The sequence below is a fragment of the Mobula birostris genome, chromosome 13 (genome assembly GCF_030028105.1).
Source record: "Mobula birostris isolate sMobBir1 chromosome 13, sMobBir1.hap1, whole genome shotgun sequence".
Taxonomy (NCBI): domain Eukaryota; kingdom Metazoa; phylum Chordata; class Chondrichthyes; order Myliobatiformes; family Myliobatidae; genus Mobula; species Mobula birostris.
Genome location: NC_092382.1, coordinates 108,110,778 through 108,228,994, shown reverse-complemented (window position 1 = coordinate 108,228,994; position 118,217 = coordinate 108,110,778). Strand labels below are relative to the sequence as shown.

The 118,217-nt window shown below is 50.4% G+C and overlaps 3 protein-coding genes across 9 annotated transcripts; 2 read left to right on the top strand and 1 right to left on the bottom strand.

Annotated features, from left to right (window-relative positions):
- Nucleotides 1-5,729: 5,729 nt before the first annotated feature.
- LOC140207312 (uncharacterized) lies at nt 5,730-45,766 on the top strand. Its single transcript, XM_072275815.1, has 11 exons — nt 5,730-5,943; nt 11,762-11,903; nt 14,651-14,793; nt 19,525-19,614; nt 37,607-37,678; nt 39,052-39,147; nt 40,685-40,801; nt 42,142-42,513; nt 43,239-43,381; nt 44,148-44,209; nt 44,557-45,766. Exons 4-11 carry the CDS (start codon nt 19,548-19,550, stop codon nt 44,753-44,755), a joined length of 1,128 nt encoding a protein of 375 aa, XP_072131916.1. The 5' UTR covers nt 5,730-5,943; nt 11,762-11,903; nt 14,651-14,793; nt 19,525-19,547; the 3' UTR covers nt 44,756-45,766.
- Nucleotides 45,767-52,769: 7,003 nt separating this feature from the next.
- Nucleotides 52,770-68,475, top strand: LOC140207317 (killer cell lectin-like receptor subfamily G member 1). Of its 4 annotated transcripts, none has more exons than XM_072275825.1 (9): nt 52,770-52,866; nt 54,905-54,990; nt 56,836-56,907; nt 58,330-58,449; nt 64,005-64,121; nt 64,660-64,734; nt 66,109-66,251; nt 67,220-67,284; nt 68,204-68,475. In XM_072275825.1, exons 2-9 carry the CDS (start codon nt 54,924-54,926, stop codon nt 68,391-68,393), a joined length of 849 nt encoding a protein of 282 aa, XP_072131926.1. In that variant the 5' UTR covers nt 52,770-52,866; nt 54,905-54,923; the 3' UTR covers nt 68,394-68,475. The 4 variants fall into 4 exon arrangements, with proteins under 4 accessions (XP_072131926.1, XP_072131925.1, XP_072131928.1 ...); XM_072275824.1 differs by having other exon boundaries at nt 64,657-64,734; XM_072275827.1 differs by lacking the exon at nt 58,330-58,449 and having other exon boundaries at nt 64,657-64,734.
- Nucleotides 68,476-84,851: 16,376 nt separating this feature from the next.
- On the bottom strand, nt 84,852-109,835 carry LOC140207308 (uncharacterized). 4 transcript variants are annotated; one of them, XM_072275807.1, is made up of 9 exons: nt 109,761-109,835; nt 109,358-109,500; nt 100,373-100,444; nt 99,009-99,128; nt 97,266-97,382; nt 95,954-96,325; nt 94,244-94,386; nt 93,487-93,551; nt 84,852-93,168 (listed from the first exon to the last, which is right to left on the bottom strand). In XM_072275807.1, exons 1-9 carry the CDS (start codon nt 109,766-109,768, stop codon nt 92,979-92,981), a joined length of 1,230 nt encoding a protein of 409 aa, XP_072131908.1. In that variant the 5' UTR covers nt 109,769-109,835; the 3' UTR covers nt 84,852-92,978. The 4 variants fall into 4 exon arrangements, with proteins under 4 accessions (XP_072131908.1, XP_072131909.1, XP_072131910.1 ...); XM_072275808.1 differs by having other exon boundaries at nt 97,335-97,382; XM_072275809.1 differs by lacking the exon at nt 100,373-100,444.
- Between the last annotated feature and the right edge of the window lie 8,382 nt (nt 109,836-118,217).

Here is a 118,217-nt window from a genome sequence, read left to right as displayed (position 1 = left end):
CCACCGCCCCTCTCCATTTCCGTGACCCTTTCGCTCCCATGCACACCTCCCCGTATCGGTCATCCCCTGAACCCCCGAAGCCCCTCCCGGCTCCGTAAGCCTCTCGATCCCCGACGCACCTCCACCCCCACCCCCAACTTCTCCGTCGCTTCCCCGCACCCGTCAAATCTCTCTTCCGGTGTTCTGAGGGAATTGTGCAGAGAATGAGGTAGTGCTTACAACTGCCCCTTTCCACAAGTTATCCATCTTTCGCTTCAAAGCCTCTCCACAGCCGTGAGTTCTCAGGCCGGTTGTGTGAGACCACAGCAGTTGCTCCCAGTGGCTGCAACCGCCCCACCCGTTCCCTGGCCACGACTTTCCTCTTCTTCCTTCCTCTTCCCTCAGCACACCATCCGGTTACACACACACCATCTCCGGGAGAAGCGCACGACCTGAGACTCCTGGGCACCGAAGTGCTCGGTATTGGTGAGAAGGGGGAGTGGGGGACGGAAGGAGCTTCACACTCAGGTGGAGTGTCGTTCAGTACTGCGGGGCTGGGATAATTCAGATAACAAACTCCGGGAATGAGTGATGGGATAACCTATAGTGAGCATCCTTGGTTGACTGACTAAGCGTGTGTGTTTTGGGGAGGTCTGGAGGTTGTTTCGCCCAGGGTTTCCCTCAGCGAGTGTGTGACGGGACGGTGTGGAAGGAGCTTCAATTAGTGTCTGACTCAGTGTAGGTATGATGCGACTGTGTGGAGGGAACTTGCTTCTGTGTCCGTTACCGGGAGTGTGTGATGGGACAGTGTGGGGGAGCGTTACTCTGTGTCCGACCCAGGGTGTGTGTGTGATGGGACGGCGTGGAGGGTGATTCACTCTGTGTGTGACCCCGGGTGTGTGTGATGGGACGATGTGGAGGGAGATTCACTCTGTGTCTGACCCCGGGAGTCTGTGATGGTACGGTGTGGAGGGAGTTTCACTCTGTGCCTGACCCCGGGAGTGTGTGATGGGATGGTGTGGAGGAAAACCCACTCTGTGTCTGACCCCGAGTGTGTGTAATAGGACGGTGAGGAGGGAGGTTCACTATGTGACTGACCCCGGGTGTGTGTGATGGGAAGGTGGAGAGGGAGCTTCACTCTGTGTCTGACCCCAGGAGTGTGTGATGCGACTGTGCGGAGGGAGTCTCAGTCTGGTTCCGACCCCGCGAGTTTGTGATGGGACGGTGACGAGGGAGTTTCACTGTGTATTGCCCTTATGGAGTGCATTATTCGATGATGTGTACGGAGCATCACTGATTGCGTGACCCTAGGTGTTTGTTTTTGTTGCTGTTGTGTGTGTTTCACTCCTGATCTCACACTGGAGTGATCGATGTGCAGGACGCTTCTGTCTTATCGAAACCTTAAATTATGTGATGGATTGTTGTGGAGGGAGCGTCACTCAGTGTCTGTTTCCAGTAGTGCGAGATCGGATTACATGGAGCATGCCTTGCTCTGTCTCACTCGCAGTCAGTGGTCAGATGATTTCGGGTTTTGAAAAGACTCCAATCAGAGGTCGGGAGAGAGAAAATGGATTTCACACGTACGGCGACTGTGTATTAAAATGCAATACTTCACTATAGTTTCGGCGTTTGATCAGCAACCAATCACGGAGCCGGAATCATTAGCATGTTCAAAAAAACAAAGTAGTAGCAAGCGGAGCGGCCATTGTTGGACTGGGCACTGCCTGACTGGTCATTCGATGATTTATCGGTTCCATACGTTAGCGAGGAGAGGTTTGAGTGTTTGTGCAGGGGACCGCGTTGCATCTAGTGATGGTAATACCATTGGATACGAGGTTATTACAGAAAAGCATATGTATTACCTTGGGTTTAGTTTCTTATTGAGGTTTACATCACAATCGGATGCAAATAGACCAGAAGGCGTGTATCTCTTAACTCTACGGTGGAAATGTCTAATGCCAGAGGGCCCGGGTTAAGGCGAGAGAGGGTATGCTCAATGGAGATGAGTTTGATAAGTTTTTTTTTTTCGGAGAGATGGGTTGGTGATTGGAAAGTACTCCCAGCCCTGGTGGTGGAGGGAGATTCATAGAGGCGTTTAATTGGCTCTTTAACGGTCACGTTGGTATGCAGGGATTGGAGGGAGACGGACGTTGTGTCAACAGAAGGAATTCAGTTAAATTGGTATATCACAATCTTTGGGCCTAAGGTTCTGTTCTGTACTGTGATTAAGGATTGCTGCTCCGCAGAAAGATCAGACAGAGATTTGCGCTCACCTGACGGGAAAAGCAGGGGATTGGGGAGATCAGGGAAATTGACGATGCATTGTCAAGCAGAGGGAAGTACCACTTCACAGACGGCAAAGGCTGTGAATGAGACACACGGACCTCACTGTGGCACGGTCACCGACTTCAGGGTGATGCTGAAAGACCCCTCACAGTGTTTCGTTTTCATAGAACATAGAACATGGAATAGTGCAGCACAGTACAGGCCCTTCGGACCACAATGTCGTGCCGACCCTTGAACCTTGCTTCCCATATACCCCGCCTCATCTTGAGTTCCTCCATATACCGGTCTAATAGACTCTTAATTTTCACTAGTGTATCTGCCTCCACCATTGACTCAGGCAGTGCTTTCCACGCACCACCCACTCTCTGAGTAAAAAACCTTCCTCTAATATACCTCTTGAACTTCCCAGCCCTCACCTTAAAACCATGTCCTCCTGTATTGAGCAGTGGTGCCCTGGGGAAGAGGCGCTGGCTATCCACTCTATCTATTCCTCTTAACAGCTTGTATACCTCGATCATATGTCCTGTCATCCTCCTTCTCTCCAAAGAGTAAAGCCCTCGCTCGCTTAATCTCTGATCATAATGCATATTGTCTAAACCAGGCAGCATCCTGGTAAATCTCCTCTGTTCCTTTTCCGATGCTTCCACATCCTTCCGATAGTGAGGCCACCAGAACTGGACACAGTACTCCAAGTGTGGCCTAACCTGAGCTTTATAGAGCTGCATCATTACATCGCAACTCTTAAACTCTGTCCCTCGACTTATGAAAGCTAACACGCCATAAGCTTTCTTAACTACCCTTTCCACCTGTGAGGCAACTTTCAGGGATCTGTGGACATGTACCCCGAGATCCCTCTGCTCCTCCACACTACCAAGTATCCTGTCATTTACTTTGTACTCTGCCTTGGAGTTTGTCCTTCCAAAGTGTACCACCTCACACTTCTCCGGGTTGAACTCCATCTGTCACTTCTCAGCCAAATTCTGCATTGTATTACTGTCGTTTGCAATGTTAGACAATCCTCTGCACTATCCACAGCACCACTAAACTTTGTGTAGTCTGTAAGCTTGCCAACCCACCTTCTACCGAGACATCCAGGTCATTAATAAAAATCACGAAAAGTAGAGGTCCCAAAAACTATCCTTGTGGGACAACACTAGTCATAATCCTCCAATCCAAATGCGCTTCCTCCACCATGACTCTCTGCTTTCTGCAGGTGAGCCAATTCTGAATTCACCTGGCCAAACAGCCCTGGAGCCCATGCCTTCTGACTTTCTGAATAAGCCTACTGTGTGGAAACCTGTCAAATGCCTTCCTAAAATCCATATATATCACATCCACAGCACTACGCTCATCTACATGCCTGGTCACCTCCTCAAAGAACTCTATCAGGCTTGTTAGACACGATCTGTCCTTCAGAAAGCCATGCTGACTGTCTCTGATCAGACCATGATTCTCTAAATGCCTATTGATCCTATTTCTAAGAATATTTTCCAACAGCTTTCCCACCACAGACGTAAGGCTCACTGGTCTATAATTACCCGTACTCTCCCTACTACCTTTTTTGAACAAGGGGACCATATTCGCCTCCCTCCAATCCTCCGGTACCATTCCCGTGGACAACGAGGACATGAAGATCCTAGGCTCAGCAATCTCCTCTCTCACCTCCTGGTGCAGACTGAGGAATATTCCGTCAGGCCCCGGGGACTTAGCTGTCCTAATGTATTTTAACAACTCCAACACCTCCTCCCCCTTAATATCAGCATGTTCCAGAACATAAACCTCACTCATATTGTCCTTACCATCATCAACTTCCCTCTCGTTGGTGAATACCGAAGAGAAGTATTCATTGAGGACCTCGCTCACTTCCACAGCCTCCAGGCATATCTTCCCACTTTTATCTCTAATCGGTCCTGTCTGCACTCCTGTCATCCTATTGTTCTTCACATAATTGAAGAATGGCTTGGAGTTTTCCTTTACCTTACTCGCCAAGGCCTTTTCATGCCCCCTTCTTGCTCTCCGCAGCCCCTTCTGAAGCTCCGTTCTTGCTATCCCTGTTTTCCTCAATAGACCCATCTGCTCTTTGCTTCCTAAACCTCATGTATGCTGCCTTCTTCCACCTGACTAGATTCTCCACCTCACTTGTCACCCATGGTTCCTTCACCCTACCATTCTTTATCTTCCTCACCGGGACAAATTTGTCGCTAACATCCTGAAAGGTATCCCTAATCATCGACCAAATGTCCATAGTACATTTCCCAATTCACATCCACATCTCTGGCCTTATAGCCTCATATTTTGCCCTTCCCCAATTAAAAACATTCTTGTCCTCTCTGATTCTATCCCTTTCCACGATAACTTTAAAGGCCTCGGACCGGTGGTCGCTGTCTGCCAGATGCACACCCACTGAGAGATCTGAGAGCAAATCCGGTTCGTCACTTACTTCTGGATCTAATATGTCATTCACCCTCGTCGGCCGGTCGACATACTGTTACAGGAATCCGTCCTGGACACACTTAACAGACTCTGTCCCGTCTGAACCATTGGAACTTACCAGGTGCCAAACAATATTCGCGAATTTAAAGTCTCCCAAGGTAACAGCCTTATTATTTTTGCACCTTTCCAAAATATGCCTCCCAATCTGCTCCTCGGTATCTCTGCTGCGAGCAGAGGTGCTATAGAATTAACCAAATGGAGTAACTGCTCCCTTCCTGTTCCTGAATTCGTCCCACACTGACTCAAATGCTGATTCTGCTACATCACCAACCCTTTCTGTAGCTGTAATAGTATCCACAACCAGTAAAGCTACCCCTCTCCATCTTTTCCCACCCCCATTCTTTTTTGAGCACTGAAATCCTGGAATATTGAGAATCCATTCCTGCCCTGGTGCCAGCCAAGTCTCGGTAATAGCCTCTAAATCACAATTCCATCTATGTATCCAAGCTCTGAGATCACTGACACAACCCCTGTCGTGACAGGAACACGCCCCGCATCGTGACACCGATACAACGAGACGTTGTTCCGTAGCAGAACCTCACCACCAAAAGACAGCGACGCAGAGTCAGGCCTTTCACAGTAACACGGAAACACCCCTTCCTGTATGCACTGTACCCTCCCTCGCTAAAATCCCTCCCCGAATCCGTCAAACTCTCCCTCTCCTGCACTACTCCTCGTCCCCGTCACATACTCCCTCCACTACACCTCTTTCGTCTCCGTCACGCCTCCCTTCCTTTCACCCTACCATTCTCCGTGACCCATTGCCTCACCTGCACACATTCCCTAACTTCCTTACCGCCCAGCCCTTCACCATGACAAGCTCCATCCAGTAAAACTCTTCAAATCTCGGCCACCGCCCCTCGCGCCTGCCTCTCTGTGTTCAGCGGCAATTGTGGGAAGTCTGAGGGAGAAATGATGTGTGTTGCTGCACCTACCCCTTCCACCGAATATCTATCGCCAGGCTCTGAGCCTCTCCAAGCTCTGCATGCACAGGCCGGTCACGTGGTTCCACTCCATTTGCATCAGTATGTGCAATCTCACAACCCCTTCCCTGGCCTCCTCTCTCCTCCCCTTCCTTCCCTTTCCCCTTCACGCAGCACACCATCCGGTCACACACACACAGACACCATCTCCGAGAGACACACACAGTTCGAGACTACTGGAACGCCGAAGTGCTGGGCATTGGTGAGTGAGGAGAGCGGCAGAGGGTGGGGACTGTGCACATTTTCTGACTCCAGTAGAGTTTGCTGCGATGGTGCGGGTGTACTTCAAATGTCTGACCGCGGGAAAGTGATGGGATAATATGTTGTGAGCTTCACTGTTTGTCTAAACAAGGGAGTGGGTTTTGGGACGGTGAGGAGTGAGCTGCATTCTGTATCCGACCACTGGGACCGTCTGATGATACACTGCCGAGGGAGTTTCACACTGTGTCTGACCCCGGGTGTGTGTGATGGGACGGTGTGGAGGGAGATTCATTCAGTGCCTGACCCCGGGAGTGTGTGAAGTGACGGCGTGGAGGGAGCTTAATTCAGTGTCGTACCCCGGGTGTGTGTGAAGGCTCTGTGTGGAGGGATATTTACTCTGTGTCTGACTGAAAGTCATAGGTTAAGGGATTTTGGTGTTTAAACAGCTTCCAGTCAGAAACAGGGTGGAAGAAAATGGCGACTCACACGTTCTGCTCCAACGGCTGCAAGCTGAACACCCGTTCTGTCGCCTCCACTCTCCTCCCCTTCCTTCCTCTTCTCTCAGCACACCATTCCTTCTCAATGATTCTTAAGTGGGTGAGTGCGCAGCCGGAGGTCCTGATGCATATACAGTGGCATGCAAAAGTTTGGGCACCCCTGCTCAAAATTCCTGTTACTGTGAATAGATAACCGAGTAAAAGATGACCTGATTTCCAAAAGGCATCATGTTAAAGATGCCACATTTCTTTCATATTTTAAACAAGATTACTTTTTTTAATTCCATATTTTAATGTTTCAAAATAACAGAAAGGAAGAGGGCCCGAAGCAAACGTTTGGGCACCCTGTATGGTCAGTACTTTGTAACACGCTCTTTGGCGAGTGTGGTAGCGTGTAAACGCTTTCTGCAGGCAGCTAAAAGTCTTTCAATTCTTGTTTGGGGGATTTTCGCCCATTCTACATTGCAAAAGGTTTCTAGTTCTGTGAAATTCTTGGGCCGTCTTGCATGCATTGCTCTTTTGAGGTCTATCCACAGATTTTGGATGATGTTTAGTTCGGTGGACTGTGAAAGCCATGGTAAATCCTTCATCGTGCGCCTCTTGAAGTAGTCCGTTGTGGATTTTGAGGTGTGTTTTGGATCATCCTCCTGTTGTAGAACCCATTCTTTTTTCACCTTCAACATTTTTTGTATTTTTTATAGAACTTCATCATCAAACGTTTCCATAAGATGTATTTCAAATACTGTACATATACAAACTCTATTTCCAGAAAAGTTTGGATAATTCCAAAATGCAATAAAAACAAACCTCTTTGATATGTTAATTCACGTGAACCTTTATTTAACTGATAAAAAGTACAAAGGAAAGATTGTTAATAGTTTTACTGACCAACTTAATTGTATTTTGTAAATATACACACATTTAGAATTTGATGTCTTCAACACACTCAACAGAAGTTGGGACAGAGTCAAAAAAAGATTGAAAAGTGCACAGACTATTCAAGTAACACCGGATTGGAGGACTCCGCATTAAGCAGGCTAATTGGTAGCAGGTGAGGTATCATGACTGGGTATAAAAGTAGCATCCATCAAAGGCTCAGTCTTTGCAAGCAAGGATGGGTCGTGGCTCACCCCTTTGTGCCAAAATTCCTGAGAGACTTGTTAGTCAGTTCAAAAGGACCATTTCTCAACGCAAGATTGCAGAGAATTTAGGTCTTTCAACATCTACAGTACATAATATTGTGAACAGATTCAGAGAATTCAGAGACATCTCAGTGTGTAAGGGGCAAGGTCGGAAACCACTGTTGAATCCGCGTGATCTTCGAGCCCTCAGGCGGCACTGCCTAAGAAACCGTCATGCTACTGTGACAATTATAGCCACCTGGGCTCGGGAGTACTTCGGAAAACCATTGTCGCTCAACACAGTCCGTCGCTGCATCCAGAAATGCAACTTGAAACTGTATTACGCAAGGAGGAAGCCATACATCAACTCTATGCAGAAACGCCGGCGAGTTCTTTGGGCCGAGCTCATCTCAGGTGGGCCGAAAAACTGTGGAACCGTGTGCTGTGGTCAGATGAGTCCACATTTCAGCTAGTTTTCAGGAAAAAAAAAAACGGGCGTCGAGTTCTCCGTGCCAAAGATGAAAACGACCATCCAGATTATTATCAGCGAAAGGTGAAAAACCCAGCATCTGTGATGGTATGGGGTGCATAAGTGCCCACGGCATGGGTGAGTTGCATGTATGTGAAGGTACCATTGAGTCTGAGGGGTATATTAGGATTTTAGGGACACGTACGTTACCATCAAGGCGACGTATCATCCGGGACGTCCATGCTTATTTCAGCAGGACAATGCCAGACCACATTCGGCACGGGCTATAACAGCGTGGCTTTGTAGACACAGAGTGCGTGTGCTTGACCGGCCAGCTGCCAGTCCAGATCTATCTCCTCTTGAAAATGTATGGCGCATCATAAAGAGGAGAATCAGACAACGGAGACCACGGACTGTTGAGCCGCTGAAGTCTTATATCAAGCAAGAATGGACAAAATTTCCAATTGCAGATCTACTACAATTAGTATCATCAGTTCCAAAACGATTAAAAAGTGTTATTAAAAGGAAAGTGATGTAACACAATGGTAAACATGCCTCTGTCCCAACTTTTGTTGAGTGTGTTGCAGCCATTAAATTCTAAATTTGTGTATGTTTACAAATTACAAGTAAGTTGGTCAGTAAAACTATTGAAAATCTTTTCTTTGTATTTTTTTTTCAGTTAAATAAAGGTTCACGTGAATTAACATATCACAGATTTTTGTTTTTTTTATCGCATTTTGGAAAATATCCCAACTTTTCTGGGTAGTGTTTGTATATCATGTAATCATATCTGTCACAAATCGACAAATAATATTTATAGAAAGGAAAGGATGGAAAGAACAAGCGAAAGAAGAAAACTAACTGCAAGTACGGAGTGATCTTTTTTTTATTAAAACGTATTCATTGACTTGTGAGAATAAAATCAGTCTTATGCGGTGTTATTTGGCTAAACCATTTCCCCCAGTATGAATCAAAATGTTCCAACTTATGATTAACAGATGCCGTTATCTTCTCCATTTTGTAAATGCCCATTGCAATTTCCATCCATACTTTTAAAGTTGGGCTTCCTGTGATAACCATTTCCTGGTAATGGTCTTTTGTCCCAGCCACCAGCAGTATATTCATTAAGTATTTATCTCTTTTCCCCTTCTTGAGGTACACACCCAAAATATATGCTCTTACTTTCTATGTATGTATGTATGTATGTATGTATTTATTTATTTATAAGTCTTTTTTATTAATTATTATTGAAAATTAACAAAAACACATTACAATAGTCAAATCAACATATCAATATATACAATAACAGTTAAACTATCAAATAACAGATTAACCAAGCTAAACAGTATACCAATAATAAGAGGGAAAAACAAAATGTTAAAAATGCCTTTTTTGGAAAAAAAGGAAGATGGTAGAAAGAACCCCTACTAACTAAACCAAAAATAATAATAATAATAATAAAAACACTAACCGAAAAAAAAACACTAAAACAAAAACATTGGTTACACAATCTCGGAGCTGTACGCCGTACAAGCTTCCATAAATGGAAAAAAAAAAAAAATCAATCCTCCTACAGAATCAGATTACACAAGAAACAGAAGGGTACCATCTTAATTAACTCAACTAAAATGATAGTAACGGGCCCCACCTTTTCTTACAGTCAAATTGCGGGTCAAAAGTTCGAATTCTAATTTTCTCCTAACAAAGACAACCGGCAGTTGTCCATGCTGTAAGCCTCCCCTCTCCACGCCACCGATGTTGTTCAAGGGAAGGGCATTAGGGCCGATACAGCTTGGCACCGGTGTCACCGCAGAGCACCGTGTGGTTAAGTGCCTTGCTCAAAGACACAACACGCTGCCACAGCTGAGGCTCGAACCAGCGACCTTCAGCTCACTAGACCGCCGCCTCAACCACTTGGCCACGCACTAACACATTAAGTAGTCTGTTCTTGTATATACAAAAAGTGGGACAGAATAATGAATGTAATCCCTTTTGTCGGGGAAAAGGTCCCTCCATATATCTATTAAACCAACTTTCACAAAAAATGTATTAACTCTCTTATGTAACGATTTTGTTTCATAGGGTTTTCTATCGGAAGAGTCTAACTTTGGTTGTAATTGTAGATTTCAGTCTCCTCCACATATCAGGAGACCCTCTGCTTCCGTTCCAATATATTAGTAATTTTATGAAAGAAACTTATTATCACTTCCTGGGTGCGCTTTTGTATTCAACGGGGTATCTGAATTTCCATCTATATTCCCCCTTACCAGAATATATCAGCCCATTTCGGATACTTTTTCGAAATTTAGCTTGCTTGAGATAACCTGAATTATATGAGGAGAAAAACAAATTAGTGAAGCCCATTCTGTTTCGTTTCCCATGCCCTTTATCACTGAAGTGAGCTTCCTGTAAATATGGTACATGGGCTTGTTCTTTTTTATTCATTTTAGATAGAATTTTCCAGCATTTGATTGGATTTAACAGTCCAGTGACATTATGAGAAATGAATTGTACTTTGTCATTAGCCATGTGTATTTATCTGTCAATATATCATTGAAATTAGTAGAATAAAGCTTAATCGATCTACTGCCTGAACAAATTAGAACCAAGAATCGCGAATAATAATACAAAATGCCACGAAGGTGTGATTCCAAGGCTGGGGTCTCTAGGTGAACCTGGGTTCAGTTAGAGGAAACATCAGGCCGTGGGGCATAGCCCCTCCTCCCTGTGAGTTGGGGGCCCCCATTACAGTACCCATAAAAGTAAGTGGACATGTACCCCCAGATCCCTCTGCTCCGAAGCTAAGCAGGCTCAGGCCTGGTCAGTACTTGGATGGGTGACCGCCTAAGACATCAGTCTTTTTTACCTCCTTCATGATGGTTCAGGGGTAGTGACCGTTAAGAAACCTGGATGTGTGAGTCCTGAGGCTCCTAGACACCCATCCTGATGGTTGAGTGGTAATAATTTTCCAGAACCTGGTAGTGTGGGTACTGAGGCTCCTGTACCTTCCTGATTTTCGGTGGGTAATAACTGTCCCTGAACATGGTGGTGTAGGCCCTGAGGCTCCTGTAACTTCTTCAAGATTTTTGTTGGGTAATAACTGTTCCTGAACCTGGTGGTGTGAGTCCTAAGGCTCCTATACAGCCTTTCTGTTGGTTGAGGGTTAATAACTGTCCCTGATCCCGGTGGTGTGGTTCCTGGGGCTCCTGTATCTCCTTCCTGCTTGTCGAGGGTTAATAACTGTCCCTGAACCCGGTGGTGTGAGTCCTGAGGCTACTAGACAGCCTTTCTGTATGGTTGAGGGTTAATAACTGTCCCTGAACACGGTGGTGTGAGTCCTGAGGCTCCTAGACAGCCTTTCTGTATGGTTGAGGTTAATAACTGTCCCTGAACCCGGTGGTGTGAGCCTGAGGCTCCTGTACCTCCTTTCAGATCGTTGAGGGGTAGTATATCTTCTTGAACCTGGTTGTGAGACACCTGAGGTTCCTGGACCTTCTTCCTGATGGTTGAGGGGCAACAACTGTTCCATAACATTGAGGGTAAATCCTGAGACCAGTTATCTATAGTGAGCAAGTCTGCGAAAAATGGATAGTTGCAGGGTAATTTGCCTTCCCTGAATATACTCGTAACTATTTATATCGGATACGACATGACGGCTCCCTGTGGGGACACAGTTTCACTGTCAGCAAAACCCAATATCGTCACTCACTGTTCTCTGTTCCCCATTTACAGAACAGACATGTTGCCAGGGATGGGTCAGCAGGAGAGGCGCTTGTTTTTTCATATCACGGTGGCAAAATCTCACGCTGGAGCGAAAAAAAAATGTTCGAAGGGTGGCTCAAAGCTGCTGGAAATTAGCTCAATCGAGGAAGAGGTATGTGACAGACCACGTGAGGATGGCCACAATCTGCCCGGGGCCTGACAGAGTGAAACTTCCTCTAAAACGTCCCTTCACACGCTCTCGGGGCCAGACACTAGTGCAGCTCCTTCCACACCGTCCTATCACACGCTTCAGGGGTCACTCAGAGTGAAGCTCCCGCCACACCGTCCCATTGCATACACCCGCGGTCGGACACAGAGTAAAGCTCCCTCTACACCGTCCCATCACACCCTCCCAGGGTCAAACAGAGAGGGAAGCTCCCTCCACACTGTCCCATCGCACAATCACGGGATCAGACACAGAGTTAAGCCCCCTCTACATCGACCCATTACACACTTCTGGGATCAGACACAGAGTGAAGCACCCACTATTCCGTCCCACCGGAGACTGCCGAGGTCAGACATAGAGTACATCTCCCCACACACTCACCCATCACACACTGCCAGGGACAGACACAGAGTGAAACTTTTTTTTTTTTTTTTCCACACAGTTCCATCGCACAATCACAGGATCAGACACAGAGTGAAGCTCCCACTATTCCGTTCCACCAGAGACTGCCGGGATCAGACACAGATTATATCTCCCCACACACTCACCCATCACACACTCCCAGGGACAGACACAGAGTGAAACTTTTTTTTTTCCGCACAGTCCGATCGCACAATCACAGGATCAGAAACAGAGTGAAGCTGCCCCACACCAACGCATCACACACTCCAAGCGTCAGACAAATTGTGAAGCTCCCTCCACACTGTCACATCACACACTCCCAGTGTCATAAAGAGTGAAATTCCTCCCACACCGTCCCATCACACACTCGCGGGGTCAGACATTGAGTGAATCTCCCTCCACACCATCCCATCACACACTCCCGGTGTTATAAAGAGTGAAACTCCGCCCACACCGTCCCATCACACATCCTGGGATCAGACACATAATGAAGCTACTGCACGTCGCCCCATCAAACACTGCCGGATCAGACAGTGAGTCAGTTCCCTCTACACCGTCCCATAACACACTCCCGGGGACGGACAAGTAGTCAAGCTCCCTCCCCACCGTCCCATCACACCATTCCGGGGAAAAGACACAGAGTGGAAATCCCTCCACGCTGTCCCATCGGAATATTTCGGGATCAGACACAGAGTGAATCCCCCTCCACACCGTCTCATCACACACTCCCGGGGTCAGACACAACCTGACTCTCCCACCACACCGTCCCATCACACACTCCCGGGGTGAAACGTAGAGTGAAATTCCCTCTACACCGTCTCATCACACACACCTGGGGTCAGACACAACGTGACGCTCCCTCCACACCGTCCCATCACACCCTCCCGGTGTCATACAGAGTGAAGCTTCCTCCACACCGTCCCATCACACATACCTGGATCAGACTCAGAGTGAAGCTGCTCCACATCGCCCCATCACATACTGCTGGTATCAGAAGTGAGTGAAGCTCCCTCCCCACCGTCCCATTACACACTCACCGGGTCATACGGAGTGAAGCTCCCTCCACGCCGTCTCATGACACATCGCCGGACTCAGCCGCAGAGTGAAGCTCCCTGCACACCATCACATCACCTTCTCAATTCGAGTCTCGGGCACCGCTATTTTTTGATTGACGGTGTCAAGCTGTGACTTGATATCATTGAGTTGCTCGTTTATATCTCTTTGTAATCCCCGTATCTCTTCCAGAGGTTTTATCATGTTCGCCGCTTCACCTGAACGAGGCCCATCGTCAGCCTGGCGAGCACTCGTTCGAGTAGTAGAGACACGTGTTGTACCTCTCCCGTCCATAGGCTCCGCACTGATTCCTTTTTTATCTCCATTCTTTTTCTCCATTCTTGCCCCCCTTATCAATTCAGATATTTTCGGAAGATCTTATATTTGATGAATGAATGCGGCAATTTATGAGTTTTTTTTTTCCGGAGTAGCTGTTCATTCAAGCTGCCATTTTGGACGATGACGTCACCGGAACCCCCTCGCTGGTGTCTTTAATTGACGGAACCCATCTTGAGTCTGAGCATGTGTTTCTCTGTGTCTGTAACTGTCCTTGTAAAAAAGTAAACACGCTGCAGAGAAAACATAACACGAGCTGGTCACCAGAGCAACGAGGCAATTCTGCAGACAGTAGAAATTAACACAGAGCCAAACAGTCAGTCTCGATTCCCTCTTTCTCCTTAAAGTGACAGTCTACAGACAATATGAAGCCTAGGGGTAGGTAACACACCACAATCTGAAACGCCCGCCCCCACCCTCAACACGGTGTCACTGACACGCCCCCTGACCGTCACTCTCAGTGTTCCAGGCTCGTCAGTCTATGATCATCTGTGAATGAAACTTTGCGAACGTCAGGAGGTGAACAGGACCCAGCGCCTATATCGTCAACAGATTCATGAGGTGAACTCAACCCTGGAATCCAGGACTTCCGAGAACTCCCTTCTGAATCTCCCCCAGTAACAGTTCCTGAGCATGGTGGTGTAAGTCCCGAGGCTCCTGACCTCCTTCCTGATGGTTGAGGGGTAACAGCTGTTCCTGAACTTAGTGTGTAAATCATTAGGTCAGTTATCTATAGTGAGCGATTCTGCGAAAAATGGATGGCTACAGGGTAATCTCCCTTTCGTGAGTGTACTCGCGGCTATTTATATCAGAAACAACATGAAGACTCCCTCTGGGTTCAAAGTTTCTCGGTCAGCAAACCCCAATATCGTCACTCACTGTTCTCTGTTCCCCATTTACAGAACAGGTGTGTTTCCAGGGGTGGGTCAACAGGAGAGGCGCTTGTTATTTCATATCGACGGTGGCAAAATCTCACGCTTGAGCGAAGCAAAAATATTCGAAGTGTGGTTGAAAGCTGCTGGAAATGAGCTCAATCGAGGAAAAGGTATGTGCCATACCACGTGAGGATGTCCGCAAACTGCCCGGGGCCTGACAGAGCGATCCTCCCTCCACACCGTCCCATCACACACTCCCGGGGTGAGACAGAAAGTGACACTCGCTCCACACCGTCCCATCATAAACTTCATGGTTCATATAGAGTCACGTTCCCTCCATATCGTCCATCGCACACCCACGAGGCGTGACAGAGAAACTCCCTCCACACTTTCCCATCACACACCTGCGCTGTCAAATAAATATTAACGCTTCCTCCACACCGTCCCAACACACACTCCCGGGATAAGACAAATAGTAAAGCTCCCTCCATGTCGTCCCATCGCACACCCACGAGGTGTGACAGAGAAACTCCCTCGACACTTTCCCATCACACACTTGCGCTGTCAGATAAATAGTAAAGCTCCCTCCACAGCCTCCCATCACACACTCCGGGTTAGACACAGAGTGAATCTCCCTCCACACCGTCCCAACACACACTCCCGGGATAAGACAAATAGTAAAGCTCCCTCCATGTCGTCCCATCGCACACCCACGAGGTGTGACAAAGAAACTCCCTCCACACTTTCCCATCACACACTTGCGCTGTCAGATAAATAGTAAAGCTCCCTCCACAGCGTCCCATCACACACTCCGGGTTAGACACAGAGCGAATCTCCCTCCACACCGTCCCATCACACACTCCCGGGGTCAGACACAGAGTGAAGCTCCCTCCAAAGCGTCCCATCACACACTCCCAGGGTCAGGCACAGAGTGAATCTCCCTCCACACCGTCCCATTACACACTCAACGGGTCATGCAGAGAGAAGCACCCTCCACACCGTCCCATTACGCACTCAACGGGTCATGCAGAGTGAATCTCCCACACTCCATCCCATGACACAACCCTGGCCTCAGACGCAGAGTGAATCGCTCTCTACACCGTCGCACTACAAGCTCCCGGGGTCATACACAAAGTGATGCTTGCTACACACCGCCTCATCGTACACTCCCGGGAGAGACATAGATTGAAACTCCCTTCACACCGTCCCATCACACACTCCCGGGGTCAGACACAGAGTGAATCTCCCTCCACACCGTCCCATCACACACCACCGGGTTCAGACACAGAGTGAAGCTCCCTCCGCTCCGTCCCATCACACACTGCCGGGGTCAGACACAGAGTGAATCTCCCTCCACGCCGTCCCATCACACACTCCCGGGGTCAGACACAGAGTGAATCTCCCTCTACACTGTCCCATCACACACCACCGGGTAGAAACTGTGTGAAATTCCCTCCGCCCTATTGCATTATACACTTCCAGGGTCCAACGATAACGTTCCATGCAGAGAGGTAAGGAAAAAAAAATGTATTTACCAGGATTTTGTTTCCAAAACTTAGATGAAAGCAGACGTTACTGGATTGGAAAATGCCTATGCATGTGAGGTTCTCAATGACTGACGGCTGTGTGGAGAGGGGAGCAGTGGGTTCAGTTTGGAGTCTTACAGGGTGCTGTGGTGAGGGCGTGAGCAGTGCGAGTAGTTTGGGGACTGACTTGGGGCTCGACCGGGAGAGTGGGCACGGTGATTAGTGTGGGGACTGATACAGGGCTCTGGGGAGAGAGCGGGACGATGCCATTTCTTTTGGGACTGACATGGGGCTGCGGGGAGATAGTGCGGCAGTGCGATTATTCTTCTGACTGATACAGGGTGTGAGGTGGAGAGTGGGACAGTGGGACTAGTATGGTGACCTACACTACGCTGCGGGAAAAGAATGGGAGACTGCGCTTAGTGTGGTGTCCGTCAGAGGCATAGAAAGTAGCATAAGCAAGTGGGAAGTTGGATGATTGTTGCACTTTTAAAATCCAACAAAAGGCAACTGAAAAACTATAAGAAGGGCAAAGATGGAATATGAGGGCAAACAAGCCAATAACATAAAGCAGGATACTAACACTTAAAACAAAATGTATGAAGAGTAATGGGGAGTTCCGAGTTAATATTGAACCTCTGGAAAATGAGAGTGGTGAGGTAGTAATGGGCGACAAAGAAATGACAGATGAACTTAATGGGTACTTTCCATCAGTCTTCACTGTGGAAGACACTAGCACTATACCAGTGGTCCGTGAGTGTCAGGGTGCAGGAGTGAGTGCCGTTGCGATTACAATGGAAAAAGTGCCTGGCAAACTCAAAGTTCTTCTGGTGGATAAGTCACCTGGGCCAGGTGGACTACATCCCAGAGTCCTGAGAGAGGTTGCTGAAGAGATAACGGATTCATTGGTGATCTTTCAAAAATCACTTGATTCTGGCATGGTCCGGAGGACTGGAAGATTGCAAATGTCACTGCACACTTTAAGAAATGAGGAAGGCCAAAGAAAGGAAATTATTAGCCAGTTAGCCTGAAGTCAGTGTTTGGGGGAGTGTCGGAGTCTATTAATAAATTTGAGGTTGTGAGGCACTTGGTGACTAATGATAAAATAAGTCGAAGTCAGCTTGGTTCCTGTCAAGGGAAATCTTGCCTGACACATCTGTTAGAGTTCTTTGAGGAAGTAACCAGCAGATTGGACAAAGCAGAGGCAGCTGATATCATTGACTGGCAATCCAGAAGGCATTTGATAAAGCGCCATGCCTGAGGCTGCTTAACAAGCTAAAACCCGATGGCGTTACAGGAATGACACCGGCATGTCTAAAGGAATGACTGGCAGGCAGGAGGCAGCCAATGGGAATGTAAGGGGCGTTCTCTAGTTGACTGCCAGTGACTAGTGGTGTTCGTCACGGAGTCAGTATTGGGACTGCAACTTATCACATTGCTTGTCAATGATTTTGTGGTACAGATGGCTGTGTGGAAAGTAGGAGTCGGGGTCAAGTCCATTAACAAAATCATAGAAAAAAGTTCCCATCTAAGAGTGTCTTAAAAGACCCACATGATTCCGCATCGACCACCAGCGATGGAAGTGTACTCTCGCTCTGTGGCAACCCACCGCACCCTGTGTGAAAAACATACCTCCGACAACCCCTTGTACCATCTTCCAAGCACCTTAAAACTATGACCCTTCACCCCTAGAAAAGTATACTTTTCATTGACAAAGAACGTGAAACAACAGGACGGTGTGGAGGGAGCTTCACTCTGTGTCTGAATCCCGGGAGTGTGTGATGGGACGGTGTGGAGGAAGCTTCACTCTGTGTCGAACTCCCGGGTGTGTGCGGTGGGACGGTGTGGAGGGAGATTCACTCTGTGTCTGACCCTGGGAGTGTGTGATGGGACGGTGTGGAGGGAGATTCACTCTGTGTCTGACCCCGGGAGTGTGTGATGGGACGGTGCGGAGGGAGCCTCACTCTGTGTCTGACTCCGGGAGTGTGTGATGGGACGGTGCGGAGGGAGCCTCACTCTGTGTCTGACTCCGGGAGTGTGTGATGGGACGGTGCGGAGGGAGCCTCACTCTGTGTCTGACTCCGGGAGCGTGTGATCCGCTGGTGTGGAGGGTTTGGGTGGGGGGCGGAGAGGAGACACGACTGAAGGAGCGGGGAAAGCGGTTAATGGGAGATTTAGAGACAGGAGGGAGCAGTGGTGAGATAGCCGGCTGGCACGGGCCAAATGGTGTCTAATCTCTTCCCGACCCCCCCATCGCCGGAATAGGAGAGAGAGAGAGATGGAGAGGTGGAGAGAGTGATGGGGAGAGGAACAGCTGAGAGAGATAGTTTGTGTGTGTGCGTGTTTGTGTGTGTGTGTGTGTGTGTGTGTGAGAGAGAGAGAGAGAGAGAGAGAGAGAGAGAGAGAGAGAGAGAGAGAGAGAGAGAGAGAGAGAGAGAGAGAGAGAAAGAAGGGGGGGGGGTGCGGGAATGCCACGAATTAAGGAAGGAAAGAGAGAGTGCGTCACTGGACGAGGAAGTCGAGGAACGAGTTTTGAGGGGAGCTGCTCACCTCACTCCGAGGGAGGGGGCTCATTCACCTCGGTGGATGATGGGGCTTCGTCCCGGGGTCGTGGTTCCTCCCAGACAGAGCGTCTGAAGCCCCAGCGATGGTCCGGACCTGTGGGAGCGTCCGACGCACAAATCAGGAACCAACCACGGGGTGCAAATCTCCAGGACAAGAGAGGCTCTGGATGAGTGACACGGATCCCTCCGACATTCCGTCCTTCCTCATCCCTGCCCTCCTTCTCGACTTCCCTCCTTCTTTTCCTCTCCCCCCTCTCGCCTTCCGATGCCTCTCTGCTTCCATCGTCAGCATTCCTTCTCCCTCACCTCTTCCCTTCCTGCACTACTTTCCTTTGTACATCGCTGACTCTCTCCTCCCTATCGTCCTCTCCGCTCCCTCTCATTCTATCTCTGTCTCCCTTTCTTCACCCCGTTCGATCGCCCTCTCTTTTCACCGTCTCTTTCCCAATCTCTCTCCGAATCTCCCTCTCTCTATTTCTCCCCTTTCTCTCTCCCTCCTTTCCCCATTTCTATCGCTCTCAGTTCGCTCTCTCCCAACACTACCCGTCACCCACTTCACTCTCTCCGCTAAACACCAAACTTCCCCTCTGTCTCTCCTACCCCACTCTTTCTCCCCACTTTCACTACTCTTCCCCACCGTTCTAAACACTTTCTCGAAAGACCTCATCCTCTCTCCTCCCCGCACTTCCTCCGGCTGTTCTCGGTTCCTCGCCTTATCAGCTGTTCATCTGTTGTTTGTTGCTGTTCGGTCGGACACGCTTCTCAACACGGGCTTCCTCTCTCAACGGTTGCTTCCCCTTTCTGCGCTCAGAGCGGCAGAGGACCCTCGACAGGATGGACGGCAGCGAGACTTACATGAATGTGAAGTTCACAAAAACGGACGCCCGGTCTCCTTCTCCAGGTGAGGGGGGCAGAGAGACGGAGGGGAGGGAGATTCAGTCTGTTTCTTACCCCGGGAGTGTGAGATAGGACGGAGGAAGGGAGTTTCACTCTGTATCTGATCCCGGAATGCTAGATGGAACGGTGCGGAGGGAGCTTCAATCTGTGTCTGACCGAGAGAGTGTGTGATGGGCGGTGTGGAGGGAGATTCACTCTGTGTCTGACCCCGGGTGTGTGTGATCGGATGGAGTGGACGGGACTTCAGTCTGTGTCTGACCTCGGGAGTGTGTGATAGGACGGTGTGGAAGGAGATTCACTCTGTGTGTCTGACCCCGGGAGTGTGCGATGGGAAGGTGTGAAGGGAGATTCACTCTGTTTCCGGCCCCGGGAGTGTGTGATGGGACGGTGTGGAGGGGCTTCACTCTGTGTCTGATGCCAGGAGTGCGGGATAGGATGGAGGGAGGGCGTTTCACTCGATGCCTGATCCCGGGAGTGCTAGATGGAACGCTGTGGAGGGAGATTCACTCTGTGTCTGACTCTGGGAGTGTGAGATAGGACGGAATGAGGGAGTTTCACTCTGTGTCTGACCCCGGGAGTGCGAGATGGGACAGTGTGGACGGAGCTTTACTCTGTGTCTGACCCCGAGAGTATATGATGTGACGGTGTGGCGGGAGCTTCATTCTGTGTCTGACCCCGGGAGTGTGCGATGGGACGGTGTGGAAGGTGATTGACTGCGTGTCTGACCACGGGAGCGTGTGATGGGACGGTGTGGAAGGTGATTCACTCTGTGTCTGACCCCGGGAGTGTGTGATGGGACGGTGTGGAGGGAGACTCATCTTGTGTCTGACCCCGGCAGTGTGTGATCAGACGGTGTGGAAGGAGATTCACTCTGTGTCTGACCCCGGGACGTGCGATGGGACGGTGTGGAGGGAGACTCATCCTGTGTCTGACCCCGGGAATGTGTGATGGGACGGTGTGGAAGGTGATTCACTCTGTGTCTGACCCCAGGAGTTTGTGGTGGGACGGTGTGGAATGTGATTCACTCTGTGTCTGAACCCGGGAGTGTGTGATGGGACGGTGTGGAGGGAGACTCATCCTGTGTCTAAACCCGGGAATGTGTGATGGGACGGTGTGGAAAGTGATTCATTCTGTGTCTGACCCCAGGAGTTTGTGGTGGGACGGTGTGGAATGTGATTCAATCTGTGTCTGACCCCGGGAGTGTGTGATGGGAAGGTGTGGAGGGAGACTCATCCTGTGTCTGACCCCGGGAATGTGTGATGGGACGGTGTGGAAGGTGATTCACTCTGTGTCCGATCCCAGGAGTTTGTGGTGGGACGGTGTGGAATGTGATTCACTCTGTGTCTCTGACCCCGGGAGTGTGTGATGGGACGGTGTGGAGGGAGATTCACTCTATGTCTGACCCCGGGAGTGTGTGATGGGACGGTGTGGAGGGAGATTCACTCTGTGTCTGACCCCGGGAGTGTGTGATGGGACGGTGTGGAGGGAGATTCACTCTGTGTCTGACCCCGGGAGCGTGTGATGGGACGGTGTGGAATGTGATTCACTCTGTGTCTCTGACCCCGGGAGTGTGTGATGGGACGGTGTGGAATGTGATTCACTCTGTGTCTGACCCCGGGAGAGTGTGATGGGACGGTGTGGAGGGAGATTCACTCTGTGTCTGACCCCGGGAGTGTGTGATGGGACGGTGTGGAGGGAGATTCACTCTGTGTCTGACCACGGGAGTGTGTGATGGGACGGTGTGGAGGGAGATTCACTCTGTGTCTGACCCCGGGAGTGTGTGATGGGACGGTGTGGAGGGAGATTCACTCTGTGTCTGAACCCGGGAGTGTGTGATGGGACGGTGTGGAGGGAGATTCACTCTGTGTCTGACCCCGGGAGTGTGTGATGGGACGGTGTGGAGGGAGATTCACTCTGTGTCTGACCCAGGGAGTGTGTGATGGGACGGTGTGGAATGTGATTCACTCTGTGTCTGAACCCGGGAGTGTGTGATGGGACGGTGTGGAGGGAGATTCACTCTGTGTCTGACCCCGGGAGTGTGTGACGGGACGGTGTGGAGGGAGATTCACTCTGTGTGTCTGACCCCGGGAGTGTGTGATGGGACGGTGTGGAATGTGATTCACTCTGTGTCTGACCCCGAGAGTGTGTGATGGGACGGTGTGGAGGGAGATTCACTCTGTGTCTGACCCCGGGAGTGTGTGATGGGACGGTGTGGAGGGAGATTCTCTCTCTGACTGACCACGGGAGTGTGTGATGGGACGGTGTTAAGGGAGATTCACTCTGTGTCTGACCCCGGGAGTGTGTGATGGGACGGTGTGGAGGGAGATTCACTCTGTGTCTGACCCCGGGAGTGTGTGATGGGACGGTGTAGAGGGAGATTCACACTGTGTCTGACCCCGGGAGTGTGTGATGGGACGGTGTGGAGGGAGATTCACTCAGTGTCTGACCCCGGGAGTGTGTGACTGAACGGTGTGGAGGGAGATTCACTCTGTGTCTGACCCCGGGAGTGTGTGATGGGACGGTGTGGAAGGTGTTTCACTCTGTGTCTGACCCCAGGAGTTTGTGGTGGGACGGTGTGGAATGTGATTCACTGTGTGTCTGACCCCGGGAGTGTGTGATGGGACGGTGTGGAGGGAGATTCACTCTGTGTCTGACCACGGGAGTGTGTGATGGGACGGTGCGGAGGGAGATTCACTCTGTGTCTGACCCCGGGAGTGTGTGATGGGACGGTGTGGAGGGAGATTCACTCTGTGTCTGACCCCGGGAGTGTGTGATGGGACGGTGTGGAGGGAGATTCACTCTGTGTCTGAACCCGGGAGTGTGTGATGGGACGGTGTGGAATGTGATTCACTGTGTGTCTGACCCCGGGAGTGTGTGATGGGACGGTGTGGAGGGAGATTCACTCTGTGTCTGACCCCGGGAGTGTGTGATGGGACGGTGTGGAGGGAGATTCAGTCTGTGTGTCTGACCCCGGGAGTGTGTGATGGGACGGTGTGGAATGTGATTCACTCTGTGTCTGACCCCGGGAGTGTGTGATGGGACGGTGTGGAGGGAGATTCACTCTGTGTCTGACCTCGGGAGTGTGTGATGGGACGGTGTGGAGGGAGATTCACTCTGTGTCTGACACCAGGAGTTTGTGGTGGGACGGTGTGGAATGTGATTCAATCTGTTTCTGACCCCGGGAGTGTGTGATGGGAAGGTGTGGAGGGAGACTCATCCTGTGTCTGACCCCGGGAATGTGTGATGGGACGGTGTGGAAGGTGATTCACTCTGTGTCTGACCCCAGGAGTTTGTGGTGGGACGGTGTGGAATGTGATTCACTCTGTGTCTCTGACCCCGGGAGTGTGTGATGGGACGGTGTGGAGGGAGATTCACTCTATGTCTGACCCCGGGAGTGTGTGATGGGACGGTGTGGAGGGAGATTCACTCTGTGTCTGACCCCGGGAGTGTGTGATGGGACGGTGTGGAGGGAGATTCACTTTGTGTCTGACCCCGGGAGCGTGTGATGGGACGGTGTGGAATGTGATTCACTCTGTGTCTCTGACCCCGGGAGTGTGTGATGGGACGGTGTGGAATGTGATTCACTCTGTGTCTGACCCCGGGAGAGTGTGATGGGACGGTGTGGGGGGAGATTCACTCTGTGTCTGACCCCGGGAGTGTGTGATGGGACGGTGTGGAGGGAGATTCAGTCTGTGTCTGACCACGGGGGTGTGTGATGGGACGGTGTGGAGGGAGATTCACTCTGTGACTGACCCCAGGAATGTGTGATGGGACGGTGTGGAAGGTGATTCACTCTGTGTCTGAACCCGGGAGTGTGTGATGGGACGGTGTGGAGGGAGATTCACTCTGTGTCTGACCCCGGGAGTGTGTGAAGGGACGGTGTGGAGGGAGATTCACTCTGTGTCTGACCCAGGGAGTGTGTGATGGGACGGTGTGGAATGTGATTCACTCTGTGTCTGAACCCGGGAGTGTGTGATGGGACGGTGTGGAGGGAGATTCACTCTGTGTCTGACCCCGGGAGTGTGTGACGGGACGGTGTGGAGGGAGATTCACTCTGTGTGTCTGACCCCGGGAGTGTGTGATGGGACGGTGTGGAATGTGATTCACTCTGTGTCTGACCCCGAGAGTGTGTGATGGGACGGTGTGGAGGGAGATTCACTCTGTGTCTGACCCCGGGAGTGTGTGATGGGACGGTCTGGAGGGAGATTCTCTCTGTGACTGACCACGGGAGTGTGTGATGGGACGGTGTTAAGGGAGATTCACTCTGTGTCTGACCCCGGGAGTGTGTGATGGGACGGTGTGGAGGGAGATTCACTCTGTGTCTGACCCCGGGAGTGTGTGATGGGACGGTGTAGAGGGAGATTCACACTGTGTCTGACCCCGGGAGTGTGTGATGGGACGGTGTGGAGGGAGATTCACTCAGTGTCTGACCCCGGGAGTGTGTGACTGAACGGTGTGGAGGGAGATTCACTCTGTGTCTGACCCCGGGAGTGTGTGATGGGACGGTGTGGAAGGTGTTTCACTCTGTGTCTGACCCCATGAATTTGTGGTGGGACGGTGTGGAATGTGATTCACTGTGTGTCTGACCCGGGGAGTGTGTGATGGGACGGTGTGGAGGGAGATTCACTCTGTGTCTGACCACGGGAGTGTGTGATGGGACGGTGCGGAGGGAGATTCACTCTGTGTCTGACCCCGGGAGTGTGTGATGGGACGGTGTGGAAAGTGATTCACTCTGTGTCTGACCCCAGGAGTTTGTGGTGGGACGGTGTGGAATGTGATTCAATCTGTGTCTGACCCCGGGAGTGTGTGATGGGAAGGTGTGGAGGGAGACTCATCCTGTGTCTGACCCCGGGAATGTGTGATGGGACGGTGTGGAAGGTGATTCACTCTGTGTCTGATCCCAGGAGTTTGTGGTGGGACGGTGTGGAATGTGATTCACTCTGTGTCTCTGACGCCGGGAGTGTGTGATGGGACCGTGTGGAGGGAGATTCACTCTATGTCTGACCCCGGGAGTGTGTGATGGGACGGTGTGGAGGGAGATTCACTCTGTGTCTGACCCCGGGAGTGTGTGATGGGACGGTGTGGAGGGAGATTCACTCTGTGTCTGACCCCGGGAGCGTGTGATGGGACGGTGTGGAATGTGATTCACTCTGTGTCTCTGACCCCGGGAGTGTGTGATGGGACGGTGTGGAATGTGATTCACTCTGTGTCTGACCCCGGGAGTGTGTGATGGGACGGTGTGGAGGGAGATTCACTCTGTGTCTGACCCCGGGAGTGTGTGATGGGACGGTGTGGAGGGAGATTCACTCTGTGACTGACCCCGGGAGTGTGTGATGGGACGGTGTGGAGGGAGATTCACTCTGGGTCTGACCACGGGAGTGTGTGATGGGACGGTGTGGAGGGAGATTCACTCTGTGTCTGACACCGGGAGTGTGTGATGGGACGGTGTGGAGGGAGATTCACTCTGTGTCTGACCCCGGGAGTGTGTGATGGGACGGTGTGGAGGGAGATTCACTCTGTGTCTGACCCCGGGAGTGTGTGACTGAACGGTGTGGAGGGAGATTCACTCTGTGACTGACCCCGGGAATGTGTGATGGGACGGTGTGGAAGGTGATTCAATCTGTGTCTGACCCCAGGAGTTTGTGGTGGGACGGTGTGGAATGTGATTCACTCTGTGTCTGACTCCGGGAGTGTGTGATGGGACGGTGCGGAGGGAGATTCACTCTGTGTCTGACCCCGGCAGTGTGTGACGGGACGGTGCGGAGGGAGATTCACTCTGTGTCTGACCCCGGGAGTGTGTGATGGGACGGTGTGGAGGGAGATTCACTCTGTGTCTGACCCCGGGGGTGTGTGATGGGACGATGTGGAGGGAGATTCACTCTGTGTCTGACCCCGGGAGTGTGTGATGGGACGGTGTGGAATGTGATTCACTCTGTGTCTGAACCCGGGAGTGTGTGATGGGACGGTGTGGAGGGAGATTCACTCTGTGTCTGACCCCGGGAGTGTGTGATGGGACGGTGTGGAAAGTGATTCACTCTGTGTCTGATCCCAGGAGTTTGTGGTGGGACGGTGTGGAATGTGATTCACTCTGTGTCTCTGACCCCGGGAGTGTGTGATGGGACCGTCTGGAGGGAGATTCACTCTATGTCTGACCCCGGGAGTGTGTGATGGGACGGTGTGGAGGGAGATTCACTCTGTGTCTGACCCCGGGAGTGTGTGATGGGACGGTGTGGAGGGAGATTCACTCTGTGTCTGACCCCGGGAGCGTGTGATGGGACGGTGTGGAATGTGATTCACTCTGTGTCTCTGACCCCGGGAGTGTGTGATGGGACGGTGTGGAATGTGATTCACTCTGTGTCTGACCCCGGGAGTGTGTGATGGGACGGTGTGGAGGGAGATTCACTCTGTGTCTGACCCCGGGAGTGTGTGATGGGACGGTGCGGAGGGAGATTCACTCTGTGACTGACCCCGGGAGTGTGTGATGGGACGGTGTGGAGGGAGATTCACTCTGGGTCTGACCACGGGAGTGTGTGATGGGACGGTGTGGAGGGAGATTCACTCTGTGTCTGACACCGGGAGTGTGTGATGGGACGGTGTGGAGGGAGATTCACTCTGTGTCTGACCCCGGGAGTGTGTGATGGGACGGTGTGGAGGGAGATTCACTCTGTGTCTGACCCCGGGAGTGTGTGACTGAACGGTGTGGAGGGAGATTCACTCTGTGACTGACCCCGGGAATGTGTGATGGGACGGTGTGGAAGGTGATTCAATCTGTGTCTGACCCCAGGAGTTTGTGGTGGGACGGTGTGGAATGTGATTCACTCTGTGTCTGACTCCGGGAGTGTGTGATGGGACGGTGCGGAGGGAGATTCACTCTGTGTCTGACCCCGGGAGTGTGTGATGGGACGGTGCGGAGGGAGATTCACTCTGTGTCTGACCCCGGGAATGTGTGATGGGACGGTGTGGAGGGAGATTCACTCTGTGTCTGACCCCGGGGGTGTGTGATGGGACGATGTGGAGGGAGATTCACTCTGTGTCTGACCCCGGGAGTGTGTGATGGGACGGTGTGGAATGTGATTCACTCTGTGTCTGAACCCGGGAGTGTGTGATGGGACGGTGTGGAGGGAGATTCACTCTGTGTCTGACCCCGGGAGTGTGTGACGGGACGGTGTGGAGGGAGATTCACTCTGTGTGTCTGACCCCGGGAGTGTGTGATGGGACGGTGTGGAATGTGATTCACTCTGTGTCTGACCCCGGGAGTGTGTGATGGGACGGTGTGGAGGGAGATTCACTCTGTGTCTGACCCCGGGAGTGTGTGATGGGACGGTGTGGAGGGAGATTCTCTCTGTGACTGAAACCGGGAGTGTGTGATGGGACGGTGTTAAGGGAGATTCACTCTGTGTCTGACCCCGGGAGTGTGTGATGGGACGGTGTGGAGGGAGATTCACTCTGTGTCTGACCCCGGGAGTGTGTGATGGCACGGTGTGGAATGTGATTCACTCTGTGTCTGATCCCGGGAGTGTGTGATGGGACGGTGTGGAGGGAGATTCACTCTGTGTCTGACCCCGGGAGTGTGTGATGGGACGGTGTGGAGGGAGATTCACTCTGTGACTGACCCCGGGAGTGTGTGATGGGACGGTGTGGAGGGAGATTCACTCTGTGTCTGACCCCGGGAGTGTGTGATTGGACGGTGTGGAGGGAGATTCACTCTGTGTCTGACCCCGGGAGTGTGTGATGGGACGGTGTGGAGGGAGATAAACTGTGTGTCTGACCCCGGGAGTGTGTGATGGGACGGTGTGGAGGGAGATTCACTCTGTGTCTGACCCCGGGAGTGTGTGATGGGACTGTGTGGAAGGTGTTTCACTCTGTGTCTGACCCCAGGACTTTGTGGTGGGACGGTGTGGAATGTGATTCACTGTGTGTCTGACCCCGGGAGTGTGTGATGGGACGGTGTGGAGGGAGATTCACTCTGTGTCTGACCCCGGGAGTGTGTGATGGGACGGTCTGGAGGGAGATTCTCTCTGTGACTGACCACGGGAGTGTGTGATGGGACGGTGTTAAGGGAGATTCACTCTGTGTCTGACCCCGGGAGTGTGTGATGGGACGGTGTGGAGGGAGATTCACTCTGTGTCTGACCCCGGGAGTGTGTGATGGGACGGTGTAGAGGGAGATTCACACTGTGTCTGACCCCGGGAGTGTGTGATGGGACGGTGTGGAGGGAGATTCACTCAGTGTCTGACCCCGGGAGTGTGTGACTGAACGGTGTGGAGGGAGATTCACTCTGTGTCTGACCCCGGGAGTGTGTGATGGGACGGTGTGGAAGGTGTTTCACTCTGTGTCTGACCCCATGAATTTGTGGTGGGACGGTGTGGAATGTGATTCACTGTGTGTCTGACCCGGGGAGTGTGTGATGGGACGGTGTGGAGGGAGATTCACTCTGTGTCTGACCACGGGAGTGTGTGATGGGACGGTGCGGAGGGAGATTCACTCTGTGTCTGACCCCGGGAGTGTGTGATGGGACGGTGTGGAAAGTGATTCACTCTGTGTCTGACCCCAGGAGTTTGTGGTGGGACGGTGTGGAATGTGATTCAATCTGTGTCTGACCCCGGGAGTGTGTGATGGGAAGGTGTGGAAGGTGATTCACTCTGTGTCTGATCCCAGGAGTTTGTGGTGGGACGGTGTGGAATGTGATTCACTCTGTGTCTCTGACGCCGGGAGTGTGTGATGGGACCGTGTGGAGGGAGATTCACTCTATGTCTGACCCCGGGAGTGTGTGATGGGACGGTGTGGAGGGAGATTCACTCTGTGTCTGACCCCGGGAGTGTGTGATGGGACGGTGTGGAGGGAGATTCACTCTGTGTCTGACCCCGGGAGCGTGTGATGGGACGGTGTGGAATGTGATTCACTCTGTGTCTCTGACCCCGGGAGTGTGTGATGGGACGGTGTGGAATGTGATTCACTCTGTGTCTGACCCCGGGAGTGTGTGATGGGACGGTGTGGAGGGAGATTCACTCTGTGTCTGACCCCGGGAGTGTGTGATGGGACGGTGTGGAGGGAGATTCACTCTGTGACTGACCCCGGGAGTGTGTGATGGGACGGTGTGGAGGGAGATTCACTCTGGGTCTGACCACGGGAGTGTGTGATGGGACGGTGTGGAGGGAGATTCACTCTGTGTCTGACACCGGGAGTGTGTGATGGGACGGTGTGGAGGGAGATTCACTCTGTGTCTGACCCCGGGAGTGTGTGATGGGACGGTGTGGAGGGAGATTCACTCTGTGTCTGACCCCGGGAGTGTGTGACTGAACGGTGTGGAGGGAGATTCACTCTGTGACTGACCCCGGGAATGTGTGATGGGACGGTGTGGAAGGTGATTCAATCTGTGTCTGACCCCAGGAGTTTGTGGTGGGACGGTGTGGAATGTGATTCACTCTGTGTCTGACTCCGGGAGTGTGTGATGGGACGGTGCGGAGGGAGATTCACTCTGTGTCTGACCCCGGCAGTGTGTGACGGGACGGTGCGGAGGGAGATTCACTCTGTGTCTGACCCCGGGAGTGTGTGATGGGACGGTGTGGAGGGAGATTCACTCTGTGTCTGACCCCGGGGGTGTGTGATGGGACGATGTGGAGGGAGATTCACTCTGTGTCTGACCCCGGGAGTGTGTGATGGGACGGTGTGGAATGTGATTCACTCTGTGTCTGAACCCGGGAGTGTGTGATGGGACGGTGTGGAGGGAGATTCACTCTGTGTCTGACCCCGGGAGTGTGTGATGGGACGGTGTGGAAAGTGATTCACTCTGTGTCTGATCCCAGGAGTTTGTGGTGGGACGGTGTGGAATGTGATTCACTCTGTGTCTCTGACCCCGGGAGTGTGTGATGGGACCGTCTGGAGGGAGATTCACTCTATGTCTGACCCCGGGAGTGTGTGATGGGACGGTGTGGAGGGAGATTCACTCTGTGTCTGACCCCGGGAGTGTGTGATGGGACGGTGTGGAGGGAGATTCACTCTGTGTCTGACCCCGGGAGCGTGTGATGGGACGGTGTGGAATGTGATTCACTCTGTGTCTCTGACCCCGGGAGTGTGTGATGGGACGGTGTGGAATGTGATTCACTCTGTGTCTGACCCCGGGAGTGTGTGATGGGACGGTGTGGAGGGAGATTCACTCTGTGTCTGACCCCGGGAGTGTGTGATGGGACGGTGCGGAGGGAGATTCACTCTGTGACTGACCCCGGGAGTGTGTGATGGGACGGTGTGGAGGGAGATTCACTCTGGGTCTGACCACGGGAGTGTGTGATGGGACGGTGTGGAGGGAGATTCACTCTGTGTCTGACACCGGGAGTGTGTGATGGGACGGTGTGGAGGGAGATTCACTCTGTGTCTGACCCCGGGAGTGTGTGATGGGACGGTGTGGAGGGAGATTCACTCTGTGTCTGACCCCGGGAGTGTGTGACTGAACGGTGTGGAGGGAGATTCACTCTGTGACTGACCCCGGGAATGTGTGATGGGACGGTGTGGAAGGTGATTCAATCTGTGTCTGACCCCAGGAGTTTGTGGTGGGACGGTGTGGAATGTGATTCACTCTGTGTCTGACTCCGGGAGTGTGTGATGGGACGGTGCGGAGGGAGATTCACTCTGTGTCTGACCCCGGGAGTGTGTGATGGGACGGTGCGGAGGGAGATTCACTCTGTGTCTGACCCCGGGAATGTGTGATGGGACGGTGTGGAGGGAGATTCACTCTGTGTCTGACCCCGGGGGTGTGTGATGGGACGATGTGGAGGGAGATTCACTCTGTGTCTGACCCCGGGAGTGTGTGATGGGACGGTGTGGAATGTGATTCACTCTGTGTCTGAACCCGGGAGTGTGTGATGGGACGGTGTGGAGGGAGATTCACTCTGTGTCTGACCCCGGGAGTGTGTGACGGGACGGTGTGGAGGGAGATTCACTCTGTGTGTCTGACCCCGGGAGTGTGTGATGGGACGGTGTAGAATGTGATTCACTCTGTGTCTGACCCCGGGAGTGTGTGATGGGACGGTGTGGAGGGAGATTCACTCTGTGTCTGACCCCGGGAGTGTGTGATGGGACGGTGTGGAGGGAGATTCTCTCTGTGACTGAAACCGGGAGTGTGTGATGGGACGGTGTTAAGGGAGATTCACTCTGTGTCTGACCCCGGGAGTGTGTGATGGGACGGTGTGGAGGGAGATTCACTCTGTGTCTGACCCCGGGAGTGTGTGATGGCACGGTGTGGAATGTGATTCACTCTGTGTCTGATCCCGGGAGTGTGTGATGGGACGGTGTGGAGGGAGATTCACTCTGTGTCTGACCCCGGGAGTGTGTGATGGGACGGTGTGGAGGGAGATTCACTCTGTGACTGACCCCGGGAGTGTGTGATGGGACGGTGTGGAGGGAGATTCACTCTGTGTCTGACCCCGGGAGTGTGTGATTGGACGGTGTGGAGGGAGATTCACTCTGTGTCTGACCCCGGGAGTGTGTGATGGGACGGTGTGGAGGGAGATAAACTGTGTGTCTGACCCCGGGAGTGTGTGATGGGACGGTGTGGAGGGAGATTCACTCTGTGTCTGACCCCGGGAGTGTGTGATGGGACTGTGTGGAAGGTGTTTCACTCTGTGTCTGACCCCAGGACTTTGTGGTGGGACGGTGTGGAATGTGATTCACTGTGTGTCTGACCCCGGGAGTGTGTGATGGGACGGTGTGGAGGGAGATTCACTCTGTGTCTGACCACGGCAGTGTGTGATGGGAATGTGTGGAGGGAGATTCACTCTGTGTCTGACCCCGGGAGTGTGTGACTGAACGGTGTGGAGGGAAATTCACTCTGTGTCTGACCCCGGGAGTGTGTGATGGGACGGTGTGGAGGGAGATTCACTCTGTGTCTGACCACGGGAGTGTGTGATGGGACGGTGTGGAGCGAGATAAACTCTGTGTCTGACCCCGGGAGTGTGTGATGGGACGGTGTGGAGGGAGATTCACTCTGTGTCTGACCCCGGGAGTGTGTGATGGGACGGTGTGGAGGGAGATTCACTCTGTGTCTGACCCCGGGAGTGTGTGACTGAACGGTGTGGAGGGAAATTCACTCAGTGTTTGACCCCGGGAGTGTGTGATGGGACGGTGTGGAAGGTGATTCACTCTGTGTCTGACCCCGGGAGTGTGTGATGGGACGGTGTGGAGGGAGATTCACTCTGTGTCTGACCCCGGGAGTGTGTGATGGGACGGTGTGGAAGGTGTTTCACTCTGTGTCTGACCCCAGGAGTTTGTGGTGGGACGGTGTGGAATGTGATTCACTGTGTGTCTGACCCCGGGAGTGTGTGATGGGACGGTGTGGAGGGAGATTCACTCTGTGTCTGACCACGGGAGTGTATGATGGGACGGTGTGGAGGGAGATTCACTCTGTGTCTGACCCCGGGAGTGTGTGACTGAACGGTGTGGAGGGAAATTCACTCAGTGTTTGACCCCGGGAGTGTGTGATGGGACGGTGTGGAAGGTGATTCACTCTGTGTCTGACCCCGGGAGTGTGTGATGGGACGGTGTGGAGGGAGATTCACTCTGTGTCTGACCCCGGGAGTGTGTGATGGGACGGTGTGGAGGGAGATTCACTCTGTGTCTGACCCCGGGAGTGTGTGATGGGGCGGTGTGGAGGAAGATTCCCTCTGTGTCTGACCCCGGGAGTGTGTGATGGGACGGTGTGGAGGGAGATTCACTCTGTGTCTGACCCCGGGAGTGTGTGATGGGACAGTGTGGAGGGAGATTCACTCTGTGTCTGAACACGGGAGTGTGTGATGGGACGGTGTGGAGGGAGATTCACTCTGTGACTGACCCCGGGAGTGTGTGTTGGGAAGGTGTGGAGGGAGATTCACTCTGTGTCTGAACCCGGGGGTGTGTGATGGGACGGTGTGGAGGGAGATTCACTCTGTGTCTGACCCCGAGAGTGTGTGATGGGACGGTGTGGAGGGAGATTCACTCTGTGTCTGACCCCGGGAGTTTGTGATGGGACGGTGTGGAGGGAGATTCACTCTGTGTCTGACCCCGGGAGTGTGTGACTGAACGGTGTGGAGGGAGATTCACTCTGTGTCTGACCCCGGGAGTGTGTGATGGGACGGTGTGGAAGGTGATTCACTCTGTGTCTGACCCCAGGAGTTTGTGGTGGGATGGTGTGGAATGTGATTCACTCTGTGTCTGACCCCGGGAGTGTGTGATGGGACGGTGTGGAGGGAGATTCACTCTGTGTCTCACCCCGGGAGTGTGTGATGGGACGGTGTGGAGGGAGATTCACTCTGTGTCTGACCCCGGGAGTGTGCGATGGGACGGTGTGGAAGGTGATTGACTGCGTGTCTGACCACGGGAGCGTGTGATGGGACGGTGTGGAAGGTGATTCACTCTGTGTCTGACCCCAGGAGTGTGTGATGGGACGGTGTGGAGGGAGACTCATCCTGTGTCTGACCCGGGCAGTGTGTGATCGGACGGTGTGGAAGGAGATTCACTCTGTGTCTGACCCCGGGATGTGCAATGGGACGGTGTGGAGGGAGACTCATCCTGTGTCTGACCCCGGGAATGTGTGATGGGACGGTGTGGAAGGTGATTCACTCTGTGTCTGACCCCAGGAGTTTGTGGTGGGAGGGTGTGGAATGTGATTCACTCTGTGTTTGACCCCGGGAGTGTGTGATGGGACGGTGTGGAGGGAGACTCATCCTGTGTCTGACCCCGGGAATGTGTGATGGGACGGTGTGGAAGGTGATTCACTCTGTGTCTGACCCCAGGAGTTTGTGGTGGGGCGGTGTGGAATGTGATTCACTCTGTGTCTGACCCCGGGAGTGTGTGATGGGACGGTGTTGAGGGAGTCTCATCCTGTGTCTGACCCCGGGAATGTGTGATGGGACGGTGTGGAAGGTGATTCACTCTGTGTCTGACCCCAGGAGTTTGTGGTGGGGCGGTGTGGAATGTGATTCACTCTGTGTCTGACCCCGGGAGTGTGTGATGGGACGGTGTGGAGGGAGACTCATCCTGTGTCTGACACCGGGAATGTGTGATGGGACGGTGTGGAATGTGATTCACTCTGTGTCTGACCCCGGGAGTATGTGATGGAACGGTGTGGAAGAAGATTCACTCTGTGTCTGACATGGTATGTGCGATGGGACGGTGTGGAGGGAGACTCATCCTGTGTCTGACCCCGGGAGTGTGTGATGGGACGGTGTGGAGGGTGATTCACTCTGTGTCTGACCTCAGGAGTGTGTCATGGGACGGTGTGGAGGGAGATTCACTCTGTGTCTGACCCCGGGAATGTGTGATGGGACGGTGTGGAATGTGATTCACTCTGTGTCTCTGACCCCGGGAGTGTGTGAAGGGACGGTGTGGAATGTGATTCACTCTGTGTCTGAACCCGGGCGTGTGTGATGGGACGGTCTGGAGGGAGATTCACTCTGTGTCTGACCCCGGGAGTGTGTGATGGGACGGTGTGGAGGGAGATTCACTCTGTGTCTGACCCCGGGAGTGTGTGATGGGACGGTGTGGAGGGAGATTCACTCTGTGACTGACCCCGGGAGTGTGTGATGGGACGGTGTGGAGGGAGATTCACTCTGTGTCTGACCCCGGGAGTGTGTGATGGGACGGTGTGGAGGGAGATTCACTCTGTGTCTGACCCCGGGAATGTGTGACTGAACGGTGTGGAGGGAGATTCACTCTGTGTCTGACCCCGGGAATGTGTGATGGGACGGTGTGGAAGGTGACTCACTCTGTGTCTGACCGCAGGAGTTTGTGTTGGGACGGTGTGGAATGTGATTCACTCTGTGTCTGACTCCGGGAGTGTGTGATGGGACGGTGCGGAGGGAGATTCACTCTGTGTCTGACCCCGGGAGTGTGTGATGGGACGGTGCGGAGGGAGATTCACTCTGTGTCTGACCCCGGGAGCGTGTGATGGGACGGTGTGGAGGGTGATTCACTCTGTGTCTGATCCCGGGAGTGTGTGATGGGACGGTGTGGAGGGAGATTCACTCTGTGTCTGACCCCGGGAGTGTGTGATGGGACGGTGTGGAATGTGATTCACTCTGTGTCTGACCCCGGGAGTGTGTGATGGGACGGTGTGGAGGGAGATTCAGTCTGTGTCTGACCCCGGGAGAGTGTGATGGGACGGTGTGGAGGGAGATTCACTCTGTGTCTCTGACCCCGGGAGTGTGTTGTGGGACGGTGTGGAATGTGATTCACTCTGTGTCTGACCCCAGGAGTGTGTGATGGGACGGTGTGGAGGGAGATTCACTCTGTGTCTGACCCCGGGAGTGTGTGATGGGACGGTGTGGAGAGAGATTCACTCTGTGACTGACCCCGGGAGTGTGTGATGGGACGGTGTGGAGGGAGATTCACTCTGTGTCTGACCCCGGGGGTGTGTGATGGGACGGTGTGGAGTGAGATTCACTCTGTGTCTGACCCCGGGAGTGTGTGATGGGACGGTGTAGAGGGAGATTCACTCTGTCTCTGACCCCGGGAGTGTGTGATGGGACGGTGTGGAGGGAGATTCACTCTGTGTCTGACCCCGGGAGTGTGTGACTGAACGGTATGGAGGGAGATTCACTCTGTGTCTGACCCCGGGAGTGTGTGATGGGACGGTGTGGAAGGTGATTCACTCTGTGTCTGACCCCGGGAGTGTGTGATGGGACGGTGTGGAGGGAGATTCACTCTGTGTCTGACCCCGGGAGTGTGTGATGGGACGGCGTGGAGGGAGATTCACTCTGTGTCTGACCCCGGGAGTGTGTGACTGAACGGTGTGGAGGGAAATTCACTCAGTGTCTGACCCCGGGAGTGTGTGATGGGACGGTGTGGAGGGAGATTCACTCTGTGTCTGACCCCGGGAGTGTGTGATGGGAAGGTGTGGAGGGAGATTCACTCTGTGTCTGACCCCGGGAGTGTGTGATGGGACGGTGTGGAGGGAGATTCACTCTGTGTCTCTGACCCCGGGAGTGTGTTGTGGGACGGTGTGGAATGTGATTCACTCTGTGTCTGACCCCGGGAGTGTGTGATGGGACGGTGTGGCGGGAGATTCACTCTGTGTCTGACCCCGGGAGTGTGTGATGGGACGGTGTGGAGAGAGATTCACTCTGTGACTGACCCCGGGAGTGTGTGATGGGACGGTGTGGAGGGAGATTCACTCTGTGTCTGACCCCGGGGGTGTGTGATGGGACGGTGTGGAGTGAGATTCACTCTGTGTCTGACCCCGGGAGTGTGTGATGGGTCGCTGTAGAGGGAGATTCACTCTGTCTCTGACCCCGGGAGTGTGTGATGGGACGGTGTGGAGGGAGATTCACTCTGTGTCTGACCCCGGGAGTGTGTGACTGAACGGTATGGAGGGAGATTCACTCTGTGTCTGACCCCGGGAGTGTGTGATGGGACGGTGTGGAAGGTGATTCACTCTGTGTCTGACCCCAGGAGTTTGTGGTGGGACGGTGTGGAAGGTGATTCACTCTGTGTCTGACCCCGGGAGTGTGTGATGGGACGGTGTGGAGGGAGATTCACTCTGTGTCTGACCCCGGGAGTGTGTGATGGGACGGCGTGGAGGGAGATTCACTCTGTGTCTGACCCCGGGAGTGTGTGACTGAACGGTGTGGAGGGAAATTCACTCAGTGTCTGACCCCGGGAGTGTGTGATGGGACGGTGTGGAGGGAGATTCACTCTGTGTCTGACCCCGGGAGTGTGTGATGGGAAGGTGTGGAGGGAGATTCACTCTGTGTCTGACCCCGGGAGTGTGTGATGGGACGGTGTGGAGGGAGATTCACTCTGTGTCTGACCCCGGGAGTGTGTGATGGGACGGTGTGGAGGGAGATTCACTCTGTGTCTGACCCCGGGAGTGTGTGATGGGACGGTGTGGCATGTGATTCACTCTGTGTCTCTGATCCCGGGAGTGTGTGATGGGACGGTGTGGAATGTGATTCACTCTGTGTCTGACCCCGGGAGTGTGTGATGGGACGGTGTGGAGGGAGATTCACTCTGTGTCTGACCCCGGGAGTGTGTGATGGGACGGTGTGGAGGGAGATTCACTCTGTGACTGACCCCGGGAGTGTGTGATGGGACGGTGTGGAGGGAGATTCACTCTGTGACTGACCCCGGGAGTGTGTGATGGGACGGTGTGGAGGGAGATTCACTCTGTGTCTGACCCCGGGAGTGTGTGATGGGACGGTGTGGAGGGAGATTCACTCTGTGTCTGACCCCGGGAGTGTGTGATGGGACGGTGTGGAGGGAGATTTACTCTGTGTCTGACCCCGGGAGTGTGTGATGGGACGGTGTGGAGGGAGATTCACTCTGTGTCTGACCCCGGGTGTGTGTGACTGAACGGTGTGGAGGGAGATTCACTCTGTGTCTGACCCCGGGAGTGTGTGATGGGACGGTGTGGAAGGTGATTCACTCTGTGTCTGACCCCAGGAGTTTGTGGTGGGACGGTGTGGAATGTGATTCACTCTGTGTCTGACCCCGGGAGTGTGTGATGGGACGGTGTGGAGGGAGATTTTCTCTGTGTCTGACCCCGGGAGTGTGTGATGGGACGGTGTGGAGGGAGATTCACTCTGTGTCTGACCCCGGTTGTGTGTGACTGAACGGTGTGGAGGGAGATTCACTCTGTGTCTGACCCCGGGAGTGTGTGATGGGACGGTGTGGAAGGTGATTCACTCTGTGTCTGACCCCAGGAGTTTGTGGTGGGACGGTGTGGAATGTTTTTCACTCTGTGTCTGACCCCGGGAGTGTGTGATGGGACGGTGTGGAGCGAGATTCACTCTGTGTCTGACCCCGGGAGTGTGCGACTGAACGGTGTGGAGGGAAATTCACTCTGTGTCTGACCCCGGGAGTGTGTGATGGGACGGTGTGGAAGGTGATTCACTCTGTGTCTGACCCCAGTAGTTTGTGGTGGGACGGTGTGGAATGTGATTCACTCTGTGTCTGACCCCGGGAGTGTGTGATGGGACGGTGTGGAGGGAGCCTCAGCCTGTTTCAACTTCTCTCTGTTCCGTCCCCAGCTGAACCTGATGTATCGTACGCGGAACTGAATGTCAAGACCCTCTCGGCGCCGCGGATCCGGACAGATGGAGGTCAGTTTTATCTTTGTTGGTTTGACCGTGTTCAGTTGATGTGTCCGATCCTGTCGAGAGTTCTCAGGGCAAAAGCACAGCTGACCCGAATGATTCCCTGTTTGAGCATCGGACGGAGGGAACGCGTGGGAGAGAGGATGGTTTGGGGGTGGTAATGTTTGAGTAAGGGGCGGAACTGAGGGAGCGCCATTGGTTAGTTTGAGGCGAGAGTGCTGTGGGAGGGTCGGTGAGGAGAGATATCATTGGATGTGCCGTGTGGAGAAAGGGGCAATGAAGAGCAAGCTCTCTTGGCGGGGGGTCGGGGGGCGGAGGGGTGGTGGTGAGGAGGCGGAGATGAGTGCACGCCGTGTTGGTGAGGAGGGACACAGTGGGAGAGACGGTGAGGGGGGAGCGCGGTCTAAAGCCTTAACCACTTTCTCCCTTTTCTTAACCCCACTCTCTTCTCCCTCTTTTTCCTTCTCTCCCTTCCCTCACCTCCTCCCACCCTCTCTTCTCCCCCGCTCTTTCCCTTTCTCCCCTCCTCTCTCCCTGTTTTAGCTGCTGTGTCCCACTGACCCATTTTCTTCACCCTCTCTCATTGCCCCGTCTCCCTCCCGTCTCTCCTCTATCAAAGTCACCGGCTTTCGCACTCTCGGTCTTCCCCTCGCGATCTTCCCGTCTCTCTTTGCTCACTCTCTCCCCCCGTCCACCCCTCCCGGCCTTCCCACCTCTCTCTGTCCCTAAATTTGCCGCTCATCTCCCCTTGCGCCTTCATTTCCTCTCTATCCAAGCCTCCATTCCCTCTCTATCCAAGCCTCCATTCCTTCCCCCGACGCTCTCACCCTTCGCTCTTTCCTCTCTCTGTCAAAATCCCTTCCTCATCCCTCTCCCATTTTTCTCTTCCTCTCACTCACCCTTCTCAATCCCCCTCTCTTTCGCGCTCTCTCATACCTCTCTCTGTCATCTCATTGTTCCCGACTCTCACCTCTCTCTCCCACTGTGTCTCCACCTTTCTCTCCACGTTCTCCCTCCCATTTTGTGTGTCGCATCTTCGAAGGGTTCCGGCCCGAAACGTCGACCGATCTTTTCCGCGGATGCTGCCCGACCTGCTGAGTTCCTCCAGCGTGTTTTGAGTGTTGCATCGCCCCTATCGCTGTCTACCCCATACCGTCCATCGCTCTCCTCTTCTGCCTGCCCGTGTCTCTCCTCCTTCTCCCACCTTTCTCTTGCTGTCTAACCACCTGTCTCCCCCTCACTGGCACCTCTTCCTCTTTTTTCTCCCCCTCTCTTCTCTCTGTCTCCGACACCCGCCCCCATTTTCTACCGCTCTCACTCTCTTCCTAATCTGCCTGTCCGACTCTCTCTCCCCGCCGGTCTGAACGCCACCTACTCAGAGCTGAACTTTCGGAAAGAGGAACCCCGCATCGATAAGGGCGAAGATCCGCCCATTTCCTCGAGACCCGGCGGGTTGCCAACCACTGCACAAACAGGTCAGGGTTCGCAGGGATTACGTCATGTTGGAGTGATCACGTGTCATTCACCCAAGTGACCAAGTTTCTGATGCATCTGTTTCCTCTGTCAGCTCGTTTCCACAGACTGACCACCATCTGGGTAATAAAAGTTTATTACTCGGCTCCCCAGTTAAATCCCTGTCTGTAATATGCATCAATGACCTGGACGAAATTGTAAATGGGTGCGTTAGAAACATAGAAACGTAGAAAACACACGTCACAATACAGGCCCATCGGCCAAGAAAGCTGCGCCGAACATGTCCTTACCTTAGAACTACCTGGTTTACCCATAGCCCACTATTTTTCTAAGCTCCGTGTCGCCATCCACGAGTCTCTTAAAAGGCCCTATAGATTCCGCCTCCACCACCGCCGCCGGCACCACGCACTCACCACTCTCTGTGTAAAAAATGTACCCCGACATCTCCTCTGTACTTACTTCCAAGTACTTTAAATCTATGCCCTCTCGTGTTAGCCATTTCAGCCCTGGGGATAAGCCTCTGACTATCCACACGATCAATGGCTCTCATTAACTTGTACACCTTTGTCAAGTCACCACTCATCCTCCGCCCCTCCAAGGAGAAAAGGTTGTGTTCACTCAACCTATTCTCATAAAGCATGTCCCCAATCCAGGCAACGTCCTGTAACCTCTGCACCTTTTCTATTGTTTCCACGTCTTTCCTGTGGTGAGGCGACCAGAACTGAGCACAGTGCTCCAAGTGGGGTCAGACCAGAGTCTTATATAACTGTAACATTACCTCTCGGCTCTTAAATGTATATAAATAATCTGAATTAAATTGTAGATGCGTGCGTTGGTAGGTTTACAGATGATCCGCCGACAGGTGGTGCTGTGGAGAGCAGACAAGACTGGCAAATAATTCATTGGGACGTAGATCAGTTACGGATATGGTTTGGAGACCGGGAAGATGGAGCTTAACTCGGACAAACCTAAAATATTGCACCTTAGTAGGTCAAATGAAAGAAGTGACACACTGGCCAAGCCTGCACCCTAAGCAGTGTTGAAACATAGAAACAGAGAAACATAATAGAGACATTCTTGCCTTTAATAGCCGGGGCATTGAGTACAAATGTCAGGGAGTTATGTTGCAATTTTACCAAACTCACTATTTAGTGTGAATCAGGTGTTTTGTCTACAGTTCCGGTGACCACATTATCGGAAGGATGTCAGGGCGTTGGGTATCCCACCAGAGAGGTGTAACAGGACGCTGCTCGGATTCGATGCCATGTGTTACAACGAGAGGTCGGACGCCTGGGTGGCTTCCTCTGTAGCGGACGAGGCTCAGGGGAGATCTGACTGATCTCTGGAATCCGTCAGACACCAGTCAGCCTTTCCCAAGTCACAGAATTTGGACTCTCATCGATGACGGCTGACAGTAGATGTGATTGAGAGAGGGAGGGGTGATTGTGGTGGTAGGAGAGAGTGCGGATGGTGGTTGGGAGGGAGCACTAGTGGTGGTCACGGTTGAATTCACACACACGCTGAATGGTCTCTCCACAGGTCCGCATAAACAGGAGTCGAAAGAGAACTTCGGAAATAGATCGCACCGTAAGATCTGCCTACTCTGCCTCATTACCTGCGCCCTTATCGCGATAGTGGCCGGGCTCTCGATCTTTGGTGAGTCGAATGGGCTCCGGGTGGTGTCAGACCATAAACAAACAGAGTGGGATGAAATGTTTGCGCAAAAGTTCACAGTGACACAGAATCTCCCCTCACAGTGACGCCGCTGCGATCTTCACCGTGACAACGACACGTTCCACACCGTGACACTGACACGACCCTCACTATGTCAGCGACACGCCCCTTACCGTGACACAGACGTTATCCTCAATGTAGCATAGAGAAGACCCTTATCATTATTATAACAGTACCGGCACACGGTGCACGACAGTAGACTCACCGTAAAACCGAAAAAACCCTCACCGTGACACCGACACAGCTCCCTGACACCGACACTTCTCTCTCCGTGACAACAACATTCCCCACACTGTGACACCGACACACCCTGCACCGTGACACCGTCCAGCCCACACTATTACACCAACACCCCCCTCACCGTGACACTTATACAACGCACACCGTAACACTGACACTCCTCTCACAGGGACATCGTCACGACCCTCACTGTGACACCGACAGGCCCCACACCGTGACATCGTCACGCCTTTCACCGTGTCACGGACACCTTACATCACTGTGACACCGACACTCCCTCACTCTGTGACTTCGACGCTCTCTTCACCTTGACACTTACACACCCCACACCGAAACACTGACACTCCGTTCACTGTGACACCAACACTACCCTCTCCGTCACCCTGATACACCGCTCACTGTGACACCGACACAGTCCTCACTGTAACACTGACGCACCCCTCTGCGTGACACCGACAAACCCTCTCTGTGACAGCAACACACCCATCACTGTGACATCGACACAACCCTCTCCGTGACACTGATACACCCCTCTGCGTGACAGCGCCACTCTCCACACCGTGACACAGTCAAGCCCCTCACTGTGATACCGATAGACCACTCACCTTGACACCGACAGGACTCTCATTGTGACACCAACATTCAACAAACTGTGTCATAGAGAGGCCTATCACTGTGACAGCCACAAACCCCTCACTCTGACTCTGACACTCCCTATACCGTGTCACAGACAGGCCCTCACTGTGACACCGACAGGCACCTCACTGTGACACCCACACACCCCTTACTGTAACACCCACACAGCCCTCACTGTGACACAGACACGACCGTCACTATGACACCGACACGCACCTCAGTATGACCCCCACACCGTGAAAGCGACACTCCTCGGACCTTGTCACAGACACGCTTCTCACTGTGACACAGAATCTACCCTCATCTTACACAGACACACAGTTCACTGTGACACCGAAAGACACCTCACACCGTGTCACTGACACACCCCTTACTATCACTCTCAGTATCACAGACTCGTCAGTCTCTGATCACCTCCGACCGAAACTACCGGAGACTTTGGGAACAACATCAGGAGATGAACAGGACCCAACGCCAATATCAACAGCAAGTCCATGAGCTGAGCTCAACCCTTAAATCCAGGACATCTGAGAACTCCCGCCTGGAACTCTCCCAGAGAAACTGTCTGAAGACTATTTCCGCCCTCAACAACAAACTATCCAAACTCGAAAATAACATTACCGTCCTCAACTCCGATCTCTCAGAGCTGAATCAAACACACACCGATCTCCGCCATGAATGCAATCAGCTCGAAACGAAGTACAGAGCCATCACCAAAACGAAAAATCAAATTTGCCAATACCTAAATAGGAAAAGAGGTGAGACGACAGCCCCCCGTTCCTCTGCTCCTCTTCACAGGGGGGGTGAGAGAAGGGGAGGGAGGAGGTGGAGAGCTTTCCTCCATCTCTTGCCACGGGAGAGTGTGATGGGACGGTGCGGAGGGAGATTCACTCTGTGTCTGACCCCGGGACTGTGTGATGGGACGGTGTGGAGGGAGATGCACTTTGTGTCTGACCGCGGGAGTGTGTGATGAGCCGGAGTGGAGGGAACTTCACTCTGTGCCTGTCCCCAGACGTGTGATGGGACGGCGTAGAGGGAGTTTCACTCTGTGACTGACCCCGGGAGTGTGTGTGATTGGACGGTGTGGAGGGAGCTTCACTCTGTGCCTGACCCCAGACGTGAGTGATGGGACGGGGTAGAGGGAGCTTCATTCTGTGTCTGACCCTGGGAATGTGTGATGGGACGGTGTGGAGGGTGCTTCACTCTGTGTCTGACCCCGAGAGTGTGTGATGGGACGGTGTGGAGGGAGACTCACTCTGTGTCTGACCGCGGGAGTGGGTGAAGGGACGGTGTGGAGGGAAATTCACTCTGTGTCTGACCACGGAAGTGTGTGATGGGACGATGTGGAGGGAGATTCATTCTGTGTTTGACCGGGGGAGTGTGCAATGGGACGGTGTGGAGGAAGATTGACTTTCTTCTGATCCCAGTCGGCGCAACGGGATCACTGGAGGAAGATTCACTGTTTCTTGTTCTTGAGTTTCAGAGCAAACGTGTCCCCCGGACTGGACCGAAAAGGAAGGCCGGTGTTATTTTATATCCACGTCCGTAAAATCTTATGATGGAGCGAGGGAACATTGTTCAAAATTTGATGCAAGGCTCCTGGAAATAAATTCAAACGCGGAAAAGGTATGTTTTACCGTGCGAAGAGATATCAACAGTCAAGAACTCCCGGGGTGTGACGCACAGTGGAGTTTTCTTCACACCATCTCACCACACACTGCTCGTATTAGACACAGTGTGAAGCTCCTTCCACAACGTCCCGTCACAAACTTCCGGGGTCAGAGACCGTGAATTTCCCTCAACACTGTTGCAACAAACACGACTGGGATCAGAGACAAAGTGAAGCTCCCTACACACCGTCCCGTCCACACTCCCGTGGTCAGTCACCGTGAAGCTCACTCAACGCCGTTCCATCACACACTCCCGGGATTAGACACAGAGTGAATCTCCCTCCACACCGTCCCATCACACACTCCCGGGATGAGACACAGAGTGAAACTCACTCCACACTGTCCCATCACACACTCCCGTGGTTAGACACAGAGTGAATCTCTCTCCCTACCGTCCCATCACACACTCCCGGGGTCAGGCACAGAGTGAATCTCCCTGCACACTGTCCCATCACACGCTCCCGGGGTCAGGCACAGAGTGAGGCTCCCTGCACACCGTCCCATCGCACACTCCCGGGGTTAGGCACAGAGTGAGGAACCCTCCGCACCGTCCCATCACAGACTCCCGGGGTCAGACACAGAGTGAGGCTCCCTGCACACTGTCCCATCGCACACTCCCGGGGTCAGGCACTGGGTGATTTCCTCTCTGTACCGTCCCTTCACTTCGACAGGCATTGAGAGAGTCTGGTTCTAAACATTAATGAAGGGATTTAATTTCACAGAATCTTGTTTACAATGGTGTCTCTCGATACACAACGTACTGGATTGGAAAATGCGAAAACAGGTGAGTTTTGGACTGTTGTTGGTCTGGGTCAGTGGAATTAGTTGGTCTGTAGTGTTGGAGTGGGTCAGTGAAATTAGTTGGTTGACAGACACAGCGTTGTCGGAGAAGGCGGTGCACTGCGATTAATTTGGGAGCTGACTTGGGACTGTAGGGGAGAACGGTGTAGTGGAATTCATACGGTGACATACTCGGGACTATGGCGAGAGCGCGGTATCATAAGATTAGTTTAGAGACTGACAATGGGCTGTGGAGAGAGCGCAGGTTAGTGGGATTAATTTTGCGACGGTCTCCGGTTGTCTGCTAGATCTGTTTAGTCTCTGTTGAAATAGTCTAACCCTCTTTGCTAGGAATGTAGCTTCTAATCTTCTTTACAAGATGCTCTATGGAAGGGACGTCTGCACTAAGTGCGACTCGGAGTCACGGATCTACAGTTGCAACAGTAGACACAGATTCATCTGCGAGAAGTCTGCACATTTATACCCGGATATACCTGAAGAGATCCAAGGTTTTTGTCAACACCACGTGGAGACGGATTTAATCAAATGAGTGCTCCACAATTCTCCCCATTCAATCTACACCACTCTCACTCCCCCATCCTTTCATCCCCTCCCACCCTCTCCGCACCTCACTCCTACCCCATTTTCCTCCTCTACACGCATCCCTGTTCTGCCCCACTGATCTACCTGTCCCCATCTGGACTACTCTTCTCCCCTCCCGGCCCCGCTCTCCCCCCATTTACTCCCACTTTCCACCCCTCTTCTCTCTCTGCCCTTCTTCTCTCCAGCTCATTCCCCTTCTCCCTCTTCCTCTGCCCCTCGGACCCCATTCGCTGCCTCTCCTCTCTCGGTTCCCTCCACCCACTCTCGCCTCAATTCTGTGCGCACTGGCCCTCAGTTCACCAACCCGGGGGGAAAAGACTGTGCACATTCACCCTGTATGTGCCTCTTCTGGCTTCATACCTACGGTCCAAGGAACGAAGTCCCATCCTTCTTGCTCTCTCTCCATAACGCAGACCCTCGAGTCCCGGCACCATCCTCGTAAATCTCCCTCTGCACTCTTTCCAGCTCAGTGACATCTTTCCTACAGCAGCGCGACCAGAACTGAACACCGTACTCCCAGCGCGGCCTCACCGACCTTTTGTACAACCACAACGTGGCTTCAGCGCGGTACAAAGATATAAAATTCACGGGAATTGGGAAAATTAATAAATACTGCAAAAAAGGTGAATACCGAGGCAGTGTTTAAGTGTTCAGGGAGCGTTTGCAATCTGATGTCGGAGGGGAAGCAACTGCTTGTAAATTGCTGAGTTTCCCGGCTGCTGTACCCCCTCCTCAATGGTATCGATCAGCACAGGGCATTTCCCGAGGCATTCCTTCTTGAACATGGCCTCAATGGAGGAGAAGGTTGTGCCCGTGATGGAGCTGGCTGAGTCTAGAACCTTCTATGGTCCATGGCGACCCTCTGCGTTGCAGCCTCCACACCAGGCGACCATGCGACAAGCCAGAATGCTCGACACCGTACATCCCTAGAAATGTGCGAGTCTGGTTTTGATGTTAAACCCACTATCTTTATTAGTAACTGCTTATAATATAGTAACTTAACCAAGATAAAGAGAAGTTACGGCGTTATGTGTAGATATGTGCGTGAATATAACCATTGAGTTTTGTGGGGGGTGGCGGGGAACAAGAGCTTAGAGTCTTGAGTGTCACGGGACTATCGTCTTGCAGAGGTTACCACACAGCATACACAGGCAGGGGTTACAAAGTGGTCCCAGAGGATAATCCAAAATCTCCTCCTATGTGTTGTACGAAGTGACAGTCACACATTCGTTGTGCACTGTTTGCCGATGTTTAAAACACACTTCTGGGCACAGGAGATTCCCAAGCCACAATTGCGACAAGCTGAAGATACCGGCTTCCGCAGTCTCTCCCTCTCTCTACTACGATTGAAGGTCTCTCTCTCTCTCACTGTGTTTAATCTGCCCAAACCACAGCATCCTGTGACTGGCGTCATAGTCCCGCCTCCCTCAGGCGCTCTTAAAGCGACAGTCCACAGTAAACGAAACCTGCGGGTTCGGAACAGCACCGACCCACCACACACTGATAGGGTTAGACACAGAGTGAAGCTCCCTCCACACCGTCCCATCACACTCTACCGTTGTGAGACACAAAGTCAGGCTCTGTCCACACCGTCCCATCAGACAATCCCGGGGTCATACCCAGAGTGAATGTCTCTCTACACCGTCCCATCATGCCCTCCCGGTGTCAGACATAGCGTGAAGCTCCCTCCACACTCTCCCATCACACACTCTCGGGGTCGTTCACAGAGTGAGTCTCCCTCCACAACATCTCATCACACACAGCCGGGGTCAGACAGAGAGTGAAACTTCCTCCACCCCGTCTCATCATAGAGTCCCGTGTTCAGACACAGAGTGAAGCCTCCTCCGCAGCGCCCTACCACACAATGTGATGGTCAGACACAGAGTGAAACTCCCTCCGCACTCTCCCTCCACACACTCTAGGTTAACGTTCCCTTATATTGGCTCGTATATGTCATGGGGAAATTCCGCCAAACACCCGCCTCAACACTCCCCACTGGGTCATTCGCCTCCCAAATCAATCCCAAACATCAATCATCAGCCAATACACCCAGTAAATTTTAACAAATACACTTTATAGATATTACTAATTCTATGACATTAATATAAATTTGATACAGAGAGGAAAGTAATGAAAGAAAAAGGCGCCACACTTGTCAAAGTCCAAGTTCTTCGCGCGCTACTGTTGGAGCTCAATCGATTCCTGACGATCACCCAAATTCTGTCGACTCCCGGCTCGGGATCACCCGGAGTGATCAACCGGAGCCTTTCCGCACATCCGCCGTCCTCCTCGTCTCTCCTCCGACTCCCCGTCTCTTCTCCAACTCCCCGTCTCTCCACTGTCCTCCTCGTTTCTCCTCCGACACCTCGTCTCTCCACCGTCCTCCCCGTCTCTCCGCCGTCCACCCCGTCTCCCCTCCGACTCCTCGTCTCTCCTCCGACTCCTCGTCTCTCCTCCGACTCCTCATCTCTCCTCCGATTCCCCGTCTCTCCTCCAACTCCCTGTCTCTCCACCGTCCTCCCCGTCTCCCCTCCGCCTCCTCGTCTCTCCTCCGACTCCCCGTCTCTCCTTCGACTCCTCGTTTCTCCTCCGACTCCCCGTCTCTCCACCGTCCTCCCCGTCTCCCCTCCGACTCCTCGTCTCTCCTCCGATTCCTCGTCTCTCCTCCGATTCCCCGTCTCTCCTCCGACTCCTCGTCTCTCCTCCGATTCCTCGTCTCTCCTCCGTCTCCCCGCCAAAAAAACCCGCACGTCCGCCGTCCTCCCCATCTCTCCTCCGGCTCCCCGCCAAAACCCCGTCCACAGTCATATGATACAGCATGTTAATAGCAAACGATACATGATCACCCATTGGTTAATAGCACCCTGCTATCTATAATAACCCAAGCAACTGTCTAGTTATGGACTTTCTCAGCATTCCCCAGTATAACATAACAAATGAAGCCATTTTAAATTTAACAAAAAGAAAGACCCCGTACACTCTCCCTCCACCAGTAAAAGTATTGCCCTCATGACGTTAACAGAGTTCACCAGTGCTCCTTGTAAAACACAAAACCCAACCCAGGTGCACAAAGCAGTGACATAACTTTCCAGGGCAGTAGAGATCACACCCTGCTCTCCCGGCGCTGTACAAGTTAGTCTCTCCGGGGGATGCCTACTCCTTCGAGGCCTCTGTACTTCCTCTGCGGACTCTCCCTGTTTAGACACCCCAGGTGACCCCCCGGGCCTATTTGTCGGACTTTCCCCCTCACCGGGATCCCGCTGCCCCTGTGAACCCTCTGGCTCGGGTTCTGGCTCCACCCTCTCCTCCCCCAATCCAGGCTGTACTACAGGCGGCTCTGCAACACCCTCCCTCGGTTCCCCTAACTCAGATGATGGAAAGGCCAGGAGTCTCTTCGCCCGGCACTGGAGAATCAGCCAACGGAAACAGGTACCACACGTACGAATCATCATCTTCCGATTTCGTATCCCTTCTCGAGGTGTGGGCCGGCACCGTCTTCTGCGCAGCGGGCTTTTCCCTCGCCCCGCGCCCTCGCAGAGTCCTCGTACTAGGCGTAAACTCCCATTCAGGCGCTGGTCTACCTGCGCCTCTCGACCCAGAGGCAACAGGTGGTTCCGATGGAGCACCTTGACAGGCCCCTTCCCATCCTCGGGTCTCACCCGGTAAACCGGGAGATTCGGCATCTGGCTCTCCACCACATAGGAGGTGTCTGCCCAACTGTCCGCACTTGTGCTTACCCGGTAGTCCTAAATTCTGGATAGGGGACTCGGTCTCCCGGCAATAGCTGGACGAACTTTACTTTCTGATCATACCTCCTCTTATTCCCTTGATTCTGCTTTGTGGCCGCCGCCTCAGCCAACTCGTACGCCCTTTTCAACTCCCTCCTCATATCGGACACATACTTCAGACATGGCTTCGAAGATAATTCACCCGCTTCAGTCCCAAAACACAGGCCAATGGGCCACCTCGCTTCCCGCCTGAAAATCAGATAGCAGGACGAGTCCCCCGTCGCATCATTGCGAGTACAACTGTAACAGTGAACCAAAATGGGCGATGTACTGACTCGACTTACTCTTCTGTCCGATCTCCAAAGTGCCGAGCATGTCCAGCAGGGTCCATTTAAACCTCTCGGGCTGAGGATCACCCTGCGGGTGATAGGGGGTGGTCCTGGACTTTTCAACCCCAAGCATACCCAGTAATTCATGGATAAGCCTGCTCTCGAAGTCCTGTCCCTGATCACTATGGATCCGCCGGGGAAGGCCATAATGAACAAAGTACTTCTCCCATAACACCTTCGCCACTGTAGTCGCTTTCTGATCATTAGTAGGAAAAACCTGCGCATATCTAGTGCAGTAATCCGTGATGACCAAGACATCCGCGGTGTTGCTGGTGTCTGACTCAATAGACAGGAAATCCATACACACCAGGTCCATGGGTCCCGCACTCTGCAAATGGGATAACGGAGCCGTCTGCGCAGGCAAGGTCTTCGTCTGGATGCAGCGACTGCATTCCTTACAGTATTTTTCAACCTCCCCCCTCATCCGGGGCCAGTAAAACCGGTCCTTGACTAATCCATAGGTCTTCTCTACCCCTAAGTGCCTGGAATCATCATGTAGTGCCTGGAGCACTGTCTTTCAATACTTCTTAGGCATGACCAGCTGCCAGCGCCGGGGATAGTCCGGAGGCGACGTGACCCGGTACAAGACGTGGTTCTTCAGCTTCAACCGAGGACGCTCCTTCAGTAGTAGGGAAACGGAGGCATGCTTCGCCTTCTCCACCTGCCCCATATCGCCCTGTCTAACCGCGTACCAGATAGTGCTAATGCCCATGTCATCACGCTGAGCCGCCCCGACTTCCTGGAGGCTCAACTCCGGCAACTGCCTGTTCCTCAGAGCAGTCAAATTACAGTAAACAGTGCGTAGCGCGTCATCGTCAGCCCCCAATTGATCTACTGCCCGATCCGTTCCCATGGGGGCTCCTACTTCCCCGTCGCTCCCAACTTGACACATGGCCTTTACCACCGGGGCAGGGACACTCTACCACTCTTAAGCCGCGCCCGACTCGTCGTGCGCCCGACGAGATAGAGCATCTGGATCGATGTTCCGACTCTCCGACTCCCCGGCCGGTACTTCAGGCTGAGCTCATAGGCAGACCAGGCCGCTACCCACCGGTGTCCAGTAGCGTCCAGGTTTACCGAGGTCAGGATATAAGTGAGGGGGTTGCTGTCAGTTCTCACCTCAAACTGGGCCACGTATAGATAGTCACTCAACTTGTCCACCACCGCCCATTTCAACGCCAACAACTCCAGCTTGTGAGTGGAATAGTTTCTCTCAGCTGTCGACAAGCTCCGGCTGACAAACGCCACCAGCCTCAATCCGTTGCCCTGTTCCTGGTACAGGACCGTCCCCAGAACCTCGTGACAGGCATCAGTGTGTAGAACATACGGCTTCCGGGGATCAGCAACAGCTAACACCGGGAGCTGTGTCAGCGCCCGTTTTAGAGATTGGAACACCTCCTCACATTGAGCATCCCACCTCGATCCAAAACCATAGAAGAAAACCATAGAAACCATAGAAATTCTACAGCACAGAAACAGGCCTTTTGGCACTTCTTGGCTGTGCCGAACTATTTTCTGCCTAGTCCCACTGACCTGCACACGAACCATATCCCTCCATACACCTCCCATCCATGTATCTGTCCAATTTATTCTTAAATGTTAAAAAGAACCCGCATTTACCACCTCGACTGGCAGCTCATTCCATACTCCCACCACTCTCTGTGTGAAGAAGCCCCCTCTAATGTTCCCTTTAAACTTTTCCCCCCTCACCCTTAACCCATGTCCTCTGTTTCTTTTCTCCCCTTGCCTCACTGGAAAAAAACCTGCTTGCATTCACTCTATCTATACCCATCATAATTTTATATACCTCTATCAAATCTCCCCTCATTCTTCTACGCTCCAAGGAATAAAGTCCTAACCTATTCAACCTTTCTCTGTAACTGAGTTTCTCAAGTCCCGGCAACATCCTTGTAAACCTTCTCTGCACTCTTTCAACCTTATTTATATCCTCCTGTAATTTGGTGACCAAAACTGAACACAATACTCCAGATTGGGCCTGACCAATGCCTTATACGACCTCAAAGGCTCCCCCGGTTCAAGTATCCTCCCTCCTCCGGCCCTCGGTCTCCCTTCCTTTTCTTCCCCACAGGTGGATAACCACAGAACAGCTGGCTCAATGGGTGACTCATTTTCGCATATCCTTCCACGAATTGCCGGTAATACCCGCAGAACCCCAAAAACGAGCGTAAGGCGCTCACCTTCTGGGGTGTCGGCCAGGTGGTCACCGCGGCTATCTTAGCTGGATCGGTGACCACTCCATTTCTCGACTCCGTTGGAAGATCTGAGTCAGGTGCTGGGTGGGATTTCCCCTAGGCATATACGAGCCAATATAACTGAGCGTTACAAACAAAATATACAACTGTATAATTTTTTTCAAAATTACACAATACACTATCGGTTATCATACAGTACTCTACAACTGATATGACATAGTGCAAAATCTCTTGCTGCTGGTTTGTTTATAAATCGTTACAGTTCGGAAGAATCCGTATTCATATATTCCAGACCTCCAGAAATGAATACTAACATCCCCACCGTCACGACCGGAAAGTTAACCTTAAAGGAGTCCTGCACGAGGTCTCCCAAGCCGCTTTGTACCAAAGGTATTTTAATTTTCTCTCCATTCAGGCCCAGTCTGTTGTCGGACACAGGTCCGTAGATCATCGGGCGTGACACCTGAAGGACGCTCTTAAGTATTGCCAGATGCAGAGATCACAGAAGATGCGGCATCTCGTCACCCGAGTCCTCTCTTTCACCACTAACCATCTCCATGAGCTCCTGACTTCTCTGCAGTGCACTTCCCCTCCACAATCCCCCACACCGACTTCCCGTCACTGACAATCTACCTCTCAATACTCCCCGTCTCTGTTGCAGCCTCCCCCTTCAAACTCCTCCTTTCACCTATTTACTCCACTGCACCCTTCTCCCTGATTCCCAAACTCCCCGGCTCAACTCTCTGTTTGTGTCTACCGCTCCATCACCAACAGACCTCCGCGTCTCTGGCCCCAACACAAAAGAGGAGACGGTTGAGAGAAGGGGAGCGAGAGGAGAGGGGAGTGGGAGAAGGGAGAGGGGGAGCGTGAGGGTGGGAGAGAAGGTGTGGGTGAGATGAGAGGATAGAGAAGGAGGCTTAGAAAGCGGAGAGAGTCGTTCAAGTGTAATACAACGTCCCCTCCTCACTGCCTCTTCTACTGCATCCTTCCTCACCTCCCCTCCTCTCATGGTGTTTCGTACTGACTGACCCTCCAACAGAGCTCCCACTTCACAGACCCCTCCAACCGCGCTCTTTACGCTCCGCGCCCCCCATCACCATCCCCCGTCGCCCGCATCACACATCGCTCCATCCACACCTCCCTTCACGGGACGCACCATCCCCACCAAGCGCTGCTCCCCGCTTCCACGGAGATCTACCCTCACTGTACCTCCCAGAGCCCACCCTCAACACCCACCCTCCCAAAGAGCTCCAGCCTCCTTATCTCTATCACGCGTTTTTCTGATATTCTACACCAGGGAATCGTTACGGGTTTACTGTACACTTGCCCTGAGATGTCTCGACACGAATGGGCACCTCACCTAAACAGAGTGAAACCAAATAGATGAAACTGACCTCCATCTCTACAGACCAGTGGGGCTGAGGGGGCCGGGACATTGCGTCAAATCTACAAATCTTCCGCTCTGTGTTCACTGGGATTTATGAGGACGATGAGAGAGAGTTGACGCCTGGGTTTACTACTTTTCCCACCGACTATCTGAGCCCCACCACAGTTCTGCGTTGTTAGGACATCATGTGGTTCCTGTCATGTATAATATCTCCACCCAATCCCTGCCCCCTCCCCGCCTCCCCTTCCTTCCTCTTTCCTGCACACTAAAACGGCTCCCAGTCACACACACACGCAATTTCTGAGGCAGACACACAATTCAAGCTTCCGGAACGGCTAGAGGTAGGGAGATGGTGGAGAAGGGAGACGTGTTGAAAGAGAGACAAGGAGCGGGTGAGGAGTGACAGTGGGGAGAGTGGGACGCGGGAGAGAAGGAGGGGTGAGGGTGGGGAGTGCGGGAGACGGCTGCAGCGAAGAGGGCCAGAGAGGGAGGAAGCAGGGGAGAGGGAAAGATGAAAGGTGTGGCGGGAGAGAAGGGGGAGCGGGAGAGCGTGTGGAAGGAAGGGGCAAAGAAGGGAAAGGGGGAGAATGGGGGAGGGGAGGGCGGAGAAAGGGGGAAATGGGAGAATGTGAGAGAGGCTGAGTGTCCCGATCCAAAACATCTCCCATCCCCTTCTCCACCTTCGAGAAGTCGGAAGGGACGTGGAAAATATCCGGAGAACATGGGTGTGTTTGTGGGGGAAATATCTCTTGGCGACAGGTGTGGTAGAGAGATAAAAGAGAGTGAGGCTGGTAGATGGGGGAGGGGGGCGTGGGAGAGAGGGGGACGGAGAGTGTTGGAAGGTGGGTTTGAAAGCGGAGAGGGTGGTGTGTGCATTCGCACCCTCCCGTCCTCGCCTTCTCGTCCTTCCTCTTTCGTATAAACCACACCGGCTCTCAGACACACACACACACGCAATCTCTGAGGCAGATGACAAGGCAAGGCTTTTGGAACGGCTGGAGGTAGGGAGGAATGGTGAGCGGAGGAGAAGAAGCGGGTGAGGGGTGAGGATGGGACTGAGGGAGACCGGGCAGAGCGGTGGACAGAAGGTGCCAGTGAAGGAGAAGGAAAGAGCAACGGCATGGGGGTGGGGAGGGAAGGGGAAGCGGAAGCCGCTGTGGCGGAGAGCCGGAGATATGATGAAGGGAAATGAGGTGAGCGAGGGGGAGGGCGGGTAATCGGGGATGGGAGAATGTGAAAGACGGCTGGGTATCCCGAGCCATGAAGCAACTAACCCCTTCCCCTCTAACAGTGTAAGGGACGTGGGAATTTTGGGGAGAACACTGTGTAGTGCTTGGGTGGGGGAAGGGTGTGATATCTCTTAGACACAGAGACAGGGCTGGTGGGGGTAGAGAGGTGAAACGGAGTGCGGTAGGATGCTGGGGGAGAGAGTGGGTTAAGATAATATGGAAGGAGACGGCGTTGGGGAGAGGGGGGGGAGGACGTGGGAGAGAGGGGCCAGGTGGGAGAGAGGGGAAGGGAAGGGTGTTGGAAGTTGGGAGGAAAAGGGCAGAGGGTGGTGGAAGTGGTGGTAGAGAGGGAGAAGCTTGTAAAGGGCGAAGAATGGATCTGGGAGACTGATGAACTTTGGAGGGAAAGGGGAGAGAAAAGTCCAAAGTCCAAAGTGCTGGGGGGTGATGGTGGGAGGGAGAGAACGAGAGAGAGAGAGAGAGAGAGAGAGAGAGAGAGAGAGGAGAGAGAGAGAGAGAGTGTGTGTGTGTGGGGGTGCCATATATATTATAAGGTGCAGGGAGGATGTAGAGGACGTAGAAGGCAAGGAAGCCTTTCGGATGGAACGAGTTTCGAGGGGGCTGTTTATATCACTCGAAGGGAGACAGCTCACACACCTCGGTGTGTGTTGGGGGTGTTTCCTGCAGCCGCCGTTTCTCGCAGACAGAGTTTCTGATGCCTGAAGCCCTGGAGTTGAACAGAAACAGTCGAACCTTTCAGAACCAGTGGGGAACGGTGCGGGGGTGGGTGCGGGTTGGGGGCCGGGGTCTCCATGACAATAGAGCCTCGATGACACAAATATCTCCGTCATTTCCTCCTTCCACTCCGCTGCTATTCCTCTCTAAACCCCTCCTTCCGTTTCTTCCCTCATTCTCTCTCGCCACTGTCTGCACTCTTCCCCCAATTACTCTCCAAATCTCTTCTCCAATTTTATTTCTTCCCTCCTGGCAATCGCATCTATCCCACCGTCTCCCACACCCGCAATCTCCCTCCTCCCTGTACTTCCTGTCCCTGCTCTAGTTTCCTCACTCTATCGGCTGTTCACCAGCTGTTGCTGAGACACGGTCTGCCATCACGCGTTTCCTCCACCGATGTTCCTATCCCTTTCAGAGCTCAGAGACCTGATAAGATGGTTGAGAACGAGACCTACGCGGATAGGCAGCTCGCAGGATGGAAATCACCTGCTCCTTCCGGAGGTAAGTAGGGCGGTGAGACGGAAGGAGTTTCCCGCAGTTTCTACACCTGGGCGTATGTGCAGGGATGCCGTGGACAAAGCTTCTCTCTGTGATCAGACACAGGTTGGGGGGCTGGGGTGGGACAGGTTGGTGCCCAGGGAGCTTTACTCTCTGCTTTACACCCGGGAGAGCGTGATGGATGAGACTGAGGAAACCTTTACTCTGTGTCTGACCCCGGGAGTGTGTGATGGGACGGTGTGGAGGGAGATTCACTCTGTGTCTGACCCCAGGAGTGTGTGATGGGATGGTGTGGAGGGAGATTCACTCTGTTTCTGACCCCGGGAGTGTGTGATGGGACGGTGCGGAGGGAGATTCACTCTGTGTCTGATACCGGGAGTGTGTGATGGGACGGTGTGGAGGGAGATTCACTCTGTTTCTGACCCCGGGAGTGTGTGATGGGACGGTGTGGAGGGAGATTCACTCCGTGTCTGACCCCGGGAGTGTGTGATGGGACGGTGTGGAGGGAGATTCACTCTGTGTCTGACCCCGGGATTGTGTGATGGGACGGTGCGGAGGGAGATTCACTCTGTGTCTGACCCCGGGAGTGTGTGATGGGACGGTGCGGAGGGAGAATCACTCTGTGTCTGACCCCGGGAGTGTGTGATGGGACGGTGTGGAGGGAGATTCACTCTGTTTCTGACCCCGGGAGTGTGTGATGGGACGGTGCAGAGGGAGATTCACTCCGTGTCTGACCCCGGGAGTGTGTGATGGGACGGTGCGGAGGGAGATTCACTGTGTGTCTGACCCCGGGAGTGTGTGATGGGACGGTGCGGAGGGAGATTCACTCTGTGTCTGACCCCGGGACTGTGTGATGGGACGGTGTGGAGGGAGATTCACTCCGTGTCTGACCCCGGGAGTGTGTGATGGGACGGTGTGGAGGGAGATTCACTCTGTGTCTGACCCCGGGACTGTGTGATGGGACGGTGTGGAGGGAGATTCACTCTGTGTCTGACCCCAGGAGTGCGTGATGGGATGGTGTGGAGGGAGATTCACTCTGTTTCTGACCCCGGGAGTGTGTGATGGGACGGTGCAGAGGGAGATTCACTCTGTGTCTGACCCCGGGATTGTGTGATGGGACGGTGCGGAGGGAGATTCACTCTGTGTCTGACCCCGAGAGTGTGTGATGGGACGGTGCGGAGGGAGATTCACTCTGTGTCTGACCCCGGGAGTGTGTGATGGGACGGTGCGGAGGGAGATTCACTCTGTGTCTGACCCCGGGACTGTGTGATGGGACGGTGTGGAGGGAGATTCACTCTGTGTCTGACCCCGGGAGTGTGTGATGGGACGTTGTGGAGGGAGATTCACTCTGTGTCTGACCCCGGGGGGTGTGTGATGTGACGGTGCGGAGGAAGATTCACTTTGTGTCAGACCCCGGGAGTGTGTGATGGGACGGTGTGGAGGGAGATTCACTCTGTGTCTGACCCCGGGAGTGTGTGATGGGACGGTGCGGAGGGAGATTCACTCTGTGCCTGACCACGGGAGTGTATGATGGGACGGTGCGGAGGGAGATTCACTCTGTGTCTGATCCCGGGAGTGTGTGCTGGGACGGTGTGGAGGGAGATTCACTCTGTGTCTGACCCCGGGAGTGTGTGATGGGACGGTGTGGAGGGAGTTTGACTCTGTGCCTGACCCCGGCAGTGTGTGATGGGACGGTGTGGAGGGAGTTTGACTCTGTGCCTGACCCCGGCAAAGTGTGATGGGACGGTGTGGAGGGAGTTTGACTCTGTGCCTGACCCCGGCAAAGTGTGATGGGACGGTGTGGTGGGAGATTCACTCTTTTTCTGACCCTCTTTTTTCTGTTCCCAGCTGAACCTGATTGTTCGTACGTGGAACTTAATTTCACGGCCGTCTCAGCGCCCCGGGTCCGTAGAGATGGAGGTCAGTTTCATCTATATTGATTTCATTGTGTTTACGTGACGCGTCCATTCGTGTCGAGAGATCTCAGGGCAAGTGTACATTAAACTCACCGATTCCCTGGTGTAGAAGAAGTCAAAGAGAACACGTGGTTGACATGGTGAGGCGGGAGCTCTGTGAGGGTCGGTGTTCAGGGTGCGCTCTGGGAGGGTGTAGCGCCCTGGAAGCGGGGAGCAGCGCTTGGTGGGGCTGGTGCGTCCCGTGACGGAAGCTGTGGATGTAGCGCTGTGTGACGGGAGGAGGAAGGATTGCTGCGGGAGGAAGAGGTACATCCAGGAGAGAGCACTATTGGGAGGGGGGAGGGGGCGGGGTACGACGCACAGGGGGCACCGTGGGAAGGGTCTGTGAAGAGTGAGCTCTGTGGGAGGAGCGGTGGGTAGTGAACACCGTGGGAGTGGAGGTGAGGACGAGGCGCAGTGAAAGACACAGTTACGATGGGACACTGTAGAACATTCGAACGACCCTGTCCGCTTTCTAATCCTCATTTTCTCCCCTCTCATCTCTTCCTCCCTCTCCCCTCTCAACCAGCCCCCCCCCCACACACACTTCCACCCCTCCGGCTCCCCCTCTTCCCTCTCCCAGTCCCCTCTCTTCTCTCGCACCCCTTCTCTTACCCTCTCCTTGTCCACCTCTCTTTCCCACTCTCTTCTTCAATCCTTTCTCCTCTCTCTGCTCACTATCTCGTAACTAGACCATCCATCAACATCCACCTCTCTCTCCCCCTCTCTCGCCCATCCTCCTCTCTCCCTTCCACAACACTCTCCATCTCCATTCCTCTCCCACCTTTCCCTACTCTCCCTCACTGCTCCCAATGTCAAAACTCGCCCCTATCTCCCTCCCTCATTCTCGCTCTCTCCGTCGCATTCTTGCCCTCTATCTTTGCTCACTCTCTCTCCTCCATTTATCTCCTCCACTCCACCTCTCTGTCTCCCTCTCCCTGTTCTTCCTGTCGCCTGATTTTCCTCTCAGCTCCCGCTCTTCTCTCTCTGCTCCCATTCCCTTTCTCTCCCTCTCGTATATGTTCTCTGTCTCTCTCCTCCCCTCTCTCTCCCTCTCTCTCATTATTCACCTTCCCTCACTCTCCCATCTCTTTGCTTCTCTCAGCCCTCTCTGTCCTGGCTCACTCTTACTCTCTGCCCCCGCTGTCGCTCCCCTCCTATACTCAATATCTCTCCCTATTTTCTCTCTCCCATTTTCCTAAAGTTACCCACTCTCTCTTCTCTTTCATCAATCTCTCCTTCCACCCCTGCCTTTCAGCCCTATCTCTCCCCCTCACCTCACCCTCTCCCTCTGCTCTTACTCTCTGTCCTAGCCCCCCTCCATTCTCTGCCGGCCGCTCTTCATTCTATTTCCTTCTCTCTCATCCTCCATCGCTCTCTCCCCCAGACGGCCTGACATCTACCTACTCAGAGGTGAACTTTCGGAATGACGATCACCTCATGAATGAGGATGAGGCTCCTCCCATCGGCTCTGGGCTCCGAAAGTTGCCAGGCAATGCCCTATCAGGTCAGAGTTCACATTATTGGCGTCACTGTGGAGAAAGCCACAAGTTATATTCAGAAGAGCGTGTGCCTTATTTTAATGCTTCAAATTCATTTCCCTCAGCCTCCATTTATCAGGCAGCTAGTTCCACATTCGGACCAGCACTTGATTTGAAAAAATTGCCTCTGTGCTCTCCAATTAAATTGATTCCTGTCTCATTTTAGACCCGTGCGCTCGCGTACTCGATTCTCCCTGATGTGCTCATTCATCCGATTTGTGCCCCTCATGGTTTTGTACACTTCTGTACGGTCACAGGTAAACTGTAAGCAATAAAGTCCCAGCCTGACGGACTTCTCTCCGTAAGTCAGTCCCTCAAGTCCTGGGAACATCCTCATGAATCTCCTTCTGCATTCCTTCCTTCCATCTATCCGGCCCAGTGGTGTCTTCCCCACAGCAGGACGACGGACACTGAACACCGTACTTCATGTGCGGCCCCACCGACATATTGTAGAACTACAACGTGACCTCCCGACTTCCGCACTCAGTGTCCTGACTGACGAAGGCCAGGGTGTCAGACGGCTTCTTCACCGTCCAGTCTTCCCGTGACTCCACTTTCAGGGAACCGTGTACCTGTACCCCTGGGTCCCCCTGTTCTACAACACTCCCCAGCGTCCCTGTCTATTGTGACTCCACTTTCAGAGAACCGTGTCCCTGTACCCCTGGGTCCCTCTGTTCTACAACACTCCCCAGGGTTCCTGTCTACCTGTGATTCCGCTTTCAGGGAAACGTGTATCCGTATCTCTGGATCGCTGTGCTTCATCCCCATGGCCTGCATCCTGAGCTATCCTTGACTGGTATAGCTTGACGGCCAAATTATCTCTTTTTTTTCCTTCCTCGATGACACAGAGTGACCGACTGTAAGGCCATATGATGTGGAGAAGTGTTCGGTCATTTTGCTCATTGAGTCTGCTTCTCCTTTTCGATATGGCCGTTCCAATTTACTCTCGGTCCAATCCCCTTCCTTCATCCCAAGACCCTGATGCCCTGACTAATCAAGAATCTGGCACCCTCGCCCATAGATGTACACAGAGACTTGGTCTCCACAGCGGCCTGTGGCAATATATCTACAGATTTACCGCAGTCTGGCTAAAGAGATTTTTCCTCATCTGCGTTCCAATGGACGCCCCGCTATTCTGAGGTTGTGTCCCCTGGTCTTCCACTCTCCTTCCACAGGAAACACCCTGTCCACATCGACTCCTTCAAGGCCTTCATCTTTTTTTTTTTCCTCCAGTCCTCCCCGGCCACTCTCTTCTCCCCTCTATCAGGGAAACATAAAAGCGTAGAACACCAACAGCGGTATACATGCCCTTCGGCCTACAATGCTGTGATGAATGCAACGTTACTTTAGAATTTACCCAACGTTACCCATAGCCCTTTATTTTTCTAAACTCCATGCACCTATCGGGGAGTCCATTAAAAGACCCTATCGGTCCGCCAACACCATCGTTACCGGCAGCCCATTCCACGCACTCATCACTATCAGCGTAAAAAAAACTTAGATATGACATCTCCTCTGTACCTTTCTCCAACGACTTTAAAACTATTCTCTCTCCTGTTAGCCATTGTAGCCTCTGACTATCGACACGTTCCGTGCCCATTCATCATCGTGTACACCTCTATCAGGTCACCTCTCGCCCTCCGTCGCTCCAGGGAGAAAAGGCCGAGTTCACTCAACCTGTTCTCATAAGGCATGCTCCCCAATCCAGGCAACATCTTTGTAAACCTCCTCTGCACCCTTTCATCCTTCAGATAGAGAGGCGACCAGAACTGCGCACAGTACTCGAAGTGGGGTTTGACCAGGGTCCTACATAGCTGCAACATTACCTCTCGGTTCTTAAACTAAGTTCCACGATTAATGAAGGCCAATACACCATATGCATTCTTAACACATAGTCAACCTGCGCAGCTACATTGAGCGTCCCCCACGGACTCGAACCTCAAGATCCCTCTAATCCACCACACTGCCAAGAGCCTAATCGTTAATACAATATTTTGCCACCATATTTGACCTATCATAATGGACTACCTCACACTTATATGGGTTGAACGCCATCTGCCACTTATTAGTATAGTTTTGTATCCTATCTGTCTCCCGCTGTAACCTCTGACACCCCTCCATACTATCCACAACCCCCCACCCCGCCCACCAACCTTTGTGTCATCAGCAAATTTAGTAACGCATCCCTCCAATTCCTCACCAGGTCAATTGTAAAAATCATGAAGAGAAGAGGTCCCAGAACAGATCCCTGAGGCACACCACAGGTTACCAAACCCCATACAGAGTATGACCCGTCTACAACCACTATTTGTCTTCTGTGGGCAATACAATTCTGGGTCCAAAAAGCAATGTCCCCTTGGATCCCATGCCTCCTTACTTTCTCGATAAGCCTTGTATGGGGTACCTTATCAAATGCCTTGCTGAAATCCATGTACACTACAACTACTGTTGTCCCTTCATCGATGTGTTTAGTCACATCCTCAAAAAATTCTATCAGGCTCGGAAGGCATGACCTGCCTTTGACAAAGCCACGCTGACTATTCCTATTCATATTATGCCTCTCCAAATATTCATAAATCCTGCTTTCAAGATATTTTCCATCAACTTAGCGACCACTGAAGTAAGACTCACTGGTCTAATTTCCTGGGCTGTCCCTGGTTCTTTTCTTCAATAAGGGAACAACATCTGCAACCCTCCAATCATTGGGAACCTCTTTTGTACCCGTTCATGATGCAAAGATCATTGCAGCTGCTCAGCAATCTCCTCCTTCGATTCCCACAGAAGGCTGAATTTCTATATGCTCTAGCTTTTCAGTCTGCTCTGAGTCATCAGGACAATTGCCATGATCGTTTTTTGTCGTGAACACTAAAGCAAGATATCCATTAAGTACCTCTGCTATCTCCACCGTTTCCATAAACACTTTTCTACTGTCATACTAAACACCCCATTGACCTGCGCGGCCAACCCAAAATCCTATTCTACGTTGTCAGTTAAGGGTCTTAACCCTTAGCATTTCACTTAGAATTCCAGTCCTGTTTGGGCATGTGGCCAAGTAGGTAAGACATTCCTCTAGCGACCTGAAGATTCGAGCCCCAGCGTGTTGTGTCCTTCAGCATGGCACTTAACCACACAGTGCTCTGCGTCGACACTGGTTCCAAGCTGCATCGACTCCTTCGACAACATCGGTGTCGTGGAGAGCAGAGACATGCCATGGGCAACCGCCGGTCTTCCATACATCTTTGCCCAGGCCTGCACCCTGGAGAAAGAAGACTTTCCAGGCGTAGAACCATGGTCTCGCAAGACTAACAGATACATCATATACAGGCATTTTAGAAAAGTATTTAGATTTGAACATGTATTGAAGAATCTCGGCACATCCCACCCTTCAAGCAAGCAATCCCCAATTTATTCCTCGCCTAATCGCGGGACAATTTGCAATGAGTTGTTCGCGTACCAACTGATAGGCCTTTGGACTGTGGGAGGAAACCAGAGCACCTAGGTAGTGGCGGTATTTGAACCCGCTTCTCTGGTATTGTGGAGCGCTGTGCCAGCCACTACGTTACCGTACCGCACCTCTGCATGCCGCAGCTATAAAATAAAGAAACACAATGGAGTCCACGAATATCCCCGCAACATGTTAGTCCCCACAAGACGGTCATATGTCCCATAAGACAAAGGAGAAGAAGTCGGCCATTCGGCATATCAAGTCTGCTCCGCCATTTTATCATGAGGTTGTCCATTCTCCCATTTAGTCCCACTCCCCCGCCTTCTCACCAGAACCTTTGATGTCCTGGCTACTCAGATACCTATCAATCTCTGCCTTAAATACACCCAATTACTTGGGCTCCACTGCCGCCCGTGGCAACAAATTCCATAGATTCACGACCCTCTGGCTAAAAAAAAATTCTTCGCATCTCTGTTCTGAATGGGCGCCCTTCAATCCTTAAGTCATGCCCTCTCGGACTAGACTCCCCCATCATGAGAAACAATTTGGCCACATCCACTCTGTCCATGCCTTTCAGCATGCGAAATGTTTCTATGAGCTCTCTCCTTATTCTTCTAGCCTCCAAGGAGTACAGTCCAAGAGCGGACAAAAGTTCCTGATATGTTAACCCTCTCATTCCGGGAATCATTCTAGTGAATCTTCTCTGTACCCTCTCCAACGTCAGCAAATCTTTTCTTAAATAAGGAGCCCAGAACAGCCCACAGTACTCCAAGTGAGGTCTCACCAGCGCCTTATACAGCCTCAACATCACATCCCTGCTCCTATACTCTATTCCTCTGGAAATGAATGCCAACATTGCATTCGCCTTCTTCACTACTGACTCAACCTGGAGGTTAACTTTAAGGGTATCCTGCACGAGGACTCCCAAGTCCCGTTGCATCTCAGAACTTAGAATTCTCTCCCTATTTAAATAATAGTCTGCCCGTTTATTTCTTCTGCCAAAGTGCATAACCATACACTTTCCAAAATTATATTTCATTTGCCACTTCTTTGTCCATTCTTCCAATCTATCCAAGTATCTCTGCGGACTCTCTGTTTCCTCAGGACTACCGGCCCAACCACCTATCCCTGTATCATCAGCAAACGTAGTCACAAAGCAATCTGTTCCATAATCCAAATCGTTGATGTACAATGTAAAAAGAAGCGGCCCCAACACGGACCCCTGTGGGACACCACTGGTAACCGGCAGCCAACGGAAAAGGATCTTTTTTTATTCCTACTATCTGTTTCCTGCCAATCAGCCAACGCTATATCCTAATATGTAACGTTCCCATAATTCTATGTGCTCTTCCCTTGTTAAGCAGTCTCATGTGTGGCACCTTGTCAAAGGCCTTCTGAAAATCCAAATATACAGCATCCACTGCATCCCCCTTGTCCTGCCTACTTGTAATTTCCTCAAAAAATTGTAATGGGTTTGTCAGGCAGGATTTTCTTTAAGGAAACCATGCTGAGTTCTGCCTGTCTTGTCATATGCCTGCAAGTACTCTGTAACCACATCCTTGAAAATCGACTCCAACAACTTCCCAACCATCGATATCAAGCTAATAGGTCTATAATTTCCTTTTTGCTTCCTTGCTCCCTTCTTAAATAGCGGAGTGACATTTGCAATTAGAAAGCGTGAAAACAATAATACAACTGTGAAAATGATAAACTCTTAAACGAAGCGGCCAATTCCTCATGGATCCGTTGAAGCATAATCTCTCTGGATAACGCCCTCCTGAGGAACCTGATCAAACGCCCAGTTGAAGTTCACGAGAACAACATCCCCGAGTCCAACTTCATTCATCACCTTCGAGAGAGAGGGGGAAAAAAAACACCTCTCGAATCAGTTAGACATTAGACAGACTTTGCCAGGACAACCAATTTGGACTTTCAGCGATAACGGTTGAAAGTAGATTTGATTGAGGGAGGGAGGGGTAATCCTGGTGGAAGGAGAGAGAGCGGATTGTGGGTGGAAGGGAGTCCCAGTGGTGGAGACGGCTGAATCCACACACACACGGAATGGTCTCTCTGCAGGTCCGCATAAACGTGAGCCGAAAGACAACCTCGGAAATAGATCGAACTTTAAGATCTGCCTACTCTGTCTAGTTACATCCGCCCTCATCGTGACAGTGGCCGGGCTCTCGATCTATGGTGAGTCGAAAGGGATCCGGATAGTGTCAGACCGTAAACTAACAGAGTGGAATGAAGTGTTAGGGTAAAACCTCACAATAATGCCGACACGGCCCTGAACGTGACACAGACAAACACCTCACGGTGTCACCGACACAGCCCTTAACCGTGACAATAACACGGCCTTTATCGTAACACAATCCAGTCTTCTATATTGATACCGACATGCCATTCCCAATAACACCAACAATCCTGGCACCGTAGCGGTAACACGCCCCTGTATGCGACACTGATACACTACTAACGGCGACACGGACACGATTCTCACCGTGAGACAGAGAAGACGCTCACAGTGACAGCAATGTGCCCTCACTGTAACACTGACACGCCCTTGACTGTGACACTGACAGACCACTGACCATGACACCTACACGCTCCTCAACATGAACCGTACCTCACCGTGACACTGACACACTACTTACCGCGATCCGCGCAGCACCGTGGCAATGTCTCACACGTCACTGTAACGCTAAACGTCGTTCACCATCTCTCTCAGTAGCACAGATTCGTCAGTCTCAGATCATCTCCGAAAAAAACTACCAACTACTTTGCCAATTCCTCACCAACAACAGAGGTGAGGGAACAACGGTTACCTACTCGGCTCGTCATCACAGGGTGAGGGGGGAGGTTGATGGGATGGTGTGGAGGGAGCTGCACTCTGTGTCTGACCCTGGGAGTGTGTGAAGGAACGGTGTGGAGGGAGCATCACTTTATGTCTGAATCCGTGAGTGTGTCACTGGAGGGGGTAAGGTAACCTCACTCTCTGCCTGACCGGAGAATTTGTGATAGATGGTGTGGAGGGAAGGTACACTCTGTGTCTGACCCAGAGGTTTTGTGATGAGGCGGTGTGGAATGATATTTACTCCAGTCTAAACCCCGGAGTGTGTTATGGGTGGGTGTGGAGGGAGCATCGCTATGTGTCTGACCACGGGACTGTGCGATGGGACAACGTGGTTGGAGCTTTAATCTATGAGTGACCACTGGACTGTGTGATGGGACGGTATGGAGGGAGCATCAACTGTGTGTGAACCCGGGAGTGCGTGATGGAAGTGTGTGGAAGGAGCTTCACTCTGTGCCTGGCCTCGGGAATCTATGATGGAACGTTGGCGCTGGAGTTTCACCCTGTATCTGCCTGACCCCTGGAGTGTGCGACTGTCCCACGAGATAAGAGCTTCACTCTGTGTCTGTCTCCAAGACAGTGTGAAGGGACAGTGTGGATGGAAACCCAATAGGTAGCTGACTCCAGGCATCTTGTGGTTGGATGGTGTGCAGAGAGCTTCACACTGTAACTGACTCCGCGTGTCAGTGAGGGGCAGGTGCCGAGATAGTTTCAATCCGTGTCTGATCTCGGTAACGTGGGTTGGGACTGTTTGCATGAGCTTCACTCCATGTCTGAGACTTGGAGTGTGAAATGAGGCCGTAGAGAGTAAGATTCACACTGTGGCTGACCTCCGGTGTCTCTGACGAGAAGGTCTGGATACAACACACACTGTGGCTGACCTCGTGAATGTATTAGCGTCCGGTGTGGAGGGAAAGGAACCCAGTTTCTTACCCCGGCAGTATGTGATCGGAAGGCGAGGAGGCAGCGCCATCTAGTGTCTGGCCCAGAGAGTGTGTGTGATGTGACGGTGTGGAGACAGTTTCACTCTGAATCTGACAGCGGGACACTGTGATGGGACTCGTTGTTTGACACTGTGAGTTTGTGATGGGAAACTATGGGGAAATAGGGAGCGGTTCACTCAGTGTCTGAAATCGGGAACGCTTGACCGGGTCTGGATGGAGTTTCGCTTTCCGTCTGATACCGGCAGGGTGTGATCGGAAGACGGGGAGGGAGACTTTCGCGTTTGCGTGATCAGACGGAGTAGAAGGAACATTATTAAGCTTCTCTGATTGTCTGTTGGGAAACAATGTGTAGGGAGTTTCACTGTGCCTTACTGCTGATTTCCAGAGCCAACGTGTCCCAAGGACTGGATCAGAAATAAAGAACGGTGTTATTACGTATCCATCTTTGAAACATCTTTCTACACAGCGATGCAAGAATGTTCAAACCGTGATTCAAGACTTTTCGAAATCAATGCAAGGGATGAAGCGGTAGGTGTCAAACCACGAGAAGATCCCACAGTAACACAGAACTCATTACAGACTACCGACGCACAGAGTGAAACACCCACCACACATACCCGGGGTCAAACACAGAGTATTTTTTTTCTCCACACACTCCAGGAGTCAGACAGAGAGTGATGCTGCCTCAGCACCATCCCATCACACACTCCTGGAGTCAGGCACAGAGTGAAGTTCTCTCCACACCGTCCCATCAGACAATTCCGGGGTCAGACACAGAGTCAATTTTCCTCCGCAGTGCCGCAAGAGACAGTCAAGGGGTCCCACAGAGTAAACATTCCTCCACACCTTACCATCACACTCTCGGATCAGGCACAGAGGGAAGCTTCCTCCGCACCGTCCCATTACACACTCTCGGGGTCAGATGGTCAGACACAGACTGAAGTTCCCTTCACACCGTCCCATCACACACTCCTGGGGTCAGTCGGAGACTAAATTTTCCTCCACACCGTCCCATCACACACAACCGGGGTCAGACACAGAGTGAAGCTCTCTCCGCACCGTCCCATCACAGAAAACCGGGGTCAGACACAGAGTGAAGCTCTCTCCGCACCGTCCCATAACACACTCCCGGGGTCAGACACAGAGTGAATCTCCCTCCACACCGTCCCATCACACACTCCCGGGGTCAGACACAGAGTGAATCTCCCTCCACACCGTCCCATCACACACTCCCGGGGTCAGACACAGAGTGAATCTCCCTCCACACCGTCCCATCACACACTCCCGGGGTCAGGCACAGAGTGAAGCTCCCTCCACACCGTCCCATAACAGATTCCGGGGTCAGACAAAGGATGAAGCTTCCTCCGTCCCATCTCACACTTCCTGGGTCGGACAGAGAGTGAAGCTCCCTTCGCATCATACTATCAAACAACTGACAGAGACTGCGTAAATAGTTTGTGAATCTAGCTGTTAATCGAAGGAATTTAATTTCACAGAAAGCTGTTTTCCTTTTTCTTCGTAACCGAAACCTTGCTTACTGGATTGGAAAATGCGAAGACGGGTGAGATTTGATGGATATGTGGGGTTGAGGTTGGGGAATGACACTGTCCTGAGGGGAGAAAATGGGATTAGTTTAAAGGCTAAAGTAGGTTTGTGGGAAGAGGGAGCGGGATTGGGATTTGTTTGAAGACTTTTCGAGGTTGTCGGGAGAGGATGGTAGTACGGGAATTCTTTGGGGACCGATACGTCTCTGTCGGGGAAGGACAGGGCAGGGGAATATTTTGAGGACTGGTAGAGGGCCATGGACTTATTTAGCTGACGCTCACAAGGCTGTGGAGAGTGCGCGATGCAGTGGAATTAGTTTGTACTGACAGGGAAAGGTGGGGAGAGGGAAAGAGAGTGGGATTATCTTGCGGACTGACATTGTTCTGTGAGAAAGGAGTTGGGCAGCGGGAATAGTTTGGTTACTGATAGAGATCTGAAGGGAGAGAGTGGGACAATTGGATTCGTTTGAAGACCGATACAGGGTTGTGTGCACAGAGTGGGTCAGTGAGATTAGTTTGCAGACTGACGCAGGGCTGTGGGAGAGAGTGTGTCAGTGGTTTGGCGGCCGACACGTGACGGTGGGGAGAGGACGATGCAGTGGGATTAGTTTGAAGACAGACACGAAGCTGTCGGGAGCGCGAAGGGCAATGGGACTAATTTAGTGACCGACACAGGGCTGCGGGATGAGAGTGGGCCTTTGGGATTAATTTCCAGACTTTAATGTGGGGAAAAGGTGGAGCAGCGAGATTTTTGGGGACTGAAACAGATCTGAGGGGAGCGAGGTGTACTAGGGTTAGTCTGGAGATTGACACAGTGCTGTGGGGACAGAGTGGGTCAGTGCGATTAGTCTGGGGTTGGTTTCAGGTCTGTGGGGAGAACGTTGTTTAATCGGATTAGTTTTGTCTCAGTAGAAATTGTTGAACCCTCTTTGACAGGAATGTGGCCTCTGGACTCTTGCTCAAGATTTACCCTGGAACACCCGCCTGCGGTCACTGCGACCAGAACGGAGGGAGTTCTCCTTGCGACCTTAAGCACGGTTTCATCTGCGAGAAGTCCGCACATTTGTTCCCAGATTTTCCCGAAGAGATCCAGGATCTCTGTCAACAGCCCGTGGGGCCGATCTGAATTAACCCATGCATACTGTTCGGGTCCGATTTGACACGCTTTTACATTTGACAACAATAAAAACACCCTAAGTGATATTTTAGCCAGAATTTGGTGACTTTTATTAAAGTGAACCAAAATGAGCAACAATGAACATATTTATATCTGTATACACTTTTGTACAGGTACTACAATTGTTTGTACATTGTGGTTGTTCCGGGTCAAACTTGACTCATATCTATTGAAAGGGATTTTGGATCTCTGAAACATTAATTAAGAATTAATAACCCATTTATTAATGTCAGATAAGCTATTTATATATTTCAAAAAGATCTGTGGTTCAGAATTTGGTATAGACACTTGTTATGAGGGGATTCTTGGGCCGAGTCAAAATTGACCCGGTTCATAGTGTGAAGGGATAGAATATGAAGAGCATGTGTGAGCGAAGTGATCACCCGCTCATACTCGCCCTTCTCTCTCGTATACTATCACTCTTCCATCCTCTCAAATTCACTCCTGACTCTTTCTGCCCCTCCTTCTTACTCCATTCTCCTCCAGAGGGAGGAAAAGGGCGAATAACATATAACCATATAACAATTATAGCACGGAAACAGGACATTGCGGCCCTTGTAGTACGTGCGGAATGCTTACTCTTACCTAGTCCCAGTTACCTGCACTCAGTCCATAGCAATCCATTCCTTTCCTGTCCACATGCCTATCGTTTTTTTTTTGTTACAACATAGAACCTGCCTGTACCGCTTCCACTAAAAGCTCGTTCCATACAGCTACAACTTTCTGAATAAATAAGTTCCCCCTCATGTTACCCCTAAACTTTTGCCGTTTAACTCTCAACTCATTTCCTCTTGTTTTAATCTCCCCTACTCTCAATGGAAAAAAAACCTATCCACGTCAACTCTATCTGTCTCCCTCATAATTTTAAGTACCTCTATTAAGTCCCCCCTCAACCTTCTACGCTCCAAGGAATAAAGACCTAACTTGTTCAACCTTCCTCTGTAACTTAGGTGCTGAAACCCAGGTAACATTCTAGTAAATCTCCTCTGTACTCTCTCTATTTTGTTGACGTTTTTCTTATAATTCGGTGACCAGAACTATGGACAATACTCTAACTTTGGCCTCACCAAAGCCTTCTATAATTTTGACATTACATCCCAACTCCTGTACTCTATTCTCTGATTTATAAGGGCCAGCATACCAAAAGCTTTCTTCACCACCTTATCCACATGAGATTCCACCTTCAGGGAACTATGCACCAGTATTCCTAGATCCCTCTCTTCTATTGCATTCCCCAATGGCCTACGACTTACCATGTATGTCATATTTTGATTAGTCCTGCCAAAATGCAGCACCTAACACTTATCAGTATTAAACCCCGTCTGCCTCTTTCAGCCCACTCTTCTAACTGGCCTAAATCTCTCTGCAAGCTCTGAAAACCTACCTCATCATCCACAACGCCACCTATCTTAGAATCATCTGCATACTTGCTAATCCAATTTACTACCCCATCATCCAGATCATTAATGTATATGACAAACAACATTGGACCCAGTACAGATCCCCGAGGCACACCGCTGGTCACCGGCCTCCAACTTGAGAAACAGCTACTCTGTGGTATCTCCCACCCAGCCACAGTTGGATCCATTTTACTACTTCACTATTAATACCTAACGATTGAATCTTCCGTGTGGAACCTTGACAAAGGCCTTACTGAAGTCCATATTGACAACATCCATCGCTTTACCCTTGTCAATTTTCCAAGTAACCTCTTCAAAAACTTCAAAAATATTTGTCAAACATGACCTTCCACTCACACTGCGGAGAGTTAGGAAGGAAGTTCAGAAGCAGGATTCAAAGGTACTAATCTCGGGATTACTGTCTGTGCCACGTGCCAGTAAGCATAGGAATAGAATGAGATGAATGATGAATGCGCGGCTGAGAGATTGGAGCGGGAGCAGGAATTCAGATTTCCGGGCCATTGGCACCTCTCCTGTAGCAGGTGTGACTATTACAAAAAGGACGGGTTGCACTTGAGTCTGAGGGGCCCCAATATTCTGGCGGGAAGTTTTGTAAAGGCGATTCGGGAGAGTTTAAACTCAAATTTTTGATGCGTGGGCAGCGAACTGAAGTGACTGAAGAAAGGGAGGTTGGCTCACACATAGAGAAAGCTTGGAGACATTGCTGCAGGGAAGATAGGCAGTTGATAGAGAAGGGACGCACTCAGACTGATGGCTTGAGATGTGTCTATTTTAATGCAAGGAGTATTATGAATAAAGCCGATGTAATTAGAGCGGGGATCAGCACGAGGCTATCATTGCTGAGACTTGGGTGGTGCAGGGGCAGGGAATGCTACATCGAGTGCCAGGCTTTAGATGTTTCAGAAATGACAGGGAGGGAGGCAAAAGAGGTGGAGACGTGGCAATGTTGATCAGCGATAGTGTCACAGCTGCAGAGAAGAACGAAGTCATGGAGCGGTTGTCTGCAGAGTCTCTGTGGATGGTAGTTAGGAATAGGAAGGGGTCAATAACTCTACAGGATTTTTTTTATCGACCACACAATAGAAACAGGGACATCGAGGGGCATATAGAGAGACAGATTCTGGAAAGGAGTAATAATAAAAAGGTTGTTGGGGTGAGAGATTTTAATTTCCCAAATATTGATTGGCATCTCCCTACAGTGAAGAGTTTAGATGGAATGGGGGTTTGTTAAGTGTGTTCAGGAATGTTTCTTGACACAATATGAAGATAAGCCCACAAGTGGAGAGTCTGTACTTGATCTGGTATTGGGAAATGAACCTGGTCAGGTGCCAGGTCTCTCAGTGTGAGAGCATTTTGGAGAGAGTAATCACAATTCTATCTCCTTTACCAAAGCATTGGAGAAGGATAGGAACAGACAGTTTAGGAACGCGTTTAATTGGAGTAAGGGGAAATATGAGGCTATCAGGCAGGAACTTAGAAGCACATATTGGAAACAAATGTTCGCTGAGAAACGTATGGAATAAATATGGCAAATGTTCAGGGGATATTTGCGTGGGGTTCTGAGTAGGTACGTTCTAATGAGACAGGGAAAGGATGGTAGGGTACAGGAACCGTGGTGTACAAAGGCTATTGTAAATCTAGTCAAAAAGAAAAGAACAGCTTACGAAAGATTCAGAAACCTTGGTAATGATAGAGATCTAAAAGGTTATAAGGCTCGCAGGATGGAGCTAAGAATGAAATTAGGAGAGCAGCAAGGGGCAATGAGAAGGTCTTGGCGGACAGGATTAAGGAAAACCACAATGCATTCAACTAGGATGCGAAGAGCAAGATGCTAAGACGTGAGAAAATAGGATCAATCAAGCGTGACAGTGGAACAGTGTGTATGGAGCCGGAGGAGATGGAAGAGGAACTTAATGAATACTTTGCCTCAGTATTAACTGCATAAAAGGATCTTGGCGATTGTAGGGATGACTTACAACGGACTGAAAAGCTTGAATACATACATATTAAGGAAGAGGATGTGCTGGATCTTCAGGAACGCATCAAATTGGATAAGTATTCGTGACAGGATTCGCTGCCCCCCAGACTATTGTGGGAGTTGGGGGAGGAGATTACTGAGCCTCTGAAATGATATTTACATCATGAAAGGAGACGATAGATGTTCCGGAGATGTGGACGTTTGCTGATGTCTGGTTCTCGATAACCGAACCCTGCACCAACGCCTGCGGAATGAGAAAAAACCAAAAAAAAAAAGATTGAATGTTGACTATTGATGATAGGCTGATGATTAAGGAGGTAAAGGGGTGTATGAGAAAGCCAGAAATTCAGAGGAAACTATTTGAGCACTGTACATCTACGAAGCTGTTTGATGAGAAGGTGTTAAAAAAGGTTTCCTATAAGGAAAGAGGAGATCCAGTTACGACTCGAACAAATGAAGTTTGATATGTTTAAATGAGAGGCTGAAGATAAAGAGAGACAGACGATATTTGATGCTAGAGAGACCGTAAAACGGAGGGGGGAGCAGGCAATCAAAAGCGTATTGAAGCTGAGGAAGTAGAAAAACAAAGGCATTTTGCGGTGTATGTGTTAAAGCACGAGAAAGAAGCTGCTGGCTCTAAGCAGCCGATTGTACCGGTTAATGCCAGCCAGGAAGTTAAACTGGCCCCTCCATCTGATGAGACTAAGGTTGATAAATGCTTCCAGCATTTTGAGAAAACGGCTCAGAGTCCAAAGTGGCCGAAAGAAAGCTGGACTCTTTTGTTACAGAGTGTAATTAAGGGTAAGGCTCATAAAGTTTACTCTGCCTTATCAATTGGAGATGCAGTTAATTATGAGACAATGAAACAGAGTGTACCTAAAGTCTATGAATGGGTTCCAGAAGCCTATAGGCGAAGGTTTAGAAATTTGAGGAAATCTGTGAACTAGACTAACGTACGATTTCCTTATGAGAAGTTAGTGTGTTATGACCGGTGTTGCACATCTAAACATGTGAATGATGGTTTTAACAGCTTGAAAGAGTTGGTCTTAATTGAAAAAAAAAAATAAGAGGTGCGTCACTAATAACATAAAGGTATACTTAGATGAAAAGGATGTTGCCACTTTGCAGGAGTCTGCTAGATTAGCACATGTATTAGCTTTAACCCACAAGGTTAAATTTATCCCGAGTAAGAGATTCCAAAAGAGAAGCATATATAGTCAGGGTAAACCAGAACTTAAATCCGAGACTAGCGCCAAAAGTAAGGATGAAGAGAACCAAGTGAAGAGGAAATATTCTGGTCACACTTGTCACTATTGTAAGAAAACTGGTGACATTGTGGCTAATTGTTCAATTCTAAAGAAGAGGAAGGAAAAAGAGGTGGTCCCAAATGCTTATATGCAGTGTTGCGAAACATCTATAAACCCACAGGGTTCTACACATTCGTCCTTGAGGATAGACCAATAACCGTCAAACTACCGATGTCAGACTAATAGGTCTGTAATTTTATTTTTGCTGCCTCCATCCTTTTTTGAACAGCGGAATAACATTTGCGACCTTCCAGTCCTCCGGAACCATGCCAGAGTCTATTGATTCCTGGAAGATCATTTCCAATGACTCCACAATCTCCAAAGCCACCTACTTCTGAACCCGTGTGTACACCACATCCTGATTGGGAGACATATCTACCTTAGTTCATTTAGCTCCCCAAACACTTTCTCTCTAGTAATCTTACCTGTACATAATTCCATTCCCAGAGACCTCTGGCTGTCAGGTACGTTCCTGATGTCATCCACTGTGAAGAGTGATGCGAAATACTCATTTAGTTCCTCTGCCATCTCTTTGTTACCCATATTTTTTTTATTTTCCAGCATCATTTTCAATCGGTCCTATATCTACCCATGTCACTCTTTTACTCTTCATATATTAAAAAACAATCTCAGTATCCTTTTTTTAATGTTAATTGCTAACTTCCTTTCATAATTCATCTTTTCTTTCCTGACGACTTTCTTACTTTCCTTCTGTAAGTTTTTAAAATTTGTCCAGAGCACAGTTTTCCCACTATTTTTTGCTTCCTTGAAGACCACCTCTTTTGCTTTTATTTCAGCCTTAACCTCTCTCGTTAGCCACATTTGTGGCATTTTTCCACTAATGATTTTCGTTTTTCTTGCAATATATATTTTTTATTGCAGTTTCTTTATTCCTTGTTGGAATTCCATCTATTTCTGCTCTACTGTCCCTCTATCTAGCTTACCTTTCCAATCGAATTGGGCCAGTTCCTCTCTAATACCACTACAATTTCCTTTGTTCCACTGAAATATCGATACAGCTGATAGCAGCTTCTCTTTTTTTTCAGATTTGAAACTGATCTCAATCACATCATGATCATTACGTCCAAGGGGTTCCATGACATCCAGCTCCCGAATCGACTCTGGTTCATTACACTGCACCCAATCCAAAGCAGCCGATCTCCTGGTGGGCTTATAAACAAGCTGCTCCAAAAAGCCTTCCCATAGGCATTCTATAAACTCCCTCTCCTGCGATCCACTGCTTTCCCAGCTTTCCCAATCCACTTTCATATTAAAATTCCCCATAATTGTCTTGACATTTTCCTTCTGACACTCTTTTCTATTTCCAGCTGTTTGGAGGCGTGTATAAAAGTGCTATTAGTGTGTTTTTACCCTTGCCATTTCTTAACTCGACCCATAAGGATTCTACCTTTTCTGATCCTATGTCGCTTCTTTCTAGTGATTTGATATTGTTGCTTACAATTAGTGCCACGCCACCCGCTTTACCTACCTTCCTATCTGTCCTATACACTGTGTATTTTTCAACATTCAGCTCCCAATTCCATCCGTCATTTTGCCATGACGCGGTGATGGCCACAATGTCATATATTTTAACCTGTAGCTGAACAATAAGGTCATCCACGTTATTTCTAATGCTGCGTGTATTTAAGTATGATTATGAGGACACGCAGTCCCCTTTTATTGCCATTTAGTAAAGTATGCATTGAGAAATGATAAAAATGTTATTTTTTTTTTCCAGAACGATATCACGAAAGCAGATGACAAACCGACTTAAAAACTAACAAGAACCGCATAATTATAACATATAGTTACAACAGTGCAAAACTATACCCTAATTTGATAAGAACAGATCATGGCACAGTAAAAGTCTCAGAGTTTCTCAAAGTCCCATCATCTCACGCATACGGTAAACCTCCAGCGCCGCCAACTTACCGATGCAGCATCCTGGAAGCATCAGTACATTTAGATCAGTATCTGTTACCGATTTTGCTATTTTTCCATCGCACAGCAAATTATCCTTTCTATTCACCTACCTGTCCGTCTTGCCGTCTTTGCTGCACAGTATCTTTGACTTATTTCTATTTTCCTCTTCCTCGACCCTCACTCACACCCTGGTTTCCTCACCCCTGCCAATTTAGTTTATACCCTCCTTAACAGCAATATTAAACAATCCCTCCAGGATATTGGTACCCTTTGAGTTCAGTGTAACACATCGTTTTTGTCTAAGTCATACTTCCCCCAAAATAGATCCCAATGAGTTAAGAATTTGAAGCCCTGCCCCCTCCATTAGTTATTTAGCAGCACATTCATCTGCTTAATTCTGCTATTCTTACCTTCGTTAGCGCGTGGCTCAGTCAGTAATCCTGAGATTATTATTCTGGAGGTCCCGTTTTCAATTTTCTATCTAGCTCCCAGGAATCTAAAGGAAGGGGTGAGGTGTGTAGAGAGAGGAGGTAGGGTTGCGGAAAGGTGGAAGGTACGTGGGCAAGGGAGAGAGAGGAATGTTGGGGAAAAGGGGAGAGTGGGGGAAGGATAGAGAAGCAGAGCGAAAGAGAGAAAGAGAGTGAGAAAGAGAGAGAGAGAAAGAGAGAGAGAGAGAGAGAGAGAGAGAGAGAGAGAGAGAGAGAGAGAGAGAGAGAGAGAGAATGAGATAGAGATAGATTGCATGGAACAAGGAAGGACAGAGAGAGAGAGCACGCCACCGTACGAGGAAGGCGAGGAAGCCCCGTGGATGGAACGAGTTTTTAGGGGAGGTGTTTACTTCACTCGCGGGGTGGGGGACTCACTCACTTCGGTGTGTGTTCGGGCTTTGACCCGGGGTTGTGGCTTCCCGCGGATAGAAGGCCTGGAGCCCCGGCGATGAGCAGGAACAGTCCAATGCGCAGACCAGAAACCAGCGGTGTATTCATATCACCCGGAGATTACAGGCTCTTTTTGAGTGACAGAAATCCCTCGGACATTCCCTCTTTCATTCCCTCCTGCCCTCAGTATCTTCTGCCTTCCTTCCATTCCTGTTCTCTTTCTCCATTTTTTATCTTCCTCTCTACGTCCTTCGTCTATATTCCTCTCCTTCATCACTCCCCACGTATCTCTGTGCACTCTCTATAGCGCTTCTCTCCTGCTCCCTCTCCGAACCTTTGTCCCCTGTCATCCCGTCTCTCTCTCTCCCTCTCTTTCTCCCGTTCACCGCTTCTTTTCTCCCTGTCTCTCCCAATATCTCGTCGAAACTCCTCACTCTCTGTTCTCCACATTCCTTCTCCCTACTCCCGTGTCCCCATTTCCCACACGCTTACCTTCCTTCTCTCTCCACGCACTCCTCCTTCTCTCACCCTCTCTACCCGCTGTACACTGCTGCTCCCTCTCTCAGCTGACCCCTAATTGTCCCCTCTCTCCACTCTGTCCCCTCCCTCTCTTTCTGCCCACTCTCAATATTCTCCCAACACCCGCCACTCAAATCTCTCTCGACCAGGCACTCCCACGTCCTCATTCTCTCAGCTCCCCGCACTTCCTCTCCCTGCTCTCGGTTCCTCTCTTTATCAGCTGTCCATCTGGTGTTGGCTGGTTTCGGTCAAACCGTCTTCTCAACACGGGCTTCCTCTGCCAACGGCTCCTTCCCCTTCGTGAGATCAGTGACGCAGAGACTCCTGAACAAGATGGACGAGGTCAAGACTTATGTGAATGTGAAGTTCCAAAACACGGGCCCACAGTCTCCTTCCAACGGTGAGTGGTGCAGAAACACCTGGGGGCAGAGCTCCATTCTGTGTTTGATCCCGGGTGTGTGTGATGTGACGGGTGGAGGGAACCTCACAGACTCTCAGTGTTCTGTCCCCAGCTGAACGGATGGGACAGTCGATGGGGAGGGAACTCCGTTGGAGGGTTGGTGAGGGGCCAGCACTCGGGGAAGTGGCGTGTGGGCAGAGCCGGGGAGGGGCGGCATAGGGGGCGAGCTGTGGAATAGGTTTAAGAGAGAGTGCTGTGGGAGGATTCAGTGAAGAGAGAATGTCACAGGTAGGGCGGGCTGGAGGTAGTACCGTGGGAGGGGTGTTGAGCAGGGGGCATAGAGAAAGGAGCGCAGTGGGGATGGGCGGAGTGTAGGACACACCGAGGGAGGACTGATGTGGATAGAGGACAGTGGGAGAGGCGTTGTATAAAATATTAACATCACTCTACTCTTTCTTAGCCCATTCTCTATTCCCTCTCTCACACTCCGCCACCCTGTTTCCCCTCCTCTCTCCCCTCTTTCTCCTACTACCTCCCCCTCTCTCTCATTCCCCCGTTCTCTCCCCTCCCTCTCTTTCATCCTCTAGCTCCACTTTGTCTCACACGTTCTCGCCCCCTTTTCCTCTCTCTGGACTTTCACATTTCTCCTTCTTGCCTCCCTCCATCTCTCAAACCCTTCTCTCCCCTCTCTTTCCCTCCTCTTCCTCCTTCTCCCCACTCTCCCCTTCATTCCTTTTCATTTTCTCCCTGTCCAAACTCCCTACCGTCTCCCTCTTTCACACCGCCCCTCTCCAGCTCTTCCTCTCCCCACGCCCTCTATCCCCTTCTGTCCGCACACTCCCTGTTTCCCCTCACCCTCTCTTTCAATCTATCTCTCTGTTCCTCCTCTCTCGCTGCCCACTATTTTCCACTCATCCACTACTCCACTCCACATTCTCTCCCCTTCTCCATCCACCCCTCTCCTCTGTCTCCTTCACGCTCTCTCCCGTCTCTCTTACACTTCTCTTTTACCCTCTTTAAGTCTGTCTCTCTCGCTCTCGTTGTCTCTTTCCTCTCTCCTCCCTGTCTCCTGTCCTCCCGCTCCCCACTTTTGCTATCTCTCTCATCCCCCTCACTGCTCCTTCACTCATGACCTCTGTCGGTCTCCTCTTCACTCTCTCTCCTCTATCTCTCTCCGTTCTCTCTCCCCTCTGTCTCTCATTTCCCCGGCCGTTGCCACCATCGACTGTCCCTCCATTTCCTTCACGCTCTCTGTCTCTCCTGCTCTGTCTCCCGGGCTCACGGCCCTCCCTTCCCCTTCTCCGTCACCTCTTCCTGCCTTTCATTCCTCTCTCCTCCCCCTCACTTACCTATCTCTCTCGATGCCTCTCCTCCCCACTCCCTGTTCCCTCTCTCTGTCCTATCTCCTCATTCCATACCCCCCCCCTCTCTCTCTCTCTCTCTCTCTCTCTCTCTCTCTCTCTCTCTCTCTCTCTCTATCTCTTTCTCTCTTTCTCTCTCTCTCTCTCTCTCTCTCTCTATCTCTCTCTCTCTTTTTCTCTCTCTCTCTCTCTCTCTCTCTCTATCTCTCTCTCTCTATCGCTCTCTCTCTCTCTCTCTCTCGCTCTCTCGCTGCTACCTTTGCAGAACACCTTAGCGCTTGCCAGCACATCGCACAAACCAATCTTCCGTTCGTGGACTCACTTTACAGCGCACGCTGTCGGAGCAGTGCTGCCGGGATAATCAAGGACATGACCCGTCCAGCCAACACACGTTTCGTCCCTCTTCCGTCCGGGAGTAGGCTCAGGGAGCTTGAAGACTCGTACGGCCAGATTTGGGAACAGCTTCTTTCCAACGGTTATAAGGCAGCTGAACAGTTCCTGACCCGGATCTGGGCCGTACCTTCCAAATATCCGAACTTGCCTCTCGGTTTTTTGCACTGCCGTACTTTCCATTTTCCAGTATCTATTTACGATTTATAATTTAAATTTTTACTATTTACTATCGATCTGTACTCCAGGGAGTGGGAAGCTCAGAATCAAATATCGCTGTGATGATTGTATGCTCTAGCATCAATTGTTTCGGGACAATAATGTAAAGTGAAGTAAATGTTTCTATCCCCCTCCCCCAGACGGTCTGACCTCCACGTACTCAGAGTTGAACTTTCCGAAAGACGAACCTCTCATCGTTGAGAATGAGGATCCTCCTACCGCCTCGAGGCCCGGCGAGCTGCCAATCACTGCACAGACAGGTCAGTGGTCGCGTAATGACGTCATTCTAAAGCGTTTCACGAGTCATGCACGCAAGTCTCCAGTTTTCTAATGTATCTGAATGGAAAACTTTCTCTGGCCGATGGGTCCATAGACGGACCGCCATCTGGGTAACAAAAAGCTGTCGCTAGCCTGCCCAAGTAACTCTCTCCGCTCTCATTTTTGGTTTGTGCTCTCTGGTCTTCGATTCTCCAAGCCTGGAAAATGTGATTGTGCTCATTCACCCCACCTGTGCCCCACGTGGTTTTGTACACTTCAGTAAGGTCAACTTTGCGCTGCAAGGAATAAAGTCCCAACTAGCCTGACTCCTCTCAGTAATTCAGTCCCTCGAGTCCAGTCAATATCTTCGTAAATGTCCCTCTGCACTCTTTCCTGTTCAAAGTGTTACAAGACTCACCTAATAATGATCACGGTGACACAGGGCGATCTGTATTATCGACAAGTACCCGTCTTGCCCAATTTACCAAGTAGGTGAAATCATTCACGGAATAACTTGTGTCCGCTCCAGCTAAGCAATTCTGACTTTCATGAACCGTCACGGTACAGAAAAGTTATTACCAGTTAAAAAAGAGTTTTTGCTGCTGGCAACATGTTCCTCGTGGTCCCGCGCTTTGAGTTTCCACGTGTCTGAAATTTAGTTGTTCTGTTTCAGAGTGACCTCCGGCAACACATTTAAAACGTCTTTTCTGATACTGCATTAATTTTTCACCAGATCATCCATTTCATTCCAGGGTCATTCACTGGCGGTCACGTGCCTGAACTTTAACACATTTTCATTGGCTCTGCTCCATTTACTGTCCTCTTAACAACAAATCACAATCTGTAGTTCATGACTGACAGACCAACATTCACAATTTCGCATGTTATACTCAATCAAAAAACACCTCAGAAAGGGAAAGGGATTAGAAAGGGACACGAGTGGGAAGGACGGCAGAGCAGAATTGGCTGGAGTTTATGCGAGAAGTAAGGAAGGTGCAAGACAGATATATTCCAAATAATAAGACATTTTCGAATGGAAGAGGGATGCAAACGTGGCTGACAAGATTAGTCAAAGCCAAAGTTAATGCAAAGGAGAGAACATACAAGGAAGCAAAAAATAGGTAAAGACAGAGGCTGGCGAAGTTTTTAAAAGCTTACAAAAGGAAACTATGAAGTTCATTAAGAGGGAAAAGATGAACGATGAAAGGATGTAAGGAAGCTTGCAATAATATCAAAGAGGATACTAAAAGCTGTCTTCAAGTATATAAAGAGTAAAAGACAGGTAAGGGTAGATATAGAACCGAGATAAAATGATGCTGGAGAAGTTTTAATTGGAGTTAAGGAGATGGCGGAGGAATGAACGAGTATTTTGCATCAGTCTTCACTGAGGAAGACATCAGCGGTATGCCGGACACTCAAGGGTGTCTGGGAAGAGAAGTGTGCGTAGTCACAATTACGACAGAGAACGTACTCAGAATGCTGAAGAGACTTAAGGATTGAAGGGCGCCCGTTGAGAACTGAACTGAGAAGATTTTTTTTTTCAGTCAGAGGGTGGTGAATCTGTAGATTTATTTTATTTTTTTTTGCCACGGGCGGCAGTGGAAGCCAGGTCATTGGGTGTATTTAAGGCAGAGACTGATAGGTATCTGAGTAGCCAGGGCTTCAGAAGCGGGAGAGTGGGATTAAATGGGAGAATGGATCAGCTCATGATAAAAAGGCGAATGGCCGACTACTGCTACTTTGCGTTGTGGTCTTATGGTCTTATGGTCTAAAATGACGTCTAATTTGGAAATGATCCCTCGTTCAGCAGATTGCCTGTGGCATCACTGTGTCCACTTTAAAACACGAATCAACCAAGCGGCTAACTCACAAAATGGAGAACACAATCTCTTCATGAAATGGCAGCCCCGCTCTCCTCCTTTATGACAGGAACAAAGGCCATCTGCTTCCACTGTCCTTGATTCATTCGAATTCACCAATTTTCAGACTGCAGTTCTTTCTGGCCAACAAATGATACCCTTCCTGCGGCAGGCCGAGCAAAACTGAACCCTGTGCTCCAAGTGCGGCCTCGCTGACACCATGTTCATCTGCAACGTGTCTTCCCCACTCCTGTACTCAGTGTCCTGACTGATGAAGGACGGCGTGTCAGACGCCTCATTCACCGGCCTGTTCAACCGTCCCTCCACTTTCAGCGATATGTGTACTGTACCTGTAGCCTCATGTCACTTTGCTCCACAACTCTCGCCAGGGACCCTCCAGTTCACTGTCAACGTTTACATATTTCTTATATTTTTCATATTTATCTTGCTGAAGTATGAAAACAAATCAGTCAAATCTCCCTGGGCTCCACACCATTATACAGAGTAGGCTATCAAGTGGAGAAATTAAATAGCACATATCTATAGGGAGAAGGTTGAACAGTGAGATTATTTTGGGGACGGACACGGGGCCTTGGGTAGACAGTGGAGCTGTGTGGCACTCTTGGGAACTGACACAGGTTACGGGACAGAGTGAGGCAGTGGGAGTAATTTGGGGACTGCAACAGATTTGCGGAGAGGGAATTTAGCAGTGGGATTAATTTGGGCATTGACAGAGGTCTGTGGGAAAGAAGGTAGGAAGTGGGAGTGTTTTGGTTTCTGACAGGTCTGTAGGGAGGTGGCTGGGCAGTGGGATTATTTCGGGGACTGGAACGAGGCTGTGGGGTGAGAGTGGGAAGTGCGAATATTTTGGAGCCCGACGCGGGACTGAGCGGAGAGAGTGAGGTAGTAGGTGTACATTGGGGATTTACAGTGATCTGTGGGGTGAGAGTGGGGGGTGTGAGTATTTTAGGGTATAAACCAGGCCTGTTCAGACAGTGAAACAGTGGGAGTATTTTGGCGACTGACATGGGGCCTTGGGGAGATAGTGGCGCTATGGGGGTATTCTGGGGAATGGCAGGGGACTGTGGAAAGAAAGTGGGGTACTGTGATTATTCTACTATCTGACACTGGTCGGTGCGAAGAGGGTGGTACAAGGGATTAATCTGGGGACTGATGCAGGGATGCAAGGAGAAATTGGGTCAGTGGGAGTATTCTGGAGACTGACACAGGACTGTGCTGGGGCGTTGTGGGCTGCAAGGAGAGAATGTGTCAGTGAGAGTTTTCCGGAGACTGACACAGGACTGTGCTGGGACGTTGGGCTAGTGGGAGGTTTTGGGGCCTGCCACAGGTCAATGGTAAGGGAGCGTGTCAGTGATTTTGGGGACTGACACAGGGTTGTCCCTTATGAAGTTGCTTACCCCTCATTGACAGGAAAGTGGCCTCTGATGTCCTGTACAAAATGAACGCTGGGAAGTTCGAATGCAGTGAATGTAAATCCGGATAGCTTCAGAGCCGCAGTAACGATCAGCACCGTTTCATCTGTGAGAAGCCTGCACCTTTGTACTCGGATATTTTGAAAAGATGCAGGATCTCTGACCACAGACCAAGGGGCCGACTTCAATCAAATGACAACACCCACTTTTTCCCCCATCTCTCTTCCTTAACTCTCAGTACTGCATCCCCTCTGTCCCTCGCTCCACGCTATTCTCTTATTTCTTTCTATCCCACTCTTACTCTCTATTCCGCCTTCTCTTTACCGTTGTTTCATCTGAACACTCGCTCTCTCTCATCCTGATCCCCTCCCACATCATCTACTACATCCCCATTTTCCTTCTCCTCACTCTCTTGCCTCCTTTCTCCCCAGCTCTTCTCCCTTCTCTTCACAATCTCTGTCCCCCGTTTCCCTTATCCCTCTCCACCCCTCTCTCCCCAACCCACCCGTTCATGTATCTACCCCCACTCCCTCCACCTCTTCTCCTTTCAGCTACTCTCAACTCAGTCTTCTCTAGACGCCAGCCCCGGGTAAATAGAGTGCATGTATTCGCTTTCTCTCGCACCAGAACTCAGTCCCTCGTGTTTTCCACTGAATCAGCGTCTGCTTTGTAAGCTGTGACTTCTACCACCTGAGATTTGAACTTTTGAGCGAACAGTGGGGAGCAAATATGTAAAATGCGCAATGATAACACATAGCGCTGAAACGTCGAGTTGGTGCTCATTCATACAAGAATATGATGGCGGAGGAGAAGGAGGTGTTCCTGAATCTTTGAGTTTTCAGACTCCTCTGCCTCTTCCCCGTTGGTAGAAATGAACGGGGAGCTTGTCCTGGGGTGAGTGGCCTCTGTGATGGGTGCCGCCTTCCTCACTACTGACTCTTTGGACAATCCAGCCTGTTGGTCAACAAAGTTTTTCAGTGCCCTACCGGGTACACCATCGGAACCCGATGCCTCGCGAGGGTTCACCCGCCTGAAGGAAAATTCAGCCTTCAAGACAGAGGTCAAAAAAGAGAAGTAGGCGAGCAGGGCGGAACAATATGCCCCTCTCCGACATCTTGTTCAAATGCAAGGTGAAATCCCAACTAGTGTACAAAAGCAGCTGGTTCCCTCCACGTCTCCGCCATCTCCTCCCTCGCCGACACCTTAAACGTTTTACGACACCCCATCCCTGCCGTAAAATTCTCCCCATCTCCGTGACTCGCTCCCTGCTCTGCACCGCTACCCATGTCAGACACTGCTTTATCCCCTACACTCGCCCTATAAATCCATCTCTCTCTTCACAACTCCCCGGTCTAGTCAACCTATCCCTTCCCCTCACCCTTGCCCGTCTCCATGACACCCTCGCTCTTCTCCACACCGCCAGTCTCTGTCACCACCAGGAGTCACTGCACCCTTCCCTGTCTCCATCGGCCTCTTCATCCCCGACAACTCCCCTTGTCGTCAATCATCCTTCCCCCAGCGGCCAACCTCGTCACCGGCAGCTACGTCATCCCCTAAACCCCGCCCCGTTTCCGTCACCAAATTCCTCTTCTATAAAACCCGTCTCCATCAGCGATTCGTCCCCTACACCCCTCGTTGTCTACGTTATTGTGTCCTTCCCAAACGTATTTTCCCCGTCTCCCTGACCCACTGCATTCCCTACAGCCATACAGGGGTCCATCAACCCTCTCCGTCTTCCACACTCCTCCCTCTCTGTGTACGTATGATTGTGGGAAGGAAGTGGGGCAGGTGACGTCAAACACCCCCACCCTACCCGACCCCAGCTCCGCATATCGATCTCTCGGTTCTGTGCCTCTTCACTGTTCGGTGTGGACAGGTCGCTCATTTGTTTCGATACAACATCCTCCCAGTGATTGCTGTCTCACCGCTACGTCCCTGCTCCCATCAACACCATCCTGCCCGTTTTTCAATTCTCTCCTCTTCCCTGCACATCATCGGAACACAAACACACGCATAATCGCCTGTCCGGCACACAGTTCAAGACTATTGGAACGGCTGAGTGCTGGGGATTGGTGTCTCTGGCACTGAGTATGGTTCTGTCGCTCAGTAGGGAATAGGGGGTGAGATGATGGAAAGGTGACAAGCTGTAGCGATAGGGTTTTCTTTGTTGCAGGAACAGAAAAGTGCTTCTGTAAACGACAACGAGAATACTCGCTGGTAAGTGGTCGTTATTGGTACCAGTAATATCGGTAGGAAGAGGGAGGCAGTTCTGTAAAGTTGTGCATGTGCAGGTGTTGCAGAACTAGAAAGAAAATCAAATTAACATGAGGCTAAAGAGTTGGTATCGGAACGAAGGCTTCAGATACGTGGATCATTGGGCTCTCCGCACTGGAAGGAGCGACCTCTACAGGACGAGACGGTTTCATTCAATTCAGTTTATGTTTAATTGTAATTTCGTCATACATGCATAACCATGAATACACCCAGGACCAAGCTGCAAAACACAATACCAAGAGTCGCACACGACACAAAGCACAAATAATATAGAAAAAAAAAACAGTGCGATCCTACGTACTTTGAATGCCTCCGAAATCGACAATTGACATAGTAATGACAAAACATAGTAATGAGATAAAAATTGGTGAAGTCAATGTTACTGAAAATATTGGTAAAAGTTTTGTTCCTGGACTTTTGAATGAACCACTTCTGAGGTTTGGATTGGTTTTCCGAACTTTGACCCTGCTTGCAGGACAAAGGCCTGCTGAGGAAGTATGTGCCACTCTGTTGAATTTTGTTTTGACCTTTGGAGGTAAACACCTTCAAGGTTATGATGTTGTTCAAGTTTGGGGTGTGGAAAGACACATTTTGAAGTGTTTTTGTGACGAGGAGGAACAATCGGTAGATGTTGCTATGGAGACAGGTATGAAGAAAAGTCGTAGGAATAAGATAGATGGATTATTTGCTCTCTTCCATAACATAAACATCGTAGTTATAAGTCTGGTGATCGTGCAAAGTTTAGTAAAGAGTGGGGGGAAGTTGACAGCTCTCCAAGGCAAGGTTGATTTAACAGTTCAACTAATGATCAAGCTGCTGCTAATGATCCAGACAGAGGGACTGATGTTTACCCTGCCCGTGTGGTAACTCAAAGCATGTTTAGAAAGTCTGCTGAGGCCCATGATAGCAACACCAGGGGTGTAAAGTACGATGATGTGTCACAGACTTTTCTACCTTCCGCATTCCAGCGGGACTTAGAGGGTAGTAAAGCTGATGAGAGTAAGGCTGATGAGAAAGGCTTGTCCTAATCGAGGAAGGAATTTATGGAGGAACAGAATAAAGATTTTGAAATGGTAGTTTTAAAGGAGACAGCTCTCACAGAACAGGAGGTTCAGAGAGAGTCAGTGGGATATTACCTCAAAGATGGGGCGTTAATGAGGAAGTGGAGACCAGCAAGTGAGGATTGGGCTATTGTGCATCGGGTAGTAGTTCCAAAGGTTTACAGGGCTGAAATTTTAAAGCTCGCCCATCGTATGCCTTCAGGTGGACATTTTGGAGTGAGAAAGACAGTAAACAGGATTATGTAGGAATTCTACTGGCCTACTTTAAGAAAGTGTGCTGTGAGTTTTTGCAGGACTTTCTATACCTGCCAGGTCGGGGGAACCATAGTCACGTTATTCAAATAACAACACTTAAACCGATACCTAAAACCTACATTTATTGAACCTTTTTCTAGGGACGTGGTGGAGTGTGTTGGCCCATTGTCAACGACTGCATCTGGCCATCAGCAAGTGCTAACTGTTATGTGTGCTGTGTCTAGATTCCCTGAAGCCGTGCCTCTCGGAAACATGAAGGCCTAGACTGTGGTAAAAGCACTCTGTAAGGTTTTCACACTGGTAGGTCTGTCCAAAGGAATTGAATTTGAGCAGCATAGTAACTTCACTTCGAGAACATTCCTGGGAATGTTTGCAGAACTGGGAGCTAAGCACACTGGGTCATTTGCATATCGCACAGAGTCCGCGGGAGACTTGGAACAGTACAGCTCCACGCTTAAGACTATGATTAAAACATATTGTGTGAACAATTGGAGTAAAAAGAAAACTGGGATAAGGGGGCTCCCGTACTCTTATTTACTGTTAGAATATTAATTCAAGTATCCCGGGGTTCAATCCATTTGATTTCATTTTCGGCCGTAGGCCCAAAAGACTTTTGACCTTGCGCAGGGGGCAATGGTCTAACACAAAAGTGTGTGTCAACGTGTTAGATTATGTTCTAAAATTCTGGAAAAGATTTAATAAGGTTTATGACGTTACCCAGAAAGTTTGCAGAATATTCAAATTAAAATGAAATACTTGCTTGATAGGATGGCACCCGTGAGTACAGTTATGAAAAGAAATGGTGTCGTGAAGGCTGGAAATGAGGTGGAGAATCATTTATTAAGCTCCTTTCTTGCTAACCTCTATTCCTCAATAGAACCATCTGAGCCTTGCTTCCTAAACCTCAAGTATGTTGCCTTCTTCCACCTAACTAGATTCTCCATCTCACTTGTCACCCATGGTTTCTTCATCTTACCATTCTTTATCTTCCTCACCGGGACAAAATTATCCCTAACATTTTGCAAGGTATTCCTAAACATCGTACCATGGTACCATTCCCTGCAAAAACATCATCCCAATTCACATCCGCAAGTTCTAGCCTTATGGACTACTAATTTGCCCTTCCCCAATTACATGTTTTCCTGTCCGTTCTGATTCTATTCTTTTCCAAGATAATATTAAAGGCCAGGGAGCGGTGGTCACTGTCCCCCAGATGCTCACCCAATGAGATCTGTAACCACACCCCGTTCTTTACCTAATACGAGATCTAGAATGTCATTTCCTCTAGTCGGCCTGTCGACATTCTGTAACATAAATCCGTCCTAGTCACACTTAACAAGCTGTGCCCGGTCTAAGCCATTGGAACTGACCAGGTGTCAATCAATATTAGGGAAGTTAAAGTCACCCAAGATAACAACGCTGTTATTTTTGCACAATTCGAAAATCTGCCTCCCAATCTGCTTCTCGGTATCTCTGCTGCTACCAGGGAGCCTAGAGAATCCTCCAATAGAGTAACTGCTCCCTTCCTGTTCCTGACTTCCACCCATACTGCCTCAAAAGAGGATCCTGCTACATTACCCACCCTTTCTGTAGCTGTAATGGTATCCATGACCGGTAATACAACCCCTCCTCCTCCCCATCCTTTTAAAAGCATTGAAATCCAGGAATATTGAGAATCCATTCTACCTTGGTGCCAGCCTGGTCTCTGTCATGGCCACTACATCATATTTCCATGTATGTATCCAAGCTCACAGTGAATTAGCTTTGTTCCTGACGCTTTTTGCATTGAAGTACACGCACTTTAGCCTTTCTACCTTACTACCTTTCCACCCTTTATTCTGTTTCTCTTTCCTCAAAGCCTCTTCATACATTAGATCTGGATTTACACAATGCACTGTACTTGCAGTTCTCGCATGACCTTTATCATCCTCCCTCTGACTATCTGCTCAAACACTCTGGTTCCTCTCCCCCTGTAAATCCAGTTGAAAGTCCCCGGAGTAGCACTTGCAAACTGTTCCGCAACGATGTTAGTCCCCCTCCAATTCAGGTGCACCCTGTCCCGTTTGAAAAGGTCTCATCTTCCCTGGAACAAGGCCCAATTGTACGGAAACTTGGAGTCCTCCCTCCTGCACCAACTCCTTAGCCATCGAAAGATATAAAGGAGAAAAGTAATAGTGGAGTGAAGTAAAGCGAAGAAAATTTAAGTATAAAGAGAGAAAGTTGACATGATTTTAAAAGCACATTGAGTGTAAGAAAACTTTATCTGAATGCCCGCAGTTTTCCAAATAACGTCAGTGAAGTTGCGGTACAAATCAGTACAAAGGGTGCGATTAAGTCGCCATTATGGAGACGTGGTTGCAGGGTGGAGAGGATTGCAAATTACATATCCAAGTATATCAGGTAATACAGAAGGATAGGCAGGAAGGTCAAGGAGGTCGGGTAGCACACTTCATTAATGATGAGATCGGGGCGATTGTGAGAGACGGTGTAAGGTCCAAGGGGCAGAATATTGAATCCATCTGGGTAGAGATAACGAATAGTAAAGGGAAAACTCACTGGTGTGAGTAGTCACTTGGCCACGGAATTATTACAGTGTCACAAGCAAGAAACAGGGGAACATCTGGGCATGTAAGAATGGAACAGCAGATGTCATGGGGGACTTTAACTCGCAGAATCAATTTGTTCGAGGCAGTCCTGAGGAGGACATCATAGACTGCAGCTGTGATGTCTTTCTAGAACTGCATGTTATTTAACCTACAAGGGCACGTTCATCCAGGTTCGTGACTCCCTTTCCCCGGAGTATGGAGAGCTAAGTACTTTCCATTTGAGACTCAGCCTGACAATTATTGCCTCCCTCATTCCTTCGTGCAATGTCTGTAGTTAAAAGAGTTCTGTTGAACTCTCAGTGCTCAACCGCAGGAGATCTATTTCCTCTAGGATTTCCTTATTGTCCTCTGGTTATTTCTAGTCTTAGTCTGACTCAGCAGGTACCTTCACCAGCGTCCATATCTCTGTCGTTATAGAAGAGATTACAACGTTAGGAGTTTCAGGAGTTGTTGTCTGCCATTGAAAACTCGCGAATGTCTCAGGTTGTACGGCGGTGAGCATTCTGGTCAGTCACATGGCCGCCTGGTGTGGAGGCTGCAACGCAGAGGGTCGCCAGAGGCTGAAGACGTTTCTAGATCAATCAGCTCCATCACGGGCACAACCCTCCCCTCCATCGGGGACATGTTAAAGAGGAACCGCATCCATTACTGAGGACCCTCACCACCCGGGAAATGCCCTGTCATCATTCGTACCATCGGGGAGGAGCTACAGGAGCCTGACGACCCGCAATCAAATCCAGGGCAAAAAAGAAAAAGGGCCACTTTTCAACATAATTGTATAAGGGCTAAGAAAGTTGCAAAAGCGAGCCTGAAGTCTTTGTGAGTCAATGCAAGGAGCATTCGTTAGAAGGTGGATGAATTAAAAACGCAGATAGTTATTAACGAATATGATATAGTTGAGATCACAGAGACATGGTTCCAGGCTGACCAGGATGGGAGCTCAACATTCAGGGATGTTCAATATTCAGGAAGGAAAGACATGAAAGAAAGGGAGGTGGGGTCGCATTGCTGGTTAGAGAGGACATTAACGCAATAGAAAGGAATGACATTAGCCGAGAGGATGTGGAATCGATATGGGTAGAGCTGCATAACACTAAGGGGCAGAAAATGCTAGTGGGAGTTGTGAACAGGCCTCCTGACAGTAGTAGCAAGGATGAGGATGGTATTAAACAGGAAATTAGAAATGTGTACAATAAAGGAACAGCTGTTATAATGGGTGACTTCAATCTACATGTAGATTGGGTGAACCAAATTGGTATTCTAGGCTATTCTAGAAATAGAACAGGCTATTCTAGACTGGGTATTGAGCAATGAGGAAGGGTTGATTAGCAACCTTCTCGTGAGAGGCCCCTTGGGTAAGAGTGACCATAATATGGCGGAATTCTTCATTAAGATGGAGAGTGACATAGTTAATTCAGAAACAGAGGTTCTGAACTTAAAGAGGGGTAACTTTGAAGGTATGAGACGTGAATTAGCTAAGATAGACTGGCAAATGACACTTAAGGGATTGACGGTGGGTATGCAATAGCAAGCATTTAAAGATTGCATGGATGAACTACAACAATTGTTCATCCCAGTTTGGCAAAAGAATAAATCAAGGAATGTAGTGCACCCGTGGCTGACAAGGGAAATTAGGGATAGTATCAATTCCAAAGAAGAAGCATACAAATTAGCCAGATAAAGTGGCTCACCTGAGGACTGGGAGAAACTCAGAGTGCAGCAGAGGAGGACAAAGGACTTAATTAGGAAGGCGAACAAAGATTATAAGAGAAAAATGGCAGGGAACATAAAAATTGACTGTAAAAGCTTTTATAGATATGTGAAAAGAAAAAGATTGGTTAAGACAAATGTAGGTCCCCTACAGACAAAAACAGGTGAATTGATTATGGGGAGCAAGGACATGGCAGACCAATTGAATAATTACTCTGGTTCTGTCTTCACTAAGGAGGACATAAATAGTCTTCCGAAAATAGTAGAGGACAGAGGGTCCAGTGAGATGGAGGAACTGAGGGAAATACATGTTAGTATGGAAGTGGTGTGAGGTAAAATTAAAGGGATGAAAGGCAGATAAATCCCCAGGGTCAGATGGTCTGCATCGCAGACTGCTCAAGGAAGTAGCCCAAGAAATACTGGATGCATTAGTGATAATGCTTCAAAACTCTATAGATTCTGGACTAGTTCCTGAGGATTGGAGAGTGGCTAATGTAACCCCACTTTGTAAAAAAAGAGGGAGAGAGAAACCGGGGAATTATAGACCGGTTAGCCTAACATCGTGCTGGGAAAACTGCTAGAGTCTGTTATCAAAGATATGATAACAGCACATTCGGAAAGCGGTGAAATCATCGGGCAAAGTCAACATGGATTTGTGAAAGGAAAATCATGGACCCACTCAGGAGATTAGTGTGGAAACTTAAAGCACACGGTATTGCGGTTATGTTATTGATGTGGATAGAGAATTGGTTGGCAGACAGGAAGCAAAGATTATGTATAAACAGGACCTTTTCAGAATGGCCGGCCGTGACTAGTGGGGTAGCGCCAGGGTCAGTGCTGGGACCCCAGTTGTTTACAATATATATTACTGACTTAGACGAGGGAATTAAATGCAGCATCTCCAAGTTTGCGGATGACACGAAGCTGGGCGGCAGTTTTAGCTGTGAGGAGGATGCTGAGAGGATGCAGGGTGACTTGGATAGGTTGGGTGAGTGGGCAAATTCATGCCAGATGCAATTTAATGTGGATAAACGTGAAGTTATCCACGTTGGTGGCAAAAACAGGAAATCAGATTATTATCTGAATGGTGGCCGATTAGGGAAAGGGGAGGTGCAACGAGAGCTGGGTGTCATTATACACCGGTCATTGAAAGTGGGCATGCAGGTACAGCAGGCGGTGAAAAAGGCGAATGGTAAGCTGGCATTTATAGCGAGAGGATTCGAGTACAGGAGCAGGGAGGTACTACTGCAGTTGTACAAGGCCTTGGTGAGACCACACCTGGAGTATTGTGTGCAGTTTTGGTCCCCAAATCTGAGGAAAGATATCCTTGCCATGGAGGGAGTACAAAGAAGGTTCACCAGGTTTATTCCTGGGATGGCAGGACTCTCATATAATGAAAGACTGCATCGACTAGGCTTATACTCGTTGGAATTTAGAAGATTGAGGGGGGATGTTATTGAAACGTATAAAATCCTAAAGGGATTGGAAAGGCTAGATGCAGGAATATTGTTCCCGATGTTGGGGTAGTCCAGAACGAGGGGTCACAGTTTGAGGATAAAGGGGAAGCCTTTTAGGACTGAGATTAGGTAAAACTTCTTCACACAGAGAGTGGTGTATCTGGGGAATTCCCTGCCGCAGGAAACAGTTGAGGCCAGTTCATTGGCTATATTTAAGAGAGATTTAGATATGGCCCTTGTGGCTAACGGAATCAGGGGGTATGGAGAGAAGGCAGGTACAGGGTTCTGAGTTGGATGATCAGCCATGATCATACTGAATGGCGGTGCAGGCTCGAAGGGCCGAATGGCCTACGGCTGCACCATTTTTCAATGTTTCTGTGTTTTTATTTAAAACAAGTTACTTCCCTTCCACTATCAGATTACTAAACGCTTCCTGAATCCATGAGCGCCCTCGATATTCAGCTATTTGCTGTATTTTTTTTTAATTTTTGAAACTTACATTGCATTTATATCTTTGCGCAGTGTTGATTGTGCAAGTGATCAACTCTCAGGTGGTGTCAGTCACAGACAATAGATCAGACCGTGATTGCGGTTACAAATATGCGCTGCAGACAGACAGGACATGTGGCACGCTGCTCGTCACTGAGTATAGGATTCGGGAGGTCACATTGCAGTTGTACAAGACATTGGTGAGGCCACACTTGGAGTACTGCGTTTGGTCCTGGTCGCCCTGGTGTAGGAAAGGTGAACCGGAAAGAGTGCAGACGGAAACTTACGAGGATGTTGCCAGGATTCGAGTGGCTGCATTGTGGAGACTGGGCTGGCGTGAGGAGATTATTCTTTGGAGAGCACGGGTGATATTATAGAGGTGGATAAAACCCCGAGGGGCATAGATAGAGTGAATCCGCACAGTCCTTTACCCCAGGGTCGGGAATCTGTGAACCAGAGTGCATAGGAGTGAGGTGAGAGTGGGTGGAGACGAGGGAGAGATAACAGAGAAGGAGTGGTGGAGAGCGGTGCAGGGAGGGGAGAAGAGTGGGAGAGATGGCGAGAAAGAAGGAGATTGATAGGGAAAGAGGATTGTAGGACAGTGTTCGGGGAATAGGATGCGACTAGCGGAGGAGAATGTTTGGGGATGGACAGATTGGGTGAAGAGGGAATTTCAGGATGACGTGTATAAGAGAGAGGAAGGGAGATGGGGGAGAAAAACGGATTGTAATGTGATTCAAGTTGGCCCTACGGACTGTTGACAGAGATCCCGGATCTTTTCAGGAATATCCGTGCACGAATGTGCACTCTTCTCGCAGATGAAACGGTGTTGACGCTCGCAATAGTTCCTCCATATGTGCGAGTTGCAGTTCACGCAGACGGACGTTCCACTGAAATACTTGTACAGAAGACGAGAAGCCACGTCCCTATCATAGAAGGTTAAAAAATTTCAACAGGGTCAAAACAGCTCCAGAAGGACACCTGAGACCGTCACCAAAATAATCCCACTTAATCTCACTTTCCACACAGCCCCGCATCGGACCACAAACTAATCCCACTGACCCACTTTATACCCACAGGCCCGTGTCAATCTCCAAACTGATTGCACTGCCCCACTCTCTCCCCCACAGCCATGTAACAGAATCCAATCTACTATCGCTCACTTCCCACATCCCCGGTGCGTCATCAAACTACTGCCACTGATCCATCACCAGTATATAGTCCAGTAACAACCCGATTCTCACCTATCCTCGCATTTTCCAATCCAGTATGCTGGGTATTGGTCGGCGAGAGCCTTGGAAACAACATTCTGCCAAATTAAATTTATTTAATTAATGTTAGGAAATGAGACTCTCTCAATCATTGAAACCGAGAGTAGGGAGCTTTACTCTGTGTCTGACCCCAGGAATATGTGATGGGACGGTGTGGAGTGAGCATCACTCTGTGTCTGCCCACGGGTGGGTGTAACGTGACGATGTGAAGCGAGCTTCACTCTGCGTCTAATCCCGGGAGAGATGATGGGACCGTGAGCAGTGGGCTTCACTCTGCGTCTGACGCCGGAAGTGTGTGAGGGAACAGCGTTAAGGGAGCTTTCCGGCGTCTGACCGCAGGAGTGTGCGACAGGTCGGTGTGTAGGAAGCTTCACTCTGTGTCAATCCCCGGGAGATGTGATGGGACTGTGTAGATGATGTTCACTCTGTGTCTCACCCCGGGAGTGTGTGATGAGACGGTCCGGAGGGAGATTCACTCTGTGTCTCACCCCGAGAATGTGTGATTGGACGGAGTGAAGTGCACTTCACTCTGTGTCTGACCCCGAGACTGTGATGGGACGTTGTAGAGGGAGAATCACTCTTTGTCTGACATCGGGAGTGTGTAATGGGACGGTGTGGAGTTAGCTTTGTTTTGTTTCTATCCCCGGGAGTGTGTGTGGAAGGAGCTTCACATTGTGTCTCACCCCGAGAGGTCATGATTATTGATATTTCTTCTCACAGTAAGACATACCTTTTCCTCGTTTGAATTTATTTCGAGGAGCCCTGCATCAAATTCTAAACAATATTCCCTCGCTCCATCATAAGATTTGACAAACGTGGATATGAAATAACACCGGTCTTCATTTTCGAACCAGTCCTGGGAACGTGTTTGCTCTGCAAGTCATGAACAAGATACCGTGAATCGTCCTCCATAAATCCCGTTGCACCGACTGGGATCTGAAAATAGTGAACCTCCCTCCATACAGTCCCATCACACACTCCCGGGGTCAGACACAGAGTTAACATCCCTCCACACGTTCCCATCACACTATCCGGCAGTCAGACACCGAGTGAGTCTCCCTCCGCGCCGTCCCATCACACACTCCCGGGGTCAGACACAGAGTGAATCTCCCTCCGCGCCGTCCCATCACACACTCACGGGGTCAGACACAGAGTGAAACTCCTTCCACACCGTCCCATCACACACTCCCGGGGACAGTCACAGAGTGAATCTCCCTCCACACCGTCCCATCACACACTGCCGGGGTCAGACACAGAGTGAAACTCCCTCCACACCGTCCCATCACACACTCCCGGGGTCAGACACAGAGTGAAACTCCCTCCACACCGTCCCATCACATACTCCCGGGGTCAGACACAGAGTGAAACTCCCTCCACACCGTCCCATCACACACTCATGGGGTGAGACACAGAGTCAATCTCCCTCCAGACAGACCCATCACAAACTCCCGGGGTCAAACACAGAGTGAATCTCCCTCCACAACGTCCCATCACACACTCCCGGGGTCAGACACACAGCTATCATCACTCCACACGGTCCCATCACACAATCCGGCTGTCAGACACTGAGTGAATCTCCCTCCACACAGTCCCATCAAAGTCACGGGTTCAAACACTGAGTGAAGCTCCCACTACAATGTCCTATCACCTACTCCCGTAGTCAGACACAGAGTGAATCTCCCTCCACACTGTCCCATCACACAATCCGGGGATCAGACACAGAGTGAATCTCCTTCCGCACCGTCCCGTCACACACTCCCGGCGTCAGACGCAGAGTGAACCTCCTTGCACACAGTCCTATCACAAACATCCGGGGTCAAACACAGAGTGACTCTCCCTCCATACCGTCCCATCACACACTCCTGGGGTCATTGTAGATCTTTCTCCGCATCGCCCCATCACACATTTCTGGGATCAGACGCAGAGCGAAGCTCTCTCCGCACAGTCACGTCACTCATCCCAGAAGTCAGAGAGAGAGTAAAGCCCGTGTCGCCCGAGCTATCACAGAGTTCTCATGTCAAACGCAGAGTGAAGCTCCTTATGCATGATCTCTTCCCACAGTCGGGGTTAGACGCAGATTAAAGTTATACACGTCGTGCCCCATCACACACTCCCGGGGTCAGACTGTAGGTGTCACTGTTTCCACACCGTCCCATCACACACTCCCGGAGTCAGACAGCAGGTTCGCTGCCTCCTTACCGTTCCATCTCACTTTCCACGGTCGGATATAGAGTGAAGCTCCCTCCACACCATCCAATCACACCGTCCCAGGATCAGACACAGAATACAACTCACTCCACAATGTCCCATCGCACACTCCCAGGGCAAGAGATGGAGTGAAACTCTCCACCTCCCCCCTCTCCCTCTCCCTCTCCCTCCTCCCCCCTCTCCCCACCGCCTCGTTGATGAGGAGCAGGGGGACGGGGGGATGTCGTCTCACCTCTTCTCCTGCTGAGATATTGGCAAATCTGAGCTTTGGTTTCGGTGATGGTCCTGTACTTCGTTTCGAGCTGATTGCATTCATGACGGAGTTCGATGTCTGTTTGATTCAGCTCGGTGAGTTCGGAATTGAGGACGGTAATGTTGTTTTCGAGTTTGGATAGGTTGTTGTTGAGGACGGAAAGATTCTTTAGACAGTTTCTCTGGGAGAGTTCCAGGCGGGAGTTCTCAGATGTCCTGGATTTAAGGGTTGAGTTCAGCTCATGGACTTGCTGTTGATATTGGCGTTGGGTCCTGTTCATCTCCTGATGTTGTTCCCAAAGTCTCCGGTAGTTTCGGTCGGAGGTGATCAGAGACTGACGAGTCTGTGATACTAAGAGTGATAGTAAGGGGTGTGTCAGTGACACGGTGTGAGGTGTGTCGGTGTCACAGTGAATTGTCTGTCGGTGTCAGATGACGGGAGTGTCTGTGTCACAATGAGAAGCCTGTCTGTCACAAGATCTGCGGAACTGTCAGTGTCACGGTGTTGGGAGTGTCGGGGTCACACTGAGGTGTGTGTTGGTGTCATAGTGAAGGGTGTGTCTCTGTCACAGTGAGGGGTGTGTGGGTGTCAAAATGAGGGGCCAGTTGGTGTCACAATGAGGGACCTGTCTGTGACTGGGTGCCACAGGGAAAGGCCTGTTTGTGTCACAGCGATGGACCTCTCTGTGACACAATGTGTTGAATGTTGGTCTGACAATCAGGGGCGTGTCGGTGCCACGGTGACTGCGTGACGGTGTCCATGTGAAGGGAGTGTCAGTGTTACGGTGTGGGGTGTGTAAGTGTCACAGTTTTGGTGTAATGGTGTGGAAAATGTTGCTGTCATGGATAGCGGTGTGTTGGTGTAATGGTGTGCTCTGGACAGTGTCACGGTCTTGGGAGTGTCGGTGTCACAGTGAGAGGTATGTCGGGGTTATCGTGAGTGTACTATTGTAATGGTCTTCTGTCATAATATTGGTAAGGTTCCTCTCTATGCTACGTTGAGGGTAACTTCTGTGTCATGGTAAGGGGCGTGTCGCTGTCACCGTGAGGGCCGTGTCACTGTCACTGTGAGGAAAGTGTTGTTGTCACGGTGAGGAACATGTCGCTGTCAAAGTGAGGGCCGTGTCGCTGTCACGGTGAGAGTGTGTCGGTGTCACACTGAGGGGCGTGTCGGCGTAACTGTGAAGGGCATTTCGGTGTCACGGTGAGGGCATTGTCGGTGTCACAGTAAGCTTTTACATTCCACCCTGTTAGTTTCCGGTCTGACTTCACCCGGGGCCCGTTCGACTTACCACTAATGGACAGCCCGACAACTATCGCGATAAGGGCGCATGTAACTAGGCAGAGTATGGAGAACTCACGGTGCGATCTATTTCCGATGTTCTCTTTCGGCTCCTGTTTATGCGCACCTGTAGAGAGAACATTCAGCGTGTGTGTGAATTCAGCCGTCTCCCCCACTGTTTTTCCCTTCCACCCACCATCCGCACTCTCTCCTTCCACCACGATCACCCCTCCCTCTCTCAATCTCATCTACTGTCAGCCGTCATCGTTGAGAGTCCAACTTCCCTGACTTGGCAGAGTCTGACAGATGTCTAACCGATTCCAGAGATCAGTCAGATCTCCACCGAGTCTCTTCCGCTCCAGAGGAAGCAACCCAGGTGTCCGACCCCTCGTTGTAAAACATGCCATGGAATCCAGGCAGCGTCTTGTTAAGTCTCTCCTGCGGCTGCCAAACGCCTTGACATGTTACTGATAATGTGGTGACCGGAACTGTATACTATACACCTGATTCAGCCTTAGCGGTGATATTTATATCGTTGCAACATAACTCCCTGACATTTGTACTCAATGCCCCGAACAATAAAGGGAAGAATGCCAAAGGTCTTCTTAACCATCCCATTAAACTGTGCAGACACGTTCAGGGAGCGATGAACATGGACCCCGAAGCTGCTGTAGGTTTTCCATCTTTCTATGTTTAAACACTGTTTTGGGTCGTGGCTTTCACAGTGCGTCATTTCTTTCATTTCACCGACCAAGCCGCAATATTTTAGGTTTGTCCGGGTTAACCTCCATCTGCCCGGTCTCCAAACCATTTATGTAACTGATCTACGTCCCACTGAATTCTTTGCCAGTCTTCTCCGCTCTCCACAGCAATACCTCTCGCCGTATCATCTGCAAACCTAACAACCCACCCACCTACAAATTCATCCAGATCATTTAAATGCATTTTGGAGCCAAGAGGTAATGTTGCAGCTATATAGGCCCTGGTCAGACCCCACGTGGAGTTCTGTGATCACTTCGGGTCACCTCACTATAGGGAGGACGTGGAAACAATAGAAAAGGTACAGATGAGATTTGCAAGGATGTTGCCTGGATTAGGGAGCATGCCTTATGAGAAAAGGTTGAGAGAAATTGGCCTTTTCTCCTTGGAGCGACGGAGGATGAGAGGTGACCTGATAGAGGTGTATAAGGTAATGAGAGGCATTGATCGTGCGGATCGTCAGAGGCTTTTTCCCAGGGCTAAAATGGCTAGCACGAAAGTGCATAGTTTTAAAATACTTGGAAGTAGGTACAGAGGAGAAGTCGGGGTACGTTTTTTACGCAGAGAGTGGTGACTGCGTGGTGCAGGCCGTGGCGATGGCGGAGGCGGTACCGATAGGGTCTTTAAAGAGACTCCAGGATCGCTACATGAAGCTTAGAAAAATAGAGGGCTATGGGTAAAGCCCAGGTAGTTGTAAGTTAAGGACAAGTTCGACACAGCTTTGTGGGCCGAAGGGCCTGTATTGTGAAGTATGTTTTCTATGTTTCTATGTTTCTGAACCACCCATTTACAATTTCGTCCAGATAATTTATGTAGATCACAGACAGGGATTTAACTGGGGAGCCGAGTGACAACCTTTTATTGCCCAGATGGCGCTCAGTCTGTGGAATGAGCTGACAGTGGAAGGGGTCGAGGCAGATACATTAGAAACCTGGTCACTTGGGAGAATGACGCGCGATCTCTCCAAAATGACGTCATTTCTGCGAGCTCTGACCTGTTTGTGCAGTGGTTGGCAGCCCGCCGGGTCCCGAGGCAATGGGAGGATCTTCGTCCTCATCGATGCGGGGTTCCTCTTTCCGAAAGTTCAGCTCTGAGTAGGTGGAGGTCAGATCGTCTGGGGGAGAGAGTCGGACAGGCAGGTGAGGAAGAGAGTCAGAACGGTAGAGAATGGGAGAGAGAAAGAAGAGAGGGGGAGAAAAAAGAGAAAATGTGGCAAGTGAGGAGGAAAAAGGTGGTTAGACAGCATGGGGGTGGGGTGAGACAGATGAGAGACACGGGGACGCAGAAGAGGAGAGCGATGGACGAGAGAGGAGTAGACAGCGATAGGGGCGATGAGAAGAAAATGCAAGTGGAAGAATGGGGAGGGAGAAGGGCGTGAGAGAGGCGGAGACAGAGTGGGAGAGAGACGGGAGAGAGTAGGGGAACAGTGAGATGACGGAGAGAGGTGTGAGAGAGCGCGAAAGAGAAGGGGATTGAGAAGGGTGAGTGAGAGGAAGAGAAAAGTGGAAGAGGGATGAGGAAGAGATTTTGACAGAGAGAAGAAAGAGCGAAGGGTGAGAGCGTCGGGGAAAGGAAGGGAGGCGTCGATAGAGGGGAAGAGAAGGCGCAAGGGGAGATGAGCGGCAAATTTAGGGACAAAGAGAGTTGTGGAGGCCGGGAGGGGTGGACGGGGGGTTGAGGGAGAGAGTGAGCAGAGAGAGACGGAAAGATCGCGAGGGGAAGATCGAGAATGCAAAAGACACTGACTTTGATTGAGGAGAGACGGGAGGGAGAGGGGACAATGAGAGAGGGTGAAGAGAATGAGTCAGTGGGAGACAGCAGATAAAACAGGGAGAGAGGAGGGGAGAGAGGGAAAGAGCGGAGGAAGGAGAGGGTGGGAGGAGGTGACGGAGGGGACAGAAAGGGAAAGTGGGAAATGCGGTGGGTTAAGAAAAGGGAGAAAGTGGTTAAGGTTTTACACCGCGCTCCCCCCTCACCGTCTCTCCCACTGTGTCCCTCCTCACCTACACGGCGCGCACTCATCTCCGCCTCCTCACCAACAACACCCCCCCCGCACCCTCACCCGCCCCCCTGCCCACCTCCGCCAAGAGCGCTTGCTGCTCATTGCCTCTTCCTCCACAGGGCACATCCAATTCTATCCCTCCTCACAGACCCTTCGCCTCAAACTATCCCATGGCGCTCCCACTATACAGCCCCTCACACAAAGATCCCCAAACCCCCATCGTCACTCCCGCGCGTTCACTCTTTCCGATGCTCAGACAGGGTATCACAAGGGACAACTGTGCGTTTGCCCTGAATATCTCGGTAGGATTAGATGCATCAGCTAAACACAGTCAAACCAAAAAGGATGAAACTGACCTTCATCTGTCTGGACCCTGAGCGCTGAGAGTGTCTTGACATTAAGTTCCGCGTACGATTCATCAGGTTCAGCTGGGGACAGAACAGGGAGAGTCAGAAACAGGGTGAGGCTCCCTCCACACCGTCCCATCACACGCTCCCGGGGTCAGACACAGAGTGAAGCTCCCTCCACACCGTTCCATTACACACTGCCGGGGTCAGAGACAAAGTGAATCTCCCTCCAAACGTCCCATCACACACTCCCGGGTTCAGGCACAGAGAGAGGCTCGCTCCACACCGTCCATTCAGACACTCCCGGTGTCAGACACAGAGTGAAGCCCCCTCCACACCGTCCCATCACACACTCCTGGGGTCAGACACAGAGTGAATCTCCCTCCCTCCGTCCTATCCCGCACTCTCGGGGTCAGACACAGAGTGAAGTTCCCTCCCTCCGTCCCATCCCGCACTCTCTGGGACAGTCACAGAGTGAAACTCTCTCTACACTGTCCCATCACACACTCCCGGGGCCAGACACAGGGTGAATCTCCCTCCACAGGTCTCTCTGCCCCCCCTCCTCACCTGGGGAAGGGGACCGTGCGTCCGTTTTTGTGAACTTCACATTTATGTAAGTCTCGCTGTCGTCCATCCTGTCGAGGGTCCTCTGCGTTTCTGAGCTCAGAAAGGGGAAGCAACCGTTGGCAGAGGAACCCTGTGCTGACAAGCGTGTCCGACCGAACAGCAACAAACAACAGATGAGCAGCTGTTAAAGAGAGGAACTGAGAACAGGCGGAGGAAGTATGGGGAGGAGAGAGGATGAGGACTTTGGTGAAAGCGTTCAGAGTGGTGGGGAAGAGTAGGGAAAGTGGGGAGAAAGACGGGGGAGGTAGAGAGAGAGAGGGGAAGGTTGGTCGTTAGCGGAGAGTGAAGCGGGTGACAGGGAATGTTTGGAAAGAGGGAACTGAGAGCGATAGACATGAGGAAAGTAGGGAGCGAGAAAGGGAAGAAATTGAGAGGTGGAGATTTGGAGAGATTGCGAGGGAGACGGAGAAAAGAGAGGGCGATCGAACGTGGTGAAGAGTGTTGACAGAGATGGAATGAGATGGAACGGAGAGGAAGACAGGGAGGAGAGAGTGAACGATATAGAAAGGAAACGAGTGCAAGAAGGGTAGAGATGAGGGAGATGGAATGTTGACGATGGAGGGAGTGAGGAATCGAAGGTGGAGGGGGGAAGGACAGGAAGGAGCGAAGTCGAGAAGGAGGACAGGAATGAGGAAGGAGGGACTTTCGGAGAGATTAGTGTCGTTCATACAGAGCCGCTCTCGTCCTGGAGATTTGCACCCCGTGGTTGGGCCCTAATTTGCGCGTTGGACGCTCCCACAGCTCCTGACCATCGCCGGGGCTAGAAACCACGTCTCTGGGACAAAGCCCCATCATCAACCGAGGTGAATGAGCCCCCTCACTCGGTGTGAGGTGAGCAGCACACTTCGAAACTCGTTCAGCGCACTCTTTCTTTCCTTCCTTAATCAGTGGCATTCTCTCTCTCTCTCTCTCTCTCTCTCACACACACACACACACACACACACACACACACACACACACACACACACACACAAACACACACTAACACACTTTCTCTCTCAGCTCTTCCTCTCTCCGCCATCACTCTCTCCATCTCCCCATCTCTCTCTGTCTCCCATTCTCTCCCACCTTCCTCCCCTTCCCTCCGCCTTATCCCGTCTCTCCCTTCTCTCCACTCCATTCTCTCCCACCTTCCCCATTACCTGATCCTACTCTCTCACCCACCTGCCCCACACCGATTTTCCTCTCTAACACCCCCACCCACATCCCACCCGTCGCAGTTACCGAGAGATATCCCGACCCGCCCACCCATTTCACCCTAACGAGGAAGATTCCCACATTTTCGGTCCCGTCCCTTCCGCCTTTCCGGCGATGGTGGGTAGGGGAGAGATTGGACGCCATCTGGCCCAGGACAGCCGGCAATCTCTCTGCTGCTCCCTCCTGTCTCAAATCTCCCAATAACCGCCATCCACGCTCTTTCGGTCGTTTCGTCTCTTCTCCTTTTACACAATCCCTCACTTCCCGCTCTCCATAACGCAGGAACACACCTTGCCTGCATCAGACACAGAGTGAATCTCCCTCCACACCGTCCCATCACACACTCCCGGGGTCAGACACAGAGTGAATCTCCCTCCACACCGTCCCATCACACACTCCCGGGGTCAGACACAGGGTGCATCTCCCTCCACACCGTCCCATCACACACTCCCGGGGTCAGACACAGAGTGAATCTCCCTCCACACCGTCCCATCACACTCTCCCGTGGTCAGACACAGAGTGAATCTCCCTCCGCACCGTCCCATCACACACTCCCGGGGTCAGACACAGAGTGAATCTCCCTCCACACCGTCCCATCACATACTCCCGGGGTCAGACACAGGGTGCATCTCCCTCCACACCGTCCCATCACACACTCCCGGGGTCAGACACAGAGTGAATCTCCCTCCCCACCGTCCCCTTGTTTCGCGTTCTTTGTCAATGAAAAGTATAGTTTTCTCGCGGTGTAGGGTCACAGTTTTAAGGTGCTTGGAAGATGGTTGTCGGAGGTATTATTTTTTTTTCATACAGAGAGTGGTGGGTTGCTGCAGAGAGAGAATGCACTTCCAGCGATGGTGGTCGAGACGGATCCAATGGGGTCTTTTAAGGGACTATTAGATAGGAACTTTGTTGTATGATTTTGATCATGGAATTGACCCCTACGCCTACTTTCGTTTCATCCGCAAACATTGCCGCAAAGCCATCTAATCCAATAAATCATTGGCAAGCAATCTGATAAGTAGCGGTCCCACATGTGCGCATGCGCCGGTCGTGCATTCAGCCTGTTACAGCCGTTCCGATTGAATTCTTACTTTTTCCTTCTTACTTTTAACTTACGTTATTTTTGCATTTTTTTTTTCACGATAACACGTCGAAGCTGCACCCTCTCTGACATGCTGGTATAGAGAGTTTTATTTGGGTTTCCAACGCTGGAAATAGTTACATCCCGATCTATCTATCTATCTATCTGAATCTGACTCCCTGACGAACACCACCAGTCACTGGCAGCCAATTAGAGAAGGCCCTTTTAATTCTCACTCGCTGCCTTCTGCCTGTCAGCCGTTCCTCCGGAAATGCCTTTGTCTTTCCTGTAAAGCTGCAAGATTTTATCTTGTTAAGCAGCCTCAGGCATGGTACTTTATCAAATGCATTCTGGAAGTCGGATAAATGACATCCATTGCCTGGGCTTTGTCCACTCTGCTGGTTACTTCCTCACAGAACTCTAACAGATTCGTCAGGCAAGATTTCCCTTGATAGAAACCAAGCTGACTTTGACTTATTTTATCATTAGCCACCAAATGCCTCCCAACCTCAACTTTATTAATGGACTCCAATACTTCCCCAACCATTGAGGTTGGGCTAACTGGCTTATAATTCCCTTTATTTGGCCTTCCTCACTTCTTAAAGTGTGCCGTGACAATTCCAATCTTCCAGTCCTCCGAGGCCATGCCAGAATCAAGTGTTTTTTTTGAAAGATCACGAACAATGCATCGGTTATCTCTTCAGCAACCACTCTCAGGACCCTGGGATGTAGTCCGTCTGGCCCAGGTGACTTATCCATCTGAAGGCCTTTGAGTTTGCCAGGCACTCGTTCCTTTGTAATCGCAATGACACTTACTCCTGCTCCCTGACACTGACGGACCACTGGCACGCTGCTAATGTCTTCCACAGTGAAGACTTATGGAAAGTACTCATTAAGTTCAGTTGTCATTTCTTTGTCACCAAATACAACATCACGACTCTCATTTTCCCATGGTTCAATATCAACTCGCAATTGCTCATTACTCTTTCAATAACTTTAAAAAGAACTGTTACTATCCTGCTTTATGTTATTGGCTTGTTTGCCCTCACATTTCATCTTTTCCCTTCTTATAGCTTTTTTTTAACCTTTTGTTGGATTTTAAAAGGGTCACAATCATCCAACTTTCCACTCATTTTTGCTCTTTTCTATGTCCTTATATTGACTTTCATGCAGTCCTTAATTTCCTTTGTCAACCACGGTTGCTCTCCTAGCCGTTTGAGAACAACGTCCTCGGTGGGAAATAACTGTCCTGCACCTTATGAACTATTCCCCGAAATCTCAGCCGTTCTGCTCTGCCGTCAACCACTCCAGTATCCTCCTCCAATCCGTCTGGTCAAGATCCTCTCTCAGGCCTCTGTAAGCCCCTTTGTTGCATTGCGATACTGACTTACGCTTCTGCCTCTCAAGTTGCAGAAGGAACTCAATCATAATCTGATCACTGTCGCCTAAGGGTTCCTTTGCATTAAGCTCCCTAATGAGATATGCGTCATTACTCAACACTCGATCTACGATAGCCTTTCCCGAGCAGGCTTAAGCACCAGTTGCTCTAAAAAGCCTTCTCATGGGCATTCAACAAATTCCATCTCCTGCGATTTGGCACAACCTGATTTTACCAAACGCTTGCAGATTGAAGTCCCCTCCCCATTACAATTGGGTCATTGCTCTTATTACATTCCCTTCTCAGCTCCCTTTGCAGTTTCAACCCCACACATTCCCTGCAATTTGGAGGCCTATATGTGATTTCCCTTTTTTTTTTACCCTTGCAGTTCCTTAACTCCACCCACAAAGATTCGACATTCTCTGACCCGATGTCACCTTTTTCTCAGGATGATTCTGGGACGATTCCGGAAGACGGGAAAATTGCAAATGTCACTCTACTCTTCAAGAAGGGAGTTTGAGCAGAAGAAGGGAAATGATAGGCCTGTTGGCCTGGCCTCAGTGGTTGGGAAGATGTTGTAATCAATGGTTATGGGTGAGGTTTCGGGTGACTTTGAAGCACATGATAAAATAGGCACAGTCAGCATGGTTTCCTCAAGGGAAAATCTTGCCTGACAAATCAGCTGGAATTATTTGAAGAAATAGCAAGCAGAATAGACAAAGGAGAGTCGGTTGCTCTCATGTACTTTGATTTTCAGAAGGCCTTTGACATGGTGCCACACATGAGGCTGCTTAACAAGCTAAGGGCCAATGTTATTACTGGAAAGATTCCAGCATGGTGTGGAGGGAGACTTACTCAGCTTCTGACGCCGGGAGTGCTTCACGTCCATCCCCCTCTCTCCCCCTCTCTACACTCCCTCTGCCTCCTCACTCCGCCTTTTACTCCATGGCTCCTCCGTGCCCCATCCCCATTTTCTGGTTCTCTTCTCCCTTCCTCTGCCCCTCCCTCTCCCCTCTGCCATCTCCTCCCTCTCTGTCCCCTCTCCCTGCCTCTAGTCCACTTTCATGCCTCTATGCTCCCCTCATTCCTTCTCTCCAACGTCTCTCACCCCCTATGGACGTGGATCTACCGATCCCTGTGTTCCCCCTCACTGCTGAGAGCCCTGCCCTTAACCCTGAACTCCGCCTTCCAGTTCGACCATTCAAAGTGAACCCCCTTTACACTTCACAGTATTGAACGGCATCTGCCACGTCCCTGCCCAGCTCTGCATCCCGTCAATGTCCCACGACAACCCAACATACTTTGCCCAATGCCAGCAGTTTTTGATGCCATCTTCAAACTCACTACCCGACCCTTCCAGTTCTCTTGCAGGTCATAAAAAAAAAAAACACAAAGGTGGAAGGGGGTGGCGGCAAGGTGGCGTAGTGGTTAGCATGACGATTTACAGTTCTGGTAACCCAGGTTCAATTCCTGCCGCTGCCTGTAAGGAGTTATCACGTGACAGCGTGGGTTTCCTCCGGCTGATCCGGTTTTTCTCCCACATTCCAAAGACGTGCCAGGTAGCATGTTAGCAGATCTTTCTAAACCAGGCAGGAAATTGCAGACGTCTTGCAGATGAAATAATTCTCCCTGGAGCAGCCGGAACGGCCGGGGTAGGAGGCACAGCGCTTGAAGACTGGTTCTAGTGGATTGTACAGCAAATTGTTTTCTGCTGTCCCACTGTGAAATGGAACAGGTAGGAAGCAGAGGTTTCATTTGCCCTCGGTAAATCACTGATCGGCGAGATTAACCGTCGAGGGTGTTAACAGTTCCAATCCGGGTACCGCATTTTCTCCTCACAGTCGCAGGGCAGTCCCCTTCAACCCTGCATCAGTCCCAAACCAATCCCACACTCCCCTCTCTCCCCCACAGCTACTTCTCGTCTATAGACTATCCCGCTGTCCCTCTTTCAACCCACCGAGCTGCCTCTCAGTCCCCAGAGTAATGCACTGCCCCACTCCCTCACCTGAACCCCGTGTCTGTTCCCAAACTAATCCCACTCCCCGCTGTCTCGCTACAGCTCCGTGTCGGACACCACACTAACCGCAAAGCCATCTGTACCACAAAATCATTGACAAGGAATGTGATAAGTTGCAGTCCCAATACTGACTCCGTGACGAACACCACTAGTCACTGGCAGCCAACTAGAGAAAGCCCCTTACATTCCCATTGGCTGCCTCCTGCCTGCCAGACATTCCTCTAGACATGTCACAGTCATTGCTGAAACGCCGTAGGATTTTATGCTGCTAAGCAGCCTCAGGCATGGCGCTTTATCAAATGCCTTTTGGAATGCCAGTCAATGATATCAGCTGCCTGTGCTTTGTCCAATCTGCTGGTTACCTCCTCAAAGAACTCTAACAGATGTGTCAGGCAAGATTTCCCTTGACAGGAACCAAGCTGACTTTGACTTATTTGATCATTAGTCACTAAGTTCCTCGCAACCTCAAATTTATTAATGGACTCCAGCACTTCCCCAAACACTGACTTCAGGCTAACTGGCAAATAATTTCCTCGCTTTGGTCATCCTCATTTCTTAAAGTATACAGTGACATTTGCAATCTTCCAGTCCTCCGGGACCATGCCAGAATCAAGTGAGTTTTGAAAGATCATGACCAATGGATCCGTTATCTCTTCAGCAACCTCTCTCAGGACTCTGGGATGTAGTCCACCTGGCCCAGGTGACTTATCCACCTGAAGACCTTTGAGTTTGCCAGGCACTTTTTCCATTGTAGTCGCAATGACACTTATTCCTACTCCCTGACACTCACGGACCACTGGCACACTGCTAGTGTCTTCCATAGTGAAGACTGATGGAAAGTACCCATTAAGTTCATCTGTCATTTCTTTGTCGCCCATTACTACCTCACCACTCTCATTTTCCAGAGGTTCAATATTAACTCGGAACTCCCCATTACTCTTCATACATTTTGTTTTAAGTGTTAGTATCCTGCTTTATGTTATTGGCTTGTTTGCCCTCATATTCCACCTTTTTCCTTCTTATTGTTTTTTAGTTGCCTTTTGTTGGATTTTAAAAGTGCAGCAATCATCCACCTTCCCACTTACTTATGCTACCTTCTATGCCTTTTCCTTGGCTTTTATGCAGTCCTTAATTTCCTTTGTCAGCCACGGTTGCCTACACCAGCCGTCTGAGAACAACTGCTTCTGTGGGACATATCTATCCTGCGCCTTATGAAATATTCCCGACATTCAGCCATCTCTGCTCTGCCGTCATCCCCGCCAGTATCCTCCTCCAATCCGCCTGGGCAGGCTCCTCTCTCATGCCTCTGACGGACACCACACTAAGCGCAGTCTCCCATTCTTTTCCCGCAGCGTAGTGTAGGTCACCACACTAGTCCCACTGTCCCACTCTCCACCTCACACCCTGTATCAGTCAGAAGAATAATCGCACTGCCGCACTATCTCCCCGCAGCCCCATCTCAGTCCCAAAAGAAATGACATCGTCCCGCTCTCTCCCCAGAACCCTCAATCAGTCCCCATACTAATCACCTTGCCCACTCTCCCGGTCGAGCCCCAAGTCAGTCCCCAAACTACTCGCACTGCCCATGCCCTCACCACAGCACCCTGTAAGACTCCAAACTGAACCCACTGCCCCCCTCTCCACACAGCCGTCAGTCATTGAGAACCTCACATGCATAGGCATTTTCCAATCCATTTACGTCAGCTTCCATCTAAGTTTTGGAAACAAGATCCTGGTAAATACATTTTCTTTCGTTACCACTCTGCATGGAACGTTATCGTTGGACCCTGGAAGTGTATAATGCAATAGGGCGGAGGGAACTTCACACTGCTTCTACCCGGTGGTGTGTGATGGGGTAGTGTGGAGGGAGATTCACTCTGTGTCTGACCCCGGGAGTGTGTGATGGGACGGAGTGGAGGGAGCTTCACTCTGTGTCTGACGCCGGGAGTGTGTGATGGGACGGTGTGGAGGGAGTTTCAATCTATGTCTCTCCCGGGAGTGTACGATGAGGCGGTCTGTAGCGAGCATCACTCTGTGTATGATCCCGGGAGCTTGTAGTGCGACGGTGTAGAGGGTGATTCACTCTGCGCCCGAGCCCAGGGTTGTGTCATGGGGTGGAGTGTGGAAGCTTCACTCTGCATGACCCGTTGAGTGTGTAATGGGACGGTGTGGAGGGAGATTCACTCTGTGCCTGACCCTGGGAGTGTGTGATGGGACGCTGTGGAGGGAGCTTTACTATTTGTCTGATCCCGGGAGTGTGTGATGGGACCGTGTGGAGGGAGCGTTACTATTTATTTGACAGCGCAGGTGTGTGATGGGAAATTGTGGAGGGAGTTTCTCTGTCACGCCTCGTGGGTGTGCGATGGGACGATATGGAGGGAGCTTTACTATTTGTCTGATCCCGGGAGTGTGTGATGGGACGCTGTGGAGGGAGCGTTACTATTTATCTGACAGCGCAAGTGTGTGATGGGAAAGTGTGGAGGGAGTTTCTCTGTCACGCCTCGTGGGTGTGCGATGGGACGATATGGAGGGAACGTGACTCTATATGAACCATGAAGTTTATGATGGGACGGTGTGGAACGAGTGTCACTTTCTGCCTCACCCCGGGAGTGTGTGATGGGACGGTGTGGAGGGAGGATCGCTCTGTCAGGCCCCGGGCAGTTTGCGGACATCCTCACGTGGTATGGCACATACCTTTTCCTCGATTGAGTTCATTTCCAGCAGCTTTCAACCGCACTTCGAATATCTTTGCTTCGCTCCAGCGTGAGATTTTGCCACCGTCGATATGAAATAACAAGCGCCTCTCCTGTTGACCCACCCCTGGAAACACATCTGTTCTGTAAATGAGGAACAGAGAACAGTGAGTGACGATATTGGGTTTTGCTGACCGAGAACTTTGAACCCACAGGGAGTCTTCATGTTGTTTCTGATATAAATAGTCGCGAGTACACTCACGAAAGGGAGATTACCCTGTAGCCATCCAGTTTTCGCAGAATCGCTCACTTTCGATAACTGGCCTAATGATTTACACACTAAGTTCAGGAACAGCTTTTACCCCTCAACCATCAGGAATGAGGTCAGAAGCCTCAGGACTCACACCACCATGCTCAGGAACTGTTACTGGGGGAGATTCAGAAGGGAGTTCTCGGAAGTCCTGGATTCCAGGGTTGAGTTCACCTCATGAATCTGTTGACGATATAGGCGCTGGGTCCTGTTCGCCTCCTGACGTTGTTCGCAAAGTTTCATTCACAGATGATCATAGACTGACGAGTCTGTAACACTGAGAGTGACGGTCAGGGGGAGAGTCAGTGGCACCGTGTTGGTGGGGGCGGGCGTTTCAGATTGTGGTGTGTTATCTACCCCTAGGGTTCATATTGTCTGTGGACTGTCACTTTAAGGAGAAAGAGGGAACCGAGACTGACTGTTTGGCTCTGTGTTAATTTCTACTGTCTGCAGAATTGCCTCGTAGCTCTGGTGACCAGCTCGTGTTATGTATTCTCTGCAGCGTGTTTACTTTTTTACAGGACAGTTACAGACAGAGAGAAACACATATTCAGACTCAAGATGGGTTCCGTCAATTAAAGACAACAGTGAGGATCTTCCAGTGACGTCATCGTCCAAAATGGCAGCTTGAATGAACAGCTACTCCGGAAAAAATAACGCATATATTGCCGCGTTCATTTATCAAATATAAGATCTTCCAAAAATATCTGAATTGATAAGGGGGGCAAGAACGGAGAAAAAGAATGGAGATAAAAAAGGAATCAGTGCGGAGCCTATGGACGGGAGAGGTACAACACGTGTCTCTACTACTCGAACGCGTGCTCGCCAGGCTGACGATGGGCCTCGTTCAGGTGAAGCGGCGATCATGATAAAACCTCTGGAAGAGATACGGGGAATACAAAGAGATATAAACGAGCAACTCAATGATATCAAGTCACAGCTTGACACCGTCAATCAAAAAATAACGGTGCCTGAGACTCGAATTGAGAAGGTGATGTGATGGTGTGCAGGGAGCTTCACTCTGCGGCTGAGTCCGGCGATGTGTCATGAGACGGCGTGGAGGGAGCTTCACTCCGTATGACCCGGTGAGTGTGTAATGGGACGGTGGGGAGGGAGCTTCACTCACTTCCGACACCGGCAGTATGTGATGGGGCGATGTGTAGCAGCTTCAATCTGAGTCTGATCCAGGTATGTGTGATGAGACGGTGTGGAGGAAGCTTCACTCTGTATGACACCGGGAGGGTGTGATGGGACGGTGTGGAGGAAGCTTCACTCTGTATGACACCGGGAGAGTGTGATGGGACGGTGTGGAGGAAGCTTCACTCTGTATGACACTGGGAGGGTGTGATGGGACGGTGTGGAGAGAGCGTCACGTTGTGTCTGACCCCGGGAGTGTGTGATGAGACGGTGTAGAGGAAGCTTCACTCTGCGTTTCATCCCGGGAGTGTGTGATGGGACGGTGTGGAGGGGGATTCACTCTGTATCTGATCCAGTAATATTGCGATGGGACAGTGTGGAGGGATTTCTACTCTGTGTCTTTTTCCCGGGATGGTGTGATGGGACGGTGGGGAGGGAGCTTGACTACTTGTCCGTCCCCGGGAGTGTGTTACGGGACGGTGTAGAGGGAACTGACTCACTGTCTGATCCGGCAGTGTTTGATGGGATGACGTGCAGTGGCTTCGTTCTGTGTCTGATCCCAGGATGTGTGATGGGACGGTGTGGGCGGAGATTCACTCTTTATAACACCGGGAGTGTGTGATGGGATGGTGTGGAGGGAGATTCACTCTGTGTCTGACCCCGCGAGTGTGTGATGCGACGGTGTGGGCGGAATTTCACTCTTTATGACACTGGGAGTATGTGATGTGACGGTGTGGAGGGAGCTTCAGTCTGTACTACCACGGGAATGTGTGATGGGGCGGTGTTCAGGGAGCTTCACTCTGTGTCTGACCACGGGGGTGTGCGATAGGACAGTGTGGAGGGATTTCCACTCTGTGTCTTTTTTTTTCCCGGGATGTTGTGGTGGGACGGTGTGAAGGGAGCTTCACAATTTGTCTGACCCCTGGAGTGTGTGATGCGTTGGTGTGGGGTAGCTTCACTCTGTTTCTGATCCTGTGATTGTGCGATCGGACTGTGCGGAAAAAAAAAAAAGTTTCACTCTGTGTCTGTCCCTGGCAGTGTGTGATGGGTGAGTGTGTGGGGAGATGTACTCTGTGTCTGACCTCGGCAGTCTCTGCTGGGACGGAATAGTGGGAGCTTCACTCTGTGTCTGATCCCAGAAGTGTGTAATGGGTCGGTGTAGAGGGGGCTTAACTCTGTGTCTGATCCCGTGATTGTGCGATGGGACAGTGTGGAGGGAGCTTCCCTCTCTGTTTGACCCTGGGAGGGTATGATGGAACGGTGTAGAGGGAGCTTTACTCTGTCTCCGACCCCGGGTGTATGCAATGGGACGGTGTGGCGGGAGCTTCACTCTGAGTGATCCCTGAAGCGTGTGATAGGACGGTGTGGAAGGAGCTGCATTAGTGTCTGGCCCCGGGAGCGTGTGAAGGGACGTTTTGGAGGGAGCTTCACTCTGTCAGGCCCCGGGTAGTTTGTGGCCATTCTCACGTGCTCTGTCACATACCTCTTCCTCGATTGAGCTAATTTCCAGCAGCTTTGAGCCACCCTTCGAACATTTTTTCTTCGCTGCAGCGTGAGATTTTGCCACCGTGATAAGAAATAACAAGCACCTCTCCTGTTGACCCATCCCTGGCAACACGTCTGTTCTGTAAATGGGGAGCAGAGAACAGTGAGTGACGATATTGGGTTTTGCTGACAGTGAAACTGTGTCCCCACAGGGACCCTTCATGTCGTATCCGTATAAATAGTTACGAGTATATTCAGGGAAGGCAAATTTACCCTGCAACTATCCATTTTTCGCAGACTTGCTCACTATAGATAATTGGCCTCATGATTTACACTCAATGTTATGGAACAGTTGTTGCCCCTCAACCATCATGGAAGAAGGTCCAGGAGCCTCAGGAGTCTCACAACCAGTTTCAAGAAGATATACTATCCCTCAACGATCTGAAGGGTGGTACAGGAGCCTCAGGACTCACACCACCGGGTTCAGGGACAGTTATTACCCAACAAAAATCAGGAAGAAGGTACAGGAGCCTCAGAGCCCTACACTACCAGGTTCTGGAAAATTATTACCACTCAACCATCAGGATGGGTGTCTAGGAGCCTCAGGACTCAGACATCCAGGTTTCCTAACGGTTGCTACCCCTGAACCATCATGAAGGAGGTAAAAAAGGCTGAGGTCTCAGGCGGTCACCCATCCAAGTACTGACCAGGCCTGAGCCTGCTTAGCTTCGGAGCAGAGGGAGCTGGGGTTACATGTCCACTTACTTTTATGGGTACTGTAATGGGGACCCCCAACTCACAGGGAGGAAGAGCTATCCCCCACGGACTGATGTTTCCTCTAGCTGAACCCAGGTTCATCTAGAGACCCCAGCCTTGGAATCACACCTTCGTGGCATTTTGTATTATTATTCGCGATTCTTGGTTCTAATTTGTTCAGGCAGTAGATCGATTAAGCTTTATTCTGCTAATTTCAATGATATATTGACAGATGAATACACATGGCTAATGACAAAGTACAATTCATTTCTTTTAATGTCACTGGACTGTCAAATCCAATCAAACGCTGCAAAATTCTATCTAAAATGAATAAAAAAGAACAAGCCCATGTACTATATTTACAGGAAGCTCACTTCAGTGATAAATAGCATGGAAAACGAAAAAGAATGGGCTTCACTAATTTGTTTTTCTCCTCATATAAATCAGGACATGAGAGAGGGGTTGTTATTCTTAGCTCAAGCAAGCTAAATTTCGAAAAAGTATCCGAAATGGAATATAAGGAGGGCAGATATATTCTGGTAAGGGGGAATATAGATGGAAATTCAGATACCCCGTTGAATATAAAAGCGCACCCAGGAAGTGGCAATTCGTTTCTTTCATAAAATTACTAATATATTGGAATGGAAACAGAGGGTCTCCTGATATGTGGAGGAGGCGTAGATCTACAATTACACCCAAATTTAGATTCTTCCGATAGAAAAGCCTATGATACAAAATCCTAACATCAGAAAGTTAATACACTTTTTGAGAAAGTTGGCTTAATAGATATATGGTGGGACCTTTCCCCGACAAAAGGGATTACATTCAATATTCTGTCCCACTTTTTGTATATACAAGTACAGACTACTTAATGTGTCAGTGCGTGGCCAAGTGGTTGAGGCGTCGGTCTAGTGAACTGAAGGTCGCTGGTTCGATCCTCAGCTGTGGCAGCCTGTTGTGTCTTTGAGCAAGGCACTTAACCACACGGTGCTCTGCGGCGACACCGGTGCCAAGCTGTATCGGCCCTATTGCCCTTCCCTTGGACAACATCGGTGGCGTGGAGAGCGGAGGCTTGCAGCATGGACAACTGCCGGCTGTCTTTGTTAGGAGAAAATTAGAATTCGAACTTTTGACCCGCAATTTGACTGTAAGAAAAGGTGGGGCCCGTTACTATCATTTGATTTGAGTTAATTAAGATGATACCCTTCTGTTTCTTGTGTAATCGGATTCTGTTGGTGGATTGATTTTTTGTTCATTTATGGAAGCGTGTATGGCGTACAGCTCCGGGATTGTGCTACCAAAGATTTTTTTTAATGTTTTTTTCGGTCAGTGTTTTTTTTTTTTATTTTTGGTTTAGTTAGCAGGGGTTCCAAAAAATATATTATTAGCATTTTTCCCTCTTATTATTGGTATACTGTTTAGCTTGGTTAATTAGTTATCTGATAGTTTAACTCTTATTGTATATATTGATATGTTGATTTGACTATTGTACTGTGTTTTTGTTGATTTTAAATAATAATTAATCAAAAGACTTATAAATAAATAAATAAACAATTAGAGAGTAAGAGCATGTATTTGGGGTGTGTACCTTAAGAGTAGGAAAATAGATACATATTTAATGAATATACTGCTGGTGGTTGGGAAAAAAAAAAGACCATTAACAGGAAATCGTTATCACAGGAAGCCCAACTTTAAATCTATTGATGGAAATTACAATGGACATTTACAAAATGGGGAAGCATCTGTTAATCATAAGTTGGAACAATATGATACATACTGGGGAAAATGGTTTAACTACATAACACCTCATAGGCCTGATTTTATTCTCAGAAGTGAATTAATATGTTGTAATAAAAATGATCACTCCGTACTTGCAGTTAGCTTTCTTCTTTCACTTGTTCTTTCTCTCCTTTCCTTTCGATAAGTGTATACCTCAGATAAATATTATTTGGAGATTTATGACAAATATGATTGTTGTTGTTCGTCCATCGTACGTCGATGAGGACCTCGACACCATTATTGATGAAGTCGAGACTAGCTCGTCACTTTGATTTAAGTGAGGGAGAGTTGCGCAGCGTCAGCCACAGTCTCTCTTCCCAATTCCCATCTGGATCCAGTGGCAAGACAGAGTCGAGACGGCTGGAGATGGGACTAGGCGCAGTGGATGACAAGGACGTCTTCTGTGTCTTGTTCTGCTCTACACGTTCCACGACCCTTGCAGAGACCGCCTTCTTGACCGTTGGACCTTCCATTGGTCTCGTCCACTCAATCCGCCGGAGTCTGTCTTCACATGCTGGGATAGACAGCTCCCTATCTCACCGAGGGTTTCAGACCCGTCGGCTACCCTCACCTGGTTTAGCCAGCTTGTCGAAGCCCGGAGTGTGGCTGTTGTCGCATGCAAACAGCTACGGGGAGCCACAGGTGAGAGCTGAGTGCCAGGTGGGGACCAAAGGTGGACTAACCGCCTTGAAAAGGACGCGACATGTTTCCCCACCGGAGGTGCTACCCCTCCCTGACACCCCATACACCCCACAAATATGATTACATGATATACAAATCCCATTTCCAGAAAAGTTGGGATATTTTCCAAAATGCAATAATAAACAAAAATCTGTGATATGTTAATTCACGCGAACATTTATTTAACTAAAAAAAAGTACAAAGAAAAGATTTTCAATAGTTTTACTGACCAACTTACTTGTAATTTGTAAACATACACAAATTTAGAATTTAATGGCTGCAACAAACTCAACAAAAGTTGGGACAGAGGCATGTTTACCATTGTGTTACAGCACTTTTTTTCTTTTAATAACACTTTTTAATCGTTTTGGAACTGAGGATACTAATTGTAGTAGATTTGCAATTGGAAATTTTGTCCATTCTTGCTTGATATAAGACTTCAGCAGCTCAACAGTCCGTGGTCTCCGTTGTCTGATTCTCCTCTTCATGATGCGCCATACATTTTCAATAGGAGATAGATCTGGACTGGCAGCAGGCCGGTCAAGCACACGCACTCTTGTCTACAAGGCCACGCTGTTATAGCCCGTGCCGAATGTGGTCTGGCATTGTCCTGGTGAAATAAGCATGGATGTCCCGGATGATACGTCGCCTTGATGGTAACGTACGTGTCCCTAAAATCCTAATATACGCCTCAGAGTCAATGGTACCTTCACATACATGCAACTCACCCATCCGTGGGCACTTATGCACCCCCATACCATCACAGATGCTGGCTTTTGCGCATTTCGCTGATAATAATCTGGATGGTCGTTTTCAACTTTGGCGCGGAGAACTCGACGCCCGTTTTTTCCGAAAACTAGCTGGAATGTGGACTCATCTGACCACAGCACACGTTTCCACAGTCTTTCGGTCCATCTGAGATGAGCTCGGGCCCAGAGAACTCGCCAGCATTTCTGCATAGAGTTGATGTTTGGCTTCCTCCTTGCGTAATACAGTTTCAAGTTGCATTTCTGGATGCAGCGACGGACTGTGTTCAGTGACAATTGTTTTCCGAAGTACTCCCGAGCCCAGGTGGCTATAATTGTCACAGTAGCATGACGGTTTCTTAGGCAGTGCCGCCTGAGGGCTCGAAGATCACGCGGATTCAACAGTGGTTTCCGACCTTGCCCTTTACGCACTGAGATGTCTCTGAATTCTCTGAATCTGTTCACAATATTATGTACTGTAGATGTTGAAAGACCAAAATTCTCTTCAATCTTGCGTTGAGAAATGTTCCTTTTGAACTGACTAACAAGTCTCTCAGGAATTTTGGCACAAAGGGGTGAGCCACGACCCATCCTTGCTTGCAAAGACTGAGCCTTTGATTGACGCTACTTTTATACCCAGTCATGATACCTCACCTGCTACCAATTAGCCTGTTTAATGTGGAGTCCTCCAATCCGGTGTTACTTGAATATTCTGTGCATTTCCAATCTTATTTTGACCCTGTCTCAACTTCTGTTGAGTGTGTTGCAACCATCAAATTCTAAATGTGTGTATATTTACAAAATACAATTAAGTTGGTCAGTAAAACTATTAACAATCTTTCCTTTGAACTTTTGTCAGTTAAATAAAGGTTCACGTGAATTAACATATCACAGATGTTTGTTTTTATTGCATTTTGGAATTATCCAAACTTTTCTGGAAATAGAGTTTGTATATGTACAGTATTTGAAATATATCTTATGGAAACGTTTGATGATGAAGTTCTATATAAAAAATACAAAAAGTGCTGAAGATGAAAAAAGAATGGCTTCTACAACAGGAGGATGATCCTAAACACACCTCAAAATCCGCAACGGACTACTTCAAGAGGCGCACGATGAAGGATTTACCATGGCTTTTACAGTCCACCGAACTAAACATCATCCAAAATCTGTGGATAGACCTCAAAAGAGCAATGCATACAAGACGGCCCAAGAATTTCACAGAACTAGAAACCTTTTGCAATGTAGAATGGGCAAAAATCCCCCAAACAAGAATTGAAAGACTTTTAGCTGCCTACAGAATGCGTTTAGACGCTACCACACTTGCCAAAGCGCCTGTTACAAAGTACTGACCATACAGGGTGCCCAAACGTTTGCTTCGGGCCCTCTTCCTTTCTGTTATTTTGAAACATTAAAATATGGAATTAAAAAAAGTAATCTTGCTTAAAATATTAAAGAAATGTGGCATCTTTAACATGATGCCTTTTGGAAATCAGGTCATCTTTTACTCGGTTATCTATTCACAGTAACAGAAATTTTGAGCAGGGGTGCCCAAACTTTTGCATACCGCTGTATATGCATCAGGACCTCCGGCTGCTCACTCACCCACTTAAGAATCATTGAGAAGGAATGGTGTGCTGAGAGAAGAGGAAGGAAGGGGAGGAGAGTGGAGGCGACAGAACGGCTGTTCAGCTTGCAGCCGTTGGAGCAGAACGTGTGAGTCGCCATTTTCTTCCACCCTGTTTCTGACTGGAAGCTGTTTAAACACCAAAATCCCCTAACTATGACTTTGAATCAGACACAGAGTAAATCTCCCTCCACACCGACCCATCGCACACACCCGGAGTAAGACACAGAATTAAGCTCCCTCCACACGGTCCCATCACACACTCCCGGGCTCAGACATAGTGTGAAGCTCCCTCCACACTGTACCATCACACGTTCCCAGGTGTCGGATACAGAGCGCA

What these genes read in the sequence shown, in the direction of transcription:
- LOC140207312 (XM_072275815.1), top strand. Translation starts at nt 19,548, where the DNA reads ATGGACGGCAGCGAGACTTACATGAATGTGAAGTTCACAAAAACGGAC. An exon ending in CGCCCGGTCTCCTTCTCCAG is followed by an intron (nt 19,615 to 37,606) that starts GTGAGGGGGGCA and finishes TTCCGTCCCCAG; the next exon opens with CTGAACCTGATGTATCGTAC. An exon ending in GCCAACCACTGCACAAACAG is followed by an intron (nt 39,148 to 40,684) that starts GTCAGGGTTCGC and finishes GTCTCTCCACAG; the next exon opens with GTCCGCATAAACAGGAGTCG.
- LOC140207317 (XM_072275824.1), top strand. Translation starts at nt 54,924, where the DNA reads ATGGTTGAGAACGAGACCTACGCGGATAGGCAGCTCGCAGGATGGAAA. An exon ending in ATTCCTCACCAACAACAGAG is followed by an intron (nt 64,735 to 66,108) that starts GTGAGGGAACAA and finishes GCTGATTTCCAG; the next exon opens with AGCCAACGTGTCCCAAGGAC. An exon ending in TCAATGCAAGGGATGAAGCG is followed by an intron (nt 66,252 to 67,219) that starts GTAGGTGTCAAA and finishes TTAATTTCACAG; the next exon opens with AAAGCTGTTTTCCTTTTTCT.
- LOC140207308 (XM_072275807.1), bottom strand. An exon ending in CAGGGTCCAGACAGATGAAG is followed by an intron (nt 99,129 to 100,372) that starts GTCAGTTTCATC and finishes TCTCTCCCCCAG; the next exon opens with ACGATCTGACCTCCACCTAC. An exon ending in TGTCGGGCTGTCCATTAGTG is followed by an intron (nt 96,326 to 97,265) that starts GTAAGTCGAACG and finishes TATCACTCTTAG; the next exon opens with TATCACAGACTCGTCAGTCT.